This window comes from Myotis nattereri, assembly GCF_964212035.1.
Source record: "Myotis nattereri genome assembly, chromosome: 5".
In the NCBI taxonomy this organism is placed as follows: Eukaryota; Metazoa; Chordata; class Mammalia; order Chiroptera; family Vespertilionidae; genus Myotis; species Myotis nattereri.
Genome location: NC_138080.1, coordinates 37,141,868 through 37,284,524, shown reverse-complemented (window position 1 = coordinate 37,284,524; position 142,657 = coordinate 37,141,868). Strand labels below are relative to the sequence as shown.

Here is a 142,657-nt window from a genome sequence, read left to right as displayed (position 1 = left end):
TGGGTAGGGGTGCCGGGCTCAACGGGGAACCGGAGGTGGGGATGGGGTGCGGCCAGCCGGAAGGGGAGGGGGAGGGGTGCGGGGGTACCGGGCTGGTTGGGGCCGGGGGTGGGGCCGCGCGTCCACAGCGGTCACGTGAGGAATCAGCCGGGCACGGGGTGGGGCTCGGGGCGGGGCCGGGGCGGTAAAAAGGAGCGAGGGCGGCCGGGGGGAAGCTACCGACGGCGGCTGCTCGGGCACAGACAGGGGACCTCGCCGGCTGCAGGCCCAGGCTCTCGGCGGTGGAGCTAGGTGAGCCGGCGGGGGGCGGCGGGCTGGGCGCGGGCGCATCGCCACGCGGTGGGATGACCTTGGCGGCGGGGAGAGGAGGCTGGGGCCCTGTGCGCCCCCGCCAGGCCCTGGAGGCGTCTCGGCGGGCCGGCGGGTTGGGGGGACTCTCTGGCCGTCACTGCGGGCAGCGGGGGTGGCCGGCGCACACTCCTAAGTCGTCGCCCTGGTTAAGAAAAGCAGTAAACAACCCGCTCGCCGGCAGCCGGGCTCCCTGCCCCCATTGGGCTCGCGCCCGCCGGTTCCTCCTCCAGGGCTGTGTCCCGGGCCGGGTCATCCCGACCCTGTAACCCGCCCGTCCCTGGGGCTGGCCGGGGAGACGGCCCAGGCGGAGCCGGGCACTTTGCTGGGGTGATCCTAGGGAGGAGCCTGCGAGGAAAGGCTTGGCCCAGAGCCCGGTGACTTTCGGTTAGAATCTGGCTCCCGGGCCCTGCGTCGATTTCTGGGCTTCGGTGTCCGCAGCAAACTGCTGGGATAACAGTATCTACCTGCATGTATTTTCGGTGTTTTCTTATTCCAGGGAGTTTGCCTGGGCAGCTTTCTGCACACAGCCACACACAATTCCAGGAACCCCCGAAGACAGAAATGAGAAAACAGGAACCTGGGGCTGGGTGGATTCAGCTGGAACCCGCAGAAAAAGTTAAATGCACAGTAGGGAAGGAAAACGAAACAGGAGGGAGCCGGTGCCTCAGGCCCCGGGTGGTGTGGGAAGGGGGAAAGCAGGGCCGAGTCCTGGGGCATCACCTCTTCCCTCAGTTAATGACCCCGAGGGCCTGGGAGAGGGAGCATGTAGGGAGCAATGTGGGGTAACGGGGTTGTAGGGCTCAGCCGCAGGCAGTCCAGATAGCTATGAGCTGGATTTGCCCCTTTAGTGGGCTTAGGCCAACCCCCTTCCCTGGCCACTGAGGAAACCAACAGGCACTGGGAGAAGGACCATAGCCCAGTCCCCATATAGTGCCTGGCCCAGTAAAAACCCTCACCCAGTGGAGGGTAGGTGGTGGGTTCAAAGGGAGGCCTAGCACCTTTTATTACCTTGGAAAACCTGATCCCCAAGTGCCTCCACTCCTAGCTGAGTGCAGCTGAGATTCATTCATCTAGAATCCAGATGAATCTATCAGTGCAGAGTGAGGGAGGAGACAGGAAAGGCTGAAGAAGGGCTTGGGCTTGGCCAAGGCTACTTTCCTTTTCTTCCATAGAGTCCTTTCCTTAATGGAGAATTGTTTTCTGTTGGCACTGGTGACGGTGACCACGGGTCCTTGAATATAGAAAAAGAGGCTGGGCCCTAGCTGGTTGCTCAGTGGTTAGAGCATCAGCCCACAAATGAAGGGTTGCGGGTTCAATTCCTGTGAAGGGCATGTACCTCCATTGCAGGCTTGATCCCTGGTCGGGGCATATGCGGGAGGCATCCAATCAATGTGTGTCTCACATCCATGTTTCTCCCCCGCCCTTCCACTCACTAGAAAAATCAATGGGAAAAATATCCTCAGGGCAGGATTAACAAAATAAATAGATAAATAATTTTTTTTTTTTTTAAAGAGAGAGGCCCTAGCCGGTGTGGCTCAGTGGATTGAGCGTTGGCCTGCGAACTGAAAGGTCCCAGGTTCGATTCTGGTCAAATGCACGTGCCCAGGTTGTGGGCCCGATCCCCAGTGGGGGACTTGCAGGAGGCAGCCGATCCATGATTCTCTCTCATCATGGATGTTTCTGTCTCTCTCTCCCTCTTCCTCTCTGAAATCAATAAAAATATATTTTAAAAAATAATAAAAAAAAAAAAGAGGCTGAGTTGTTCCCGCCCTGTGTGGCTTTCCCAAAGAGAGTTGAACGTTCCCCGGAGAGAGGTTCTGCACAAACCTTTTTTGGGCATTTGTCCCAGAACTGGGTACTGCCCAGTGAAGAGGTACAGATCTCTCATCTGGGGTCTTCTCAGGCCCAGAGGGTGGCAACACAGGCCTGACACAGCCTGGTTCCAGTAGCTTCCTTGATATTCGGTCTGGACAGCCCTATTTCCCAACTGGTCAGAAGGTGAGAGTGGAAGCTTTTTGGCTCCAGAAAAAGCCTGTCCCTGTGCTGCTGACTCAGCATCTGACATTGAGGCCTGGTTCTTCCTTTCTCCACGTGCTAAACTAGGGAGTCGGAGTAGGAAGTTGCTCACATCTTAGGGCGGGGCAGGGGGGGAGGTATTTTGTGTTACCACAGGGCCGGCCACTGGATTGAGAAGTAAAAGCGGGGAGAGCGTATGTCAGGGGAGCCTTGAAATGTCTGTTGAGTGACTTTCTTAAATGTGAGTGGTGGCTGTGTAGGTTCCCTGCCATTGGGAGAAAAGGACTGAAATATTTGGGGGTGAAGACTCACCATGTCTGCCGCCTGTTGGTGAGAGTTTGGCATAAGGAAAGTATTAGAGATATGTGAGGTTGAACTGGATGAAATGGGACATTGTGAACGTCAAGGATGGAAATTGGGCATTTCATAGGGTCCAACCTCATGTGTGGAGAGATGATAGGGTTGAGAGTAAGTTGACCGATCAGGTTGAGGCACATACAGATGTGATTGTACTCACTGGATATTAGGAGGCAGTCAGCAGTCTGGTCCCATATCATCATCTCTTTGGTTTAAGTTCCCTACACATACTCCAGGAGCTGCCTAAGAGGAGATGGATCCTGAGTCCTTCATTGGTTGTTAATGTTGATATTCCACCCTAGTTTGGCTCGGGAGGGAGGTTTAGGGATCAAACACCATTACATATCTAGACTTTAACTGGTCCCATTTTTTAAAAAAAATATATTTTATTGATTTTTTACAGAGAGGAGGGGAGAGGGATAGAGAGTTAGAAACATCGATGAGAGAGAAACATTGATCAGCTGCCTCTTGCACGCCCCCTACTGGGGATGTGCCCGCAACCAAGGTACATGCCCTTGACCAGAATCGAACCTGGGACCCTTGAGTCCGCAGGCCGATGCTCTATCCACTGAGCCAAACTGGTTAGGGCTAACTGGTCCCATTTTTAATCTCAAGCCTCATCCCACTCCCTTTCCACAGCACCTAGGGCCTCCAAGTCTTAGCTCCCCTTTGCAGGGAGCATGTTTCACTTTCTTTGACCTGCAAATCATTACCACTTGGTTCTGATCTTCCTGAGGGACATTGTAGCTCCTTTCTGCTTTTCTCTATATAGTTCTCCGATACTTTCTTTCCCTACACTTAATCCATGAACGGTTCTTAAAATTGACAGAAGTGCCTTGACCGGTTTGGCTCAGTGGATAGAGCGTCGGCCTGCGGACTGAAGGGTCCCCGGTTCGATTCCGGCCAAGGGCATGTATCTTGGTTTCGGGCACATCCCCAGTAGGGGGTGTGCAGAAGGCAGCTGATTGATGTTGCTCTCTCATCGATGTTTCTAACTCTCTATCCTTCTCCCTTCCTCTCTGTAAAAAAAAATCAATAAAATATATATATTTTTTAAAATTGACAGAAGTTTAATTGTAATGCAGGTACCCTTTCCCACCGGTGTTTGTGAGTTATTTATGTTGATACATACAGTTCTAGTTCATTCATCTTGATCTACAGTATATTTATCTACTGAGGGACAGTTAGGTTGTTACTGCTTCAGTGTTGCTCACAGGGCTACTAAATATCTTTGGATCTCTCACTTTGCAAGAGTTTCTCTAGGACAAAAGCAGAAGTTAAATGAATTGCTGGGTCATGAGGTGTGTGCATCTTCTATGTGGCTAGATTCAGAGTGCTTGGAGGTAAAGTGAGGTTTTACCTACCTGTACTCCCAGCAGCGAGGAGGGTTTCTGTCCTGGTGTTTCCCAACGCTAGATGTTATCAGACTTTGATTTTTCTCAAGCGCCACTTTCCCTCACCTGTAAAACATAAGCTTACACAAGACTTTTCCAGTGTTGCTGTTTGATGAGTGCTGGGTGCCGGGAAGAAGGCATTTCTGCATTCCTGACTGTGTTATCTGTCTCCACCAGGCCAGTAACTCATTTAGCCTGGTCATCAAGATAACCTAGAGTTAGCAGCAAGGACGGGGAGAAGAGGATGGGGCAGATACCACCAAGATAGTACACTGGCTCAGGAGAGAGCAGTCTGGAAACACCTAGATATTCTGCCAAGAGACCCAGCAGAGGCTGGTCTTCTTTCTCTATGACCCTCTGACCGGCTGACCTGGACTCTGGGCAGAATGTGCTCACACACACCAGAGTCACATGGCTTCTGGGCTTGCACAAGACCTGGGAAGGTGGTGCCAGCTAAGGGCTTCCGTCACTCCAAGGTTGAGGCATTCATTGTCCCACGTCAGCTGGGAGCCATCTGCCACCCATTCTCGATCCACTTCACCCTGCGGGTGTTCGGGAGGTACTTGGTTCTGGTGTTCAAGATAGCAGAACAAACCATCGTTTGAGTACTTGTCACTATAGTTGGGAGGATCCTAATTTTTCATCCACACTGGGGTACTTCGGAGAATAAAAAGAATTACCCCGAGACGTCAACTGGCCTGTGGGCAGGGAGAGGCATAGCACTGCACTAGTGAGCGAGAGACAGTTTCCTGGTGGCAGTTCACTGTAAGGGCTGCTGCTCAGAGACAAGCAGCATGAAAGGCTTTTGGAAAAAGAGCATCTTCTGTCTCCCCACAGCCTGGGGAGGTGAGTATCTTTTCCTGGGGCCCCAGGAGAGGAAACCAAGACCAAGCCAGAGAGACGAAGCCTTTCTGTTACTCACTTCTGTGGTTTCCAGCATCTCGGTCAAGCGTCCGGCAGGGAGATGTAATTTAGCCTGTGATTGAATTAGGGAGCCGAGCGCTCCTGCCAGCCGGAGAAGCATGGGGCACTAATCTCATCCACATCCCTAAGGATTTTTGTAAAGTCGTTGCAAGATCCTTCAGAGTCCTGGCAGTATGCCCATTTTCGGAACTGAGACATGGGGATGCTGAGCCCCATGCAGCATCTCAGGCAGTCCACATCAGTTGGTGAGCAAAAGCTTCCAGAACTTTCCAGAACTTTGTCCAAACTGTGTCTTGTTTCTCAACAGTATAAACTTTTTTGACTCATTGGGACCTTCCTGGGGTTCACTGTTTTAAGCGTAAGGTAGTCATTTGCTCCTGTGTGCAACATGTGGGCTGTTGTGGCTGATCTTAAGCAATGTTCCATTTGTGGGTTCTGTAGCCCCGTGGTTTGCAGGCAACATGGTGGGAGTTAGTCACTTATTTTGGAGAGATGACTGGCAGGTGGGCAGCAGGGGAAGTGGCCAAGGCAAGCGGGGCCTGCTCACAGGCTCTCCTGGTTCCCTTGGAACCTGCAGGGCTGATGAGGTGCGATGCTGGCGGCCACCTGCAGTGGGTGCCTTTTTCTGGGTCACACAGCAATTGCTTTGGGGGGGGGGGGCATTTCAGCTGCAGGGAGTCAGGTTCTAGGGGATGGATAGCCAACCTGGTGCCTCTTCATCTTCACACACAGCATTTGAGACAGGTGACAACTAGGAGCCCTTTATGTTTTTTGTTTTTTAAAGATTATAAGCCAAGAAGCAGTTAACCAAGTTTGCCTTAGAAGCAAAGTCATAAAACAGAAAAGACCAGATCAAAGGCTGAGATTCTGAGTCAACAAGGAAAGGCCTGGGGTTTCCTTCAGGTCGAGCAGAGCCTATTGGCGCTTATGTCTGTCACCACAGTGCTGCCCCACATTGAGGTGTAGCTGGGCAAACTGAAGTTTAGGGGAAATGAAGGTCCGCCTCCTTTTGTTTGTATGAAAGTGGTCAAAAGTTTAGGAATAACTGCCGTTAACAACAGCCAGAGGCAAGACAAGTCTTTGTGGAAGAGAAAGAAATGTACAGAGATCTTTAGCAAGTCACACTCAACCTTCACCCCCCTCATGCCTTCCCACCTACAAATATATAGTGTGTGTAGGTGGAAAGGCAGCCGTGTGTGTGTGTGTGTGTGTGTGTGTGTGTGTGTGTACAGATAAATATGGCACAACTCTAATTTGTGACTATGGGCAGCGTGCAGGCACTCGATTTTTTTATTCTTTAGAGCCAGCTGTGAAAGAGGTGAGCAGTGGATGGGCAGCGGCAGTGGACATGGAAGAGCAAACTACCTGGACATTCATTCATCTTTTTCTGTGTTAGCCAGGAGATGGCAGCTGGCTTACTTGGAAAGTTCAAGTATATATGTCCTGTCTCATCAGATTCAGTATAGATTTGGATTCCAGTCTACCCGAGGGCTCTATAAACACCCTTTTGAAAAAAAAATCAAGGCTGGTGGCAGCCAAAACGGATTCTGTGTCTTTAGGGATGTCAGGGTTTGAAGTCTCTCAGGCGTCAGCTCCCCTCCTTCTGTGTTCTTTCGATGTCTTTCCAGAGTCCCAAGGTCCATGTTAGTCCCAGGAATGGCTTCAGGGTAGTCTGGGGACCGGTTCTGCAGTGAGGGGAGGGGGAGGCAGAGGTAGGAGCATCTGGCCCAGGCCCTTTATTTTCACATGATATTCTCAGAACTGCAGGGGGATGTACTTTCATATAAACCAGTAAGTGCTATAGGGATATGGAGAACAAAGAAATGAGAGAACGCCCCTCTCTCCCCCCCATTTTTTAGCTAGATATTAGCTTGGAAAAGGGGAAGGAGGGTGTAGTGGAATCTACTCGGGCGGCCCAGCTGACGAGGGCAGAACAAACATCTGCCCAGCACACTTCCCTCCACCAGCCCACACCCTGAAAGGCAGGGTGGTGACTCCAAGCATTCTTACCCTGTTGGGGCCCTCTCCCTCGTGAAATCAGCACTTTCTGTTCATTCTGTCTTGTAAGCAAGGGAGGGAATGCCCAGAATTGAGAGATGAAAGGGAAGTGTTTGCCAAAAAGAGGGGAAGTGAAAGCTGCTGTTTCGTGCTAAGGCCACGGGACCCATGACAAACCGCACAGCCTGTTTTTTAACCATCTGCGTGTAGTTGGTCCAGTGTTCACGAGTCCTGTGGATGTGGGGAGAAAGAAAGCTGTCTGGTGCTCACTAAATGGCATCACCACTGCTCTGGGGATCTGTTTTCCCTCTGGGAGGAGAAACTTCATACTCTTTGGGCTCAACAGTCCCAGGACCCTCAGGATGAAAGACTATTTGGAGGTTGGTTGAGGCGAAAGCCCCAATTTTAATTCAGACTCTTCTTTGCGATGTGGAGGTATTGTGGACGGGTTTGGAGTGGACTGGGATTCTCTGGCACAGGCCATAGGTGGAGGAAAGAAGGAAGGGGAGGGAAAGCAGAGGGTGGTGCGTCGGACCTGGGAACTGAATGTGCCCGAAGGAGCAGCCCTGCGTTGCCTTCTCACCGTAGGGCAGCCACTGTGCCAGGGGCCTCGGGCCACCTCATTACACTCTGGACTTGCACCGGGAGAAATTAGTGGCCATGAGCTCCATGCTACAGGTGGTGAAACAGGCTCAGTGAAGGTTGGTGCTCCAGGCTGCACAGCTAGTGAGTGGAAAAGCCAGGTTCGGAATCTAGGTCCCCTGACGCCAAGCTCATGCCCACCCTCACTCCTGGTGATGGTGGCTGTTGACCACTGGATCCCAGCCCAGACTCTCCTCAATGCCTTGGCACTGGGCTGAAAGGATGGGCTGGGAGTCGGTGGTCAGAGTCCTTGGTTCACGGGAGGGGACCCTGGTTCTCCACTGAGGTTATAAGGGAGGAGAATAGAGTTGGCAGGAAATATAGAACCAAGGGACTAAGCAGGGTGAGTGCTTGAAAGACAGGTGGTGCAGGAGCTCTCGGGGCCTGGCAGGACTCCCTCAGGACTCCCGACTCGGGCTGGGGGACGGCCATGGCAGTTGTCAGTGCAGGAGCTGAGAACCATCTGGAAGGTGGGAGGTGCCTCCTACCACAGACACGGGAGAAACAGTGCTTTAAAATCTGAGTTGCCATGGAAGTGCTCCCATTCTCCCCTGCTTATGAGTTAACATCTCTGCAGATGGCTGATCCCTCAGGGGGCACCTGGGGACACCCCCGTTGTCATTTAGGGAGCCTTCCACTGGGACTGCCTCCTGCACTGGGTTCTCCTCTGACCCGACTGCCTTGCTCCCCAAATTGCTCTTTGACCCCTTCGCCATGTGAGGCCACAGCGAGACATTTACCTAACAGTTTGGAGGTTGTGTGGGTCCCTGACATGTGGTCATGTGAGTGGCAGCCTCCCCATGAGTCACTGAAAATGGGAAAGTCAAGTGTTTTGAGCAGGAAGTCCCTAAGGAGGAAGCCTCATTGGTGTCTGTGGAGATGATTGTAAGTGCACCTGAGGGCTCATTGAGACCGTGTTCTTGCCCTGGCTGGGGTGGCTGAGCCTCAGTCTATGCACTGAGAGGTCCCCAGTTTGTTTCCTGGTCAGGGCACATGTCCAGGTTTCGGGCTCAGTCCCCAGTAGGGGACATGCAGGAAGCAGCCAATCAGTGATTCTCCTCATCACTGATGTTTCTATTTCTCTCTCCCTCTCCTTTCATTCTTCCTAAAAGAGCAAAGTTTCAACCTTCTGGCCCTTTAAATACAGTTCCTCATGTTGTGACCCAACCATAAAATTATTTTCGTTGCTACTTCATCACTGTAATGTTGCGACTGTTATGAATTGTAATGTAAATATCTGATATGCAGGATGGTCTTAGGCGACCCCTGTGAAAGGGTTGTTCGACCGCCAAAGGGGTCGTGACCCAGAGGTTGAGAACCGCTGATTTAAAGGATGTATAATGAAAAGTAAGTTCCCCTTTTGCAGTTAGTTATACTGTTGTGTGTGTTTCTTGATGTTTAACATGTAGTGGCAGGAATCTACTTGGACATTGCTTAGTGGGTTCATGCGCTTACATTACCATGACTCACCTGTGGTGTGTAACTTGGGCTTATTAACTTTATCGGTACAGTATGATTCACTTCAACTAATCCATCTCTTAAAGGCTGCTTTGTGTTCTATTATTTCACTATTTACTGTAACTTAACAAGTACTCTGTTATTCCACCCTTGCTTGGTTTCTGGTCTTCTGCTAATAGAAAGAATATGTAGGAAGCATCTATGTACCTGTACCTTTGCGTTTTGAGGCTGGTATAAATCTAAATATCAGATTGCTGAGTCAGAGGGCATGCAGGTGATAGAGACGGTCCCTGCCACGGGCAGTGTGACATCTCTGCTTCCCCACATCTAACACACACATCCTGCCCCCGTCAAGAACTATTAGACTGTCCCGCCTTTGCCACTCTGGTTGAAGATAAATATCTTCTTCTTTTTTTTTTTTTTTAATTGCTTAAAGTATTACAAAGGGTATTACATATGTGTCCATTTTATCACCCCACCCTAGACAGTCCCCCAGCCTCCCCTATGCCCCAGTGTCTTATGTCCATTGGTTATGCTTATATGCATGCATACAAGTCCTTTAGTTGATCTCTTACCCCCCTACCTCCTGCCCCCCAACCCTCCCCGGCCTTCCCGCTGCAATTTGACAATCTGTTTGAGGCAGCTCTGCCTCTGTATCTATTATTGTTCAAAAGTTTATAATGGTCTCTATTATCCATGAATGAGTGAGATCATGTGGTATGTTTCCTTCATTGACTGGCTTATTTCACTTAGCATAATGCTCTCCAGTTCCATCCATGACGTTGCAAATGGCAAGAGTTCCTTCCTTTTTAGAGCAGCATAGTATTCCATCGTGTAGATGTACCACAGTTTTCCAATCCATTCATCTACTGATGGGCACTTAGGCTGTTTCCAGATCTTAGCTATGGTGAATTGTGCTGCTATGAACATAGGGGTGCATATATCCTTTCTGATTGGTGTTTCTGGTTTCTTGGGATATATTCCTAGAAGTGGGATCACAGGGTCAAATGGGAGTTCCATTTTCAGTTTTTTAAGGAAACGCCATACTGTCTTCCATAGTGGCTGCACCAGTCTGCATTCCCACCAGCAGTGCACGAGTGTTCCTTTTTCTCCACATCCTCTCCAGCACTTGTCGTTTGTTGATTTGTTGATGATAGCCAGTCTGACAGGTGTGAGATGGTACCTCATTGTTGTTTTGATTTGCATCTCTCGGATGATTAGTGACTTTGAGCATGTTTTCATATGTCTCTTGGCTTTCTGAATGTCCTCTTGATAAATATCTTCTTAATTTTATCTGTAGCTGCCTGTGGTTGAGCATTTTTAAATACGTGTTGGCCATTCGTAGTTCTTTTAAAATATATATATATATATATATATATATATATATATATATATACACACACACACACACACATATATATTTATATATATATAAATATATATATATTAATTATTGATTTCAGAGGGGAAGGGAGAGGGAGAGAGAGATGGAAACATCAATGATGAGAGAGAATCGTTGATCTGGCTGCCTCCTGCATGCCCCTCAATGGGGATTGAGCCCGCAACCTGGTTATATGCCCTGACCAGGAATCGAACCGTGACCTCCTGGTTCATAGGTCGACACTCAACCAATGAGCCACACCGGCCAGGCTGTAGATCTTTTTCTATAAATTCATTGTGTGTGTGCTTCTACCATTTCTCTATTACATTGTTTCTTTCAAAGCCTTAAGTATATGTAAGCACTAATTTATGTTTGCTTGCCACTTTTTGTTTTTCTAGAAGAATAGTTTCATGTAATTAAACATTCTCCCCCGCTTTTTAAAAAATATTTTCCCTTTTAAGGTTCTGTTTTATGTCAATCTTAGGCATTCCTCACTCCACTATTACATTTTTTCAAGTGCATTTATTTTCTTCCTACAGTTTCGGTGCTTTTATTCAATGTCTTTGTTCCATGTAGGACTTTACGTGTGTAAGAAATCAAATGTAAAGATTCAGCCTTACTTTTTTTTTTTCTCAAAGTGCGTAGGCAGTTGTATAAGCATTATCTACTGAGATAAGCAATTTTCTCACTCTACCACATGCACGGAATTCTCACACAGGATATGCTTCTGCATGGTCTGTCAGTTTTATTGATCAGATTGGTCCTGGGCCAGCATCACCTGGAGGTTATAATACATTTACTCCCACAGGGGCCACGCCTTTATTCTTGCTTTTCCCCCCACAAATGTCATGTTATCCTCCCCCCCCCCCCCCCCGCAGCTATTCTTACGCATTTATTCTTCCAGATGAATTGTTGCTTAAGCAACAGTTAAGTTTAAATATTCCCTCAAATACAACTCACTGTGTGGGTGGCTGTCACCTAAGACATGTCATCTTCATGTAACCCTCACCGTGACCTGTGACCTGTGAGGACAGGAAATCCCCCAACACACACACAAACACTCAGTCCCCGCTGTGTGGGCATCTCACAGGCCTGGAGGTGGTGTGGCATCAGGATGCGTTTCTTGTTTTCATGGAGCTGCTGGCCTGAGGGCATGATTCAGAGGCTGAGCTGGAAATCGCTGTCCCCTGACTCACTGGCCAGTCCCAGGTCCGAGGGCCGAGGTTGAGGTGTGGAGGATTCCCTCCCTGGAAGCCCATCTCTGGCACCGGAAGCAGAGGCCTTGGCTGGCTAGAAAAACCGGAGAGAATCCCAGGAGACTGGTGCCGCTGGCCAAACCAGCCCTGCTTCCCCGGCTCTCCGGAGATTGGCACACGCCCGCCATAGCTTGGCTTATGTTTTGCTTGTTTTGTATCCAAATGGTGGCTCATGAAATTTGTTTTGTTTTGCCTTTTTTTTTTTTATCCACTTGTGACATAACCACACGGACAGACTGTTTACTCTTTCAGAGCACTAACTTGGGAAAGGTCTCAACTTTGTCCTACAGATCCATGGCGAGGCAGCAGGGAGGGCACTGGACTCAATTTAGCCTGAAGATGTGGATGCATTCATTCGTGTAGGACAGACTCGTTGATCCTGCTTGTTGCCTGGGCCCTGGGGTTTGACAGAACAGCAGGTCAGCCCTGGTCCTCGCAGCTCACAAGATGGTCTGGGCCACAAACCATCCAGTGAACAGCACCGTTTCAGACTGAGCTTGGTCCTTGCAGTAACTGATCGCCCTAGAGACCCAAGCAGCACACATCCCGGCCCTCAGCTGCCCAGGAGCCTCCCTGCAGGCATCACCACCCCTCCGCTTTCCCTGTCCTGGCTCCAGCCAGCTGGAGGAGAAGCACACGTGGTCTGTCTTAGCCCATTCAGGCTGCGCCAACAGAAGACGGACTGGGTGACTTCTAAACAGACATTTATTCCTCACAGTCTGGAGGCTGAAAGTCCAAGTTCAGGGCACCAGCATGGTTACGAGGGCGCACACGTCCCGGTCACAGACTTCTCGCTGTGTCTTCACAGCAGAAGGAGCAAGGGCTCTCTCTGGGGTCTCTCTTATAAAGGCACTGAGCCCGTTTATGAGGGCTCCACACTCGTGACCTAATGGCCTACCAAAGGCCCCATGTCCTAATACCACCACACAGGGGCCTGGCATTTGGGGGTGGCACAAACAGACCAGACCAGAGCACGGTCTTGTGTGCTACAGGCACAGGTTGGGACTTTGAGACTAGACCCGGGAGCCCACAGGCACTGTGGGTCCTAGAGTGTTCTCTGCTGCTCCACCCCACCCCAGGCTTGACGAGGAAACAGGAACAGAAGGGGACAAGCGGCAGCCAGGGCAAAAACATGAGTCTTTTATCCACTGGGGTATTCCTGGCCCCAGAACCTCGTTGTGTGTGGACCTGAGTGGAGGAGGAGGAGCCTCTGATGTCTTGTGTCCTTTCCTTTCTAGGTGAATCTAGGATCCAGCTTCCAAAATGTGGCGGCTCTTGGCCACCCTCAGCTGCCTGGTGGTGCTGACCAGTGCGCGGAGCAGACCCAGTCTCCAGCCCCTGTCAGATGAGCTGGTCCACTATCTTAATAAGAAGAACTCTACATGGAAGGTGAGCTGTGGGGGCCGCTTCCTGCACGTGTCCCTCCCGAGGGTGGTCGGTCTGGGCACCCTGATTCCCAGCAGAGGTGGCCCACAGGACAGTTGAAAATCAGATTCAGAGTCATGGCCGCTCAAGACCATGCCCACCTCCTCCCTGCCCCCTTCTGTGTGTGTTGGGGGATGGGGGTGGGGGGGGAGCATGCATATGTGAGCGTGTTGGAGGTGCATGGGAAGGTAAATAGCTTTGGAAGTGTTCCTAACTGAGCTCCATTGTGGTTGGTGTTGTGGCTCATCAATACTAGCAGCTCCTTGGCTCTGCCCAGCCCTGAGGCCTGGGGCTTCGGGAACAAAGAAATGAGGAACAGGTCATGCTCAGGTCTATGGGGGTCTCTCTTGTCATGAGCTGAAAAGAGGAGACCCCCACTGGTCTGAGAGCCGCACGCTGCCCACGAGGTCCCTCTGGACTGGTCCTGGCCTGCTCTGCAGGGAGCCCATCTTAGACTATTCAGGCTGCTACAAAATGCCACATACTGGGTGGCTTATAAACAAATCCATCATTCATAGTTCTGGAGGCTGGAAGTACAGGATCAAGGTGCCAGCAGGGTCAGGTTCTAGTGAGGGCCCTCTTCCAGCTTGTAGATGGCTGGCTTCTCTCGGTACCCTCACATGGTGGGCAGGGCAGGGGAGCTCTCTGGCGGTTCCTTTATCTGGGCACTAATCCCCTGCATAAGGACTCCACCCTCATGACCTGAGCACCTTTCAGAGGCTCTTCCAGATATCAGCACATTGCAGGTTGGTTTCAGCATGAATTTGGGGGAAATTTGTTGGTCTATAGCAGTAGAGCAGCCCCCATCCTCTGCTGAGTTGGGAGGGACCCCTGGCCTTGTCCGGCCTTGAATGTGAGCAGCGTCCTGGTCTCATCCCTCCTGTCCCCGGAAACACCCCCTCTGTTGGTGGGTGACTGTTGGGATGGGCTGTCTTCCAGGCCGGACACAACTTCCGCAACGTGGACATGAGCTACGTGAGGACTCTGTGTGGCACCAAACTGGGCGGGCCCAAGCTGCCCGAGAAGTGAGTATCTGCTCCCTGGCGCATGAGTAGCAGGCGTTGGTTTGGGAGAGTGGGGAAGAGGGAAGAGAGAAGGCCTCCCTGGTGTCTGCAAGTCTCACTTCTCCCAGAGACTCTACTTGAGGGCAGGGCTCGGCCCCAAAAGCCAGTGTTTCCCACGTGCTTCTCCGGGTGGGAAAGGCCCCAAGTCTGGGTCTCCACAAGCTAGGTGGGCCCAATCTTGAATAAGGAAATTCTGGGAAAAGCCAGGTGATCTGCCCTTGATGTTTGACTTTTCTAGAAAATTCTGGACAGTTTCATGTAGGCATTATTACTCTTGTAGGAAGCAGTAAATCAATCTTGACAGTGAGGGTGGGTTAGTGAAGTTAGGGGACATCACACAGTGGCAAAGATATTAAAAATGATGATGTGAGGAGCCAGGGCAGATGTATGATTGGGGGTGGGGCAGGGGAAGCGAGAAATACAGTTATCTGGACCCTGTGGCTAAAACTCGTGAAAAACATCCACAAAATAAGTCGAGAAAGAAGGCTGTGGGGTGGTAAGTTGTGTTAAGCAGCAGAATCAGGTTTTATTTTCTAAACTTCCAAGAGGACATCCCTCTTCTGTATGTTGTGTGCCTCACTCCCTTCCTCGGGGACGGCCCGCAGGCAGCTGGCCTTTGCAGGGATGGGGTGGGATGAGCAGCACAGGTGGTAAGATGCAAGTTTATAATGGAGATCTTCCTTTATCCAGAGTGTGGCTTGCTGAGGACATAACTCTGCCTGAAAACTTCGATGCCCGGGAAAACTGGCCAAACTGCCCAACCATCAAGGAGATCAGAGACCAGGGTTCCTGTGGCTCCTGCTGGGTGAGGCCCTGCTGTCGGGAGTGGCTAGAGCAGGGAGTGGGTGGTGGAGGGGGGCCCTGGGAGTGACCAGGGGATTGGAGTTGGACCAGCTGTGACTGGGTACATTACATAACTTTCCTGAGTCTCAATCTCCAGCAGTATAAACAATCAAAACCCCTGTGATCCTGAGTTATTACAGAGACTAGGTGGAAGAAAGGAATGTATAGCCCAGCCTGTGTGGCTTAGTGGTTGAGTGTTAACCTATGAACCAGGAGGTCTCAGTTCATTTCTTAGTCAGGGTATATGCCTAGGTTGACGCCCAGTAGGGGGCATGCAGGAGGCAGCCAATCAAATGATTCTCATCATTGATGTTTCTATCTGTCCCTCTCCCTGCCTCTCTGAAATCAATAAAAATATATATATATTTTTAAAAGTGTATAAAGCCCTGTGCACAGGCCACGGCCATGTGTGGGTTGTGAAGTGTTTTTATTTCTGTTTGACATGCTGTCTTGAGCCATCAGCAATACCCTTAGTTTTGACCTCCACTGTGTGTCATGAAGACTCAGTGACTGTCTTAATTTTGTTTTTTAACTGTGGTAAAATACACAATATAAATGTAACCATCTTAATCATTCTTTTTTTTTTTTTTAATATATATTGATTTCAGAGAGGAAGTGGGGGAGGGAGGGAGTAAAGGAGGGAGGGAGGGAGAGAGAGAGAGAGAGAGAGAGAGAGAGAGAGAGAGAATCATTGATTGGCTGCCTCCTGCACGCCCCCACTTGGGATCAAGCCTGCAACACGAGCATGTGCCCTTGACCGGTTTGGAACCTGGGACCCTTCAGTCTGCAGGCTGATGCTCTATCCACTGAGCCAAACCAGCTTGGACGTTTTTTTAATCCTCACCCGTGGACATGCTTAGAGAGAGAGCAACATCAATGTGAGAAACATCCATCAATTGCTCCCGCACTCGCCCTGGCCAGGGATTGAAGCCAAAACTTGGGTTTGTGCCCTGACTGGGAATCGAACCTGCCACCTCTTGATGCATGGGATGATGCTTCAACCAGCTGAGCCACACAGGCCAGGGCTTAATCATTGGTTTTTGTTTTTTTTTTTAAAGAAGCCTTATTTTATTTTATTTAGTATATTTTATTGATTTTTTTTTACAGAGAGGAAGGGGAGGGATAGAGAGAGAGAAACATCGATCAGTTGCCTCCTGCACACTACCTACTGGGTATGTGCCCGCAACCAAGGTACATGCCCTTGGCCGGAATCGAACCTGGGACCCTTGAGTCTGCAGGTCAACGCTCTATCCACTGAGCCAAACCGGTTAAGGCATCATCATTCTTAAGTATATAGTTCAGTGGCATTAAGTATGTTCACATTGTGTGGCCATCACCACCATCCATCCACACAGCTCTTGTCATCTTGTAAAACTGAAACTCTGTCCCCATTAAACACTAACAACCCCATCCGCCCTCCCCTTTGCCCTCAGCAACCACCTTTCTATTTTCTACTTTCTACTATGATTATGACTAGTCTGGATACCTCATAGAAGTGAAATCAGAATGTTTGACCTTTGAGCTGTGTTTATTTATTTATTATTTTTTACTTAAATCTTTGTGGTTGAAACTATTGCATGTGTCCCCACACCCACCCCCCGCCTGAGGCCTCCACCACTCTTATTGTCTGTCCATGGGCTATGCATATGTGCATACAAGTTCTTTGGTTGATCTCTTCCCACCTACCCACTGAGCCCCACCTTCCAGCTGAGATCTGACAGTCTGTTCCATGCTTCTGTATCTCTGGATCTTCTTTGTTCAGCAGTTTACTTTGTTCATTAGATTGCACATATGAGTGAGATCATGTGGTACTTGTCTTTCTCTGACTGGCTTATTTTGCTTAGCATAATACTCTCCAGGTCCCTCCATGCTGTCTCAAAGGGTTAAGAGATTCTTTTTTACTGCTGCATAGTACTCCATGGTATAAATGTACCACAGCTTTTTTTAACCACTCACCTCCTGATGGGCACTTGGGCTGTTTCCAGATCTTAGCTGTTATAAATTGCACTTCTATGAACGTAGGGGTGCATACATTCCTACTGATTGGTGTTTTGGGTTTCTTAGGATGTTCCTAGAAGTGGGATTACTGAGTCAAATGGCAGTTCTATATTTAATTTTTTTAGGAAACTCCATACTGTTTTCCATAATTGCTGCACGATTCTGCATTCCCATCAGCAGTGTACTAGGGTTCCTTTTCTCCACATCCTCGACAGCACTTGTCATTTGTTGATTTGTGGATGGTAGCCATTCTGACAGGTGTGAGGTGAAACCTCATTGTGGATGATCAGTGACGAGCATTTTTCATATGACTCTTGGCCATCTCTATATCCCCTTTGGAAAAGTGTCTATTTAGTTCCTTTACCCATTTTTTAATTGGATTGTTTGTCTTCCTTTTGTTAAGTAGTGTGAGTTCCTTATATATTTTGGATATTAACCCTTTATCACATGTATCCTTGTCAAAAATGTTCTCCCATACAGTGGGCTCCCTTTTCATTTTGTTGATGGTTTCTTTTGCTGTGCAGAAGCGTTTTGCTTTGATGTAGTCCCATTTGGTTATTTTCTTCCTAGTTTCCTTTGCCTTAGGAGATGTATCTGCGAACATATTGCTACGGAGAGATTTTGCTGCTTATTGTTCTAGGGTTTTTATGGTTTCCTGTCTTATGTTTAAGTCTTTTACCCATTTTGAGTTTATTTTTGAGTATGGTGTAAGTTGGTGGTCTAGTTTCATTTTTTTTGTTTGTTTGTTTGCATGTGTCTGTTCAATTTTCCCAACAACATTTATTGAAGAGACTGTCTTGACTCCATTGTATGCTTTTGCCTCCTTTGTCAAATATTAATTGAGCATAATGGCTTGGGTCGATTTCTGAGGTCTCTGTTCAATTCCATTGATCTATATATGTCTGTTCTTGTGCCAGTACTGGGCTGTTTTGATTATAGTGGTTTTGTAGTATAGCCTAACATCTGATCTGGTATTGTGATTCCTCCAACTTTGTTTTTTCTCAAGATTGCTGTGACTGTTCAATATCTTTTTAGGTTCCATATAAATTTTGGAGTATTTGTTCTAGATCTGTGAAATAATGCTGTGGGTAATTTAATAGGGATTGCATTGGATCTATAGATTGCTTTGGGTAGTATGGACATTTTAATGGTGTTGATTCTAGCAATCCATGAACATGGTATATTCTTCCACTTGTTTATATCTTCCTCTGTCTCTTTTTTCAACATCTTATAATTTTCAGAGCACAAATCTTTTACATCTTTGGTTACATTTATTCCTAGGTATCTTAATTTTTTTTTTGTTGCTATGGCAAATGGGATTGTTTCTCTTTTGAGAATTCCTTATTGGTATATAAAAATGCCATAGATTTTTTGATGTTAATTTTTTGTACCCTGCTACATTGCTGAATTGCTTTATTATATCTACTAGTATTTTGGTGCAGTCTTTAGGGTTTCCTATATACAATATCATGTCATCTGCGAATAATGAGAGTTTTGCTTCCTCCTTTTCAATTTGGATGCCCTTTATTTTTTCTTCTTGTCTGATCGCTGTGGCTAGGACTTGAAATGCTATCAACACTAATAAAAGAGAAACATGGTAATTGGCGTACCACCGCTACCCTTTTCATTGGCTAATCAGCGAGATATGCAAATTAACTGTCAGCCAAGATGGCCGCCGGCATCCAGGCAGCTTGAAACTGAACATGAGGCTTGCTTGCCTCAGTGATGGAGGAAGCTAACATTCCCCGCCGGCTGCTGCAGGCCTCTGAGCGGGCAGTTTAAGAAACATTGTAACAAATACCGCCGGACTTAAGCCAGCAGGATGGCAACATTGTATGCAAAGGCCAGAGACCTACTTTCAGCCGCGCGGAGGCCTAAGAGCTGGAGCCAAGCCTCAAGGTAAAGCTGGCCCATAATAAAAAAAGAAAAAAAGGAGCAGTTGGGAACTTCAGTCACCCCCAGCCTGAAAACAGCCCTCAGCCCCTCACCCAGACTGGCCAGGCACCCCAGTGGGGACCCCTACCCTGAAGGGTGTGTGGCCAGCTGCAAACAGCCATCATCCCCTCACCCAGGCTGGCAAGGCACCCCAGTGGGGACCCCCACCCTGATCCAGGACACCCTTCAGGGCAAACCAGCTGGCCCCCACACATGCACCAGGCCTCTCCCCTATATAGTAAAAGGGTAATATGCCTCCCAGCACCGGGATCAGTGGAGCCGCGAGGCCTCCCGGCACCGGGATCAGCGTGACGGGGCAGCACCCAAACCCCCTGATCGCCCTGCGGCTCTGTGTGTGACAGGGGAAGGCGCCCCAACCCCCTGATCAGCCCTGCTCTGTGCCTGATAGGGGAGAGCTCCCCAACCCCCCTCCCCACCCCCGCCGCAACGGGCCCTGCTCTGTGTGTGACGGGGTAGAGCCATAACCCCCCCATCGGCCCTGCCATGAGTGTGAGGGTGGTGGTGCCCCAACCCCCTGATGGCCCTGCTCTGTGGGTGATAGAGGGTGGTGCCCCACCCCCTGATTGGCCCTGCTCTGTGCATGACAGGGTACAGAGCCCCAACCCCCCTGATGGGCCCTGTTCTGTGAGTGACAGGGGGCAGTGCCCCAACCCCCCTGATGGGCCCTGCTCTGTGAGTGACAGGGTACAGAGCCCCAACCCCCTGATCGGCCCTGCTCTGTGCGTGACAGGGGGGTGGTGCCGCAACCTCCCCATCGACCCTGCCTTGAGTGTGACAGGGGGCGGTGCCCCAACCCCCCAATCGGCCCTACCCTGAACGTGACTGAGGGTGGCATCGCAACCTCCCAATCTCCCTGCTCTGTGCATGACAGGGGGTGGCGCCCCAACTCCCCAATCGGCCCTGCTCTGATCCCAAACAGGGGCTGCACCTAGGGATTGGGCCTGCCCTCTGCCACCCGGGAGCAGGCCTAAGCCAGCAGGTCATTATCTCCCGAGGGGTCCCAGACTGCGAGTGGGCACAGGCCGGGCTGAGGGACCCCCCCTCTCCCCCGAGTGCACAAATTTTTGTGCACCGGGCCTCTAGTCTATAATAATAAAAGCATAATATGCTAATTAGACTGGACGTCCTTCCAGATGAAGCTGGGGCTGTGAGGGCCGAGGCAAGCCTCAGTGGCTGCAAACGACCAGCGGGCTGTGGTGGGTGGGCGGGGCCTCCCTCTGTGAGTGAAGCCCTGGTCCCAGGTGCCGGAGGGAAGTCAGTGCCAGCAGCCAGAGGAAGGAAGGCCTACTCTTGCAAGAATTTTGTGCATTGGGCCTCTAGTTTGAATAAGAGTGGTGAAAGTGGACACCCCTGTCTTATTCCTGTCTTGTTCCTGTCTTAGGGGAAATGGTTTTAGTTTTCACCCATTGAGTATGATGTTGGTTGTAAGTTTATCTATATGGCCTTTATTATATTGAAGTATGATCCCTCTATTCCCACATTGCTGAGAGTTCTTTTATCAAAATGGGTGTTGGATTTTGTCAAATGCTTTTTCTATGTCTATTGATATGGTCATGTGATTTTTGTCTTTTAGTTTGTTTATGTGATGTATCACGTTTATTGATTGCAAATATCGCTGGAATAAATCCCACTTGGTCATGGTGTATGATCTTTTTAATATGTTGTTGGATCCGATTTGCTAGAATTTTGTTGAGGATTTTAGCATCTATAGTCATCAGGGATATTGGCCTGTCATTCTCTTTCTTTGTAGTGTCTTTCTCTGGTTTTGGAATTAGGATGATGCTGGCTTCAAAAAAGGGCTTGGACGTGTTCTTTCCTCTTGAATTTTTTGGAATAGTTTGAGGAGAATAGGTGTTGTTGTTTTTTTAATGTTTGGCAAAACTCCTTTGTGAAGCTGTCCAGACCAGGGCTTTTGTTTGATGGAGTTTATTATTATTATTATTATTATTATTATTATTATTATTATTATTATTGCTTCTATTTCATCAACTGTTATGGCCTAGTCAGGTTTTCTGATTATTCTTGATTTAGTTTGGAAGATTGTATTTTTCTAGAAATTTGTCCATTTCACCCACATTGTCCAGCTTGTTGGCATATAGTTACTCATAGCATTTTCTTACAATTCTTTCTATTTCTGTGGTGTCAGTGGTTACTTCTCCGCTTTTATTTCTGATTTTATTTGGGTCCTTTCTCTTTGTTTCTTACTGAGTCTGGCTAACAGTTCATCAATCTTGCTTATCTTTTCAAAGAACCAGATGCTGGTTTCATTGATCTTTTGTATTGTTTTTTAAGTCTCTATGTCATTTATTTCTGCTCTCCTTTATTGTTTCCTTCCTTCTACTTACTCTGAGCTTTTCTTGTTCTCTTTTTAATTCTTTAAGTTGTTGGGTTAAATAGTTTATTATTAATTTTTCTTGTTTTTTGAGGTAGGCCTGTACTACTATGAACTTCCCTCTCAGAACTGCTTTTGCTGTGTCCCAGAGATTTTGGGTTGTTTTGTGTTCATTTTCATTTGTTTCCAGGAATTTTTTTTTATTTCTTTCTTGATCTTATTGGTAGCCCATTCATTGTTTAATAACATGCTATTTAATCTCCATATGTTTGAATGTTTTTGAGTGTTTATACTGTAGTTGATTTCTTTAAAATATATATTTTTTTATTGATTTCAGAGAGGAAGGGAGAAGGAGGGAGAGATAGAAACATCTTTGATCAGAGAGAATCACTGATTGGCTGCCTTCTGCACGCCTCCTCCTGGGGGTTGAGGCCGCAACCCGGGCATGTGTCCTGACCAGGAATTGAACTGTGACCTCCTGGTCATAGGTTGATGCTCAACCACTGACCCATACCAGCCGGGCTATCATTAATTTCTAATTTCATTCCATTACAATCTGAGAATATGCTTAATATGATTTCAGTCTTCTGGAACTTGTAGAGACTTGTTTGGTGTTCTAACATGGGACCTATCTTTGAGAATAACCCAAGTTCACTTGAAGGTATATTCTGCAGCTTTGGGGTGAAATGTTCTATAAATGTCAATTAAATCCATCTGATCCAGTGTGTCATTTAGCGTCATTGTTTCCTTGTTTTTGTCTGGAAGATCTACCCAGTGAAGTTAGCGGGGTGTTAAAGTCTCCTACTATGACTATATTGCTGTCATTCTCTCTTAAAGTCCTCCAGAAGTTTTAATATATTTAGGTGCTCATATACTGGGTACATATATGTTGACCATAGTTATATTCTCTTGTTGCATCAACCCCTTTAGTATTATGTATTGACCTTTATTGTCTCTTGTGATGGCCTTCATTTTGAAGTCTGTTTTGTCAGATATGAGTATTGCCACTCCAGCTTTTTTTGTTTCCATTTGCATGGAAATTTTTTTGCCATCCCTTCACTCTCATCCTTTGTCTTTTTTCTGAGGTCTCTTGTGGACAGCATATATTTGGGCCATGTTTTTGTATCCATTCAACTACCCTGTGTTAATTGATTGGAGCATTTAATCCATTTACATTTAAGGTTTTTATTTATAGGTACTTATTTATTGCCATTTTAATTCTTTATGCCTGTGTTTCTTTCTGTTTCTTTTTCTTGCAATGCTGGTTTGGTGGTGACAAACTCCTTTAGCCTTTTTTTATCTGGGAAGCTCTTTATTTCCCCATCTTGAGATAGCCTTACTGGATTTGTAAAAAAGATAATAATATGGATTATTATTTTTAAAAATATTTTTTAATTGACTTTAGAGAGGAAGGGAAAGGGAGATAGAGATAGAAACATCAGTGAGGAGAGAGCATCATCGATCGGCTGCCTCCTGCACACCCCCTACTGAGAATTGAGTCCACAACCTGGACATGTGCCCTGACCTGGAATCGAACTGTGATCTCCTGGTTCATAGGTCAATGCTCAACCACTAAGCCACACCACCTGGGCAAGTGTGAGCTTTTTTTTTTTTATGTTAAAAATCAAAACTACATATTTCAGAAATGAACTGAGTACCCAGGTAGAGGATTAAAGATTAAAGGAACTTTAAAGCTAAGTTTGAGTGCCAGGACCCTCGCCTGACGCTGAAAAAGACTAGTCACCAAGGAAGTCTGAGGTGCCCACTGCGGCCTTCCAAGTTCCAGGGGTGGGGCTTACCTGGGTAGGGATTGTTTCTGCAGGCATTTGGAGCTGTGGAGGCCATTTCTGACCGGATCTGCATCCTTACCAATGGGCATGTCAACGTGGAGGTGTCTGCCGAGGACCTGCTCACCTGCTGTGGCTTCCAGTGTGGAGAAGGGTGAGTCTGAGGCAGCACCTTCCATGAGGGAATGGCACCTGGGAGACCTGGTCTGAGGCCTCCTCAGGTGGAGGGTGACTGAGGCTCCCTGGGGTGGGAGTGACATTGAGGACAGATGTGGTCGAGGCACTGTGAAAATCTGGGGAATCTGGAAGCAGGCCCTAGTATGGCTGCTGCTTCCTGGAAGGCTCCTAAACCCAGGCTGGCCCCACAGGGCTGGCTGTGGGTGGTGGGGTCTGGGCAAAACAGATGGGCTCAGGATTTGTGGTTAAATTTCTGATCTCAGATCTGATTTTTCTGCTCAAGGCAATGTAATAGCCTCAGGACCTGTTTCCTTATCTGTAGTTAATAATGGTTCCCCAGATTGGTCACACTACCTCATGTGCTGCCCTCTAAAAAGAAAAAGGTGTGTCCACCAGTTAAGTTTGAATTTCTGGCACTGGTGTTTTGGTTAGTACCCTGGGGAATTCGGTGTGCTCCTTCATTGAGAACCCCTGTTCTAGAAAGGACACAACCTGGTTTGGTGTAGACAGGAATCCGAGTGTCCTTCTGTCTTCTCGAGGGTCTTGGTAGGTGGGGTGGAGAGCTTGGGTGATTCCCTGGAAGGGACAATCCAGGGGAGGATGAATTGGGAGTCTGTTGGGACCTGGGAGAACTGTTTTGCCACTTGCAGAAGGCAGTGGTGGCTCCAACCAGGTAGTGGTCTGGGAGCAGCTAGCACCTCTCTCACGATGACTTTTAATGAATGGTTCTTTTCTTAGCTGTAATGGGGGCTTTCCCTCTGGCGCTTGGAACTTCTGGACAAAAAAAGGCCTGGTGTCTGGTGGCCTCTATGACTCCCATGTAGGTGAGTGTCTGCCCTGAGTCCCTATCTAGCCAGATGGATTTTATAAGCAGTAACTAATGATGGTCTCATTTTCCACTATAAAGAAGATTGAGGGTTGAGGGTGAGAGTACTGGGCTGGAAAACAGGGTAGAAAGACAAGCCAATCCTCTCAATGGCAAAATTAGCAATGGGGGGGGGTGGGGGGGGCAGACCCAGGCTGCAGACTTGGGGGTATCTACTGTTCCTGTGAGTCATCATCCTAATTCTTTCTGGCCTCGAAAAGTCTCTGTAGGGGCTGTTGGCCAAGACCTTCCTTTCTCCTTGGTCCCTACAGGTTGCAGACCATACTCCATCCCTCCCTGTGAGCACCACGTGAATGGCTCTCGGCCCTCATGTACAGGGGAAGGCGGGGAAACCCCGCAGTGTAGCAAGATCTGTGAGCCGGGCTACACCCCATCCTACAAAGAAGATAAACACTACGGTAAGCACACTGGGCCTGAGACCCGCTGACAGCCTTCCCAAGCCAAAGGAAGAGGCCAGGGCAGCTGAGTCTTGAGTCAGGAACACGGGATAGAGCAAGGAAGGGCACTAATGCCTCTTGCCTGCCTGCTGTGTTTTCTGTCTCCACCCCGAATTCCATCTCAGGGATGTGGTCTTAGGAGTCAGACCCTCAGAGTTGGAGGGGACCAAACCCCTTGTACAGGGGAGTGACCTGGTTGTCCTGGTCCAGTCCCACTCTGCCCTCAGGGCCACATTCTCCCACTTCTCAACTTCCAGATCCAGTCCAATCACTCCTCCCTCGGGGTTCCTGGTCACCACCACCCCTCCCGTCCCCACCTCTCCCCCTCCGCAGACTGGGCAAGTCTCCTGGATGCTCAGTCTTCACCTGGTGGCTCCCCGTAAATCAGTGAACTGGCTGGTGGAGCCTCTGGAGGCACGTCTCACCTCACCTGCTGGTTTTTTTGCTAGGATGCAAGTCATACAGCGTCCCCAGTAGCGAGAAGGAGATCATGGCAGAGATCTACAAAAATGGCCCAGTGGAGGCAGCGTTCTCCGTGTATTCAGACTTCCTGATGTACAAGTCTGGTGTGTATTGGCCCCAGATGGCCACAGCGGGGGGCGGGGGGGGGGCGGTCTGGGTTCAGGTGGGCCAACAGGACCTGATCAGAGGGGGAAGGCAGGGTATCCAGAAGGGCAGTGCCAGGCCTCCCCTCACCGGGCTCTACAGACCCCTAGCAGCTGCCTCTGCTCTGCTTTCTTGCACCTGTTTGCCTCTTCTGCACATGCTATTCGGATCCCGCTGCAATGTTTTTATATGGCTAGTTCCTGCTCATTGCATTCATCCCCTGAAGATCTCCCAGGGGAGTCTTTCCCCCTCCCTGGAGCCTCTGGCTCCTGCCTCCATTCTCCTCCATTGCTCTGTCAGCATATCCATCACCCTGTAACTGCAGATTTTGTGTCTGGGTTGAGTGACCTTCTTTATTCATCTTTTCTGGGCAAAGCCCTAGCCTTATGCCTACCACCCCCATGGACAAGGAAACAGGGACCTGGCCAGTCCTTGGCCCGAGAGGTGTCTTAGAAACCCCTCACCTCCGATGAACAGTCTGCTGACCACTTCTGTCTCATGTACTTGCTGCTAAATTGAAAACTCCACAGCTCTCAACTCTTAGAAAGGATTAGACCAGTGGTTCTCAACCTTCCTAATGCCCAGACCCTTTAATACAGTTCCTCATGTTCTGCTGCCCCCCAATTTCATTGTTACAAATTGAACATAATTAAAGCATAGTGATTAATCACAAAAACAATATGTAATTATATGTGTTTTCCGATGGTCTTAGGCCACCCCTGTGAAAGGGTGGTTTGACCCCCAAAGGGGCTGCGACCCACAGGTTGAGAACCACTGGATTAGACAAAAGAAGATGATTCTGACAAGAAAAAAATTAAAGTTGGTAATTTTAAAAAAATGTATATTGATTTGAGAGAGGGAGAGAGAGAAACATCAATGATGAGAACCATTGATTGGCGCCTCCTGCACACCCCCTACTGGGGATGAAGCTTGTAACCCAGGCGTGTGCCCTAGATCTGAATCGAAACTGGGATCCTTCAGTCCGCAGGCCCACGCTCTATCCACTGAGCCAAATCAGCTAGAGCCAAAGTTGGTAGTTCTTAGCACAGCCCCCATGTTAGTTAAGAATACATTTCCAGCAAAGTGACTCACTAGGGTACAGCTGGCTGGCCAGCTCCCTGAGCACTTTTTCTCTCCCATTGATTGACACTGGCTCTACCAGCTCAGTTCTTTTCTGCATCTCCTCTCTGGTGAACTCTCCGCCACACACTGCTTTCGACAAATCATTACATGGAGTCCTAGTATGTAAAACAGACCATTGGTATTTAAATGTTAAATTATTTCTTAAATTCTAATTTATAACTTTAGTTTTAAAGGCAGCCAACAGGCATGTTTCATTGGACTCCCATTTTAATGTTTACTCAACATAATTGTGTGTTGGGCTTTCAAAAATATATTCAAATAACTACCGAATAGAGAACCCCTGTTTGAAGACAATAGTAGGCCTTTTGGGCCCCGATTATCCTGCCTGGGGAGCCAGCTGACGTGGAGGGGTGCTGTGAGGGATGGGCAGTGGCTGGGTCTCAGCCTGACTGGTGTTTTCCTTTCTCAGGCGTGTACCAACATGTCACTGGAGAAATGGTGGGAGGCCATGCAGTCCGCATTCTGGGCTGGGGGGTAGAGAATGACACCCCCTACTGGCTGGTAGGCAACTCCTGGAACACCGACTGGGGTGACAATGGTGAGTGCTGCTCCCTTCCTGCTAAGAATATAGTGTTACAAGCCAGAACACAGTTGTCATCTTATCTTCCTCTGCTGTACCCACTGCACAGCTCCAAACCCTAGGCTTATCCGTGACCTTCCAGGTGCTACTGGGCTAGTTTCCCTCTGCCCCAAGGGCAGCTTCTGATCCTGAGAGCGGGTGGTAGGGAGCAGGGCCCAGCTTCAGATCGCTGTGCCTCCCATCCCCTTGCACCAGGTGCAGTGACAGGTGACATGGGGTTGATGTGGAGCGGGGTTGCTGTACAAACAGTGGAAGCTGATAAAGCACTCTGATGCTGGTTTGGTGTCTGGTGACTTTCGCTCCTGGGTCTTTCAGGGATGAGTCTGAATATGTTGGCAAGGCCCCAAACCCAAGGCGCACTTTAAAGGCATCTTACTTTTGCTTTCCAGGCTTCTTTAAAATCCTCAGAGGACAGGATCACTGTGGAATTGAGTCGGAGATCGTGGCTGGACTCCCCTGCACGGACCAGTACTGGAAAAGGATCTAACCTGCTGTGGGCCCTTCCAGCCAGCCCTGGGGCAGTGTTTCCTGAAATATAGCCAGTGGGGCTGGGGTGACATGAGGGATAGGAATGTCTTTTATTCTTTGAGTACAAATGGGTTTTAGACAGGGCCTAAACGACTGGATTCGGCCAAACCTTGTGTCTACCATGAGAGCAGTCTTCCAAGGAGACACAGCCAAGGCCTGGCTACCTCCCAGGCCACTCAGTGGACTGTTGTCACAATGCATTTAAACCACTGCTACACGCAACGCAAGTCCTTCCCCCTTAGACTAGTGCTGCTCGGCTCTTCCTGCAACCACCTCCACATCCTTAGTCCTCCATCTGTGCATCACCAGGGAGCATGATAGGCCTACAGGGTTCGCATTTTTTTCAAAGGAACGAAAGGTGGATTTCCTAATCGTAGCTTCCCATGCATCCCGCCATCAGCAGTACCTCTGAGCAAGCAGCTTTCTAATTTGGAAATAGGTTGAGAAGAGAAATAGTGGGGCAGCCCTTTGGAAAAAGCCACTCCCCTGGGGCTCCTGCATCTGTCGAGCTTTGCAGTGTTGCTAACCTGCTCTGATCTTGGCATGATTTTTAAATAGAAGTTTTATTTTTGTGTGCACCTCAGCTGATCATGAGAATGAAGTAGTCTAATGTTGGAAGAGCTGTACTAGTTTTACCAACTGTCTCCTTAAAACAAACTGGGTGGTCTTGATTTGACTGACTTACTGACCTCTTAATACAATGAAAATAGAGAGAAACCAGCCTTTATTGTTTAAAAATCACTGCTATACCCTATTAAAGAAGGAATACTGTGCCAATAAAAGGTTTCTCCTTCAATGTCAGGTCTGTTCTGGTGGGACCTCGAAGATCATTTGTAGATTCGTGGCTGCTGTCTATCCTTATCCCACAGACGGAAACATGGGCTCATGGGTATGGGTGCTCTTTACACTCTAATCAGGGCGTCAGTCGAGGGGAACAAAGTAAATACCTAATTTTAGCTTCTCTCCACTCCAGCATCCGTTCAGACCACAGCTCTCTTTTTAGTCCCTGTCACAGCCCATGTCCTACTGGAGGACCAGCTTTCCCTGGCGCCTCCCACTGCTGGAATGGGGTGGAGGCAGAGCCTGGTGCGCTCCTTTGCAAGCTCCCTGTGACTTTAATTTACTGCTGGTTAAGAAAGATTTCTTTGGATAGGCCTAGTTAAGAATCATAAGCTACGAGGTACACCAGTTCTTGAGGGGAACAGAGGCAACCTGAAGAATCAATACCCATCCCACTGGCCTTCAGTATCTTATTTCCCTTCCCCACCTGAGAGTTGGACTAGCTCTTCCCAAAATCATGAAGTTTGACTTCAGAAGAATCAGAAGCTCCTAAGATAACTTCTTAAACACCCAGTGAACACTAGGAAAAATCTGTAAAACCCAGCATAGCATTTACCAAAGCTATAAATTCATAACATTTTATTAACATTTAGATGAGAATATATTCATAACCTCAATGAAGTTATTTACCTACTCCCACACTGAGTTGAATAATTCCATTTTCATGCACTTTCTCCTACCTCCAGTGTTCCCTGCAACTCCATCCTCATCCCAGAAGCCAGGAGGGATGTGCAAAATGATGTAACATGATGGTCATCTTCACATTTGGCTTAAGGAGTTTTTGTTAGAAAAATATAGGGATCAGCATCAATAAACCTCAAGTTATCGCCATTGATCATTACCTCAGCTACCACTGTGAGGAGGAATCAGGTAGACTGCATGCCAGGAATGCCATACATTTTAATTACATTAAAGTGTGGTATAAAGGGTGGGGTTGCCAGGTTCAGCAAATAAAGATACAGGATGCCCAATTTGATTTGAATTTCAGACAATGTTTTTAGTATGTGTGCTGCGAAAGCAAATAATTTTTTATATAAATATATCTCGTGATATTTGGGATATAATTATACTTAAATTTATCCGAGTTTTAACTGGGTTTCACCCTGCATTTCATCTGGCAGTTTTAGTAGAAAAACATTTAAAAGGAAACATCTGAAGTCTCAAGAAAGGGAGGTGTGGGCCTGAGATCTAAGGCCTCTACCCAAGTCAGTGACGTAAAATTCCACCGCTTTCCAGCTGGGAGGGGCCTAAGGTCACCAAACCACACAAGCTTGGCAAGTCCCACAGGTCGTGGCTGAGCCACAGGAGAAGCTTCTGGGATGTCCACCTCAGACCAAGGCTCTGTCCACCATGAACTTCAAGCTCACCTTAGACTTCACACAAATTCTTAACCCGTCCTGGAATCTCAAACCAAATTGTTGTTTTTTAAATATATTTTATTGATTTTTTACAGAGAAGGGAGAGGGATAGAAACATCGATGAGAGAAAAACATCGATCAGCTGCTTCCTGCACACCCCCTACTGGGGATGTGCCTGCAACCAAGGTACATGCCCTTGACCGGAATCGAACCTGGGACCTTTGAGTCCGCAGGCCGACACTCTATCCAGTGAGCCGAACCGGCCAGGGCTCAAACCAAGTTTTGATGCTTTAAACCTCTTGGAAGATTACTATTGAGTCTGGTTCACAGCTGAATGGTGGGTACATGGCAAGTCAGTCGTTTCTCCAGGGCTGAGCCTCAAATGAACCAATTATCTGAAGCTTCCCTGGACCAAAAAACTAAGCCAACTGTCCGGTGGCAGCTGTCACAGGAGGAAAATCAGTGTGGGCATGTGTACAACAATGCAAATCCAACACCATTGCTGGGAAAACCTCAAATTCACCAAATCGCACTTCATAAAGGACTGCAGCAAAGAGTAGGCTACATGCTATATGCACCCAGAGAGCACTACGGGCTCCTAGAAAGCACTGGGCCGCGCCCTACCCGCGATTCTCAGCCTGAGGGGCTCCAGGCACCCCAGTGGGGCCGGGTCCCCCCCTAGTCCAAGCTGAGATCTCAGCGAGTCACTGGGTGAGAGTACATCACAAAACGGCTGTGCTGGGAAGGAGGAAGGTGAACAGGGCGCTAGAATTGGGCTGCGTACCATTCAGCTTTCAAGCCAATCACCTGAACATGGCTTTTGCCTTTCTTGAGACTTCAGTGTATAAACTGGTAACGAAAAGAAACAAAAGCTGAGTTTAAAACCCTGAAAGCAGCTAAGGGAACTGGCCAAAAGCAGAAAAGGCTGGCAGCTAATCAGGCTACCAGCTGGAGCAGCGCGGCGGCTGCCATGGGCCCCTTTCCCATGCAGGGGCCAGGCAGCTGTGTCCTTATTGGTACTGCACCAGGTGGCATCATGGTGCCATCCGTCCCTCAAACACTAATTCCACCCTTGAGTTCCTTTATCTGCCACACTCACCAAGCTTTCAAGTGAACTGCATTTGACCACTGCAGAGTAATTCATTGTTTTACAAAATCAAAAACAGCCTTAACGAGACCAATCTTCAACAACGGGGCTCAGGCAATCTTTCTGAAAGGTAACCTCTTCAAAGAAGAAAATGCTACCAGACACCATGAAGTTAATTCCCAGCCTTCATGTGCAGAACATGGTCTGTATTTGTAGGAAACAGAAAAATTACCCAGAGCTGTAAACTTCACAGCTATTACCTTCAAATCAACTGAAGAAAAAAAATGAGAAAAACAAACGAACATGAAGAAAATTCTACTAGGATAAGAGATCAAAGGCTGCTTTAAATTAAACACATTTAATTATAACTAGTCAGGATGCACACAGATCTGTCAGGGGTCCCAGGGCAACCACTTCCCGACCTGCACCACCGAGTGCACCGTCAGCCACCATGTGCGGGTGAGCACAACCCACAGGTACCAGGTGCTGAGGGTGAGGGATCCTCTTTTATTCTCTTCTCAGCTGCACCTCAGTTTCTCAGGGTCCAAGCCCACAGAATTACAGGATTAAAGCAGGAGGGGAGAAAAGGGGAAGCCAATATCCCTCTTTGAAAAAAAGGTCAGTCTATTTCATGGTGAACAGATCAGTGTTCTCCGGTCTGGACATAGTCTTCTGTGACCTGAGATAGGGTACTCACATACTGCCAGCTCAGGGCAGCCAGGAGCATGAGAAACGACAGGTAAATGGGGGAGTAGTGGCTTCGGGAGGTCAGCTGACAGCTGGGAAGATTCTGTGTTCTGATGGTGGAGATGATCTGCCTGGTTTTACTGGAAGATGAATCTGAGTTGGGGATTCTGTGATAGATCTGTTAACAAAAGGAAAAGACAGTAAGTGCTACTACTTACTGAGTCCTAGGACCTATATAAACATAGTGTGTTGACTTCTTACAACAACTCCAAACAGGTAGGGATTTTATGCCCATTTTACCAAACAGAACATGAAGTAATAACCCCAAGTCACTCCACCAATAGGGCAGGCTACCAACCGAGGCCTGTGTAATCCCAAAGCCTGCCTTCCGGAGCAGGCAGGGAGGCCTGAGCCATGCTGCACCGGGAGCTACTGGTCCTCAATGGTCATCCATCCCCACACCTCCCACAGCCAGGAGCACAGCAGGTGCTTGGTAATGTCAGCACAGTTTCTAGGCTGAAGCAGCATATGATGAAGGGGAAACAATACCAGAAAGACTAGCAGACGCAGCTTAGGCCAAGACTGAATCTGTGGGATGGGCAACAGACTGGATGAAGAAAGGCAAGGACAGAAACAGGCCCCCTAAGTCATCCAAAAGTCCTCCCTGCACCGCCACACCTACCTCCTCTGCAAACCTCCGAAACAGCTGCTGAGCCCACTCCTCCTCCACATGCCTCCAATTACTGCCTCTGGTTAAGCCCCCAATGACTCTCCCCAGTGACTCTCCGCCTCTAAATTGAGCTCCTGCCTCTATGCTGGACTAACAAAATCCACTCGTCTGTTCTCCACGCTGTCAGAGACCTAAAACCTCCGCTGACAACCTCAGTGGCTCCCGACTGCCAGCTGAGGAAGGTCTGAGCCCCTGATGTAGAGCGCAAGGCCGCAATGACCAGGGCCCGCCATACCTCCCTTCTTCACACTCAAGAAACAAAGGCCTGTGTTGTTTTACACGTGCTACTGCTGCACACTGTTCCTTTCTTTGCTCACACCACTCCCTCTGCTGGAATGCCGTTCCCACACTCCTTTACCTAGCTCTTACCTATCGCCCAAGACTTAAGTTTGCCATTATGTCTTCTAGAACAGCGGTCGCCAACTGGTGGTCCGTGAGGTCCGAAAGGTTGGCGACCACTGTTCTAGAAAACTTGCCTTGACCCCCCCCCCGGTTGGGCCTAGTGCCACTCTCCTGTACATAGTCCTACCTTACCTCTTACATTGAAATCACCTAGCTGCTCCCTAACTAGACTGCAAGCTCAAAGGCACTTCCTCTTACTCATCTTCTTACCTCCAACCTAGCACTGTGCCTGGCACACAGGAGGCCCTCCATCAATGTTTACTGACTCAAACTGAAAACCAGTTAGGAGGTTAATAAGATGGGAAGTGAGCTGAGGGGCAGGCAGTGGGTGAAGAGCACAGAGCAGGATTTTTTTAAAAATAATTGTTTTCCAAACTTTACATTATGTAATGGGTCTTTTTTCTCACAAATATTTATTCTTGCCATCTTCCTTCTTCCCCACCCAAAAGCACAGCTGCAATTTCATATAACGAAGAAATAAAAGAATATGCCTACAGGAATATGCTAGTTTTGTCTAATATCTAATATTATGTTACAAAGGACATCTATAGAGAGAAAACAGAGATGGGGATGAAACTACAGTTCTTCAAAACAAAATTTAGATGGAATTATACCTGTGAGAACAAGGAATACCTAAGTAAAATAAAAGATCAAAATCCCCTTACATTTCCTCTTCCTCAGCCACGGGCTAGTATAGTTACTTTTACACCTACTCTCGTTATACCTTTATAAGCCTCTATATGTTAGAATGCATAAAATGTCATATATGTTAACAATACTCAGACACATTACTTTAAACAAAATAAGTGATGCCCAAAATCAGAGGCCAGCAAATTTTTTCTTAAAGAACCAAAAACTATTTGCCCTGCTGCAGCTACTCCATTCTGCCACTGTGTTACCAGCAGCGGACAATATGTAAAGCAACAGGTGTGGCTTTATTCTAATAAAAAGTTATTTACAAAAATGAGGTCAGCCAGCCATGGCTGGCCCACTTTTACCAACTGTGAATAACACCTAGAATTTCATTCCAATAGTTAAGGAAAACACCAAATAAAATAAAATTTTAATATAGAATAGCCTACAGTATTTTAAGAAAAGGTTTTCTAAAATCAGTGATAAATAAAACTGTGAAACTAAAACATTCCCTGAACTTTGTACTACAGAAAATGTTTGTAATTCATATAAAATGAAGAAATAGTGCCAGAATGCATTACAGTCATCCCTTGGTATATGCAGTAGGTTGGTTCCAGGACCCTGCAAAGAGACCAAATTCCAAGGACATTCAAGTCCCTTATATAAAACTAGGGGCCTGGTGCACGAAATTCATTTACTCAGTGGTGGTGGTGGGGGGGGGGGGTCCCCCACTCAACCCAGCCTGTGCCCTCTTGCAGTCCAGAGCCCTTGGAGGGTGTCTGCTCCCCACAGGGAGCGGCCTAAGCTGGCAGTCGGACATCCTTAGTGCCACCGCGGAGGCAGGAGAGGCTCTCGCCAGCCGTGAGCCTGGCTTCTGGCTGAGCAGCACTCTCCCTGTGGGAGCACGCTGACCACCAAGGGGCAACTCCTGTGTTGAGCATCTGCCTTGGTCAGTGAGCGTCATAGCAACCGGTCATTCTGTGGTTTGGTCTATTTGCATATTAGCCTTTCATGATATAGGATGCCATAGTATTTGCACATAACCTAAGCACATCCTCCTGTGTATACTTAAAATCATCTCTAGATTAATTATAACATCTAATATAATGTAAATGTCATGTAAATAGTTGTTAGGGAATTGTTTAGGTAATAATGAGAAAAAGTCTGCACATCTTCAATATAGACACACCCACCACAGATTTAACTATACTGTACATGTCAGCAACAACATAACTTTTTTCCCTAATTACTTTTTTTAAAAAAAAATATTTTGATTCAGAGAGGAAGGGAGAGAGAGAGAAAGAAACGTCAATGATGAGAGAGAATCACTGAAGAGCTGCCTCCTGCACATCCCCTATTGGGGACCAAGCCTGCAACCCAGGCATGTGCCCTTGACCGGAATTGAACCCAGGACCCTTCAGTCCACAGGCCGATGCTCTATTCACCAAGCCAAACCAGCTAGGGCCCTAATTAACTTTTGACCCGTGGTTGGTTAAACCCCAGATGTGGAAACAGAATACGGAGGGCCACTGTATCCAGTGTCAGAAGGTTAATTCAACCCCTTAGCATCATGAACATCATGAACAGAATAGGTTCTGAAGTCAGGAAGACCTGGGCCCAAATTGTGGCTCCAGTGGGCTCAGGGCCTCAAGTTTCCTTCACCTTAATAGTATCAATCTATTCAGTTGCTATGCCAGGCACATAGTAAGCCCCAAGTGCTGCTGGACTGTCCCAAGTATTGTCGGCAGCAATATTTTGGTCAGTGGCTGAACGCTCATCCAGTCACTAAAAGAATTTTAGGATTTTAAAAAAATTTGATCATCTCTTGTGCATTCTACAGGTGCCTCTGGTATAAATACTGGGGTCCAAAACTTGTCAGATGAAAAAAAGAGCGGAAATACAAGGAGTATGTGCAATGTGCAATAGACATCAGAAGAAATAATAGTTTGCAAAATTCTGTTTTGGATGATCCCGCTGTTATAAATCACATCCCTGTAAAGGCATAACCAGGGGACCGGAAGGATGTGGAAAACTATTGAGAGAGGTGATCTCTGGGAAGGGAGGAATGAAATGGGTCATTTTATGTTTTCAAATACTTCTGAGTATTTCAATCTTCAAAAGAACATATTAAGGCCTCCATTCTCCAGCTGGCAGTGGCCACCCCGGCTCAGTTGACAATCAGAAATGTCTCCAGATATTGCCAAAGGCCCCTCGTGGAAGCAAAACCACTCCATCTGAGGACCACCATTCTAGGGCCTCGTGATTAGAGTTTTAGCCTCAAAAAAAAAAAAAAGTTCTTTTGAACCTAGTTATATTTTATTAGAGATTTGACTTAAACCAGCATTTGTTTTATGGTTTTGGCACTTGAAATGGCATTTGTGTTAGAAAACTTCGAAATAATTACAACTTGATGGTTTTCCTTTGCCAAAATTTCCTACCGTGGTTTTTCAATTGAGGCCCATGATGTAATGGCAAGTACGGAGGGGTGTCAGGAAATAAGGTCTGTGATCCAAGAACCACTCAGTCAGACAATGCACTAGCATACACAAGCCTCAGCTTCACACACCTCACCTGTAAACCAGAACTTTGACTGACCTCTAACATCATCTCCTAGCTCAAAAAACAGGATTGAAAAACAGGATTCTTCGTAGGAGTCCCAGCAGGATTCTACATAGGAGTCCCAGCCTTGCTTCATTTAACTCCTCTCACCAGAGTCAACAACCAGCTCCCTCCCTGTGTGCACCCCCGCCCCCGCTAAAGGCCACCAAGTCCTACCTCTTTACTACATAACACAGTGAGTTATTAGGGTCATCTAATACCCAAATGACATGGTTAAAGTGAACACTATTTAAATCATAAAAATAGCTACCAATTATCCAGGTAGTTCAATAGCCCACCTCTTCCATATATTGGTATATTATAGCTTTGACAGCTGGCATGTTGGTGGCATCCATCATCAGGGTTACTGCTTGTCCTTTTCGAATCTTCACTACCCCTTTGAACACCTGCTGATTATTGTAACAGGCAGCCAAAGTAGCAATGGCCATTACCTAAAGACAATACACAGAGGACAAAAACACTAATTAATTCATTTCATTTCATAAAACAAAGGAAAGAAGTGGCTCTGTAGGCATTCATCATCATGAGAAGGTAAGAAAATCTTCTACAGAATGAGAAAGAGCTGCCAAAGAGCTAAGATGTAACTAATAACTAACGAAGAAAAAATTCTCATAAAGAAAGCATGTGCAGACTTTTACCTTTCTCACTCCCCCTTTCTCAACAACACACAGAATAATCAGTGGTCTTTGCAGTCTTAAAGGATTCCATAGTTTAGTCATGAAAGTCCTTTTTTTATTTGGAAAAAAACCAAATACAAACCAATGTAACATTTTCCATGCTAGTTATTAGATCTGAAAAATAATCTCCAAAAAAAAATCTAGTAAGATTTTTCTTTTTCTTTTTTTCCTGTTTTTCCTACAGTGAACATAATCATTATATGTTTAAAAATATCATAATGGGGGGAGGGAGACAAAAGAAAACCAAAGGTAGTTTCCCATGCTCAAAAGTAAATTTTAGGATAAATGAAAACCTAAATCAGGCACACAGGTCTTAGTTCCAAGAACCATTCAAGCTTGGCTATCAGAACAAGAGTAAAGCAAGTCTCCAAATCAGTTACATCCTCTTTCTTCACTTAGTTCAGTTAAAAACTGAAACTGCCCTGGCCTGTTGCTCAGTGGTTAGAGCACTGGCCCATGGACTGAAGGGTCGTAGGTTCCATTCCCATTCAAGGGCACATTTGCGGGCTCCCGGAGGCAATCAATTGATCTCATATCAATATTTCTCTCTCCCTCTCTCTTGATCTCATATTGATGTCTGTCTGTCTCTCTCTCTCTCTCTCTCTCTCTCTCTCTCTCTCTCTCTCTCTCGCGCCCCTCCTCTTCCACTCTGTCTGAAAATCAATGGAGAAACATCCTCAGGTGAGGATTAAAAAAATAAAACAAAAAAAAAACACTGGTAAAAGCATTTTTTTAAATTGATTTCATAGAGGGAGAGAGACAAACATCAATGAGAGACACATTGATTGACTGCCTCCTGCACGCCCACATCCCCTACTGGATGGAGTCTGAAACCTGGGCATGTGCCCTGACGGGGAATCAAATCCAAGACCTCTTGGTCTATGGGATGACGCTCAATCCATTGAGCCACACCAGCCGGGCTGGTAAAGGCATTTTCACTGTAAGCTCCTAAAACATCAAGGGGCTAGATCCATAGGATCAGTTTCTGTTAGCCTGAGTCTTAAAAATAGGACAGCAAATTTTAGGTGCTTAATTAAGACTTTTCATGATAATAGCTTCACCTACTCAGCATTCCCCATAAATCTAGGAAAGGAGAAGACTTCACCTTGAAGCTTAGTTGAGTGTGGTAGTTGTAAGGCACAGGGGAGGTGTTGTGAAACACTGCCTGCCCCCCAGCCAAAGAAAATAAACTAGAGTCATCTTTTTAAAGAACCATATTCCTGAATATAGCAGACCAAAATAGTAGATGCATTCTACCCACCCCCATCACTACCACCATCCCACTCCCTTTAACCTCTACCTCCCATATACAACAAGCATAGCCCTATTCCATACCTGAGGAATAGCGCAAAAGTTAAACACACTTTGGTTTCTAAGTCTGGAAAGGTAGGTGATGACATCTGGAATGTGATGTAGAGCATTGGTTATAAGTTCATTCAGACACTGTACAGCCAAGTCAATATTCTCCGGCTTAGCAAAATCACCCAACTTCTTAACATACTTGCTCCAAACCTAGACAGATAAAAAGATCAAATACAAATCAAGATGTGCATAGAGGGAAAATGTACAAGCAATATGAAAGGATCTTTGTGAATAAGAACTATTAGTACACAGCTGAATCTTCTTTAGCTGCTGCCTCATCTTTCACCAAGATTTAGTCGCTTTTAAGCTAACCCAATGGCTATTTATAACTACAAGTGAAGGACTAATCACAACCTAAGAGTACATAAAGTACTTGGGAAAGTGTCCCTTTGGGACAATTAGTGCAGCATGTACTAAGCCAGTGGTTCTCAACCGTGGCTGCACATTAGTATTACCTGGGAATCTTTTTAAAATCCTGATTTCTGGGCCTCATCCTCCGGAAATTCTGTTTCTTTGTTATGGGGTGGGGCCACAACATTAGTAACAAAGAAACAGAATTTCCAGCTGAAACTATTACAAAATGAAATTGAATGTAGCCACAACCGGTTTGGGTCAGTGGAGAGAGCATCAGCCTAAGGACTGAAGGTCCCAGGTTGGATTCTGATCAAGGGCACATGCCCAGGTTGCAGGCTCGATCCCCAGTAGGGGGTGTGCAGGAGGCAGCCAATTAATGATTCTCTCTCATCATTGATGTTTCTATCTCTCTCTTCCTCTCCCTTCCTCTCTGAAATCAATAAAAATATATTTTTAAAAAATTGAATGTAAAATATAATTGAAAAATAAAAGAAATTAATAAAAGCACTTCGTCTTAGGAAACTACTTTATGGAAAGCAAAAGGTAAATGCTGGAATAAAATCAGCAAATAGTTATAAGATTGTCTAGCTTTCCTTCTGAATAAAAATCAATTTGTCAAAGCCTTTCCTTTTCCTGTCTATTTTTTAATTGTTAAAGATCAACTCTTGTCTGTTAAATGAGCATCTGTAGTTTTTGCCTATCTAGCATACTTTCCCTCTATTGTTTAAAATAAATCTTTATTGTTTAAAGTATTACAAATGTCCCCCTCTTTCCCCTATTGACCCCCTCCATCTCAGCCCCGTCCCTGCCCCAGGCCTTCAGCACCCTATTATCTGTGTCCATCTTTCCCTCTTCTTGTCCTAGAATCCATTCCTTCTGGCTTACGGGGGTGGAGGCAGGCAGGAATCCATTCTGTGTGTGTTGGGAAGATATAATCCGAGTCTGGATAGAGTACTCAGCCCTCTGGTTCTAGTAACTGGTTGAGGGAATCATGCCCTGTGAATCAGACCTCCCTAAGAACTTTTTTTAAGCTAGTAGGTTGTGAGTCATGGGTCGTGATAGCCACCACTGGGAGAATGCCTGCCAAGAGAAAGGGCACAGAGCCTGATTACATAGTCTGAATCCCTGGATTCAGCCAATCTACTTACAAGAAGCAAACAACATCTTAACCTACTTTATACATTCTCTTATGTTGCTTAAGGTACTTTAATTTGCATTTCTGTCACTTGCAACCAAAAGGGTTTAATGGGGTTTGTTTTCAGAAAGTGTTTTAAATTATTTTCCCCCAAGTCCCCTGAATTTGTTACCTCTTGAGGCCAGAACTCTCTTCCATCTTGCTGATCTTCCAGATAATCACGAATGATGTTTGTTTTCTGCAGAAACAGGCCCATGGAGTTGGCACACTCTATGTCTTCACCAACTAATGGGTCTTCTAACTCTGAGGCCGAGAACAGACGAGAAAGGCCAATTCCCACCAGCCCGGCAACATAGTGGCAGTACTGTAAAAGATTAGTTTTAAAGTACTTTAATAATAAATTTTTTACTAAAATGAAAATGCTAGAGATCATTAGCTACAAAAGTACAGGCTCCAAACAATATGTGTAAGATCTCATTTTGATTGAAAAACACAAATATACACTATGGACATGTAAGGACATCCAAGAAGGATGTGCACAAAAGATTTAACAAAAGTAACCTCTGGCTGGCGTTTTCTTTATTACTTGCATTTTCTTTATTTCTAGAATAAAAGGTTATTTAAAAAATAAACTAGTAAACTTTTTATATCAAAAAGTGGGAGTGAAGGCAATGAGGAAATAAAATATATTCTAATAGAAACTTGAATACGGAGTCTAATCTTGAAGGCATTTCAAGATTATGCAGTATCTCAAAATCCTCATTATACAGAAAAACAAAGTACTACCAGGATGTTCTTGAAACTGTTTTAAGCACTCTGTACAGGGTGGGGCAAAAGTGAGTTTACTGTTTTGAATACTCAAAACACAGAGTATTATTTATTAATTATTGTATTATTTCCATACAAACAACTGTAGACCTACTTTTGCCCCATCCTGTATATACAATCCTCACAAACATTGTATGCAGTACATACTATTACCACCCTTTTACAGACGTGGAAACGGAGGCAAAGAAGTTGATTAACTTGTCCAAGATTACTCATCTGGGAAGTTAAGGCCACACATCTGGGAAGGCAGAGGCCAAGGATTCAAAGCCAAGTAGTCTGGCTTAAGAGACAGGCTTAACAACCTTGCTAAAACGGCTATGCTCTAAAGCAGCGGTTCTCAACCTGTGGGTCGCGACCCCTTTGGGGGTCGAAGGACCCTTTCACAGGGGTCTCCTAAGACCATCGGAAAACACATATATAATTACATGTTTTTGTGATTAGTCACTATGCTTTAAGTATGTTCAATTTATAACAATGAAATTGGGGGTCACCACAACATGAGGAACTGTATTAAAAGGTCTCGGCATTAGGAAGGTTGAGAACCACAGTTCTAAAGGGGTTTTAGTAAGCTAATAATTATCAAAGTATTTACCTATAAAAGTCGTTTGTCAAAGCTATCCTCCCCTGAAAAGAGTATTCTCCAAAGCAACTTAATGCAATGCTTTTCTAAAAGGAATGTCCACTAGACAATCAGAAGTGAAGAGTAGTTAAAGAAGGTATCCTCTGGAGAGGAGTTACGCAAAGAATAAAGTATCTCTGGTTAAAAGTAATACAAAGCCAGATACTAGTCAAGGACCCACTGACATGGCAAGGAGAAAGCACTTGAAATATGTTCCAGCAGAGGAAGATATGCAGGAATTAGAGAGCAAGAAATGAGCTGTGGACAACTATAAAAATTTTTAAAAGAATTACTAGAAATTAAAAACATTAGTACATCCATAGTGTTGTCCAAGGAGAAGTATATTTTATTTTAAGGTAATAGTTCTTTGAAAAGAAATACTCCTAGAATGGAAGTATTCATTGTTCTCCAAAACTGAAGAAAAAAATAAAATCCTTTTAAAGTACTCAATTTTATCTGATCAGAACTTCTATTTAACAACCTATAATTGAGTTTCCTGACAGATCTGCACAGCAGAAAAGGAAGTTACTATGCAGGTAACCAGTACTGATTCTTGGCCAGAAGTTTTAGCTTTAACTTTAAATTCATAAACTGATATTCCAGCAGCAATCACCCACGCTTGCTAACTTGGGAAGCATCGACCAACAGTTTCAAAGACGTTGTCATCGAGTTCTGAAGCTTGAAAATTAAGATGGCAGACCTTGGATTTGTACTCAATGAATATGTAGTAGCATCTATTTGTGATCCTAAACGTTTGAAACGTCTTTGCTTCCAATGAGGTGATGAATTAAGTCTCACAAGCACCACTCCATGAACAACGGGCAAGCCCCCTTCCTCCTACCTTGTGTTTTGATATTTAGTTTAGTCCCCACAGTCGATTAGGTCACTTTGTCTAGGTAAGCACTCTCTCAGCCCCTAACTCCTGCCCTGGTCAACATCCTTCACAGCTACTCGTTCCCACATATATTTGCTTACAACCACAATACAAATTGGGGGATGTCAAGAAACCTGGAACATCTAATATTGTCTTATTTCTGTAAGGAGATGATAGGAAAGGAAGAAGTACTAGAGAGGTGCTCACCCCTTAGCATCTATAATCCAAAGTTAATACCTGTGAATTTTCATGAACTACTTTTATTTCTAAGGAAACATATTTAATCTAACAGTTTAGAAGTAATCTTGTATTAAGGTGGAACTTGAAATGACTCAGAGACTAAGATATATATATATACACACACACAGAGTCCATAATGGAAAGAAGAAAATAACAAAAAATACATTTTTAAGATCTGAATACTAGTACCTCTATACTACATGAAGTAATCTGGCCATTTACCTAAAATTTCACAGCAAGTCAGAGACACTTTTATAAGCTTAATGTCTGTACCTCTGAGGTGAGTTATATCTACTTTGGCGTAATTTAATGGTAAACTCTCCATAGCATGAATTATTTCAAGTATTAGACTATAAGCCCTTATTAAGGTTTATGATGAGACAGTCAAGCTAAACAGACAGGTTGTGGCCCTGGCCGGGTTGCTCAGTTGGTTAGAGCAGTCGTTAGAGCATTGTTCTGATGCACCAAGATTGTGGGTTCAATGCCTGGTCAGGGCACATACAGGAATCAACCAAGAAATCTATATGCTAATATATATTTATATATATAAAAGCCTAAGTGACTGGCTGACCTGCTGATAACTATGATGTGCACTGACCACCAGGGGACAGACACTCAAGGCAGGAGCAGAAACCACAGGCATGGAAATGTGGAACAGACTGATGAATCTCAAAGGGAAAGGGGGAGGGTGGGAAGAAATTAACCAAAGATCTTATATGCAAACTAGAGACCCAGTGCATGAATTTGTGCACCAGTGAGGTACCTTGGCCTGGCCTGTGGGGACCCAGCCGAAACCGGCTCTCCGACATGCCCCAAGGGTCCCAGGTTGCGAGAGGGTGCAGCACAGGCCAGGCCAGGCCTCTAGTACATAAATAAGTGGAACAACAAATTAATGTCTCTTTCTCTCTTACTAATTATCAATAAGTAATTTTTTAAAAAAAATTAAAAAATAAACTGATGGATTGTAAAACCAGAAAACCTGGAACGAGTGGACCACTTTCTCCTTCTGAACTTCATGATGAAGACTGCCAGCCTGTCTTATGCCCCCCACACTGCTTTATAGGGACACTAACCTTGTCCCACTCCTCTTCAGAGGTCACGTGCTTATCCAAAAACTCCGCCATCCCAAATCCCATTTTCTGACAAATGTCGACAATCACTGTTTGATATTTCATAGCCAGATTTCTGAACTCGAGGGAGATCTGAAAGGGAGATATAAAAAACAGAAAATATATATTTACAGTGGGAACCAACATGGATGCTACCTATAGATCATAAAGCAAAGCAATAGTAAATTTATAAAGATGCCCAAATGATTCATCTATAAGCCCAACATCTAGATTATGCCTAACTAACATCAGCATTTCTACATATTGAATAAACCCAGCAAATTTAAAAAAATATTAAAATAGAAGGATCTAAAAATGCTAGTTTCTAGACTCAAAAGATTCAAAGTCTCACTATACACTCATATTTCTAATATTTAATAAATGAAATGCTTCAACATAAAACTGAGCATAAATATAAGAATTTTAGGAAGAATGCCTCATTTCAGAAAAACCTCATAATAATGAAAATTCATTTGTGCTAATGTATTTAGTACTTCCTATGTAATAAGCCCTGTCTAGACATGGGACAACCAACCAGAAATGAAGAGAAACTCATTACCTGCAGAGTTTATATTCCAGTGATCAGTCAACCATATTCTATCATCAGTTCCCAAATTTCTATCACAAAGCTAGTGTCTCCTCCACTATAAGGCCACACTTTTTAACTTTTACACAACTCAATTTAGTTCATTCTGAGACATGCTACCCAACATTTTTTTCCATAGCCCAAGCTCTTATGTAGAAAAGTACTATTGATGTTTTTAAAATTCATTGCTACTGCATAAATATCTTAAGTTAAAGGAAGTGTTTATAAGTTACTTTACTCTGCATCAAAAGTGAGAAATACCTGGTCTGTGTTTACAGAAAGGCTAGAAAAACTTCCTCAGGCAACTCCAAAATTTAAGGACCTGGGGGAAAACCAGCTGGTTGCAGAGCACCAAAGGGATTCAGAAGCCTAAAATACTTTAGGATTATTCTATGAGCTTCAACTGTTACATTACCGCCCCCCCCCACCCCCACCCCTAAATCCAGAAAAAGTCAACCCACTCTCTCCAGAACTTTCTTTCCAGAACAGCTGTTCCAAACAAAACCAAAGGTAATTCCTGTTGTGGACTGAAACAAATGAGCAAGTCTACCAAAGGTTATTTGGATCCCTGAATCTCCCTAAGACCGGTTCTTTCAACAGATCTTTGGCCAGGCCAGTTCTATTTATAAGAGAGGAAAGGCCAGTGGGGTGGGGGAGGAGCAGCAGCTCAGACTTAAAAACAAACACTCCAAAATAAACATTTCACTGCTGAATTTGAGCCATCCCCTCCAACAACTCTTTGGTACTTGTTACATAATTATATACATTCCAAAAATGAAAACAAAAATATCTAGGAAAGAGTGGCAATGAGGAGCTTTGTGTTTTCCCAGAAACTTGAGGGAAGGAGAAAGCACTGCTGACTCGCTCCAAATTCAGTAATAAGTTATGCCCAATGAAGTGAGCCAGGACCTATTTTCTTTTTACCCTTCCAGGTGACTCTGTTTTACATTTACTACAGATTCCCAGGTCCTTGGGGTGATCCCAAGTGCATGAAGAAAGGATACTAGGTAAGCCCACCAGTATAACCGAGAAAGGTGTGAGCTCTAATTCCTCACCTAATTATTTCTCAGATTCTTTTCCTTTCTTCTTCTTTTATATTGTATTGCACTGTATCAACTCTCATTATTTTTCAGACTTTTTTCTTATATTTTGTATAGTATTTTTGGCTATGACACTGAAGACATGCTATCAGTAATCTGAACCAGCCCTTGCTCCAAAGGAGTCTTTCTCAAACATTCTTTTGTAATGGTGGAGTCTTCCCCTCTCCACTCAGGAATATAGATTTATCAACAGCAAGAGCCACGTAAGAAGCATTCTTCCCTAAAAATTCTGGCAACTATGTACATACAGAAGGGCTTGTTTGGGCTATTAGGGAACATGAGACTTTGCTAAATCAAAACTTTGTAAGATATGAGAGAATCACTTATTTAGCAGGTACGCAGGCTAGTGACATTGCATCATGCAAATCCAGAAAAGCAGGGCCTTGTTCCATGTACCACATAAACTTTGGGATTTCCTAAAGCTCAAGTTTTAATTATAACCCACTTTACTCCAACAGAATGGACCAAACACCTAATATTTCCAGAATACTCAGTATGTGCCAGGGACTATTCTAAGTACTTTAGAGACACATGAGCTTATTCAATCCTTGCAGCTTTAACGTTACAAATGAGAAAACTGAGACACCAAGAAGGAACTGGTGCAGCATCACACAGCTATAAGCCACAGAGGATCTCTTGCTTCTCAATCCTCACCCCAGCTGCTGCGAGGCTGCTCCCTACACCACAGCTGCTACCCATCTTGAGCAGCACGCCCATGCCATCAGGCTCAGAGTACCCAAGCCAGTAGCGCCACATATGTAGACTGCATTTGGCGAACAGGTTTTGTGAGTTAGCTTGAGCATCCATCCTTTATGACACTGGAACTGGAATGCATCTTTCCACAGGAGTAAACATGGGACTTCCAAACAGTCTACCAATAATAATAATAGTAGCTAGCAGCATTCTAAGAGCTTTATTGATATTAACTCTTTTAATCTTCACAATACTATGAAGTAGGTACTGTTATTATCTCTCTGTTACAGATTTTAAAAAGTGAGGCCCAGACAGGCTTTGTAACTAAGCACCAGTTAGTAAGTGGGAGAGTTGGGGCTCTAACCCAGGCAGTCTAGCTTAGCAATCACATTCTATTATGTTGCCCTCTGATTGCTTATTTAACCGTTCTCTACAGGTACGCAGGCTAGTGACATTGTATCATCAATAATAAACATAACCACAGGCAGAAGAGATCTGTAATTCCACTACCGTTGGGAAGTCCTCCAGCACTTGTCGATGCTTCTCCTTGCTCTCCATGAACCGCCAGTCAGGTTCATAAAGGTAAGAGTGAAAGTTGTGTAACAGTGGGACTTTTTTTTCTATACTGATGGTCATGTCATCTTCCAGAGTGTCCAGAGCTCGGAGAACCAGATAAAATATACATACTGCATTGCTGTAAAAAAGGAAGAACTAACTATTAATGTATTGGAACAAACTTCCAAATATATTTATTTTGAAATAACATCTCATTTATACCAGGCCATTTTCTAAACACTTAACTCTACAGAACTTGGAAAGAATATCCAGCCTTTCATACTTGAGATATCTTAGTTTTCTTTTCTTAGATGGCAGCAATGGACTTCTGTAGTTTATTTATAAAAATAAAATAAAATAAACTTGTCAGCTGGATGTCATTACTACTCCCAGAATGAGTTACAATTAACTAAAGTAGAATTGTACAAAGGCCAAAAGACCAAATGTTTAGATGGAACTAATATTTTTCAGATAAAAAAAAGTCAAAAGACACAACTTCTTAATATAAATACTATCATGCATAAAGGCAATTGGCTTAAATTCATATACATATGTAATATGCACAGAGGCAACTTGTGAAGAATTAACCCGGCAAACTAGAAATATAGAGAAGCCTAAGTGAAGCCAAGAAAAATGCATGGCCTGCTCAGAGACAAGTTCGCTCGCTAGGGCTAAGAAAAGTTAATAAACACCCCCCCTCCCCCTCGAAAGAGCTGGGCCTGCATGAATAATATTAGATGGCAAGGTGCCTGGAAGGGCAGCCTAAAGTAAACACATGGGCACTTCGACAGGGAACATTTCCTTTACTCAAGTGGCACAAAGTATGCTTAACCAACCACGAGCACGCAGTGCAATGCTAGAGGCGATCTATGTCAACAAGTTGCTTGTAATGACTCTAAGCCCTCCGGAAAGCTTTCCTTCTCAAGTCAACAGGGGCTACCCCCGCTACTCACCGCATTTCTTCATCCAGCGCCTGGATAACGGCTGCGAAACTGCGACTGGTCTGATGCAGGTACTTGTAACAAGTCTTCAAGCTGCTGCTGAGCGAGTCCTGCGGGCAGAGAAGACACACGGAGGTAGCAGTTGTTGAGGAGCACGAGTGGGACTGGGGCAGGAAGCCGGCAGCCGCTGGACGCCGTAGCCGAGCGCAGACGCCCTCTCCCCGAGTCCAGTCTTTGGAAGGCCAGGGACAACAGCGCGAGGGGGTGCCCGCGCCCTTAGGCGCCGCGGCGGGGCTCAGCACCAAGGTCCGCTTGAAGAGGGACATGGCCTTGGTGCCGCAGGCGGCTGCGGCCATCAGAATTGTGCAGCTTGCGCCAAGTTTTCCTCCATAGACCCAAGCGGAGCTGGGAGGCGCCCACCGAGGGGGCGGGGCGGGCTCTCCCTCCACCCCAATAGGCTGGGGGCTGGCCGAGCTGGGAGCAGGCGTTCGCGTGCCCCGCCCCCCCGCCCCCCAAACGCGAATCCCGCCGCGCGCCCCGAGGCCGGCCACGCCCCACGGTTGGCCAGGTCCCTCTGCCCCGCTTGCAACCCCTTGCGCCGCATTCCCCTTCTCCCCAGAACCCACAGGCTGCTAATGAAACAAGTCCACTTTTAAGAAGCTTGCTTTTTCCTCCCTGACAGCATCTCTCCGTGAGCAAACTTTAGTCAGACTCCTTTGAATCCTCCACATTTCCACTTGTGTGTCTATCTTTGCATTGCCCAATTTTAGCAAAAATCCTGCTAAACTGCTTTGACCAAACTTCTCAAATCTGGGCACCAGATCAGCCTCGGCCTGATCGGGCTCCTCCCCCGCCATCCCCCAGCAAGAAACCCATTAAGTCGTTGTGCCAGAAAGCCCTTGTCCCAGATGTTTCCTCTTAGAAATTTTCTCTCCATCGACCCTTCCACTCTGCCTGCTCCTTGACTATAAATGTCCACTTTTTCTTTTATTCAGAATTGAGCCCAGTTCTATACGGAGGTTTCTTTCCCCTATTGCACTAGCTTTTTTTGAATAAAATCTGTTTTCACCACTTTAACTACTTGATCAGCTGTTTTTTCTTGAACACTTGGTAAACGTATACCATTCTCTGAAAAACTAGTTATTCCTTTTAAGATTTCTAATCGTCTTTTCCCTTTCAAATCAGTGAGCTGTAATGAGCTGCTTCGTGAATTTTATTCTTTCTTAAAGAAAACAAGTACTGTTTTTCCAGAACAAAACAAAAAACACAACAAACCATATTCTGATATGCAAGCATAAAAGAAAGAACTGCTGTGTATGTGTGTGTTTTAGAGACTCTATATTTTAGAGTAGTTTTATTATTATAGGAAAATTGAATTGAAAGTGTAGAGTTCCCATGTACATTCCTATATGCCCACAATCTCCCCCACTCTCTTTTAAAGAGAAATGGAAAATATTTGAAGTATTTAACAGGAGAGGTTAAAAAAATACATATGGCATATCCACTTGGATAGCCCATAGTCACTTTGGAATGTTGACAACAAACACTAGACCCTGGTGGGGTCTAGGTCAACTATGTTCTTATTTGTATACTAGAGGCCCGGTGCATGAGATTCGTGCACTAGGGAAGGGGGGTGTCCCTCAGCCCAGCCTGCACCCTTTCACAGTCCTGGAGCCCTCAGGGGATGTGCCCATAGCGCTGCTGGGGAGGCAGGAGAGCCACTGCTGCTGTGCTTGCCAGCCATGAGCCTGGCTTCTGGATGAGCAGCGTTCCCCATGTGGGAGTGCACTGACTCCATGGGGCAGCTCCTCCATTGAGTGTCTGCCCCCTGGTGGTCAGTGTGCATCGTGACCAGTTGTTCCACCGTTTGGTCAATTTGCATATTAGCCTTTTATTATATAAGGTATTTCCTAGAATGGATGCATATTATTAAAGAGTAAAGCTTTTTAAAATATCACACAACCGCCCTAACCAGTTTGGCTCAGTGGCTAGAGCGTCAGCCTGCGGACTCAAGGGTCCCAGGTTCGATTCCGGTCAAGGGCATGTACCTTGGTTGCGGGCACATCCCCAGTGGGGAGTGTGCAGGAGGCAGCTGATCGATGTTTCTCTCTCATCAATTTTTCTGGCTCTCTATCCCTCTCCCTACCTCTCTGTGAAAAATCAATAAAATATATTTTAAAAAGTGTTAAAAAAAAATCACACAACCAGGAGAATTTAATTTTATTGCCATGGTCAATAAAAAGATATTATTAAAGCCCTGGCTGGTGTTCTGAGTGATTAGAGCATGGGCCCTGCCCTAGGGCACTTGCTGGAGAGGGAAGCAACAAATCGATGTGTCTTTTTCTTTTCTTTTCTCCCCCTGCTCCCCAATGTGTCTCTTTCACATGAGTGTTTTTCTCTCTCTCCCTCCCTCCCACTCTAAAAATCTATGGGAAAAATATCATCCAGTGATAATTAACAACAACACAATTATTAGTAAAAATTATATACTGAGCACCTTATATTAGTAAAATCAAATACACAGTGAAGGTTTGATTAGTAAATAAATACATTCATAGAATATTTAAAAATGATTCACAAACTCCTTCCCAAGACTTCATAGTAAAAGAGGAGGAAGAGTTACTTACTAAGCTCCATGCCAGTTCTTCACGTAAATTGCTGTTATCAGGCTGCAATGATTTCCTTCTGCATTGCCAGATGTTTAATCCTCTGCTACATCTAATGGTTTGGGGCTGATGTCTAAACTCGAGCTTCAATAAACACAATGGTGCAGTCGCATTGGTTCTGAAGAGCAACTCTCTTAAAGAACACACTACACCTCCTTTCCAACACACCTCCTGCACTCTCAAAATTGAAGAATGTGAACTAGCTGGTTTGGCTCAGTGGATAGAACATCGGCCTGCAGACTGAAGGGTCCCGGGTTAGATTCTGGCCAAGGGCACATGCCCAGGTTGCAGGCTCAATCCCCAGTAGGGGCAAGCAGGAGGAAGCCAATCAATGATTCTCTCTCCTCATTGATGTTTCTCTCTCTGCCTCTCCCTTCCTCTCTGAAATCAATTAAAATATTTTTTTGAAAAATGAGAGAATAGGCCTTAAACAAGTATAATTAGGGATCTGGACTGACCACAATTCTAAGTCCACAAAATGAAGCAAATACAGCAAAAAAACTTAATATAGCCGTAGCTGGTTTGGCTCAGTGGATAGAGCATTGGCCTGGGGACTGAAGGATCCCAGGTTCGATTCCAGTCAAGGGCACATGCCTGGGTTGCAGGCTCAATCCCCAGGGCGGGTGTGCAGGAGGCAGGCGATCAATGATTCTCTCTCATCACTGATGTTTCTATCTCTCTCTCCCTCTCCCTTCCTCTCTGAAATCAATAAAAATATATTTTAAAAAAACTTTATAGTTAATCTTGAGAGACACAAGTGGTTTGTTGTAGTATTTTTAGTACTTTCCTATTTGTTGGAAATATTTTATAATTAAACACATTTTTAAAGTTAAAGCAATCTTAACTTATGTTAATTAGAAATAAAACATCCAAGGCTGCCTGTATATATTTTGTTGTTGTTAATCCTCATCCAAGGATATTTTTCCTCACTGATTTTTAGAGAGAGTGGATGAGAGGGATGAAGGGGGAGAAAGAGAGACAGACAGAAACACAGAAACATCGATGTGAGAAAGACACATCTTTTTTTTTTTTTTTTTTTTTTTTTTTTTTAAAGAGAGAGTGGAAGGGAGGGGGAGAGACAGAGAGAATCATGAAACATGGATGATAGAGAGACACACTGACTGGCTGCCTCCCGCACGCACCCTGACCAGGGCTGGGGATTGAGTCTACAACCAAGGTACGTGCCCTTGACTGGAATCGAACCCGGGACCCTTCGGTCCACATAGATCCTTCAGTCTGCAGGCCAGTGCTTATCTACCGAGCCAAACCAGCTAGAGTTTTGTGACATTTCTTGTTAAGCACTATGATACTCCCCCACTGAAGTTCCTCACAGGTGTAGAGAAAAAAAACAAGAAACATAAGGTTGGGATGTCTAAGGAATGAGACAAACCACAGACCTGCTTAAGACCTTTTTCTTCTTTTTGAGCATGGACAACAAATCTTTTATGTTACTGGGGTCATAAATAAGATTTTAACTTAAAAAAACTACAACATCCATAAAAAATAAATTCTAAAATCTGAAATAACCAGTCCAGCCCTAAAGTACTGTTCAATTTTGAACAGTAGATTTTAGAGAGAGAGAGAGGCCAGGATGGTAAATGACCTGGAAAGAGCGGTAGATATCAAGTGGAAGAACACAGAACGTTTGGCTTGTATATCACTCTTCTTAGCGAGATATGAGACTTCTCCTAAAACACTTCAAGTACTGTATTACAAAACAAGGATTAGACTCTCTGGCTCCAGAGAGAGAACAAAGAGTGGAAGTTCAGCTCCCTTTAAAGTAACACTGCCTAAAAGCCAGAGCTGTCTGGAGATGGAGTGTGTGGACCTCTGAGGTAGTGCATTATCCGTCACAGGTGTTCAGGAGATGGTACAACCGGGATTGTAAAGCAGTGACTATTTATCTGTTTTATGTCACAGATCCCTGGGAGAATCTGATAATAGTGGACACCATTCTTCCCCCTCCCCTCAACGCAAATTTACAATAACATAAACATTTGCAAACAACTTCAGGAAAGCTCCAAATAAATATTCTTAGTAAGAATCTCTAATTAAACAAGTATCTATTGGGCAAGGCACAGGAGCAATTTAAAGCTGCATTTCATTTAGGCATTCCTCAGAAGATTAATCCCCTATCCCAGCCAAGTGATTTTTCACTTCTGTGAATTTCCTTATGGCTTTTCGTATTATCTGCCGCATTTACTGCTGTTTATCTTGTTTAAAAAACTAGATGTTTGAGGCAGTGCACACCAACCTTTTGTTCATTAATTCACTAAAGGTACATTGAACAAGATTCCTATCTTCAAATTGCTTAAAATCCAGAATCTTAAATCTGAAAGGGATTTGGGGGACAGAAAGCCAATACACAAATAACCACAATGCAAGACTGTGGGACTGATAGAAGGTAAAATAGTGCCAGAGAAAATGGTTAAGGGAGGCTCACAGGTGACATGAAAAGGCCTCTCATGAGGGTGCCTTCCTAAGTTTTCTGTGAACAATTTTATCACATTTTATTGACCTGACAAGGTGGTGAGTTCTTTGAGTGTCTTATTTGTCTACACATACCAGCCTGCCATGCTGCACCCTCTACAATGCCTACCACAGAACAGGTGTTTAATAAATGACCGCTGAATGGTTAAGAGAGGTGGCACTCACTCAACCTGGACCTTGAAAGATGAGGGTTCTAAGTCATGAGACAAATGGAAAAAAAAATGTTCTGATGGAAAATCAAAGTGTTTTAATGAAGGTCACCAAGTAAGGGTATATTTAAACAAGTAACAGTATTTCACTGGGATACTGCCATTGGGGAAAAGAATTTAAAGCTTTTGATATAACCCACGAATTCAGCTGAAGGTGTTTACTTATTCAATAATCACTTCAGAATAGTTTTCCTGTTGGAATAAATGCCTTTGTAAGCATTCACTTAGCAAAGGGCACAGGAATGAGGCAGATGAAATATAAAGAAAGCCAGGTCTAGCCTTCAAGAAGCCAACAATGCAGTGAATCAACAGACACGCAGGCAACCATGTACTAAGCACTCGGAGGAGTAAATAAAGGTTGTCACAACCTAGGAAGACTGGGGAAGAGGGGATTGACCAGGCTGCAGGGAAGTGAGGGACGCTTCTGCAAGAGCTGGCAGGGCTCTAGAAAATGCATTCATTGATAATATCAACACAGTACGTTTTGTTCACACGGTCCTATCCAGTCCTCTCCCACTGAAATTACCCACACAACCTGTTTTGTAAACCAGGATTAGAACACAAATAAACATCCATGTGAAGAATAAAATTTGATGCAAAACTACCTGAAAACCAATGCTTTGACCGAGTAGAAACATGTTTAGCCGTAGGACATCCGGGGAGGAGGGTCGGGGCGAGAAGAGGAGGCCTGCGTGGGAGACCGAGCCTGGCTGGGCGCGACGTGGAGTTAAGGAGAGGAACCTGGCTGGGCGGGTGGGGTCCCTGCCGGGGCGGGGGTCTGCTCCGAGGGCAGGCGGGGGGCTGAGGCGTCCGGCACCCGCTCGCCTCGCCGCGCCCCTCGCCCCCGATTTTGGGTCCGCCGGGGCAGGGATGCAGGGATGTTCAACCCACCTGGTCCATCTTGGGTATCACCTTATACCGGCCCCCCATCCGGAAGCGCAGCAGGTTGTAAAACTCCTCCGGGTGCCCCAAGCACTTCACGAACTCCATGTTGACGGCAGGATGCCGGGCCTCGGTGACCACCTGGCTAGTACCTCGGATGGCACCCGACACCAGGATAAGGCACGGGAGGCGCGGCGGGCGGGGCGGGAGCGGAGGCGGGCCCAGCGCGGCGCCACCACGCCCACTTCCCGCCCATCTTAACGGGCCTCGGGCTCTCGAGCTGCTTCCGGCGGGCTTGTGAGGTGGACTGACAAGCGCTGATTGGCCAGGGCGGTTCGCACCAGGAAGATGCCGACCAATCGGCGGCAGGGTCGGCCTGGCGTGATGAAGACGGGCTGGAAGCTAACTGAAGGGTGAGAAAGAGGCAGACGGGCCGGATTGGTGCTCCTCCTGGGGGGCGGGGCTTTGCTCTCCTCCGCTGCCCTCCCCGGGGCTGGGGGCGCGCACCCCGCAGTCCCCGACCCCCGCGTTGGACTCTGCCTCTGGTGAGGGCTCAGCGTAGCCGAGCCGAGCGGAGCGGGCGAGAGTCCGCCGCGATTTTTGTCAATAAGGCCGCCATGTGTCTTGTCTTTCCTGCTGGCGCCAGACTAGCTCTTTCGTGGCGGGGCGCGCGGTGTGGGCCAACATTGAAAAGGCAGGTGAGCCCACCCACAAGCGGTCGGGCCTTTATCAACAGCACGAGAAGCGACAGCTTGGCCAGCTCACCTGTGAGACGAACACCCGTTTGTCCCGAAAAGCGCGTTCGCGTCTCTGTCAATCAGTCGCTCTGTTGTGGGCGGCGGAAGGGCACCGGTGTCTGGCCAGTGGGATCAGACCAATCCTGGGTTCGGCCACCTCAGCACTCGAGTTTTGGCCAAGAAAAGAACTCAGAGCCAAGACTCAAACTCGCTAGAGATTGTTTTGCGCAAAGAGAAAGCACACTGGGGAGAAATTTCCAGCGGGGGGCCTCAAAGAGCAGCCCTGGAGAGTGGGGCAGGGCTCCTTTTAATCCCTCCCAGGGGTTAGCTGCTTTCTTCTTCCAACTGACCTGTCAGGGCCTGTCCTGTGGATGGTCCGCAGCCCTTGCATGGGAGTCAGATGGAGCTCTCCTTCATCCCGAGTTCTCCTCTAAGGGTGGGGGCCTACCACATGACTCAGCACATGGGCATCTGACCTGCATGACCCTAGGCTTCTAGGGTGGAGTAGGGCGTAAGAGGCAAGTTCTTGAATAACAATACTTATCTCCAATACCTGCCAATCTAGGGTGGAGAGGACATCATCTCAGGGGCAAGATCTTGAATATCTCCAGTATCTGCTCTACCAGTTTTTTTCACTTCTAGGTGTCCAGGTCGGTCTGCCCTGGTGACTTTCTGTAACTGGCCTGTCGTTCTTGCTCTGCTCATGTCGATCTGCCTACCACATCTCCACTGGAGTTTCAGCTACTCTCTTCTAATTGTAAGAAGCCCACTTACTCCGCCCCAAAAAAGGATTTGAAGTGTGGACGAAAGGGGCCACATGCTAACCTGACAAGCTCAGGGAAGGCCTGCATGGCAGTCTTGCAAACTCAGAGACCTAAAGTAACCACAAAGGATCCTCTGAAATTAAACTTTAACTAAAAGCAGTTATGGTGGGTAGTTACATCCTAGGCCGTATCCTCACTGACAAAGTCAACCTTTACCTTAACTGAGCCTGTCTGTCTTTAAATAAACGAGGCCTGTGGCCCGACGGCCACGAGTTTGACATGCTTAGTTTACTCCACTCTCCCTGTGATATTTTCCCCCGAGATATCCAATTGGCTAATTCCTTCACCTCCTCATTTAGGCCCACCCTGGTCATCCTATCATCACCTCTGCTGATCCTCCATCCTACTCTAAAATTTTCCGGGAATATTTATCACATTCTAATTTATCTACGATGTTTAGTGGCTGTTTTCCCTTGCTAGAATGTAAGTTCAATGACAACACGTCTTTGTTTTGTTCATGAACTTACCCCCAAGCATCTAGAATCATGCCTGGCACATACTAGGTGCACAATGAATACTTAACTGAATAGCGATGCCGTCTGAGCCCGACAGAGGAGGCTACAGTGTGTGTGCCGTCGGCCCTTGTTAACAGTGTGACTCCAGCAAGTTCCTCAGCCTGTCTAGACTTGTTTCCTCATCTATAAAACAAAGGCAGTAAGAGTGAATACCTATATTCATGTGTTTTGTTCTTGTTGAGTTTTATTGCAGCTTACATAAGAACTAGGCTAAATGCTTTACTTGGTAAGCAGTCAGTACATATGAACTATTATACAGGTTATAGGTCTGCCATGAAGAGGCTTCCCCACTGTTGACAACTCTCAATTCCTAAGACAGAGGAGAGAAAAGGAAAGCCAGACATATCAGCCACTGTTTTTAATTCACCCACAAACAACTGTCTTCTACATGCCACAGACTGGGGTCACAGGAGTGAAATCCATCTCTGCTTCCCCAGCTCTCCTGCCACTGCAGTGCCTGAGGGGCAGAGGGCAGGTGTGCGCTCACCCCTTCCCTCTCCCCAACCCCGTGCCCCCTGCCTTTTTTTTTTCTTTCCTTTTTTATTGAATTTATTAGGGGACACTGGTTAGCAAAATTATACAGGTTTCAGGTGCACAATTCCACAACACATCATCTGTACACTATACTGTGTGTTCACCACCCCAAGTCAAGTCTCCTTTCATCATCATGTATCCCCCCTGTACCTTCCTCCACCTCCCCTAACCCCTGCCCTCTTCCTTTTAAGTGGATCCATCAGGCCACTTCAACAAGTCCTATGCAGCCAAAGAACTCAGTTACTTATATTTTAAGGACTATTCCTGCCAAATAAAGATGACAACAGGAAATGTCAAAGAGCTTTATTTAAATGTCCTAGTTTCTCCCAGCTATTGCTAACACCTTTACACTGTATCTCCACAACCTTGATTCCTGCTGGTTCCACATAGCAATGGTCACAAATATATCACCTTAGGAGGAAACAAGTAGCTTTGCTCTAAAGCCCACTGGGCACATCAGAAAGGTGGCCAGCTCCCCCGGCCCCCGCCCTTTCTCCTCGTGTCTCCATCCTATGGAAAAGGACCCAGGCAGGAGGTTGAATCCCAGCATGACCCTCATGCTACTCCATCCTCATCCCTGGATCTCTCCAGGGGGATGAAGAAAGATAATTCCGTGTTCCTGATTCTCAAATGGAGGGCCTTAAAACAACCAAAGTTTCAAAACCAAACCAAACAGAACAATGGTGGGGCACAGCCATTTTCCACAGACTTATATTTTCATTAACCCACTTGTTCTGGGAGGCTTTTCCCATAACTGTCAACATAACTTTTCTCATCTTTCACAATGGCAGAATTAGGAAGAATTAAACAACACTTAAAAAATAATCTAACCCTGTGAAAACTCAACTTCAGTGAGATGACTATCAACAGGACTGATAGCCTCCTGACCACCCTCACCTCCAACTCCTGCTCCTAGTCCCAATCCCTGCCCACACCCCCTTTCTTACACTCAAGCATCAAGCTCCCTGAAGGGCAAGGTTTGTGAAGGGGCCCAAGGGCCCTAGGGTAGCTGGACTTGTTCTGACTCGTCAGGTGGCAGCCTGGGCTGGCACTGGGGGCACCACCAGGTGAGCCTCTGGAAGCCACCTGGAGGCCCAAAGGCCGCCTTCCTGACCTGGTGCCCAGCAGGGCACTGCTCTTTCTGGTAGATCTGTGTGTGATTCTGTCTGCCCTGGAACTTGTCCTGAAGCCAGTCTGTACTGAACTCCACCACATGATCCACGAGGATCTCAAGTTGCCGAGGACTGAGGAGTGAACCGAGAGAAAGGGGATGGATCCCAGCTCTGTACAAGGCTTCATTCTTAATGATGTTCCCTGAAAGAAAGCAGGGAGAGGACAAGGGAAGAGTCAAGGACACGTCTATAATGAAGCCAGCCCACAAAGTTAATGAAGCTGACTGAAGCTGGTGTGAGGGCAGCAGGGGAGAGCCTGAGGAAGACGGGAGCCAGCTCTGCCATGTTCGGAGGCTCTTGGGTAAGTCTCGTAATCCTCAAGTTGATGTCCCTGTCTATAAAATGGGTTTGGTTTCCTAGCCGGATTGGGTCAGTGGATAGAGCAGGGGTCCTCAAACTACGGCCCGCGGGCCACATGCAACTACAAATATTGTATTTGTTCCCGTTTTGTTTTTTTACTTCAAAATAAGATATGTGCAGTGTGCATAGGAATTTGTTCATAGTGGTTTTTTTTTAACTATAGTCTGGCCCTCCAACGGTCTGAGGGACAGTGAACTGGCCCTCTGTTTAAAAAGTTTGAGGACTCCTGGGATAGAGCATCGGCCTGTGGACTGAAGGGTCCCGGGTTCGAATCTGATTAAGGGCACATGCCTGGGTTGTGGGCTCGATCTTCAGTGGGGGGCGTGCAGGAGGCAGTCGATCAATGCTCTCACTCATCATTGATGTTTCTATCTCTCTCTCCTTCTCCCTTCCTCTCTGAAATCAATAAAAATATTTTAAAAAATGTTTGGTAATACTTACTTTTAAGGTTGTTGTGAAGATGAAAGGAGATAAAACATGCATGGCCCATGTTACAACAAAGTGGTTATCAAAATAGGCTCTGCAACCCGACTGACTACCCAGCTCATCCAGATCCTAGATCTGTGGCCCTGGCAAGTTTCTCCGCTTCTTTAGGCTTCAGTTTCCTTATCTGTAAAATGGGATGCTACCTAGCTTTTGTGAGCAGTAAAGAGAATTTACACACACAAATGCTAAGCACAGTGGCTGGTATATAGAGTAGTCAATAAGTAATAGCTGTTATTATTGTTTAAAATGTCAAACATAATGCCTAAGATATAAAAGTGTTTAGGAGGTATTATTTTATTGTTTTCCTACTCCTGCTTCATTCCCTATAAAGCCAGCCTTGATCCCTTCTTCTGGAGTCAATAATTCTCTTCATAATGTTCCAACAATGCATTTCTTTAATCTCTACCAGGCATTTATTTCTGTCTATCTCAAGTTACGGTGAACTAAAGTCCATGCTTGCTGGGCCGTTAAACAATAATCTCCTTAACCAGCAAAGGCTGGGCTTGGTAGAAGGCAAGCGTTCAGCACGTGTGGAGTGAATGGATGAATAAAATCACTGTTCTTTCCAAGAGTTTCATAATCACACTCATGGCTACACACAACACTTCTCTCTAAAATTCACTGGCAGACTACCTGGATTCCTGTCTCACTGTACCACTTAGAGCAATATGTCCTTTGCTTTAATTTCTTCACCGGAACAAAGGGAACACTAGTAAATAACCACCCTACAGAATAGCAATAAGGATGAAACCTTAGCACATTAGAGTCACTTGAAAAATGTTGGCGCTTATTACTATTGTTCATAATAACGATTTGTTAGTAGAGCACTAGCTCTTGCTATATATACCCTAAAGGCCACTTCTGCAAGACCCTTTGCTTCTCAAGGTGCAGGGACTCCCATGGTCCTAACATAAAAATGCAAGGCCACTGTCTGGTGACTAAACCAGTGGGCCTCGTTCCCCCTCAGGAGGTGAGCTGCACCTGCAGCGGAGAAAATGTTGTCTTGGATATGGAGGTGACTGTCATCATTAGCTCACCCTATTGCCTTAGCAGCCAATCATAGGTGCCCCACTGCTGGAAATCGTCCAGGTAATTAGCTGTCCTAATTTTCAAATTGCTCAACTCTTCCCTCCTCCTCAAAATGCTCAGTTTCACTGCGCAGGAACAGAGTGGGAACCTGCCTCTTCACTTGTGTCTTATAAAATCCTAGTGTAGAGCTGAGACATCTCTGCTTTGACTAGCAGGCAGCTCCATCTGCCCGAGAGCAGCCCCCATTAGCAAATGCACTGCTATCCATTAGCAAATTGCATGGCTTGGGGTTCCTAACAGACATCTATCAAGTACTCACTGTGTCCCAGGCACAGTGCTAGACAGGGGAGGACTTAAGGGCAGATGAGATATGATTCTGCCTTTAGGACAGGGGTGGGCAAACTTTTTGACTCGAGGGCCACAATGGGTTCTTAAACTGGACCGGAGGGCCAGAAAAGCATGGATGGAGTGTTTGTGTGAACTAATACATGTTAACACTGCTGCTGGTGAAGGAGCGGAGGGGAGAGTAAGAGAACCCTCCGCTCTTTCGGCTCCGCGGGCCGGATAGAACAGCCGAACGGGCCGAATCCGGCCCGCGGGCCGTAGTTTGCCCACAGCTGCTTTAGGTCACACACTATGCTGTCAGGCAGAACACTACTGGTAACAGAATTAAGATATGAATTCTGAAGCCAGGAAAGAAGTCAGAAACTGCCTAATCCAAGCGCCTCAGTTTAAACATGAGGGAAGTGAAGCTAAAGAGGGTACGTGATCACCGCCAGACCAGTAGTATTCACACGTGGGGTAGGTCTCCATTTTGTGTCTCCCAGATGAGTGACTTTTCTATTAAATAACTTGGTGGGGATCATCCCTTTCGCATCAGTCATACCTAAGCCTGAGAAGCATCTTTGGTCCAACAGTGTATAGCAGACGGGCTGCTCCTGGCCCAGAGCTTCCAAGGCTTGTCCTCGATGGAACTTTTCAGATAAGATGTCAGAGGTGGGCGGGACCACTGGGGAAGAGCTCCAAGACATGTGACAATTGTAAAATGCCAGGAAGCCCCCACCGCCAAAGTGCAGGACCAGCCTGAGGAGAAGGAAAGATCGTAAGCACACAGAGTGCCCACAGCATTGTCAGCTCAAACGTCCATACAGCTCCCACGCCCGTCAGGAAGCTAAGGTCCCTAAAGAGAAAAGGGATCTTTTGTGCCAGAATCATAAAAATTTCAGGGCTAAGTGGAGTAATTAAAAGAAAGCAGATATATAGCTCTGCGTTTTTCTGATAATACACGTTCACTGAAGACAACTTGGGGCGAACAGAAAGGCCTAGAGTTCAGGAGCTGTGGCTACCTGCACAGAACAGGGCTTACTGGAAAGAAAGACAGACGCGAAAGAGGCATCACTCCCAGTTTCAGGCAAGATTTACTGAGAAAGACACACCCAAACATACTTGCATGGGCTTCCTGAACCGCAAGGACAGAGGAGAAACCTTATGAACTTTGATAGGGAAATAATGGGTTGTTCTGTAAGGGAAGATAATGGGGCTGGAACTGGACTCCACATTGGAAGGAGAGTGCTATTCATGCAGCTGACCTGGATGATACTCTTCTGTGAAAGTAAAAGGGTGACTTTAAAGCAGTGGTTCTCAACCTTCCTAATGCCGCGACCCTTTAATACAGTTCCTCATGTTGTGGTGACCAACCATAATTATTTTCATTGCTACTTTATAACTGTAATTTTGCTACTGTTAGGATTCGTAATGTAAATATCTGATATGCAGGATGTATTTTTATTGTTACAAGTTGAACATAATTAAAGCATAGGGATTAATCACAAAAACAATACGTAACTATATATGTGTTTTCTGATGGTCTTAGGCGACCCCTGTGAAAGGGTCGTTCGACCCCCAAAGGGGGTCGCAACCCACAGGTTGAGAACCGCTGCTTTAAAGGAACAGGAACTCAGAAACATCTATGCATAGTATCTGATGTGATTAATTAAATCAGTAAGGATCTCAAGACGGAGAGATGAAAAGGGCAGGCATAATAAACAGCATTGGGTTTTGTAATATTTCTTGTGAAATCTAAAATGGATTAATTATGATAGGGCAACTGAAAATTACAACACAAGTGTTATGAAGGAATGACTTGAAACAAAATATACCTATTTTAATATGTTTTTCAAATATATATATTTTTTATTGATTTCAGAGAGGAAGGGTGTGGGAAAGAGAGAGACATCAATGATGAGAATCATTGATTGGTTGCTTCTTGCACGCCCCCTAATGGGAATTGAGCCTGCAACCCGGGCATGTGCTCTGAGCAGGAATTCATAGGTCAATGCTGAGCTACTGAGCCACACTGGTCAGGCAATATGTTTTAAATATTTATTAGTTTGGGGTCTTTTGTGAATAAAAACATTTATTTTGCATTTTATACAGAACAACCTGGAATCTTCAACAGGACTGTACAAGTCACCAAGGGGTTTATAGACAATGTATCCACCTGAACAGTGTGGTTCTGGGAGTTGGGGAGCCACACAAACACAGGCAGGAGTTGTAAGGTAGGAAGAGGGCACCGCAGGAGTGTATTTTGACCCTTTCTTAGAGAAAAGGCAGTAGAGCATTCTGAGTCACTGAAAACCTGTGCAGACGGGGCTTCTAAAACCAACACTATACCCTGAGCTCTTAGGGATGGGGCAGGCGGGATAAGGACCTTGATACATACAGGGATACTTTCTTGTGGCAGGGGATGAGGAAGGAGGCTTACCATTCTTAATGTCCTCAGCCCTAGGACCTGATATTCAAAGGAGAGCATGTCAAACTTAAGTCATTTCCCTGCTCAAAAAAAGGTGCTAGTAACCCTGGGACCATCATAGGGACATGATGGTTATTCCCAAGTTCCTATTCTAAGGCCCACACGTACTGAAATAAAGAGGGGGAAAGTCAGAGAGTAATGGCCAGTTCATGTTAAGCGCTGATAAAGCCGAAAGACGGGAAAGACCCATCATCAGACAGTGGTTTCTACAACCCGCTGAACGAGGAGGTCTCTAGTAGGGACAAGGCAGGGAGGTCCGGAGCATCCTCAGCTTGAGGTGCAGCACGTACAGAAAATCTCAAAGGAGGCATTAAAGTAATGAGGACTAGAATATTTCCAGATCTTAACTTTTTATGGGATTATTTTTAAAAGAGAAAAGAATCCTGACCAGTTTTACTCAGTGGTTAGAGTGTCAGCCCCAGGACCCAAGGGTCTAGGGTTCAATTACAAGTCAAAGGCACATACTTCGTTCGGTTGCAGGTTCCCCAGCCCCAGTAGGGGCACATGCAGGAGGCAACCAATTGGTGTGTCTCTCTCATGTTGATGGCTCTCTCTCTCTCTCTCTCTTCCTCTACTCCTCTTCCTCCTCCTCTTCCCACCCTTCCACTCTCTCTAGAAATCAATGGAAAAAATATCCTCAGGTGAGGATTAAAAAAAGAGAGAGATAAATATCAAATAGAAACACCAATCAGAAAGGATATATACACCCCTATGTTCATAGCAGCACAATTTACAATAGCTAAGATCTGGAAACAGCCTAAGTGCCCATCAGCAGATGAATGGATTAGAAAACTGTGGTACATCTACACCATGGAATACTGTAAAAAAGAAGGAATTCTTACCATTTGCAACAGCATGGATGGAACTGGAGAGCATGTGTGACCTCCTAAAGGCATAACCCTATGCTAAGTGAAATAAGCCAATCAATGAAAGAAAAATACCACATGATCTCACTCATTTATGGATAATTAAGACCATTATAAACTGATGAACAAAAATAGATACAGAGGCAGAGCAACATCGAACAGACTGTCAAATTACAGCGGGAAAGACAGGGAGGGTTGGGGGGGTGGGTAAGAGATCAACTGAAGAACTTGTATGCATGCATATAAGCATAACCAATGGACACAAGACACTGGGGGGTATGGGAGGCTAGGGGAAGGTCAAGGGGAGGAAAAAAAAGGAGACATATATAATACTCTTTGTAATACTTTAAGCAATAAAACAATTTAAAAAAATAAAAATTAAATTAAAAAATCAAATACCGGGTGCCAGTAACAACGAATTTCATAACCATTATAGTCACCTGGAAGCATAAAAAAATGTCCAAAGCATGTCCGGCTAACTAGGAAGTGTCTGTGCACATGGGAGAGGGCAATGGGGCTTGGTAGAGCTGACAATCCAATAGGATTCCTATGGAAACAGAAGGGGCAGAGTCCTGGTTTGTTGGCCTACTGAAGGCTGGGCGGAGTAGAACCAAAAGCTCCGGAGTAACTACAGATTCTCTGCAATCGGCTTTGACACAGGGAAAGAGGAGCCAGATTCTCACTCTAGAGATGGGGGGCCGAGCGGGGGGGTGTGGGGGGGGGGGGGCAGATCTAACCCATACCACATGCATTAGTCCTGGTCATCCTACAGCTGATGGGCAACTCATTCCCATCAGGGGAAAGGAGCTAGTTAGGGGAAAAGGGGTCACTTTTCATCTTTTAAAGTCTTCATTTATATTTTAACCTCAAATGTATTATCAGTGTCTCAGATTCAATTTAATCTTAAGTCTTTAAAAGCTCCCTGAAACAAAACCATACTTTTTTTCAAAGTTCCTTCACTTCTGGTAGTTTTCCCTCAGTCCCCAGTTTTGCCCCGACTTAGAATTACAAACTTCATCAAACCATCAGTGCTCATGGACTTGGGCCTCTCTAGAGGGAAGCCTAGAGACTGGCTCCAGATGAGCTGTGCCAGTGCATCCAATGCTCATGACACCCCAAACAGTACTGCGTAGTACTCTTTTCTGTCATGCCACCATACTAGAGCATCATCTACATTGGGCCAAGGATTCTTGGCCTTCACCTGCTCTAAGAGGACACTGGGCACCATCTTGTACAGCTGAGCAAGCAACTTAAACATGGGGTCATGAGGCAGGTGTTTCAGAGCAAACTCTTGCTGACACATGTATCAGGATCAGTCTTCTTTAGTAGTGCATGGCCATAGCCTGGGACAACCCATCCTGAATTGAGTACGTTCCAGATGTAGTCTCATCTGACTCTCATTTGCCAACTTCCTTCTGTAGATGCGTCAGCCAAACAAGCACTTCCTGATTTGCCAGTCCATGCAGGGGCTTTGCTGGCCCGTTCATGGCTGCTGTGAAGGACAGGCAGGGATCTGAAAGGGCACTGCCCGTAAGTGTGGTGGTATGAGCACCTACACTGCCAACTTCATGGTCACTGTGGGTGGTGAGGTACAAGCACATGAGCTCAGTAAACTGAGCATAGGCAGAGCCTAACATGTTGGTGAAATTGTGGGACCAGTCCAGCTTAGTCAATGGCCCAGTAATGCTGCCTCCCAGTACAGATTCCAGCAGATCTTTGCAGCAATACAAGGTAGCGTTGCAATCAGATCCACACAGTTTTTGTAAATCAGAATCAATAATTGGTTCTGTTGACACCCTCTGCATATGCTCAGGCAGTTACTTCCACTGTTGAGGGCTGTAAGGACTGCACGGAGCTGAGACATGGGGTGTAGATTAGTGGGAACGTCGTCCAGCATGGTGACCATATGGGGAGGCTGAGCTGCCCTCTTTGTCCACTCTTTTGAAGCCAAGATACCTGTTCCTCTACTGGGATTGGCCCAGTTACCAGCAGCCAAAATAAGCCCTCCTGCAGGGGTTCTTCCCCACCCCCACCCTTAGCCTCGGACAGTAGTTTCTGGCATTCAGGGATACTGTAGCCTCAGAAAAGAATCAAGAACTGATGTTTCCTATACCAGTTTCTTCATGCCTCTCATGCCACCAGACATCCTGCCACAGTAATCTGACCACTATTGTCTGGCTTGCTCCTTAGGTATAAGAACAGCCAATAGGTCTTTCAAATTCATGCCTTGCAGCAAGAACAAGACAGGATATATTCTTGGCTCCAGGCAGAGAGGGGGAGAGAGCTGCTGCAGAATTGATAGCAGCTGCTAGTGAATGAGGTTCTTAATTAGTTTAATTATATATAATTAACTACATAATCTAGTTAATTAACAACCTGGAACTAAAATTCTACACTATTTTAGCAAATGCAGGAAATGGAGTGGATGTGACAGAAAAGAGATAGGGAAGCAGAAATATGTTAACACATTGTTTGCGGGTAGTTTTTATCGCGCGCTAACAGGTGGCGCGGGCCATTTTTGCTAATTTTTTTGCGCAAATGGCAACGTTCAGTAAATTTACGATAACTTTAGTTTACATATTTATTATACGTTACCCGCATTCTACCGCTAGTCTATAAAAAACGTATTAATACATGTCCCGCGCTCTACTACACTGGTAGAACGTATAAATACGTAAAACGTGTAAACACGTTTCCCGCATACAATGTGTTAAAGGTCTCATCTCAGAGGGGTGGAGGAGAGTGACCAAAATTCCAGTTTCAATAATAAGGGAGAAGAGTTATTAATGTAATGCTATTTAAAATTTTTATGGTTAATTGTCAAATGTAACTGAAAAATAAATTTTAAAAATTTTAATTTGCTGGTTACTAACTCAGAAAAAACATGGGTATAATTTAAAGATAAATTATTACCAACAGAATGAAGTTAAATAGCAATACTTCCAAATTAACAGGGGGAAAAGGCAGAAAAGAGACAATAAATCCCACAAAAGAAAAGGAACATGGTATAATGAAATGTTAAGTAGAAGAAAATCCAAACACCACAGTTACCCCATCTGAAAACAAAGAGTTTCAGTTTGAGATTAAAGATATACGAAAGCCTGCCTTGCAGTTCATAGGAGACATACCTACAACTAAGTGAGAAAAGACCACGGGGTGGGAACAGAGTGGCACTATTAACATCAAGAACAGTAGAATTCCAGATGAACGAGAAAAGTGTCCTTGCCCTTCCTGTCTGTCTGATTGTGGCAGATAAGACTGAATGGGGACATACAGGAGGAAAAAAACTAAAAAGAAGAAAAGCAGAATTCAAGACCAAAGGCAATGAGAGGGGATGCTGTTTAAGAATGAAGCTGTAAAGAACCTACAAGTCAGGGAGCCCTGCTGCCTGGGACCACAGGTCAGCAAAACACATATAAAAAATGCTTAGAAAGACAAGAAGACACTTTCTAAAACCACGACTACCCTGGGGGACTGGAACGCTGCTCTTCCCACGCTGGCATATTAAATAAACAAAAAATAAGCAAGGACAGAGAAAAGTTGAGTTAACTTTTGAAAGCCATTAACCTGTTCTTAACATTTACGGAATGTTTTACTTTGAAGGAACATACTACCTTCATTTATGTACATAAAGTATAAGCAAAGGTCAATTGTGTGTTCAGCTGCAAATCTCAATGCCAAACGTAGAAAATGTACAAGCTTTGATCATAATACTGACCATCCTATATAATAAAGAGGTAATATGCAAATTAACCCTCACACCCTCACAAGATGGCTGCCTATGACCAGGCCGGCAGGGGGTTTAGTGAGGGATGACCAAATGACTGAACAGCAGGCTGTGTGGGGTGACCAGGCTGGCAGGGGGGCTGTGAGGGGCAACCAGGCCAGCAGAGAAGGGCAGTTGGGGGCGACCTGGCTGGTAGGGTGGGCAATAAGCAGCGAGCAGGCTGGCAGAGGGGGCAGTTAGGGATGATCAGGCTGGCAGGGTGGGCAGTAAGAAGCGACCAGGCCAGCAGAGGGGGCAGTTAGGGGTGACCAGGCAGGCAGATAGGTGAGCGATTAGGAGCCAGCGGTCCAGGATTGTGAGAGGGATGTCCGACTGCCGGTTTAGGCCCAATCCCCAGGGTCAGGCCTAAACCGGCAGTCAGACATCCCCCAAGGGGTTCCGGATTGGAGAGGGTGCAAGCTGGGCTGAGGGGACCACCCCACCCCTGCACGAATTTCGTGCACCTGGCCTCTAATAACCCAATAAAAATGATGACCCAAGCCCTAGCTGGTTATGCTCAGTGGATAGAGCATCGGCCTGCGGACTGAAGGGTCCGAGGTTCAATTCCAGTCAAGGGCATATGCCCGAGTTGTGGGCTCGATCCCCACTGGGGGGCATGCAGGAGGCAGCCAATCAATGATTCTCTCCCATCACTGATGTTTCTATCTCTCTCTCCCTCTCCCTTTCTGGCTCTCTCTAAAAAAAAAAAAAAATCAGTAACACATATTAAAAATAATGATGACCAAACACTCAACCATTTGGACAATTAGGAAACACTCATTTGAGGGGGGAGGGGATGGTTAATCATCACCCAAGAATATTTTTCCATTGATTTTTCAGAGAGAGCGGAAGGGAGGGGGAGAGACACACAGAGAGAAACCATGGATGTGTCACATTAATTGGTTGCCTCCCACATGCACCCCGACCAGGGCCTGGGATGGAGCCTGCAACTGGGGTACATGCCTTTGACCAGAATCAAACCCAGAACCATTCAGTCTGTGAGCTGATGCTCTATCCACTGAACAAAACTGGCTAGGACAGGAAATACTTACATATAGAGTATATAAAACTAACATTATTTATTTGAAAGACCAACAATGTAGATAAAACTCTGGCAAGCCTAATTAAGAAAAAAGGGGTTGGGAGACAAAGTAATATATAAAACACAAAAAATAAGAAGGGAGACATAACTAGACAAGACTTTAAAAGTAAGAGAATTATATGTGTTAACTCCATAACAAATCTGAAAACCTAGGGGTGAGCTCTGTTTGTGGAAGAGCATTTAAATTCCCCTAGTTGGAGACCATTTCAGAAATCAGCCCTGAGCCAGCTTCAGGCAATGAGAGGTTTGCTGGGGGTTTCTGAGAAGGCTCTCCTTGTCAGGACGTTCAGAAAGAACCCTCTCTCTTCCTCTTTCCTCTTTCTTTGTGGACATAAGGTCTGGAACTGCCGAGCCTCTTGCTGTTGGTCGAAGGACAAAACCAACACGTGGAAAAGTGCAAAGACAGGAGAATCACAAAGACCCTCAAGCCAAAAGCTGGAAACTGAGTCGATGCCAAAGTCCACCCTCCCTCTGAACTTCCAATTATGTGAACCAAAAAAATCTCCTCCCACTTTAAGCCAGCCTGAGTTATTGTTACAGTCCAAAGATCCTACTGCCCGACATCATACCACAAATAAAGACTATAGTTCTGAGGATAAAAAAAATAAGAGACTTTAGAAAATAGAAAAGCCGTGTGACTTAGATAGAAGAGGCCTTCTTTAGCAAGAGGGGTCGACTTAAAAGTTATCAAGAAAAATATGGACTTATCGAGGTGCTCACTTGGTAAGTTATATAAATGTCAAATCACTACGTTGTACACCAGAAACTAATACAATATTCTATGCTAACTGTAATTGAAAAATAAAAAAGCATTTTAAAAAATACTGACATTGACTACATAAAAATTAAAAATCCTGAATGCCCACAGGCACATTGTGTCAAAGGACACAGACAGGAAACCATACTGGGACCACACATCACAAAGGCTAATACACAATATCCAAAAGCTCCTACAAAGTGATCAAAAGCACACAAACAATCCAATGCTAGTAAGAATTCAGTGAAGCGAGAGAGCACCTTTGCAAGGCCTTAAGAATGGTCCACAGGAAGAATGCTCATTCTCTTTGACCAGCAATGACTCCTCTGGATGTGTACAGTAAGGAAATAACCCTGAACATGCAGAGAGTTTTATGAACTAAGGTAGACTCAACATTAGTAGATTAAGAACTGGGACGATTCTGTCCCTAGATTCAGAGGGCACTCGTCAAGCTGCCCAATGTTCTTCAGAGACCTCCACCCCCCAGGACCACGTCTGTTGGGAAGATCTCCCCTTCGCTAAGCTGGCCCAGGATGTGACCCTTCCTCTCCGGGTGCAGACCACAGTCTACTTTCTATGACAAATAGACAGAAAATTGTCTTCTCTCTCCTTGGATGCCGACTGCTGGAGAGCAGGTTGGACAGCCACCTGAGTGTGCCCAGAGTGTGCCATACCCTGGGGGCCATACTGCAGACCCCATAGAGACGCAGACAGACACAGCCCACAGCCCACTCCACCACACCATTACCTTGGAATGGGGTCCCTCCAGTCACCCCTCTTGTTTGCTTTCTTTGCTCTGGAGAATTCGTTCACCCAAATGCTGCCAAACAGACCAAAGCTGACCTGCAGCCACCTCTCAGCACCTCCTGCTGGGCTGTCTCCCCCCAAACACTCAGAACCATTGTCTCCACTGTCGGACTGGGAAGTCTGGTCTGAGATCTTCCGGCTGTCGGGGCCCAAGGTCTGCTTTTGGTCCCCAGCCTCTTTCTTCCTCTCTCCTTTTCCTAGAGGTTCGGGCAGTGGGTTGTTGCTGGGAGACTTGGTTTCTTCATCTGGATCAAATCGAAGGAATAATTTCTTTCCGTGGACCTAGAAAAAAATAACATGATCTAAGCCTTTGCTTATAGATGTGTTTGTACACCACCCTCTCCCCCCCCTTCCCCCCCCCCCCCCCCCCCCCGCCGAAATTCCTATGTTCAAACTGTAACTTGCAATGGGATGGTATCTGGAGGTGGAGCCTCTGGAAGGTGATTAGGTCTTGAGGGTGGAGCCTTCATGAATAGGATTAGTGCCCTTGTCCCTTCCACCATGTGAGAACACAGGGAGATGACCATCTATGAGCCAGGAAACTGAATCTGCCAGCACCTTGATCTTGAATTTCCAGCCTCCAGAACTGAGAAATAAATTTCTGGATTTGTAAGCCACCCAGTCTGTAGTATTCTGTTACAGCAGCACAGACAGAAAGAGGCTTAGAGACCCAGAAAGGGGAAGACTAGAAGAGGTGTATGAGACAAGAATGGGGGCAGAGTTGGAAGATAAAGGAAGACTTGCTCAAGCAGGGGAGCAGCATGGCAAAGTATGAGCAAGGAGGACTGTTAGAGGAGCTCCAGAACATTCAAGATGATTGGAAGAGAGATCTGGGGCAGGGGCAGAAGTGTGCTAGAGAGGGAGGCACGAGTCAGACCTTGAGGGAACTCTGACTTACACTCAGGGCAAAGGTGATCAGGTTGGAAATGCTATCAGAAGGCTATGCTCTTTCCTTACATCCTTGCTGGCCCCGTGGGACTAAACATAGTTCCCAACCATAGGTGCACATGGGAGTCAGCTGAAGTGATCAGAATCTCCAGCTTGTGTATTTTTTATAGTTCCATGGGCCACTGTAACGCCCACTTCTGGTTGAGAAATATCAGACTGAAAGAGGAGTCCTAGCATGGTTGTCTTGGGCTCAAGGAAGTGATGGCGTGGAAAGTGCAGAGATAAATTCTAGGGGCGGCATAGGATATGCTGAGGGAGCCGGTCCACCTGTGGGAGGTATGACCACCAGACGATGATGGACTCACCTGGGTGTCCTGGAGCCACAGGGACTGGAAGCTGGCAGGGTTTAGCTTCTTACTGCTGCCCCCTGTCTTGACCACCTGCTGCCCCACAAAGGGGGAGGTCAAATGGTGAAACTTCCTCACTGACGGCCCTTCTGGCATCCCTGTAAGTGGAAATGATGTAGCTAGTTTCTCTCTAGCACAGTGGTTCTCAACCTTGGCTGCACATTAGAATCACCTGGGAATTTTTTTAAAATCCTGATTTCTGGGCCTCATCCTCTGGAAATTCTGTTTCTTTGTTATGGGGTGGGGCCACAACATTAGTAACAAAGAAACAATGAGGCCCAGAAATCAGGATTTTAAAAAGATTCCCAGGTGATTCTAATGTGCAGCCAAGGTTGAGAACCACTGCTCTAGCATCTCTGCTGGGTGTCAAGCTCTGAGCTTTCAAGCAGCTATTTTTTGCCACCAACTTTTAACAGTACATATGACCAAAAAGCGAGCGTGGCTTGGGAGGAGGGTCAAAGAGCGGAACCAGCTGAGCCAACTTCCCAGGAAGGGTTTCTCCTTCCAGCTCCTCTCCCCCTTCCTCATGTGGCAAACAATTAAGCACCTACAGAGTGCTAGACAGCACTTCAGGGTACCCTCTATCTTGATCCTGTGGCAGCTTGAACAGGAGCGGGCCCTTGTTTCCTTTTGCCTGGACTGTGGCCTCTTACTCATCTCCACACTGTCTCTGTCCTCCTCCTTCCTCCCCCCAAACCAATCCAACCCACTGCTGCTGATTTATTCCCCCCTCCTTTTTCAGGAAAGAGATGGTCACTCTAGGGAAAGCTGTAAGGGACACAAAGACACAGATGTGGACTGAGCCCTCCCAGGACCCCCTCACAATTAAGGGTGCCGTGTATGTGACAACCACAGTGCAGAGCTCAGAATCATGACAAGTGCAGACACAGGGTCATGTGGGTTCAGAACAGGGAGGGGTCACTTCCAGCTTAACTACAAATATTTATCCCTGGTAATGGATAAACAGCTGGGGTTCCATTTTAACCCTGAATCAAATCCCTGCCCCAAGTCACCCAAGTTCACTGAGAGCTTGTGTAGGAAGCATTCAGATGTTTGAGTCTGAGAGGTCTGCACCCCAGCTTCTCAGACACAGGAGTACCACCCCCTATCCCCCTACCCAGGACACGCTATGTAACTACCTGTTTCCTCGCCTGCACAGGGACTCTACGTAAGGATGAAAATCCAAAACTCCAAGTGGGTACCTGGCATGGTGGTAGCTAGTGTATTTCAGCAATTCTAAAAACATTTTAAAATCCCTGAAATGGGGATACCTCTTACAAGCCATGCTTTCTCATAGCTTAATTAGTAGCGCATTCAATAATGTGCACTTTAAATTTGATGGTGTCTGAGAGTCACTAAAATGTAGTAATATTCCCCTAATCAGACCTTCAAGACACTCAAGAGTCTATAGCAGAGGTTCTCAACCTGTGGGTTGCGACTCTTTGGGGGTCAAACGACCCTTTCACAGGGGTTGCCTAAGACCATCGGAAAACACATATATAATTACATATTGTTTTTGTGGTTATTCATTATGCTTTAATTATGTTCCATTTGTAACAGTGAAAATACATCCTGCATATCAGATATTTACATTATGATTCATAACAGTAGCAAAATTAGTTATGAAGTAGCAACAAAAATAATTTTATGGTTGGGGGTCACCACAACATGAGGCACTGTATTAAAGGGTCGCGGCATCAGGAAGGTTGAGAACCGCTGGTCTATAGGTACAAAACTGGAAACTTGCCTCAGCTGGTTTGGCTCAGTGGATAGAGCGTTGCCCTGTGGACTGAAGGGTCCCAGGCCCTTCAGGGCACATGCCCAGGTTGCGGGCTCCATCTCCAGTAGGAGGCGTGGAGGAGGCAGCCAATCAATTATTCTCTCTCATCATTGATGTTTCTCTCTCTCTCTCTCTCTCCCCCTCTCCCTTCCTGAAATCAATAAAATATATTTAAAACAAACAAAAAAACTGGATACTTGCAGCTGACCTTACCCTCTGCCAGCTCTCTGTGCCCAGGTCATCTCCAAAGAAGGAAGCTTCTGGAAAAGCCTCCCTCTGACATGCACCTAATCCTTAAAGTCCTTAGACCCAGGGCATGTTTAAGTATATTTTTGGAGATGGAAAACTGAGCAGCAAATTGCCTCTACCAGAGCCTTAAAAGATTAAAACGAGAAGGGGCACATTTTTTTTACCCTCACTGGAGGATATTTTTCCATTGATTTTTAGAGAGTGGAAGGGAGGGAGGAAGAGAGAAACATTGATATGAGAGAGACACAAGGATAAGTTGCCTCCAGCACGCCCGCCACTGGGGTCCAACGAGCCTGCAACTCAGGTCTGTGCCCTTGACCAGAATCTAACCAGAACCAGCGACCCTTCAGGCCGAGGACCACGCTCTGTCCACTGAGCCCAAGCTGCAGGCGGGACCCTCAAGGCCCGGCTAAGGGCTCGCAGCGGACCCACTGGACCAGGGGAGAGGAGCGTCACCGTCCTCCTTTCGAGGGAAATCGCTCCCTCCCGTGGGGAGTCACAAAGGAGGCTCTCCCCAACTTTCTCGAGGTGAGGGGGCTGAGAGGTGGGCGCTGGGACCAGACTGAAAGGCCCTGAGGAGCCTCTTGGGAGGAAATGCGGGGAGGCGCGGTGGTAAGGAGCCCCCCGAAAAAAGAAATTCGGCCAGGGGTGCGGGTTCCATGGGGACGCTTCTAAAATTTTCGTAATTCGAGTTTTTCCGCTGATAACAAAGTGACGACAACGCGCACGGGCGGCGGCAAAGCTCGGGACGGGGGGCCCCTCCGCGCACCTCCGAGGAGGGAGCCGCCGCCTCTCCCGGCCCACGCGGCCCACGCGGAGGGCGGGCGGCTGCACTCACCGGCTCCGGCCCGCAGCCCCGGGGCGGGGGCGAACGCTGTCCCGGGAGCGGGGAGCCGACTCCAGCCCGAGGCGGGGAAGGGGGTGCAGTGCGAGAGGTCTCACGCTTGTGTGGACACGTGACTTTTGGGGGCGGCGTACAGCGGGGCTCCGTCCCCTGGGCGTGCGTAGGAGGCGGGGCTCGCCTCTGTGAGTGGGCGGGGCTATTGCGTCAGTCGGGGGCGCGAAGCTCTGGGAGCTCGGCGCCGGGGGGCGGGGTCTAGAGCGGGGCGGGGACCGGAGCGGGGCGGGGCGGGGCCCGGAGTGGGGCGGGGCCCGGGGCGGGGCGGGGCCCGCTTTTGGTGGGGAGAGTAGGAGGCTCCCATGGGTGTCCTCCAGGTCCCGAAGGAACCAAGGTTGGGGATAAAAAGCGGGCGTGGAAGGGCAGTCAGAGGCTGAGAATGAGCAGACGATGGAGAAGAAACGCAGCGCCTTTGGAACGTTTATTGTCTAACGAAGACAGAGAGTTATAGGGAAAAGTTAAGTGACTTTGTAAACAGGAGAACTTGGGGTGGTTCAGGCAAAGGCAAGCCTTTAAGTTGGTTTTGCTCAGCTTCCGAGCCTGAGTGAGGTCATTGTGAAAAGGAAACAAGTTGTGAAGAAGTTCTCATGACATCCTTAAAGGATGGGATCTTTAACTTTATATAACTTGAATATTATAATTGTAATTTTTTCCATAAACAGTTGTTACCTTAAAGATCATATTTGTATATTAAAGTTTCATTTCAAAGAATAAAAAGATAAAATAGTAGACTGTTTAAAAATAATTATGTTCCGTGTTGTTAGTTCTCCAAAGAGCGTGGGGAACCTGCACAGGAAAGCAGGCACCATGGGCCCTAACTGGGAGGGCCCTGGGGGGCGGGTCTTGGCCAGCACAGGAAGACAGGCCCAGTCCCTCCTTAGATGGTGTCCTGCTGATTGGGAAGGAGCCGTATAGTATAGATGGCCTTCCACGGAAGGGGCTTGGGCAGGAAGTGAGGAGAGAAAGGCTGGGATGGCTTGGGATACGGCGGGAGCTCAGCATGGAGGAGCCTTGGAGACTGACTGGATGAGGTTGGCAGGCATGCAGTTTCCAGGAGGTATCCAGCCTGCTGGTCTCTTTCCATATCTGGCCTCTTCTGGAGACCAACATCCTCACCACAGGATGGCCCCTGCTGTAGGATCAGGCACACCCAACAATAGCTTTCAGAGCCCCTAATTCCCCATTCTGTAGACTCTGGCTGAGCTGAGAAGGAGCTACAATCCTTGGCTCACTGCTTGGAATGAATGCCTGGCGGCTAAGAGGCCTCTGCTGAGGCCAAAGGGCTATAGAGTTGAGAAAAGCAACGGTTCACAGCTTGACCTCATTTATAACAATAGTTGTTTGTTGAGCACATATTATGTGCAAGGCACTCTTCTAAGCTCTTTACATAGATTGCCTCATTATTAGCTGTGGGAAGACAAGCAAGTCACAGTACCACAATCTATCCATGTATTAAAGTGGGATATCTATTTCATGATGTTTTTATGGAAATATTAGAAAGCAGGGATTCTCAAACTTTAATGTGCATATGAGCCAGCCTGGAATCTTGTTTAAATGCAAATTCTGACACAGGTTAGGAGCAGGGCCCAAGATTTTGCCTTTCCTACAAGCTGCCAGGTGCTGCAGCTGCTGCTAGTTCAGGGACCACATTTGGAGAAGCAAGGACTTAGAGCACAGTACTTGGCAGTTGGTAGGCACTCAATAAATATTCTTTAAATGAATCATTAAATGAGATTATTAGATGGGAAGCATCCATAAATTGTAAAGCGCTGTGCAGGTGTATAGAATCATCATTCTAGGACAGTCAGGCTGGGAAATCTGCCTGGAAAAGAGCAGACTCCTAGGAGAGTAACTGTAGAGTAGCACCTTAGAACTTTATTTCTGCATCAGGCTATCGGGGCCCACATCCCATCACTCAGCAGGCATAGCTCGAGCAAATAATTTAACTTTTTTTGTACCTCAATTTCTTCATCTGTAATATTTGGTGAAATGCCTACCTCAATGGCTACTGTGGGATTTATTGAGATGATACATCAATCCCTTAGCACTGGGCCTGGCAAAGAGTAATAATAAATAGCTATATATGTTTTAGCTATTATTACTATTTGTCCCAAATCCCACAGGAGCCTGCGGGGTCCGCACCCAGCCTTCTAAGGGCCATGGAGCCAATTTCTCTCTCATTTGTGCCCCTGATTTCTCCAACAGGGTTAAAGTTATAATGCTCATGAAAATCTATTAAAATACAGCCACCTCCAAGACAGTAAGAAAGGAAGTGAAGGAGGAAAGTAGTAGGAATTAAATTGCCAAGGAACGAGTTTGGGGATTCTGAACCACATCAAGGAGGGTTCATGTGTCTGTAGAGACCATTGGGGAGCACCAAGGGCTGAGAGTGAGGCTCCTGGGTTTATTCCAGTTGGCTGTCTTTTGGGCATGTGACTGTAGACAGTAAGCCCTATTCCCCAATGGTTCTAGGTCCTTCTTTCATTGTGTCTAAATTGGGAGAATTGGAGAATTTGGAACCAAGGATCCACCCCAACTTCTAGAAAAATGTTGAAAGACTTTGTCTAGGAGTGGGACCTAGACCCAGGCTGTGCGGGGTTATCCAGCTCTTTAGGAGAGGTACTTGTGGAGGGTAAAAGCCCCAATTCTGGAGTCAAATAGGCATCAGGCTTGAATCCTGAATCTGCACAAACTAGTTCTGTGATCTTCATTGAGTTACTTAAAATCTGTGGGCCAGTATCTTCTTGGTGTGCAAACCGTGATTGTGATTGTGATTGTGATTGTGATTGTGACGACATATGAATGATTTATGTGCATATAAAGCTACTAGGAGCGTCTGATGTGCAGCAGTGCTCAATAAGCAGTAGGTACTTTTTTTTAAAGCAGAATTTCTGGGCTGATCTCAAGTTGCTTGAAAATCAGGCAAACATTCTGAAGGAAACAAGGAGTGGGAGGACGCAGGCGCCCCCTTGTGGTGAGTGCTTTAACTGCAAGGACAGTATCTTGATTCCCGACTCAGAGCCTCCCTAGTGAGGGTAGGTGCTCAGTGAGTGCAGCTTTTCCACACACCAGCTCTGTGGCCTTGGGCAAGTTCCCTCCACGATGGTGAGACAAGAGGGTTTGGACTAGGTAATCTCTGGGACCCCCTCATGATCTCCAAATGTGTCAGGTACCCCATCCAGGCATCCCTTTTCCTAGTGGGTGGGGTTCAGTTTTCTTCGACTCTCCCAGCACAGTTACTGGAAATCTCACCAATACTAGCGTCCCCAAATCCTTAGCAACTGGTGTCCTGTAACCCCATTGTACTCTTATAGACTCCAGCCCCATACCCTCCTGTAAGGAATGGACTACCAGGGATTCGTCAGCCCTGTCCTTGTGCGGACAGCTAGATTTTAGGCTGCAGGACCTCCCAGGAGCCTGGGACAGCTCCAGGACCTTGACAGCTGCCCTGGGACTGTTCGACTGCTCGACTTTCATGGCTAAACAGGAGTTAGTTGCCCCGTTAAGTGCTAGGCCATGCTAGATGGAGCTGACCTAGTCAGTTTGATCAACACAGACTTGTAGCACGGGTCTAAACCAGAGCCCAAGAGCAGGAGTCTTAACCTGGGGATACGGAGAAGTTTTCAGAGTCCCAGTGGTGTGCAACATCTCAGGCTATGTGCGCCTTTCTGGGAAAGTGGGCACATAACCCGCAGTCCTGCTCAAATCTCAACACAGCTGGGCAGTGAGGAAAGACACCAAGGTCGTTGGGGGGGTGTAGGAAAGCACCCCAGAACTGAAACATGCTGTCCCCTTCAGTGTGGCAGCCACAGAAGACCTGAAAATGTTTCCCATCACTTCTGCTTCCTTCACTGGGATTAGCTTTCAGAGCCTAAGAGCGCATTCTTCAGTAGCTCTTCCCTGGTGGCAAATGTCTATACTTTAAAGGGGCATTTAGAGTTAAGATCAGTGACAAAAAAAATTGGTCAGGTGATGTAATTCTGTTTGGGATTCCAAACTAAATGTGGTTAAAAAGCCATAAACCTGGTTCTCCTAGGCCGATAGGAGGAGGTTCTGGACAGCACCTAGCAGTGGTTCTCACCCTTCCTAATGCCGGGACCCTTTGATACAGTTCCTCATGTTGTGGTGACCCCCAATCATAAAATTATTTTTGTTGCTACTTCATAACTGTAATGTTGCTACTGTTATGAATCGTAATGTAAATATCTAATATGCAGGATGTATTTTCATTGTTTGCGACCCACAGGTTGAGAACCGCTGGCTACAGGGAGTGCCAGCATGTCTGCAATTTTGGAACGTGGTTTCCTAGTGGCTACTTTGAGACACAGTGCTCATGTGAATGTGTAGCTTCCAAACCATTTTTAAGCCTCATTACTCGGGTCACAATACAGGTACTGTTTTCCACTTGGAGAACATCAATCTGGAGTCTCCAGGAGGAGCATTTGGGGGCCCCAAGGTTTCATTTTTACCATAAGACCCAGTGAGACCGGAGCCACTTTCTTCCAACTCGTGATTTCAGAGCTGCTGGCCCAAAGTCGGGGATGCTAGCCCCAATTCAGTGTGCCTCTAATGCGGTGGAGCTCCCTCTACATGGTTCACATCTCATTGCAGTTCATTTCATATGAGCACATCCATTTTCAAGGGGCAGCACAATGACTACGGTCGTTGTAAGAGGAGTTTACGAGTGGGTATTAGTATCGACTGACTAGAATCAACGTCTTGAAATCAGATTCACTGATGAGGAATTGGTAACTGCCCAGTGATTAGTAAAAACCTCTTATAAACCCAGTCGGGGACAGGGGGCGGTCACATGTTTATTTCTCAGGTGAAGCAGGGCCACCGCACTGGAGGGCAGAAGGCAGTCACGAGAACTGAGGTGTGTGTGTGTGTGTGTTTCCTTCCGTAGAGAGGAAAACCTCCCCGCATAGGGGAACCTCCCGGGCCCAAGAGCACCGGCTGCCTCGCAGGCTTTTTCTGATTCCTCTGTTCTTGGTAACCCAGAGCACAGCTGTGTGGTCACCTCTCCACAAAACTAAACCCACAGTCTCCCAGGCTCCAGCCAGAAGAGTGAGCTAGCAATGCACAACCCCCAGAAAATCTGGACTTTGAAAAACTAGGTCTATTTTAATGTCACCTTCAGTCTTTTTGCAAATGCCACTGCCGCAGCCACTGGAGGGGAGATAAGAGTCACCTCAAGCCTAGACCCAGAGTGGTACAGAACAGCAGCACTCCCAGGAGGCTGCGGGTCAGAAACCAAAGCAAGTGCCCAGGGGCAGGGAGACCTGGAGGTCCTACTTCCCACGCTAAGCCTTGAAGCTTGAAGGCTGGTCCTTGGTCACGGGATGATGGCATTTTTGTGTTCTAGCTTCAAGCAGGGCAAGGATGCAATCTGAAGAGTAGAGTTCAGTGTCACAAAATGACTTAAATAAACAAAAACCCAACCACCTCCACCCCAAAAGCAGCTTTCCAAATGGCTGCTTCTCATGCACTCAGCATCCTAGTCAGTGTGTCACGTGCCAGGGACTCAGGCTGGGGGTGGAGTCATCCAACCCCCCTCCCCCACTTCCCTGTTCAGCTCCATTTAGTGAATGTTCAGTCAATATAAACTTAACTTGCATGGCTGTCAACCCCAAGCCAAACATAACCACAGCTAAATCTGCTACTACTCAACCCCTAAAGGCATTCAAAAGTCACATATGCAGGAGTAACGCTCTCCAGCTGTCACAATGACTTGACCTGTGCTTCAGGTTTTCTCATGGCCTGAGGTGAGACTAAGGGGATATGAGGGATTTATCTGGACACATGCTCCCTGGCTGCTTCACACACCATATTAGGCCCCTCATTTATTCTAATGATGCTAGGATTGCTAGCCTCCCCCCCCCCCCTGTATCTCCCCCCCTTGTACCGCCCCCCCCCCGCCCCCCGCCCAGCTACTCCCCAACCATCTGGGAACTGCATCCTTTAGAATATCAAAATCCACCTCCTCTGAGGATACATTTCATCTGGGAAAGGAACCAAGTCTGGTGAGCACGGAGGCCGAGACAAGCTGGGTAGCCCCTCTGGAGGAGAGCAGTCCTGACTATATAAGGTCTTCTCGGACTGTGTATGACTTGATTCTGGAAGCCATTCCTCAAGGGAAGTGGCAGAACGTTTTCAGCAGGGACTTCATCGTCAGGGAACATGCGCCTCGCAAGGCCAACATAAATCCTGGGGGTGGGGGCGGTGTTTTTGGTTTTGAAGCTCTTTTTTCCTCGTAGTTGCTAGAGTTCTCCCTCTGGATGGTCCCTACGTTCCATAGGTCTGGCTGTTCCTGAGACTATTTAACAGCTTTCCTGATTTGACAGAGCATGGCGGTTAGAGTGGGGTTTTTCCTGAGCTGCTCAAAAATAGCAGGGGTGCTGTGAAAAGTCAATGGCCACCAGTTGCCCAGTGGGTTTGGCATAAGCCAACTGCGAGGCAGGAAGCCAGCGGACACAGTACTGAGTGGGGGTGGATTTTTTGGTCTGGGTCCCTTCCCCCTCCCCCACCCCACCACACCCCCCACCCCGTCCTCACTTTTAAGATGAAGCAAGTAAGCAATTCTGGAGCCTAAGAAGGTGAAGACAAATGGATAAAGGAGACATTTCTCTCCTCTCCCATTGGTGTAGAGCATTGCTTGCCCCTCAAAGGGCTTATCTGAATGGCACCATAAAAAAGGAGAGGAAGATGGAAGGGCACCTCAGCGTGACCCTCGGCACACACCTCAACTCAGGTGGCTGGAGCGATCACTGCCCCTAAGCTTTGCCTCATGTTCCGGCCCGGTGATCCCTGAGGGGAGCTCTGAAAACGGCCACTGGGCATCAGCTGATGGACCCCAGGAACCTTAGTTAACTGACCGTTGACCCAACCCTCTCTCAGGAAACCGAAGCCTAGAGGTGACCTGTCCAGGTCGCAGGCTAGTCAGTGGCAGGGCCAGGAGTGTGTTCCTTTCAGCCGTCACCGCCACAGACAGAGGACCTGGCCAACTGCAGACAGTGAAGGAAGGAAATGATCTTCGGTGCCACCTGTGAGCGGATCGGCGAAGGGGCCGCTGTGACTCAAGATTGCCTTGCACGGGGCATCATAAAACCTCCCAGGAAAGATAACTGAGGGAGGAGGAGAAGGGAAAGAGGAGTACAGATAAATTTATTAGTTAAATACTGATTTTACAGCCATTTCACCTTAAGACAATGTTAACGGGTTAGGGAAAGAATAGGAGGGTGGCCTTCAGGAAAGAAAGCAATGTAAATGATGATTAGAGCAGAATCTTGGTTTCGAGATATTCTCTGCCACAGCCTGTAGGATTTGGGCGGGGCGGGGGAGGCCTGGGTGCTGGGGGTGGGACGCAGTAAGGCCACAGTCTGCCGCAGCTCTGTGGGTAAGGAGGACACGGAGGGAGGAGTCTGTGAGCTCCGGCATCACAGGCAGAGACAGCAACATGGAGCTAAGAAAAAGGCCAGTTCCAGTCCAGCCCCGGAGAGCCCTCAAGGCCCAATTCAGTGTCTCCTCTTAGCAGTCATCATCTTGCTTTTCATGAGTTTTGTTGTGTTTGCTTTGAATTTATGTTGCAAAAGCACTAGCTTTTCACCTCTTGGACAAGGGATTTCTGATGCCGGGAGGGCACGCTGCACCCCTTGGGCGGACTCGCTGCCTGGCCCAGAGGCCCAGCTCCGCAGAACAGAAGGGGCGTCAGCAAGATCTGAGTGCAAGCGAGTCAGAATCCACGGAAAACCCTGCTCCCCATCCAGTGCCGGCCCAGCCCAGGGCATCCAGACAGCCTTTCCAGAGGGATCTCAAGTCTTAGGTAAGTGTCAGTCAAACTCGCTTTAGCAGCAGAACTTTTTTTGTTCTCACTCAGAACTCCCTGTGCATGATGGGGCGGAGGAAGGATTTTGGGGGGCAGGCTCGGGGGGTGCTGCTGTTCGGCTAAACTGCTGAGCTCTTGTTTTGCTGAGGGAGAGACACGGCCAAGCCAGAGGCAGGCTGACTCGCCCGGAGCAGTGGAAGGGATTTTTCTTTTCAGAGGCCTGTGGTGAAGAGGAGCGAAGGGATGACGCTGTGAGCCGGGAAAGGAACATGGGGGAGGCAACATCGCCAAGTTGAGATTTTGCGAAGCCATACTGCATGGTGGGTGAGGCAGCCTCTCCTCTGTCTCCCCACGGAGCACCCAGTAACATGGGCGACACCCAGCGTTCCTGGAGTCAGGATTCAGTCCTGAGGGGAGCGGGGGTGCTGAGCCTGAAGGGGAGTGTTGGGCACGGGCAGGAGCTGCCTGGAGGGGCCTGTCACAGTGAAAGGCACATGGATGCCCTGGCTCAGGCTGGAGCCGGGTCGCAGCACCTGCCCCTCTCCCCACCCTCAGATCCTGGTGCCGGGAACACCAGGGGAAAACCACCGTCTTAGGCCACAGTGATGGAAGGGTAGAGAAGGACAGCTCATCTCTTGTCAGGGTGGAGTGGGGCAAAAAACAAGAAAGAAGTCTCCAGCTCCACGGAAGGGACTTGAGTGTGCTCCTCGCGAAGGGTGGGTGCGTCCAGATCAGAGTTCTGGGCCCGTCCCAGCCCCTCATCTTGAAGAGGCATCTGATGAAATCCTACACCCACTCCCCTCACCAAGTCATCGACTTCAAGTTTCTTCCCAGTTGTCCCGGAGTCATTCCCAGACAGAGCAGGCTGGCCGCTGGGAGCCGTCCTCGCCTCCGCGGTTCTCTAAGTCCCAAGTCTGTGCAGGAATCTGAGGAGGGAGGGAGGTGGCATTATGCAGTGATTATGTCCCCGTGACTGTCGGCCAAGGCCAGGCTGTTCCAAGGGTCCTGCTTGGAGCTGGCCTGCGGTGACTGGCTGACAGAAGCTGCGTAGCCTTGTGGAGAGAGCTTCAGGGACGAGAGGACCGGGTGGATGGAGGACCCGTGGCCAGACATGGCGCTGACCGAGAACGTCTGCAAAGCAAAGAGGGCAAGATGAGGTCAGTGGGGTCACTCCTGAGGGCTCAGGAGGGGGAGCCCCGTTAGGTGATGTCCCCAGGCTGGCTCCCAGGCCCAGGAGAGGGACTAGAGGAGCGGCCAACGGACAAGGGCAGGACCCAGGACCCAGCATTTCCATTTCCTCCACGGTGTGCTGTGGGTGCAGAGGGTCTGTGTGATTCATTAGCTGCCACTGAGCACCAGGACCAGTAGGTTGCGACTACTCTGGTTTCTCTGAAGGCTCTGATAGTTACCTGAGACCTTTGCTACAATCTCATCACCATCAGCACCCCACTTTCAAGCAGTAGCCGTCTTCCCATCTGGAAGGGGCTCCTGGCTCTGCTGGTTCTACAGAGCCAGCTGCTCTTCACCCCGACAGCAAAGAGCTGGTTAGACGTGGCTTCCCGCAAGTATGGGCAGGGAAGAGGTCAGAGTTAATGGGAAACTGCAACCAGGAACATCCGGATCCCAAATGAGGGGAGCCACAGAGGGAAGGGGGTTCAGGAGCAGGGATGCCATCATTTGCAAAAGAAGAGAATGAGGGGACTGCTGGTCCATCTTCTGGGCACACGAGAAAGATGGCCCTGCAGCTGGCCCTCGTGAAAACGACATCCTGCCTGTGACCTCCTCACCACCCCCAACCCACCCACGCACCAGGCCCTCTACACTTCCACGCCTCTGCCCATGCCAGGAGGGCCCCCCTCCTTCCCTTCCTCCTCCTAACATCTACGCATCCTTCAAGGCCAAGGTCAAACCACCCCTCCCTTAGGAGACAGAGGAGCTGCCCAACATTTGTCTCTCACAGGCGTGTCCAGATCACTGTGGCTTGATCGGATGTGCAGGCAGCCCCCAGCCTCGAGGGGGGCCCTGAGGGCAGCGGGCAGCGGACAAGTCCCTCAGTCACGTGTTCCAGACCCCAGTGCCGGCCTGGCCACCTGGTACTCTGGAACCTACTTCCCCATGGGCAGCCCTGTTCCCCGCTCAGGGGCGCACCTGGGACATGGAGCTGCTGTGGCCGTAGTGGGACCCCAGCCCGGGCTCTGTCTTGATGGGGCGCATCTCTTCGCTGCTGCTGGTGGTCGCGGTGCTGGAGTTGCTGGAAACGCTGCTGGTGGGAGGGAGGCTCTCGCTGCCCGAGGGACCTGGAACAAGGCAGAGTCAGGACACCCAAGCAGAGCAGAGGCAAGGACAAAGGGGTGGCCGTCCTTTGAGACAGCCGGGGTAGGTCCATGCTAATGGCTTCTTTATATTTGCTGGGGCGAGAAGCAGGGGTCCTTCATGGGTGGAGGGCATCGGTTCCCCAAATGAGATTTTTAAGAGAACGTTTTTTTGAAATGACAGGGGCATCACCCCTTATCCCAAACCCCTTGAGGCCACAGGTGTTTCAGGACTCAAAACTTTTATTTTTAATTTTTAAAAGGGCATATACTGTACATTAGAGGACAACTCCAGTGAGGTCCGGGACAATACCCACATTGAAATGCGTGAATAGTTCTACAGCAAAACATGGGGATATTCACAAGTGTGGCAAATAAAAGACGATACATAGCCTGTGTCTGTTCAGATTGGGTTTTGCTGCCAAATCTAGCCCTCTGGACTTTGAATTTCAGATAGGGGATTGTCCATCTGAACCAAAAACCTGCTCTCTGGGGTGGGGTGGGGTTACTTATGAACAGTGCGGACCACAGTGGAGAGACACTGAAAGGTCTAGAGCAGTGGTTCTCAACCTTCCTAATGCCGTGACCCTTTAATACAGTTCCTCATGTTCTGGTGACCCCCAATTTCATTGTTACAAATTGAACATAATTAAAGCATAGTGATTAATCACAAAAACAATATGTAATTATATATGTGTTTTCTGATGGTCTTAGGAGACCCCTGTGAAAAGGTCGTTCGACCCCCAAAGGGGTCGCGACCCACAGGTTGAGAACCGCTGGTCTAATGAGACACGGCTGCCAGAGTGGGAAAGGGCAACTGTGGTCATGTTCTTGAGAGTGGAAAGGGGAAATTATCTGACTCTGCAGGGCCAACTTCCCACCAGATCCACTGGTTTATTTTGCTGTGACTATGGCGTTTCCCAGTGAGATCTTTCCTTTGGTAGCAGCCCTGAGGAGGAAGGGCTCTGGGAGGGAACAGAAGTAGTCCTCAGCTTTCATCTAGAGATTGAGAAGGCAGGGTGGTACCTTAAACAGCATTTGGACCCTGACGTGTAAAAGCACGAGTCTAACTACCCATCCACATCTGTGTGATTCTGGTTAAGCCACTGCCCTCTCTGAGCCTCAGCTTCTTGTTTGTAAAATGGAAATAATAAGTGGGGTCTCATGGCGGGGGTCTTTAAAGATCAACGAGAGAATATTTGTGAAGAAATTTTCTAAAGTATAAAGTACTATGTGATGTTCATTATACACTGGCTTACAAACCAGCCTGTCGTGACCATGACTAGATCCCAAAGATGGGGGGACCGAGGACGGTTCCCTTTTCCTTCAGGCCCTCGACCAGTCCAGCTGGCCCACTGCGGCCTTTGCGACCGGCAATGATCAGGCCACAACTTGGCCAGAGCCTGCTTCCAAAGCTCCAATATGTCCCATGGTGATGTTCCTCTTCTACGGGGTTCCTCATTGTGTCCTGAAAAGCTCGGGATGGATGATGCCAACGTTACACCTTGACTCCCTGGGCCGGCTCCCCTTACCAAGAACACGTTCCCACACACTCCATGGACGTCAGCCTTATTCATGTAATTACATGCAGCTCTTGCCCTCACCTGCTGGTGTCTTAGCTTTATTCAGGTTCTTGGGCTTCCGTTTTCTGGTTTGAATTCCCTCTTTCCGCATCGCAAGAGGCCTGGGAACCTGAGATGACAAGTCGATAGATATGGTTTTCCATTAGTACATGATCAGCTACAACATTTCAATACACACACTATGGGAAGACAACATCTAAGCAATTCCTCTGTAAACCGTGGCGCTGAGACTAAGGAAATCAGCCCCTGGAACTTCTGCCAAGAAAGACATCAATTCTGTTCTTTTTAAAAATGTATTGAGCACCTTTATGACATCCTGGGTATTATACTAGACCCTGAAGAAACAGACACCGAAGGGCACAGATCCTTCCCTCCAGAGGTTCAGGTTTAGTGGGAAGGACAGACAACTAGAAAATGACCAGACTCATCGGTGATGGGGCAGAACTCTGTCCTGGGCTGGGGTGGAGAGGGAATGGCACATGAGCTCATCAAGGAAGGCTTCCCTGAAGAGGGGACGTCTGAGTTGTAGGAGGCTGTGGAGAAGACGAGGGGAGGTATTTCGGGCAGCAGGCACAGTGTGTGCCAACGCCTTTCATTCATCAGCCACATCAGGACACCGTGAGAGTGAAAAGGTGGTGCTCTTCTCAGTGACGATGCCAAGAAAACGGGCATAAACTGGGACAGTCCCCGGGAGTGAGGATGTAAAGACACACTGCCTACAGCAGCTCTTCACTGCATTGAATCCGACCACAGCCAACAGCGGTGTTTCCATGGGAGCAGCAAGAGATTATACTGGAGTGACGGACCTGTGGACAGGTGCTGAGATAAACTGTCTGCGGACAATACGTTTATCGCATCTGACTCCTCATAAACATGCAGTGACTGTCAGCTGTCACTCACAGAGGCCTAAACCAGTGCCTGGGGAGCAAGCCTGCATCTTTCTAATGTTTGCCAATGCTGTGCCGTCTCCACATCTGGTTTCTTTTAGGCCCGGCCCACAACAGCATAGTTCCTGGTCTCTGCTTGTCTCCCATATGGGATTAATAAAGGTCACACCTGCAAACACTGAAAGAAAAGCAATCACCACTTCAGAGATGTCAACACCGAACGGTTAAGAGAAGTGCACCAGCGTCCATGAACTTGAACTTGCCTTTTAGTCAACTGAGGGTCAGATGAGATAGCACTCCCAACTTTGGGGGAGGTGTACTCAGGCCCTGGTAAAGCCCATCCCAACTTCAGAGGAATCTTGCCCTCTTCTTTATCCCCACCCACCCTCAGTACTTACTTTTTAAAATTGTGGTAAAATACACATAACAGCCCTGACCAGTTTTCTCAGTGGTGAGAGAGCATCAGTCCAAAAACTGAAGGGTCACAGGTTCCATTCCTGGTCAAGGGCATGTGCCTCAGTCGTGGGTTTGACCCTGGCCCCTGGTTGGGGTGTGTGCAGAAGGCAACCAGTCAATGTGTCTCTTTCACAACGATGCCTCTCTCTCTCTCTCTCTCTCTCTCTCTCTCTCTCTCTCTCTCTCTCTCTCTCTCTCTCTCTCTCTTCTACTCTCTCTAGAAATCAATGGAAAAAATATCCTCAAGTGAGGATTAAAAAAACAACAAATACACATAACATAAAATTTACCATCTTAACCATTTTTAAAACATATTTTTGTATTGATTTCAGAGAGGAAGGGAGAGGGAGAGAGAGATAAAAACATCAATGATGAGAGAGAATCATTGATTGACTGCCTCCTGCAGGCCCCACACTGGGGATCCAGCCCGCAACCCGGGCATGTGCCCTAACCAGGAATTGAACCGTGAACTCCTAGTTCATAGGTTGATGCTCAACCACTGAGCCACGCTGGTTGGACACCATCTTAACCATTTTTAAGTATACAATTCAGTGGTGTTAATAAGCACAGTCACAATGTTGTGCAGCCATCACCACCATCATCTCCAGAACTCTTTTCATCTTGCAAAACTGAAACTCTGTCCCAGACCCTGGCAACCACCATTCTACTTTCTGCCTCTGAATTTGACCACTCTTGGTACCTCGTGTAAGTAGAATTGTATAGTGTTTGACCTTCTGTGACTGACTTATTTTACTCAGCATAATGACTTCAAGGTTCATCCATGTTGTAGCATGTGTCAGAATTTTCTTTTAAAGGCTGAATAATATCCTATTGTATGTATGTATGTGGTGTATGTATATACCACATTTTGTTTATCCATCCGCCCATCAATGGACATAAGGGTTGCTTCCACCTTTGGGCTATTGTGAAAAATGCTAGCATGAACACAAGTGTACAAATATCTGTTCAAGACCCAGTTTTCAATTCTTTTTGGAATTGAAAAGTCTCAGAGATGGGTCATATGGTAATTCTACTTTTAGTTTTTTAATACTGCATAATATTCCTCTATAACCCTCCCCCACTCCCCATTGGAGAACAACTGTTTCTTTAACCATTTTCCTCCTGGAGCGTTTTCTCCATTTTTACTATTACAGTGATTCAACAAACATCCTTATATACATTCATTGAAGAATACACAAGTGTATTATCTTATGAATGTTCTTAGAGATATTTTAGCCACTTTTTGCTCATTAAGATGAAAACTTGCATGAGATTAAGTTCATAACACCCCTCCCAGTCCACTACCATCAATCCTGTCCCCATGAGGCAACTGGAGAAATAGACTGTTCCTTACTGTGTTCCAATACAAACACTGCAGCAATAAATACATCAAACATCATTTATTGATTCTTTTATTGTTTTATAGGCTAGTTTCTCAAACTTGTATGCACTTATGCATATCTATACATGCATGTATGTATGTACTCATCCATCCTTCCATCTGTGTGTATGTCTAATGTACCCTGACCTCCATAGTATAGGGTCATACTATGTATATATTTCTTTGCAATATGTTTTTTCATTACTCCAGATCAAGACACATTCCTTTTTTAATTTCTGTGCAACAGTGTACCTTATAGAATGTGCCATAATTTACTCAACCGTTTCTTTATGAGGCTTGAAGATTGTTTCTATTTTTTGCCAATACAAACACTGCAGCAATAAATACTTCAAACATCATGTATTGATTCTTTTATTGTTTTATAGGCTATTTTCTCAAAAGTAGAGCTGCTACATCAAAAGGTATGTGTGTTTTTAACCTTAGTAAGTACTGCCAGCTTAATTTCCTGAATGAATATTTGTAATAACTTACATACAAATCAGCAATATACAGTACGAGAGTATTTGTTTTCCCAAATATACACCACAGCTATATTATCACGCATTTTAATTTTTGCCAAACACATGGGCAACACAGGGAACCTCAAGGTTGTGTTAATTGACATTTCCCTGATTTTTAGTGAGGCCCAGCCTCTCTGCACATGTTCAGTGGCTAACCAGAGCGGCTTCTGTGAATTATATGTTTATTTCTTTTGCCCATTTGGGGAAATGGGGGAAGATGGATTGTTATTTTCTTATTATTCTGTAGGATATCTTTTTTTGTTTGTTTTGCTTGTGTTGTTTTAGTTTAACTTATATTTGAACAACTAAGACATGCACCAACTAAAAGTTACAAAGGGAGTACACAGTGAAAAAACAGGTCCCTCCAACTCTCCAGTTACTTCTCCTAGAGCAACCCATGCTACATGCTACCAGTTTCTTATGTATTCTTCCAGGTGTTCTCTGTGTAAATAAACAGCGACATATAAATTACGTTCTTTCTCTTTCTTCATAAAAATGGTGCCATACTGTGTACAATATTCTACACTGACTTTTTAATGGAGATTGTTGCAAATCAGAACATGAAGAGCTTTGTAAAGCTTCCTGTATTCTGGAAATATGAACCCTTTTGCTGATATGTGTATTGGTTTTTACTTTCCTGAGGTATCTTTTCTCTGTACACTAATATTAAATGTTCTAGAATCAAATATACCTGACTTTTATCTTATGGCTTAAGAGTTCTGAAAACTTGTCTAACAAGCTCTCCTCTCACCCACAAGGTTACACAAATATTATCTCCTACATTTTCTTCTCGTATTTTTATTGTCTCTATTTAAAGATATTTTACATTTCATATCTTTAATTCACCCAAGCTTATTTTTGGTTTTGGTAGGAGGTGGAGGTCAAGCTTTGCTTGTGTTTTCCAGATTTTATCAATACGATTATTCTTAAGCTATCCTTTATCCATTGAATTGCTACCTTCTTTTTTTTCATACTAACCATATACAGAGACTACTCTGAGTCTCCTCATCTGTAAATGGGAATTAGACTTATATAATGTTAAAGATGAAGTGAGTGTCAGTGTTTCTGCTATGGTATGAAATTCTGTGTCTCCCCAAAATTCATGTTAGAAAGGCGATGGTGTCAGGAGCTGGGGCCTCTGGGATTGACTAGGTCATGGGGGTGGAGCCCTCATGAATGGGATTAATAGCCTCATAAAAGAGACTCCAGAGAGCTCCCTCATGCCCTGCATGTGAGGAAAAGTCTGTGACCTCCACTATGCTGGTACCCTGATCTCCAACTCTTAGCCTCCACACTGAGAGGAATAAATTTCTATTTAGAAGTCACCCGGTCTGTGGTATTCTGTTGGAACAGCCTGAATGGACTAATGTAGTCTGTATGGTTCCTTCCATATCTAAATACCTCTGTTAAGAAGGAAAAAATAAATTATAGTGTGAAGGGAGAAAGACGAGTGAGGACTGAGTGATGGGTATGAGAGAGCAAGGATGCTGGTCTAGGTGGTGGTCCTGCCAGGGGGGTGGGACTACTTACGCCGTGGAGCTTCATGTACAGGCCGCAGGCGTTGCACACGGGCTCGCCCTCCGCGTTGCGGCGCCACAGCGTGGTGGTGGTGGTCTGGCAGTTGGCACAGGAGAGGCCCACTCGGCGGGAAGCGGACTGCAATACAGGAGATGAACCCTTCAAGTCCAAGTAAAAGGCAGGCGCTGCTGCTTCTGCCTCACAGGGAGGGAGTGCAGCAGGGCTGGGCCTCCCCTATGTGGGTGGCTGGAGCAGGTCATCATAATCCTGTGTGAGTATCTCAGGCCAGCCAGAGCGCCAGGGCCTCCCTTCACCCGGCCACTCCTGGGGTGGGTGGGGTGGGGAAATGTATGCCCTGGGAGAAGAGTGAATGCTAGTCCGGACTGTGGCTTAGCGACGTTATTAGTCATTCATTGTTAGATGGAAAGTCCAATGAGCACTGGGCACTGGAGGCAGAAAAGCAGAATTAATATGGTTTTCAAGTGGTGGGTGAGGATTTATTGTATCCAAGTGTCATCAGAGACTGGATGGGCTGTGGGACCTCAAGAAAGGGAAACATCAGGGTTGATCTCCTCTGTTCGTCCCTCCCGAATATACATGAAAGCCAGTATGTATTGGTCAAAATCAAATTATAGTAAGAAAGGCCCACGGAACAAAGAACCAAAAACTCAATTCCAAACTCTTCCTCAGCCACAGGTCAGGTACACACTGTTTAACCTCCCTGGGATTTGGGTTGATCAGTTGAAAAACAGGTAAGTTACAAAGGAATAAAGGAAGAGTTGGCCTTCCTCATGGAGTTGATGGGAGCACAGGAGACGTACAAGAGAACGCTGGACTGGGAACCAGGAAGTCTGGACTCACTCATGTGACCCCAGGCGAGCCACTAGCTTTTGTGAGCCTCACTTTTCACTTCTGCATAATTAAGGGCTTGAATGAGATGTTCTTATGAAGATTAATAAATAGAAACCTCACTTAAATTGAAGCTGGGAGGGGCTGTCAGGGGAGTCCCATGTGGTACACTCATCATAATTACTTCAAACAAGAGACATATTTTCCATCTCCAACAGGAAGAAGTTTTTCTACTCTACTACTCCAGCAGGTAGAAGGAGGGTCTTCTCCTCCCCCCACAAGACTTACAGCTCAGCCAATGAAAAGCCACAATACTTCTAGCTCCCAGTTTCCTCCAATGGACTCTTTGTTTACAACAGCTCCTCCTTCCTCTATGAAAGAATGTTCCTCTCCTTTGTCATCTGGACTTGGCATGGTTCACCAGTGGACCTCATGCCCCGAATTACAAATCTTCGTTGTTGCAGAGTAAACCCATTTTGCCAGAGAAATATCTGGCTCTTTGCTCAAGGTCAAGTCTGGAAAACCTTGTAGCTCAAGCTAACTTAACTCTAAAGGCATGAGACATTACTATGTAGCCTCCACCCACCGACCCAACCCCTCAAACCATACCTGCTTCTAAAGGTGACTTGAAATCCAAAATTCAAAACCAGGAAATGTCCCACCAAGGTAGAAGCCAGGGCCTGAGAAGAGCGAAATGTGCCCCACCCCCACCCCAGGCTGTTGGACTTCCGTGGTCTGGGTACTCGCTTACCAGCCGGCGCTGGGGCTTGATGAGGGGCCGGTTGATGCCGTTCATCTTGTGGTAAAGGCCACAGGCGTTGCATAGGTAGTGCCCTGTCCCATCCCGCCTCCAGAGTGGGGTAGACATGGCCCCACAGTTGACACACTCTCTGCCTTCCGAGAAGTCATCAAACATATCTACTGGGTGGGAAAGAAGACAGAAGATTAATTATTTGTTTATTCATATGAACCTCATGTCAGAAAATCTAGAGACCAAAGAAATAATGCCCTTTCCTTGCAAGGAGTGCAGGATGGAGAGCTTTGGGGCCTCACTTTGACCTTAACCCCTGGGGATCTATCTGCTCCAAGGACTGTCATGGGAAGTGGACATGTTTACTGTCGGACAGCCCAGACACAGCAGGGCTCTCCCCAGTCAGGAGACAGGAAGAAAGTCTGGCAGCAACCACCAGCAGCCTGATTTTAGTCCCTCATCTCTCCTTCTGAGCCTGTAACTCTGAGGTTTTTATCTAACACTCAGATCCACTCTGACCTTCTGACTCTCTCTCCCTTTTTCCTTTCAAAATTAAGATTCCTTTGAATAAAAATTATAAATATTTACTTCAGGAAAATAAGAAAACACTGAAATGTGTAAAGAAATATAAATTACATATAATCCTATAACTCGAAGATCACCAGTGTCATTAGCATTTTGTTCTATTATATCCTTTGGAATACTTTATATAAATTGACATATATTTTTCCTGGTTGAGGTCAAGCTATATAATTTTGAGCCTGTTTTTTCACTTCATGCCAAAGCCTTTCCCACATTAGAAAATCTTCATAAGCTCATTTTGAGTGCATTATAAGATCCCATCACATAAATGGGCCATCCTTTGATTACCATCATTGACCTTTACTTAATCATTACCCAGTTTTTCACTTTTATTTTGTAAACATGGCTCATTTTGTATACAAATGTTAGCATTTCTGGTTATTTCTTAGGATACTCCCCTAGAAGTAGAATTAATGAACCAAAAGGGACTACATTTTCTGAAAGTTCTTGAAATTTTAAACTGCCCTGCCCTACTCCCCCCAAAAAAGGCTGTAATTCATTTCCTCATTTCAATATGCCTGTATGATATTCTGAATCACAATTTGACATATTTTCTTGCTTATTGATACATAAAATAAAGGTACATGTGATAGCAATGGTGACAGAGTTGATCACACATCTATAGGAAAGTTGCCGTCATTTGTCACTCCCCTGCCCTCCCCCAGCCCCATTACCTTTATCTTCCACGCCTACAGAATTTTACAATTGGTAAATTCCACTCAAGTCCAGTTCAGTTGCCCTGGCGAAATCGGCTGGGCCACTTTTGTTATCCCCTATGATTTATATAAAGCCTGGCTTGGAACTTGCAGAAGTCTCTCTGACTCCGCGAACATGGCTTCTTATTTTGAAAGATGTTTATATCTTATCCGAATGTTCTCTGTCCCTAAACATAGCTACCTTGGTGTCCAGATTGTCCTTGTCCTACTACCAGAGGCAAGAGTGGATTCTTCTCTAGTAAGGGGGGCGATATTTGAAGGGGTTCTTTTAATATATTTTTATTGAGTTCAGAGAGGAAGGGAGAGGGAGAGCGAGATAGAAACATCAATGATGACAGAGAATCATTGATCAGCTGCCTCCTGCACGCCCCCCACTGGGGATCGAGCCTGCAACCCAAGCACGTGCCCCTGAGTGGAATCGAATCTGGGACCCTCCAGTCCACAGGCCAATGCTCTACCCACTGAGCCAAACCAGCTAGGCTGGAGGGGAGGGTTTTTAAGAGCTCTCTCTCCATCAGGACCCAGCCCTGGGGTGTCAGGCTGCACATTCTGCTATTTCTGTGACCCCATGATACCTGCTCTAAGGAAACAGTGGGCTGAAGAAGAGGATGGCCCTCCCCTAACTCTGGGTACACAAACAGTCATTCGCACCTGCAAACAAGTAGCTGTATGTCTACACCGAGTCAACAGTGTGCAGGTGTGAGGGGCTGTTTGCTCAGGCCAGGGAGCTGAGCACACACTGGTCACAAGAGAGGCTATTTTTGTACCTGGGTCACACTGGGAACCCTGCAGCAAGGTCACCTGCCTGCACAGCCGCACATGAAAAGGAGACTCCGCTCCACAGCTTGCTTCCCCAAGCCTGGGGGAGGCGTGGAGTGAGGAGCAGCCTGCCACCACCCTCACTACCATCAAGGCCTCCTCCACCTTCATTCCAGGCAGGCTTGTACCTGCCCTTGCCTGGGGTTGGTGGCCCTGCTCCCTCAGCCCAGGCCTTCCCTGAGGGAACTGGAAAGGCCAGGAGAGTTCACAGAAGGGCCTTAGACTACCCAGGGGCCCTTGCAATGTCATCATTTTGTTGAGTGTTTGTAATAAACACTAGATGGCACTACAGCCTCAAAATTGAAACAAGACACTGGCTTCTGGTATAAAATCAGGCTTGGGAAGGAAGGACCAGTCTCACCAGTCCTAACCTAGGACAACCCTCTTACTCTTTTTCTCAATGAAAAAATTTAAACATATTCAAAAGTGAAGAGAATTTAAAAGTAAACTCTTTTCTTTCTTTATTTTTCTTTATTGAATAAGATATTACAAATGTGTCCTTATCTAAACTCCTTTTTAAAAATTATGTTTTTATTAACTTCAAAGAGAGGAAGAGAGAGGGATAGAGAGATAGAAACATCAATTGGCTGTCTCGTGCACTCCCACCACCGGGTATCGAGCATATGCCCTGACCAAGAATTGAATCGGTGACCCCTTGGTTCATAAGTCGATGCTCAATCACTGAGCCACTCACCAGCTGGGCAAAATAACTCTATTTAATAATTATTCAGCTCCCAACAACGTGTGCCCACTTTTGTCTCCTATACCTCCGCCCACTTCCCCCGTCTGGCAGAGCTGGAGAAAGTCCCACACATTCTACCACTTCATTCACAAACACTTCAGGAAGGAGTTCTCAAGGGTGGTGATCATCTTCTTTTTAAAGATAAGCAATCTGGCTTCTTTCCTACGTTCCGGAGACAAAAAGGGCATAAACCGTTCCTCTTTCTTTTTCTTTTTTTTAATATACTTTATTGATGTTTTACAGAGAGGAAATGAGAGGGATAGAGAGTTAGAAACATCAATCAGCTGCCTCCTGCACACCCCCCACTGGGGATGCGCCCACAACCAAAGTACATGCCCTTGACCGGAATCGAACCTGGGACCCTTGAGTCCACAGGCCAATGCTCTATCCATTGAGCCAAACTAGTTAGTGCCGTTCCTCTTTCTTTTCCCTTCACACTTACTGTTTTATAGTTGGGCAGACTCATCTAAGAGGCTGCCTAACAACCCTCGGCTGGTTCCTGGCCTTTTACTGCTTTGAGAAGCCAACACAAAGGTTTGCCTTAGGACAGTGATGGCGAGCCTACGACACCTCTGGCACGCGAACTCATTTTTTTTGGTTGATTTTTCTTTGTTAAATGGCATTTAAATATATAAAATAAATACCAAAAGTAAGTCTTTGTTTTACTCTGGTTGCAAATATCAAAAAATTTCTATATGTGACACGGCACCAGAGTTAAGTTAGGGTTTTTCAAAATGCTGACACGCCGAGCTCAAAAGGTTCGTCATCACTGCCTTAGGAACTCCTTCAAGCTTGCCTCCCAGAATCGGTTACACAGCCAAGCAACTATTTGACTGGCCAGGGAAAGGCATTGGAGGCTGGTAAGTACGTACAACTATTTATCAAGCATCTGCTATTTAAGCACTTGTACAGATGTCATAGGGGCTAAGGTGAGTCTTACTCTCAGAATGCTAATGACCTAACTTGGGAAATTGAGCCAGAACACCAATTTTGAGTAACGACGTTACTCAACTCATTTTCAGAACATACTTTAACCAAGCTGGGGCTTTGGGTGGCAGAAACTTCTTGTCTAGGGTGGAAAGTGCAGAAGTCCGACTCAGATCGAAAGGTCGGGGGGTCACACCAGCAGCCAAAGGAAAGAACTGAATGGGAGGGCAAGGCCATCCTTCCTAAAGGCACTCCCCTCACCCGCCCCCCACCCCCATCAGACACATGTCTTCCCCACAACCCCCTACATCTTCAAATCTGCACAAGTCCATATTCTCTACCAGAAAATTACCATCCAACCTACCCAATGAACAGTTATATCATTTTAAGTGATTATTATAAAGACCATGTGCCAATAGAGGAAAATGCTTATCCGACATGTTAAATAAAATATGCAGCACAAAAAATGCCATGAACTTCTGTTAGGCTACTTGGATTGTATGAATATATATATATATATATATATATATGTATATGTATATATATATCATATATTTTTATTGGTTTCAGAGAGGAAAAAGAGAGAGAGAGAGGAATGATGAGAATCATTGATCGGCTGCCTCCTGCATGCCCCCTACTGGGGATCGAGCCTGCAACCTGAGCATGTGTCCTTGATCGGAATCGAACCAGGACCCTCCAGTCCACAGGCCAATGCTCTATCCACTTAGCCAAACCAGCTAGGGCTGAACTTATCTTTAAAACAACAACAAAAACACCATTCTGTAATGTCATAATTGCCTGTTTTTAAAATCTGACCAAAAAAAATAAAAAATGAAACAAAAATAATTTTGATCAGACCGCCTCAAGCAACTCCCAGTCCACTATGGAGGAAGGAACCATTTTACTCTCTTACATTTGACACATGTCTCTCCTGCACCCCCACACCTTGGACTGAAAAACGGGGAGAAAGAAGTGCAAACCCTGCTGCTTAGCACCCACTGGGGAAAACGGGAGGTGACAGGCTGTGAGCCCCAAACCAGCACTAGTGTCTGGAGGTGTGTACCTTGGTATCAGCCACCTCCGCTTATTCCCTCATTAGAAATGGGTAGGGCGGAACTTCCTGAGGGCAGCGGGCAGCAGCCTGAAGCCAGTTCCTAAGCCTGATTTCTAAGGCAGAAGGGCACAGCTATGGCCTTGACTTAGGAAAGCCCCACCCACCGGGTGCTGGGCACCATGGGAATCGGCCCTGCCACTGAGAAGGCAGGGGGAAGCCAGCTCTGGGAAGTGGGTCAGCATCACCCCACATCCAGAGGAAAGACTTGTAATAATAATTGTGAAGTACTTTGCAAATAAAAGGAAAAACTCACAACAATGGCTGTAAAGTGCTTTGCAAACACCACATGAGATAACAATGATGGATTATTGTTAGGGTTGGAGGGGTTGAGAGGGAGTGGGGAAGACCAGGGACAAACTTTGGTGTGCTGTGTTATGGGGGGAGAGAGGGGACAAACAAAAGAACTAGAAGATTTGGGGATCTGTTTTTTTCTCAAACCACTGGGGCTGTGCTCTTAACTGTAAATCTCTATCGCTCTCACTCTCCTCCAAGTTCGAGAATACAGGCAGGGAATGAACTGGCAGCAAGGTAGACAGAATATATGTAAGAGGTCTCACAGCTGTTGCTCATGGGAAATATTAATTCATGATTATTTCAGCAAACAAAAGCACAAAATGAATTGAGCCCTAACCCCAAGAATGGGACTCTAACGCCTCACTTCCATCCATGCCCCATTATAGCAGATTTTTTTCAAAGAGGGAAACAAACTCAGCCTGATTTCTTAGGCATCCAATTTAGAATGAATCTTCCCGAGAATTAAGGCAAAACACTCTCCCCCAAGTGCCTGAAAGAAAAATGTGGGCCTGGAGGTAGAAGGATCCTCCCCCGGCCCCCCATGACTTCCCTACAGAGAACTGACGCAATCAAGGCAAGGACTCCGACCTCTCCCCTGACCTGCCCCATCCATCTCAGGGAACCACCCACAGGCAGGGTAAGAGGGTGAGACAGTAGGGCTGGAAGAAGGAAAGGTCAAGAAGAAGAGGGGGGAAGTAGGAGGAAGAAGAGAGAGAAATCAGAGGCCGGGGCCAGGGTTGGCAACACCCACTGGGCACAGCCCAAAGGCTGGACTTGTCTCCCGACTGCTGGAGAGAAAGCTCAGGCTGAGATGCTGCCGCATGTGTGCCAACCCGCTGGGCCAGTGGCACAGAGCCTGGCTCTGCTCTACGGCAGAGGTGCCCTCAAGCCCTCCCTCTTTTGAGGGGCTTCCTCTTGCTACCGGGAAAAGCTGGGTCTTGAGTCAGAACCCATGGTGGAGCAACCTTGCTCTGTTCACCCTCAGAGGCTGGGGGTATCTGGTCTTAGGCCATCTACTGTTTCTGGGTGTGGAGCACTGAAGCCCAAACGTGTCTGCTCTGCTTGCCCCCGTGAAAGTGCTGGACATAGATATATATTAGACAAACTTGGGGCAAAATCCCTGCCCAGCCCAGTTGGCGTGGCTCAGTGGTTGAGCGTTGACCTATGAACCAGGACAGTGATGGCGAACCTATGACACGCGTGTCAGAGGTGACACGTGAACTCATTGTTTTTGGTTGATTTTTCTTTGTTAAATGGCATTTAAATATATAAAATAAATGTCAAAAATATAAGTCTTTGTTTTACTATGGTTGCAAATATAAAAAAATTTCTATATGTGACCCGGCACCAGAGTTAAGTTAGGGTTTTTCAAAATGCTGACACACTGAGCTCAAAAGGTTCGCCATCACTGAACCAGGAGGTCATGGTTTGAGATATATATATATATATTTTTTTTTTTTTTTTAAATCCCTGCCCAGAGTTGTTTTGGTCTAGATGGGGATACACACCTCAAAACAAATAATTATATTCAATGTGACAAACTGCAATGGCGCCTTGGTTGTATCACTAGCCCCCCCCCCCCCCCCCAGCTGTCCTGGATCACTGTGCAATCTAGTTGGGGAGGCAAGATACCCAAACACAATGGAAAGTACCCATACCCAGGGTAGCTAGCTATTCAATGCTACAAAATAGAGGCCAGAGAGGATCCAAGGCCTGGGCAATGAGAGGGGAGGGGCCTGCCCAGAGACCTCCCCAGGAGCCAAAGGGGCTTCAGGAACAAAGTCTCTAGCCCCACCCATATGTCCCCTGATGAACCCTAGACCCGAGTCCCATCCAAAGTTCACCAGAGATTGTGCATGGATTTCCTGACAGGCCCAGATCTGTCCCCGGGGCTGGCGCCTGGGTCTGGGGCATGGGGAGCAAACAAATCCTGAGGTTTTTCTGGCAGCTCCGGAGCCTTCGGTCTTCTGGGCTTTGTCAGGCTTGGCCTGTGACAGGAGGCTGCCGAGGGGAGGGCAGACACAGCTCAAGCGGCGTCCAGGCTGGCGGGGATCAGAGCACCTATTTTGGAAGCTCCCACAGCCGCTGAACAGAAGCGGCTCTTGCCACAGGCTGGGCCAGGGTTGCCCTGTGGAGTTTGGGGCCTCTGCGTCTCAGCGCCAAAGAACAAAATGCTGGTGGTTCATAGAGATTAGCCCGTACGATTCGGACTGCAGTTTCATGAGATGCAGAACATTTTTACAATTTTACAAACAAGGACACTGAGAACAGTCCATATGAAATTTTTAGCACACTACATTTCTTTTTTTTAATATATTTTTATTCATTTCAGAGAGGAAAGGAGAGGGAGAGAGCGATAGAAACATCAATGACGAGAGAGAGAATCACTGATAGGCTGCCTCCTGCATGTCCTCCGCTGGGGACTGAGCCGGCACCCCGGCAAAGTGCCGTGTCTTCCTGGTTATAGGTCGGAGCTCAACCACGATCCATGGGGGCTGGGTGTAGCACACTACATTTCTTATGGCCACTGGAAAATATGACTGCTCCCCCTCCCCCCCACCTCCCCATCTCTCTCTCACACACACACCCACTAATGCTGATCTAAAAGCCTGGGTTTGGGCTTAAGGTAAGAGTTAAAGAATGTGACATTCAGGTTTTTAAAAAAAATCACAAAGAAGCAACGATATTCTGAAAGGAAGAGAAAAAAGCACCAAAAACAGGGAGGGAGGGAGAGAAAGAAGGGACTACTCAATGATTGAATTGTCATAATTTCTATATTCAAAACTTTCCCTTATGCTGGTATTTTGTCCTTCTTGGTGTTTTTGTGAGCACTGATTTGCCCAGCTGTCTCCTTGTCCTCTGTGGGCTTTCTCCCCACCTCCCATCCACCACTGATCAGTGAAAGAGCTGCCTGGACCTCAGGAGGAGCTGGACAGGCTGCTGTGTCCAGAAGACACCTGTCCTACCGCCCCCACCCTCCCAAACCTGGCCTCACGAGCTTCCTCTTTTCTGCCACTCCTTGGTGCTGAGAAGGATGCCACATAACTCATCATCCAGAACGGGACACTTCTGAGGAAAAGAGGCTTATTACTAACTAGAGGCCTGGTGCATGAATTTGTGCATGGGTGGGGTCCGGCCGGCCCCGCCCCCAATATGGGGGTGGGGCAATCAGGGATGGGGCCAGCCAAGGGGAGGGACCCTGGGCAGCTGGCTGGCCGGCCAGCCCGCCTCCTGGTCAAACTCCAAGTCGAGGGGACAGTTTGCATATTAGCCTTTTATTATATAGGATTATTCCGGGACAAGAGGCTTAAAATACGGATGTGTGGCCACTCTCAGCAGCACTCCAGGTGTGAGGCCCACATCCCTGACATGCTTACTCCCTCTATGTTTCCCTACACACTGCTTTCTCCTCAGCATCAGCATCTGACTAAGAAGTGGGCTGAGTCACCACTTCCCAGATAAGGTGCATGCAGAATGCAAGGAAAGAGGTGCATGAAATGACTCTAAATGCCTGTGCTTAGTTGGCCATTGACATCTCACAACCTCCTGGTTCAGCCTTAGCCTCTGCTTTAGTCATGGGATTCCTGACTGAGCATCAGCAATTGAAAATGTTTGCCACTTCCTGGACTCTGGGTTCTAAGTTTAAACTGTGCCCTCTGTTCACTGGACCCTACCTCGTTCAGTGACTATGACCATCCATTATCCCCTAATCACTGCTACCCCAGTACTGGCTTATCTCAATTAAGGCTTTAAGGCTCTTGGAGGGCAGGAGGCAAAATTGGAAGTGATGCCCTGGCCGGTGTTGCACACCGGTTAGAGAGTAGGCCAGCACACCAAAGGGTCTTGGGTTCGATTCTGGGTCAAGGGCACAAACCTGGGTTGCAGGTCTGATCCCAGACCCCAGAGGCAACCAATCAATATGTCTCTGTCACATCGATGTTTCTCTCCCCTCACACACACACCTTCCACTCCCTCCAAAAAATCAATGGAAAAAATACCCTTGGATGAGGATTAACAAAACAAAACAGCACTGGAAGTGATATTTGGATGATTCCATGAACATGCAGTAGAAGAAACCAAGGTTCAGAGAAGGTGAATGACTCACCTAAACTTCTAGGATAGTGATTTTCAACCTTTTTCATCTCGTGGCACACATAAACTAATTACTAAAATTTTGTGGTACAGCAAAAAATATAATTTTTGCCAATCTGACTGAAAAAAGGTATAATTTTGAATCAGATATTGCATGTTTTAAAATTTTTTTCAGTACACCAGTTGAAAATCGCTGTTCTAGAACATTCTGTAACCTGATCCTCACCACACTGCTCTCAGGCTGGGTCACTCCTATGGTACTCAGCACACACCAGAATCCCCATGCACATTGACCAATCAGATTTCAACAAAAGCCAGAGCCCTAATGTGTCTAATGAAGCATCAGTAATGCCAGCAGGATGGTTTACATCTGAGGGCTCTGCTCCCGGCCCATTTGACTGCCTGGCCACTGAGATGCCATGTTCCTGGACACACACAATAATTCTTCTGAGAGAATTATTTACTCAGGCCCAGCGGTTTTCATATATACATAATGTGTGTGTATATAATTACATGTAACAGATGGATGGGTGGATATGGAAAAGTACTCCATGATGCATTAAAAACCAGCCCACTCTTGCTAGTGATAAAACTGCCCTAATTATTCATGGGACTACATCAAAAGGATACATCCTCCCCCCCCCCCAAAAGAGGAAGACAGATGTTTATTTTTAAGATATTCATGGAAAAATACTGGAAACAATCCAAATATCTACTGATAGGGAATAAGAACTAAGTAGTAATAAAAATATATGAACATTTGTTTTTTTTAAATGACAACTACATAGACTATGTTAAGATTTTCTCTTCCTGTAACATGATTTAAATTCATTAAATAAGCAGCCAATGAAGTAGCATTTCTATATCTGGGGAAGAGTGCTGAAGGCAGAGGGAACAGCTTCAGGGAAATGGACAGTTAATAATAACATCATGCAACATGAAAGAAGCCAGTCACAAAAGATCACTGGAGGTCTTTTGTCCAGAATGGACAAATCCCTGGAGACAGAAAGTCGATCTGTGGTTGCAAGAGGCGAAGGGAGAGGGAAATTGGAATGATTGTAAATGGGTACGAGATTCTTTTGGGAGTGGTAAAAGAAATTGTTCTAAAATTATGAGCTGGCCTGGCTGGCATGGCTCAGTGGTTGAATGTCAACCTATGAACCAGGAGGTCACAGTTTGATTGCTGGTTAGGGCACATGCCCAGGCTCGATCCCCAGTGTGGGGCATGCAAAAGGCAGCCGATCAATGATTCTCTCTCATCATTGATATTTCTATCTCTCTCTCCCTCTCTGAAATCAATAAAAATATATTAAAAAAATAAAATAATGAGCTGGATACACGACTCTGGAATGTACTAAAATCCACTAACTATACACACTTTACATGAGTGAACTTTATAGAATGCAAATTACTTATTAATGATGCTGTTACAATACAACTAACAAGAAATTAAATTAAATTTTAAAAAGCATCTCTGCTTAGGAGTTAGAAGACTGGAGATATCTAGTTTCTTTCTTTTAAAAAAAATATTTTATTGATTTTTTACAGAGAGGAAGGGAGAGGGATACAGACCTAGGAACATCAATCAGCTGCCTCCTGCACACCCCCTACTGGGGATGTGCCCGCAACCAAGGTACATGCCCTTGACCGGTATCGAACCTGGGACCCTTCAGTCTGCAGGCCGACGCTCTATCCACTGAGCCAAACCAGTTAGGGCTCTAAGCAGATTCTTAACCTCACCCACCCACTGTCATCTCTCACAGTGCCCTGGTTCCTGTCCTGTCCCCAGAGGCCCCCAGCCCAGCCTTCACAGGCAGACGCAGTTCCCAGTGGATCTGGCATGGCTTCCAGTGCTCGGCTCTACACATGCACGCCGCCTATTCAGACCTTGTTCCTTTTACTAATTAGGAAAACCGAGAGGGAGCTTTGGGCAGGCCCTCTATCAGCGCCAGTGCAGGAGACTTAAAGCAGGCCCGGCTGCACCCCCTCTCCAGCTTGTTACAAGCTGGCAGGATGGAAAGGAAATTCTGAACAAATTGCCAGACCAGCTCCCTCAGGGACCAAGACAATGGGTCTGGAGGGAAAAGGCCTTTCCTTCCAGCCCCGCAGCCGTCAAGAGGAAACAACTTCCCTTTCACCTCCTGGAATGGCAGCAGCCAGCCAGCCAGCAGGGGAGATTTATGGAGATATAATGTGACCTCTTTATTGCCCTGAATGCTAAGGAGGCATTTCAGGGGAGATTTACGCCTTTTAGAAGGGGAGGGGGGCAAGGGTGTAGAAAAACATAAGCGCTAAGCACGAGACTGTTTTCCCCTCTGGGGGTTTCTTGGGGATTACTTAATCAAATCAAGGTTAAGTTCAATTGCCAGCACTTTACATCTTCCCCTACTAATCCACAGTTACCCTGCAAGCTTTTTGCACAAAATGTGGAGTCTAAGGAGAGCTGGCAGGGCTCTGTTCAGCTTTGAGTTCAGTTAACACAAAACAAAAAGTAAAGATGAAGATTATATACAGAACGGCCAGGAGGCATTTCCCCTCCTAGCAATGGATCTGGGGAGTGCACATTTGACTTGCCCATGCTTAGCATCTTCTTTGTAAAATGAGGGTGTCCGACCACATGATCTTCTAGAAAATGACCCCAGGTTAATATCAGATCAAATGTGTAAATTACTCTGCACCGGTGTTGTTTTCTGAATCCTTTCTTCAAAGAAAATCTTAATTGTGGAAGCCTGACATAAAAAGACAGAGAAGTGGAGCTGATTGGGTGAAAAGATAACCAGGCCCTTTCCAAATCCCCTGGACATTATGTCCACATAGTGGAGTCCTTGAGGAAGGTCCTCCAACCGCTAGAGGGTGCAGGAGCGCAAATACAGGAATGTTACTCTTCCAATAATATGAATGTGGCTCATTCACTGCTTCGACACCAAAGACTACATTTACCAGATTAAAGGCTGGGATTAATAAGAGCCAATTCCAGAATTAATGAGGTGGAAATGTTCACCAACATTAATTTTACCTCTCTTGCTCTGGTCTCCACAAATCAAAAGTGAAGTATTTGAAGAATAAGATGATTTTGGAATCATCCAACTTGGCACTATAGTGTAACTCTTCTCATTCACATATCTAAAAAAGTTTCCCCCTATTTATGTTTTCTATTTTTCTAGACATTTCCTACTTTATTATAATTTTTATTTTTAGAAATTATGAAAAAATATCAACAGCAATAGAGCAATCCCTTTTATTCCCTGTCCCCATCTCTTATGCAGCTATTATTCTAAATTTGGTATACAACCTTCCAACCCATATTCATACTTTTAGATACCTCTGAACACTGTAATGATTTTTGTGCTTTTAAATTTTACTTTAATGCCATCATACTATACATCACATTTACAAATTTACTTTTAAAATATGAAATGGTTCAGTAACTGAGGAAAAAAAAAGAATATAAAAACACTCTTGCCTAGCTGGCATGGCTCAGTGTTTGAGCATCGACCTATGAACCAGGAAGTCATGGTTCGATTCCCGGTCAGGGCACATGCCTGGCTTTTGGGCTCAATCCCCAGTGTGGGGAGTGCAGAAGGCAGCCAATCAATGACACGTTCTCATCATTGATGTTTCTATCTCTCTCTCCCTCTCTTTTCCTCTCTAAAATCAATTTTAAAAAATAAAAAGAAAAACACTCTTGCACCCACCACCTAGTTTTGCCAGATCTTAACATTTTTCTATATTTGCTTCAGATATTTCTTTTTTAAAAAAAATATATTTTATTGATTTTTTTACATAGAGGAAGGGAGAGGGATAGAGAGTTAGAAACATCGATGAGAGAAAAACATCGATCAGCTGCCTCCTGCACGCCCCCTACTGGGGATGTGCCTGCAACCAAGGTACATGCCCTTGACCAGAATCAAACCTGGTACCCTTCAGTCCACAGGCCAACGCTCTATCCACTGAGCCAAACTGGTTAGGGCTGCTTCAGATATTTCTAAAAAAAAAAAATGAAAAATTGCAGAAACAACTGATTCTTCTGTGTATCTTGTCATCCCAGTCTCCTCCTTCCCTCTATCCCGAACGTGATGTTTGATTCATATAAATGTTTTTCCTCTTGCAATATGTGTATATTTTTTCAAAAACAATACATATTTTTGCACATTTTAAACTTCATGGAAATAACATGCTATATGTATGCTCTTTCAAGTTCTATTTTTTTGAGTTTTAATTATGCTCATACACGTGGAGCTACTTTGAGTTGCTTTGTAGTTTTCTATTATATTGACATATATTTAATTTGTTTATTTCCTCATTGATGTATATTCAGGTTGTTTTTAATTTTTGCTATAATAAATGCTGCAACATGCATCCTGGTACATATTTGTTTATACACATGAGAAAAGTTTTTCTAGGACACATTACACATAGAAGTGTTAAAAATATATTCATAGCCGAAACCGGTTTGGCTCAGTGGATAGAGCGTAGGCCTGCGGACTGAAAGGTCCCAGGTTCGATTCCGGTCAAGGGCATGTATCTGGGTTGCGGGCACATCCCCAGTAGGAGATGTGCAGGAGGCAGCTGATCGATGTCTCTCTCTCATCGATATTTCTAACTCTCTATCTCTCTCCCTTCCTCTCTGTAAAAAATCAATAAAATATATTTAAAAAAAAATAAATAAAAATATATTCATAAAACAAATGTTTGGTTTTGGTGCTGTTTAGCAATGCATCTGTCAGTTTTTGCTAGGTTATACTATAACAAATAATCCCCAAATCTCAGTGCCTTGCTATATTAAAGATTTATTTTCTGCTCTTCTTATTACATGTCAGTTGCAAGCTGGCTGAAGTTCTATTACATGTATGTGCTTCACCCTGGGACCCAGGTTGAAGGCACCACCTCTATCTATCTGAGTCATACCAGCCTCGTAGCAGAGGACATCAGAAAGTGATGTCAGACCACATTATGGCTCTTAAAGCCTGTGCTTCGCAGTTGCACAAGTGACTTCTACTCACATGTCATTGATCAAAGCAAGTCTTAAAGGCAAGCCCATGTTATCAGGTGAGGAATAGAATCCTCCCCTGAGAAGGAGCAACTGGGAAGAACAGTGCCATCTGCCTTGAACACAACTGGGATCAGACCATCACACTCTTTATAGCTTGATTTCTTCATGGAAGCACATTTATTTGGACATTTTCCAATATCTGTACAGATCTACCTCACTTTTTAAAGAGGATTTATTAGTTTTATAAGGTAAAGGTATATAACATTTACATTCTTTTTTTTTTTCTTTTTTTCTGATTGCTGTCCATTCCCAGCTGCCAGCTCAGGGCGTATTTATTTATTTAAATGTATTTTTATTGATGTAAGAGAGGAAAGGGGAGAGATACAGAGAGAAACATCAATGATTAGAGAGAATCATTGATTGGCTGCCTCACTGGGGATTAAGCCTGCAACACAGGCATGTGCCCTGACCAGGAATCAAACCCAGGACCTTTCAGTCCGTAGGCCAAGGCTCTATCCACTGAGCCAACCCGACTAGGGCAACATTTACATTCTATTCCATGATTCCCAAAGTTGTGTAGCTGCACTTTTGAAAGGATCCAATGCTCAAGTCTTCTTTCTAAAAATTATCTTGGCTATTTTTGCACAGTAACTCTTCCATGTAAATATTACTAGAGGCTTGGTGCACAAATTCGTGCATGGGTGGGATTCGGCTGGATCAGGCTGGGCTGGCTGGGGGGAGGGGCCACGGGCAGTTGGCCGGCCAGCCCAGCCCCCTAGTCAAACTTCTGGTTGAGGGGATAATTTGCATATTATATAGGATAATCAGCTTGACAAGTTGTATTTAAGAAATCCTTCTGGCCAAGGCCGGTTTGGCTCAGCGGATAGAGCGTTGGCCTGCGGACTGAAAGGTCCCAGGTTCAATTCCGGTCAAGGGCATGTACCTGGGTTGCGGGCACTTCCCCAGTGGGGGATGTGCAGGAGGCAGCTGATCTATGTTTCTCTCTCATCAATGTTTCTGACTCTCTCTCTCTCTCCCTTCCTCTCTGTAAAAAATCAATAAAATATATTTAAAAAAAAAAAGAAACCCTTCTGGGATGTTTTCTGGGACTGCACTAAATTTATAGATCTGTTTGGGGGTATTTGTAAGAAAAAATACCGCTAAATTTCCAATCCAAGAACACTGTCTTTTCCCATTTATTCATGTCTTCTTAACGTTTTATAGCTTTCTCCATAGAGACCGTACATGTTTACCAAAGTTAACCATTCTTTCACCTGCACATAATGAAACATTGCTTCTTCCTTTCTAATCTCATTTATTTTATTACCAGGAAATTTACACCTGGCTGGAGATCTGACAGGTATAGGTCGGCTCTCAAAGTTTTCCCCTCAATGTGGTCTGAATTTCTATTACATTTCACAGTATTTCTGTAATTGGGGTATGATTTGTTTCCCACTTCCACTGATGATGAAAATTTTACCTTATATTGGGGGTTCTTTTCATCTGACTTGTTGGTGTTCAGGAAGGAAGAGGAGAAAGCACACCTTTGCTATGCTATCTCTCACAGGAAGTCTCCACAAAGCACACATCCCCTCAAACCTATTGCCTGTTCTTTCTCGTCCTATCACTAGCCTGCCCAGGCTACCCCAAGTTTTCCATGGGTTTATTAGGCAATTAATCTCATCGATCTTGAATTACCTATTTTATCCTTGTCTTCTAGTATCATTTAGATCTTTGGGTGTTATTTCATCCTTTTCTCCCAAACCATATTTTCTTCCTAAGCCAAATTATAAGCACAAATGAGATCAGGGTATATTTTATACCTTGTTCATGGGATTAGTTTTATTTTCTTTCTCTTTTTTTCATTCTAGCCTCAGAATTCCGTAGCCAAGCAGACATTTACAAATTATACACACACAGAAATGGAGCTTCTGGGCACTGGGGACCACACAGAGCCCAGCTCTCAGCCTCTTCCTCCCCCTGAAGCACCACAGCGGAACCCAGGGCCACTGGAGCATATTTGATGGCAAAGGTCTCATAGTTCCACCCATCCTTTTACACACAGTACATCCTTTCCTGTCTTAGGAAAGGTCTGAGCTGCTACAGAAAAGCAATCTGATAGGACAAATTCAGGCAGAATAAGTACTACCAACTCTCACATTAATAGGGCTCACACCTTTGGGGAGGAAAACAGAATGTGGTGTCAGGATGGAGAATTTTTGCAGCTTACTCTCTTCTTACTAATAAGCTTTTGCATTGTTTCTCTATTTTTATTATGATCAATTGTGGAAAAATCCACATAACATGAAATTACCATTTAACCATTTTTATGTGTACAATTCAGTAGTGTTAAGTATATTCATAATGTTGTGCAATCCATCCCAGAATTCTTTTCATCTTGTTAAACTGAAACTCTGTACCCTCCACCCCCAGCCCCTGGCAACCACCATTCTACTTCCTGCCTATGATTGACTGCTCTAGGTATCTCATAGAAGTGGAATCCTACAGAAATTGTCTCTTTGTGTCTGGCTCATTTCACTTAGCATGATGTCCTCAGGGTTCATTCATGTTGTACATGAATCTCCTCCTTTTTAAGGCTGAACAAATATTCCATTGTATATATTAAACCACATTCTGTTTATCCATTCATCTTTCTGTGGACACTTTGGTTGTGTATGTAAACATACCCCCTCTAGAGAAGGAATTATAGACAGTAAACAAGATATTGGGTCTGTGTCCCTAAATGTAGATTAATATTGAAAAAGAAGGTGAATTCTAACTGATACAAAGCCTTTTGGCTACTGTGGTGCTCTCTTTTTCATCAACAATGTATTCAACTTTACAAAAAATAAAAAATCAGGAACAAATGTGAGGCTGTGCACTGAACAGCAACATCAGTCAATCAGACCTTGACCACTATGGCTCCCATTTGCTGACCGAGCTGGGGAGACTGCACAGGGCAGGGTCCTCATTAGACTCGATCTTCTAGAAAGAGGCTCAGAGGTAGCGGTAGCTGCAGAAAGCCAGGGCAAAGGGGAAATCTCTGGCAGCAAGACTCTGAGGGAAAGAAGAAGCCCCATAGCCCAGCTCCCACAGAGCTGTGTATGCACATGTGTGGTGGCCTCAGCCTCCATAGTTCCCTGAAATGGGAGGGTGCGTGCCATCAGTGCAGCTGGTGTTAGGGAATGGGAAGGACACCTACCCAGGAAGTTAAGCTGACCTGAGTCCTGCCAGCCTTATCCCCTGTGGCCCTGAGCACCCTGTAACCTTGGCTTCTTCATCTTCCAATGGGTATTGCAACTCCTGCGTGCAGGACAGTTGTTGGAATCAATAAAACATTTCAGAGGAGAGTGTTTGCTGGGCTTCGATGCCACCACCGAATGTCACAACTTTCTTCTAAACTGCTCATCAGCTAGGCAGGCGGGATGTGGCTGTGGGTGGGGTCCCAGGATTCATCCTCTTGGCCGCCTGTACTACCTCTGCCCAATACTGTCCTCAAAACCTAATGGAGGGGCCAAAGGCCCCTGCTCCTGATGGTAACAGCACAAGTACTCATTCTTCACTTGTTCTTGTTTTTCAGATGGTCAGAGCCGGAAGGGCACATGGATACCAGAGGTGTCTGCTGCCAATTTAGTCGTTTTTATAAAGGAATCGGAAGCCTGGGAAAGCCCATGTGGACCATGCAGTTTTCATCAATACTCCTTAAAAGACAGCCGATCACTTCCTCTAGGACAGACATCAAGTCCACATCACTCCTAAGTAGAGAGAGAGGCACAAAGAAACCTGGATCCTGGTTGTATCCCATCAAACTACTCAGAGATAGGAATGCACAGGAAGGTGCATAGATTGGGTTATTTTAAAAGCCAACAACTAATAAACAACTCCTCCATTTCTTCACATCCATCTCCAAATCCACGGAGAATCCAGCAGCCACTATGGGTTAGATGCCTTTCCTGGTAGAAATCCACAAGGCAGTTGATTTGCCCCCTGCTTTTCAATAAACACAATTTAGCACCATGATAATGCTAACCACAGCGATGTGTGATTCAGGCCCCTAGGAAAGACTTGACTCTACTGAAGCAATTCAAGGAGAAAGAGGGTCTCACTTGTTCTCAGAGTCCCAGAGACAGACCTGCCAGGGCTTTCTCCACAGCTTCCCTGCACAATCGTTCCTTTCTGAATGCAACCCAAGTGGTTTCTTCATTTTTTCCTTTTGTTCAGATCTCGCTGGAGGTAGACAACTGGTTCCAACTCCCCTAGGAGGATTTTTAAACATTCTAAAGCTATGACAAATGTCACTTCTTAGGCATCTACAACCCTAATTAGCCTCTGCTTATGTAAATGTGCCCCCCACCCCACTTCCCATGTAGAAGGAATTATAAACATTAAGTTGGATATGGGATGTATGTTTCTAAATGTAGGTTATTACTAAGAAAGAAGGTGAGCCCTAACCAATTTGGCTCAGTGGATAGAGCGTTGGCCTGCGGACTGAAGGGTCCCGGTTTTGATTCCGGTCAAGGGCATGTACCTTGGTTGTGGGCACATCCCCAGTGGGGGATGTGCAGGCAGGAGGCAGCTGATCAATGTTTCTCTCTCATTGATGTTTCTAACTCTCCCTTCCTCTCTGTAAAAAAATCCATAAAATATATTTTTTAAAAAAAGAAAGAAGGTGAATTTTAACTAATAAAAAAGGAAAACTACACCCTCCTTTAACTCAACTTGGCAGCTTCCTGTGCAACCTAACCCTTTATTAGTGGAACTGAAAAGATTCCATTTGAAATAATATCTTCTTTAATGATAATAGCCACGGTGAACATTTATAAATGGGTGTCTAATGGCTAACACTGAAAGGTGTTTACTGCATGTCAAGAACTATGCTTCATGAACATCATTTCCTATTACTCGAAACAACCCTATGAAGTAGCTGCTATTCAATTTTATGAACATGAAAGCTGGGGAACATTGTAAGGGGAAGAGCTGGAATTTGAAATCAGGTGTCTGACTTCAACCCGCTCCCTTAATTAGAAGACTCTCCTGCTTCTCTTTTATCAGCTGCCAAATAGTAAAATGTTGGAGGTCCCAACAAGGAATATAAGCAAAAGTTCTGAAAATGATGGAAAAAAGTCTGGCTAATGGGCTCTGCCTTCACCATGTCAACTGGTTAGATGGTCCATTTGGCCAGCTCTCCCCTCCCCAGCATCCGTCCTCTTCGTCCTTCTCTCCCCCACTGCCCCTTCTGCTTTGTCCTGGGAAAAGGGTCCCCTTTATTAATGCCATTCCTGGAGATGTGTTTACACAGGGCAGGAAACTTAATATCAACATTCCCTGAAGGAGAGTGTCCTGTCACTTCTGTGAAGCACTTCAGGCCGGCAGAGTCCAGCCTCCCAAATCAACAGGCACTTACGCCCTTTAAACAGAATCTGATGGGAGAGTTTGTTTCTACAGAGAATCTTTGAGTTCCTGAGCCCGTTTGTTATGATGAGCTGAGAGGTGGTTGCGGTTGTGCATACCCCAAAGTCCCTCTGGTGCCTCAAGAGGCTCTCTGAGAAGGATCTCAGGGAATCTCTGCAAGGTGGGAGGAGGGAAAACAGTGGACTTAGGCACTCAACGGGTGGGAAAGGACAAACCTGATGAGTGAATTCTGCAAGTCTCTATCAGCTGGCAGAGGATGACTGCAATGGATCTGGCTCCAGCTTCATAACACTGATAGGATGTGAAAACTTTGGGGGCCTTAGAAGCCCAAAGGGACATACACCATCAGAGCCCAGCAGAACAGCATAGGATCAAGGAATAAGTCCAGCTGGCTTTTACAAGGTAAAACATGAGGGCGCCCAATTATCCATTTTCTCAGCTTCCTTGCTTGGCTCCTCATATCCAGCATCTGCATCTCCGTCACCCTGCCCTGCACCACTCTCCCCTCCCACTTTCATCAGACGCAGCTCTCAGAGCTCCTCTGCCCCACGTCACTCTCTACCCTGGAGGCTCTGTCCTGTTTTCAAGTGATGGCTTCAAATAGAGCGATGAGCCTCCTGGACATCTCACCTGCATGTCCCTCCTCCATGCCTCAGACCCACCGTATCCAAAATGTTGGTCCCACCTCTAAGTGCCCTGTTTCTTTGTTGTTACCTTTGAGAATACCATTGGAGTTTTCTATGCTCTTCTCTCTTCTCCTGGCCTTCTAGGCTCTAGCCGCCTCTGCATGATTCTTACAGCTTCTCAATCTCCTCACTACCCAGCCCTGCACCAGAGCTCTACAAGGTCCCCTCTCTCTGTAAACCTGATCATGGATGGCGACATGCCCAATCCTGGCCTCTGCAGCTCAGGTCAGTCTCAACAGTGCCAGACTGCAGTATGAATATGGAGCCAAAGGGCTTGTACATCTTAGGGTGAATTCCAGACTTTACCTTTTCAGAAAATGAACATTTATTTTGTATTTAGCATGTAATCGTGTCACAGACCCCAAAATGAATGAGGTATACTTCTTTTTGCATATACATATACTCTGAAATATGTATGAAACAAGGTAGGGAGAGGGGGAGAGAGATACAAACTTCAATGATGAGAGAGGATCATTGATCAGTTGCCTCCTGCACGCCCCCTACTGGGGATCGAGCCCACAACCTGGGCATGTGTCCTGATTGTGGACACCACCGAGCCACAACGGCCGGGCAATGAGGTCTAATTCTTGCCCTGGAAACACTTCCAGTCTAGTGGAACTATAATCCAACTACAAGGATAGCACAATAAGTTACAGTGAAAACACTGGCCATGTCTGATTCTTGGAAATTTTGCCTGGAGCCTTGTCAGAGGCTGCAGATGCCCACAGAGAGATCCCCATGAGAGATCCCACCCAACTTTCCTGTAATTCACAAGAGCCAACTCCGCTCCCTCTCTACCATCAAGAGGCAGTGTGATCTGTTTTCTCTGATTCTTCCTCATTTGCTTCTAGTTCTTCCAAACTCAGGTGAGTCAGAACAAGAGGTAAAAGTTGCCTGTGTCTAAAGCATTATGGAATTACTAGGACAGAAAGAAAAAACGAGACCATCAGGTACCAGATGGATTGCCAAGGTGCTGAGTCATAATGGCTAACATTGTGCAGCACTTTCAGTGTGCCAGGGCTCCAGCATCCATGCGGTTCCCCACCATGATGACGGAGAGAAAGTCTCTCTCTCTAGTCAACAGCTAGACTCAGAAGATCTAATTACCCTGCCCGAACAAGACTCACCAAGCCTAAGTGGTAAAACACAAGGGACTCCAGAAATACAGTAGAATGTGCTCCTCTCTCCATAGAAAGAAGTCAAATAAGAGCCTCCCAGTTCCTGCATGGTTCCTCCCTAGAAGTGCCACTTATTTCCCAGGCTGTCCAGCAATGAGTGGCTGCCAGGCAGAAGGGGGAAGTGATTAATCAGATTCCCCAGCCCTCGGACAATGGGGGAGGCTCAAAAGGAAATGTGGGGTGAGAAATTCTACTCAACAATTGACTCAACTTTCTACTCAAAAGTTCCTCCAGACTTTTTCAATCCAGCAAATTAAGGTGTGTGTGTGGGGGGGGGGGGGGGGGGAGGAGGGGGGGGGTACAAATTCATGAAGGGAAAGTGGAATCCCACAGAAGTGAAGAAATGTTATTGGCCTGGTCCACATGACTGGTCAGTAATGTGAGGCATCAAATCCAGGATTCCTGCCTTGATCCAGTGTCTCATTTGCTACCAAGTGTTCCTCCTTTTCCTCATCTCCACCCACACAAGGAAATTATCAATGAAGCAGGAGGGCCACACAGTCTAAGGAGAGATTCTCCATGACAACATGGAAGAACAGCTTAGAATCCAAAAGAAATGACGTAAACTCAAATGCCATCTCTGGGTGGGCTACTTCAGAATGACCTGCTCCCCAGGCCATGTCAATGGGGGGATGAGAAGTTGTCTTACACATACCTTCCCACAGCTCTTTCTCTTCAAACTGTGGCTATAGGGGCTCAATAGAAAGATAATGACCCCTGTCTTCACCCATGCCCTTCCTTGGCCAGTTTGGCCTGGTGATTTCCCCTTGACTTTTCTCCCATGTCCTCTAACGTCACTCACTTGTTCTCCAGGCTAAAGAATGCTGCTGACAGCCTCCCTCTGAGTCACCTGCTGTCTGTCTCCATGCCAGCCATATCTCATCTCTCTCTCTCTCTCTCTCTCTCTCTCTCTCTCTCTCTCTCTCTCACACACACACACACACACACACAGTGTGTATATATTTCCAGTCTACTGATTCAATCATATTTGCCATCTATGCATAAAGCCCCAAACACCTCAGCCTGATTTTCAAGACCCTCCATATCTGGTCCCAACTGTGTCAACCTTGCCAGTCCCTCCTGGGGAACCAAGCTGCCGGAATGCTGGGAAAAGGCCCAACATAGGTGGCCATCTGGGGTGGAGCACTTCATGGAGAGGTGAGAAATAGAGAGAGTCCACTGTGAGCAACCCTGCATGTGTACCTGAAGAGGAGTTCAAAGCCAAGAGCTAGAAACACTGGTGGTAAACCCAAAGTAAAAGGTAAGGAATGGCTAAAACTGGTTTCAATAGTAGACTGTTAGTGAAAGCGCTGATATTGTTTTGATGAGACTCTATGGATGCTATGGCAGAAAGTGAGTGAGGAGTTATGTGGTGTTGTTGAGAATGGATTTTTTGTGTGGATGAGACTTATAGATGTAAAGAAGCATAAAAGACATAAAGTGGAGGAACTGCCATTGAAAGTATTATTGTAGTTTCTCAGAACCTCACAGAATTACCATACAATCCAGCAATTCCACTTCTGGGTAAAGACCCAAAAGAATGAAAGCAGGGATTCAGCAGATATTTGTACACCATGAGAAACAACATGTGGACAGAAAAAGCGGTTGTACAGGAAGTAATGTCACGGGGGTGATGTGTCATAAACTGGGCAGGTCATGGTGGGTAGTCATGCTCCAGGCATATAACTTCTTTAGTAAAAGGTTTATTTTTGCCTTAAGCAAGCTCTGTCCATTGTTTCTACGCATCTAGGCTCACACATCTTTGAAACACCTCCTTTCGGACACCTCGAAAGGGAAACCACCCTGAAGAGAGCAAGCACTGAGTCTTATAAACTATCCTGTAATTCAATTCCTGCCTTGCTTCCTCCCACCTTCACGTAATCTTCCTTATGTTCCCTCCCTCATTCCAAATGCATAAAAGAAACTGCCAACTGTCATTTTGGGAGGCATTTTTTTCTCAGACTCTTGAGATCTTGCTTCTAGGCATATCCTCTGTTTGACTCAAGTTTTTATAAAAATGTTCTACAGGTTTTAATGTTCTTACCTCAACAAGCATTATTCACAATAGCTAAAAGGCAGAAGCACCCCAGATGAATAGACAAACAAAATGCGGTAGATACATACAATGGAATATTTTCAGCCTTTAAAAGGAAGAAAATTTGGGTGGAGGGTACAACATGTATGAATCTGGAGAACATTAGGCTAAGTGAAATAATCCAGACACATAAGGACAACTTTATTATTTTTAAAAAATATTTTTTTATTGATTTCAGAGAGGAAGGAAGAGGGAAAGATAGAAACATCAATGGTGAGAGAGAATCACTGATCAGCTGCCTCCTGCCTGCCCCCTACTGGGGATCAAGCCCACAACAGGGGCATGTGCCCTGACTGAGAATCGAACCGTGACCTCCTGGTTCATAGGCTGATGCTCAGTCACTGAGCCATGCCATGCCAGCTGGGCAGGACAAATCCTTTATGATTCCACTTATATGGATATTCAGAGTAGTCACACTCATAGAGATAGAGGGAGAGGGGTGTTTTTCAGAGGCTGGGGAAGGGGGGATAGAAACAGAGTCTCAGTTTGGGAAGATGAAAAAGTTCTGGATATGGATGGCAGTGGTGGTTGCACACAATGTGGACACTTAAAACCACTGAAATGTACACTTAAAAATGGTCAAAATGGCCAGTTTTATGTTGTGTATATTTTATCAGGTTTTTTAAAAAATTCATAATGGGAAGTAAAACCCTTTTAGACCTAAATTTGAGTTGAAAGTATTGGGATCAACACATGATAAATGTTATCTTATCTTTGGGTGGGGTTGGGGAAGTACTTCCTAACCTCTATGCTGAATGACTAACCCAATATCCAAAAGCTCACTGGCAGAGCTAGCTAGCTCTAAGAGTGGTGTCCAAATACTATTCCTCATTAAACGGAGCCAGGGCTTCTTGGAGAAGTGGCCAAATCCAGGATATAGGAAACTCTACAGGAAAAGCATAGTATCTTTAACAAATATATTGAAAGAAAAAGAAGAAAGGGTGAAAGGGGAACCTACAGCTAAAAAGAAATTTAAGAGGCAACAGATAGACCTTATTTATTATTTACATCTTGATTTGAACAAATGTTAAAGAAAACTAGACAAATGGGAAATTTGAACACTGACTGTATATTTAATGATATTAGTGAGTGATAGCTAATTTGTATCAGAGTGATACTTGCACTGGGGCTATATTTGTAATACATGCCCTTATATCTTTTGGAGATATAAGTATTTATAGATAAAACAGTAAATTGTCTGGAATGCCCTTCAGAATAACATCATTTGGGGGATGGGCAGAGGGGATGTAGATGAAATACAGCTGGTAATGAGTTGATATTTGTTTAAAGCTGAGGGATGAAGAGTTATTCTCTACTTCTGCATATATTTGAAATTTAACATATTTAAAATTTGTTTAAAAGGCAAGAATTGAACTTAAAATCTCCATCTTCACCTCTATACCTCCTGGTGCTCTGGCTAATCCATCCTAAGGTGTCTCGTGATGCTTACCCGCATAAACAGTACTTTCCCCAGTAATTATCAATATTCTATTCAAGGTCACTCCCATCACTGACCTCACTATTATCACAAAAGAAGGTGGGATTACAAGAGGGTGGGACCCAGCCTCAGAGATCAGATTAGCCACGCCCCTCTTCCTTCCCAGGACAAGGAAGGTAGGATCTGCTTTGGAACTAGGATCAACCTCAATTTTTGCCCCTTCTTCCCATCGCAGCATGGACACAAACCACAGGCTGCGCGGGGCCCTACTGCCAAAGCACATGCACTGAACTCCTCCGAGCATCCTCGCAGCATGCCGCTTGCTCCCCATCGCAGCTCTTTCTCTAATTGGGGACGAGTCAGAAATGCAGAGGAAAGGCAGTCATCCCCTTGCAAGAGTGAGGCAAAACAAAACAAAATAGGAAGCCAGTACTTTTTGCCTGTCTACACTCTAACCAAAGTTATACCCAGAATGCTACTTCAATCCTGCCACCCCACTGTTCTCCTTTCATGTCTTCTCTCCCGAAGGCCAAGTTCAAAGTCTTTAGATGCCTCTGCTTCCTTCCCAGCCTGATGCGCTCCCACCTTACACCAGGGACTAACCAGACTTGAGACATCCTCACCCTGGAACATCCTTCCCTCCATGCAGCAAACTCCTAATCATCATTTAGGACTCAACACAGGAATCCCCTCCTCCAGGAAACCTGGTCTGAACTTCCGGTTCCAAGGCCAGTTTAAGAATCCTAGGGGCTCCTGTGGAAGCCAGATTGACCCTGTTACAGCTCTCCATACACTGAGACTGCACATTCACTTTTATCCGCCCCCCCCCCACCCCCCCCGACCACCAGACAGCGAGCTGCTGGCATGCAGAGACCATCTTGTTCATTTCTGATCTCCGAAGTCTAACAAGTGCCCCGCTCACAGGAAGCAGGCAGAAATATTTGCTGGCTGGTTGTTGGATGGAGCAAATGTGTCTGGTACTGGTGTGTGTAACAGAGCTCTACCCTCTGTAGATCTCTACTGCCTCCCAGGAGCTCAGACACTGAATGGGTTTAGTAATAACCAAAAAGCAAAGGAACAATAAACTGAGACCCATGGCTTGCTAAAGCTATTTTTACATTTCAGTAGCTATGGATTTTATTATTATAAGAAAAAAATAGCCCTAGCTGGTTTGGCTCAGTGGATAGAGCATCAGCCTGCGGACTGAGGGGTCCCAGGTTCAATTCCGGTCAAGGGCACATGCCAGAGTTGTGGGTTCCATCCCTGTGGGGGACATGCAGGAGGCAGGTGATCGATGATTCTCTCTCATCATTGATGTTTCTATATCTCTCTCCCTCTCCCTTCCTCTCTGAAATCAATAAAAATATATTAAAAACAAACAAACAAAAATTAAAAAGAAAACTGAGCCATCAAACCCAAAATTTCACAGATACTGTCGCTTAAAATGAGGCAGGTTGCCTTGGAAACCTGCTTTACACAGACTGCATGGATTTGAGTGTGATGCAAGCTCATAAAGGTTATGTGTTACTATGGTAGCTTTGGTATGGGGAAGGTCAGCCCACATCAGCTATTATCATGGGGATGCCATAAGACTCTGGATTTTTAATCTCCCAAAGGGCCCTGGAGCAGCCCTTTTTAGCATTTCTGCTCCTGGCTGATTTCTTAACCTTATAAATGCAGACATTCGAGCTAAGAGAGGCATATAAGTGGTCCAGAGTCACCCAGCACGAAATTGAGAGCACAGGACATGAGTCTCAGGGCCTTTGGTGCCAGACCAATGTGGTTTCACCTCAATGATCTCCCCTAAAAAATGGGTTGGGAGCTACTGCTCACATTTCCCAGCAAATCGGAGCTTCACAAATCACTTCAAGGGGGCAACTGTTGAGAACTTACAAATATGCTCAAGCTTTAAACTGGCTCTGTCTAATATACCATAAGATTAAAAAAACAATGTTTTCACACACAACTCTCCCATTTGATTGGCTATTTATTATTGGCAGTTTTTTCAATCAATTCCCACTTTTGCTCTATTTAAGGCAGGGGTGGGGAAATCTTTTTTCTGCCAAGGGCCGTTTGCATATTTATAACATCATTCGAGGGCTATACAAAATTATCAACTTAAAAATTAGCCTGGCCCTAGCCAGTTTGGCTCAGTGGATAGAGCATCCACCTGTGGACTGAAGGGTCCCGGGTTAGATTCTGGTTGCAGGCTTGGTCCCTAGTAGGGGGCATGCAGGAGGCAGCCGATCAATGATTCTCTCTCATCCTTGATGTTTCTCTCTTTCTCCCTCCCTTCTTCTCTGAAATCCACAAAAATAATATTTTAAAAAATTAGCCTGCTATATTTGGTTAAACATTTAATTAACTTACCCCTAATGCGTTGGCAGGGCCAGACCAAATGATTTCTTGGGTCTTATACAGCCTGCAGGATGGATGTTCCCATCCCTGATTTAAGGGATCTTCTGCAGGAGCCAGACTTGGTCACTAATCTTATTAAAACTTTCTTCAATGATGAAATAACTAAACAGTAACTTTTATGGTTGTTTAAACATATAGGTATACACATGCCTGCATATGTATGGTAACTAAAAAGTCAAAAGATTAATGCTTAACAGTGGTTATCTTTGGATGGTAAGATTATCAAATATTTGTGCATTGGTTTATATGAGTTTTTCATATTAAACATACATCGAGTTTAATAAAACAAGAATTAACTTTTTCTGATACCATTGGAAAAATATGTTTCTTTCTGAAGGCATCTTTTGACCTGGAAAGCATTTTCTTTTTTCAAATAAGTAGTCTTTTCCTATTAAGTGTGCACTCCGTGAGAACCACATTCCTTCTTTAGGGTCAAGTTAAGTTCTCTCCATATGCCAGGGAAAGGTTTTATTTGTTGTTTGTTTTCCCCGCCTACTCAATTTTGAGGGTAACCTGTATTATTGCCTCTCTTTACCTGGTTTGATTTATGGTCTTGGAAGTCAGGTCATTCTTTGCTAGGTCGAAGAAAAAAGAAAAAAAAAGGTTTCCCCACCTAATACCTGATAAAATATCTGAAAAGGTCATTGCAGACCTTGACAGAAACACATACAATTTCAAGCCAATCTGATAAAACAGCAACTAGAAAACTTTTATCAGAAGAAAATGTAACTTGCCATTTCCCAGCCCGATTGACTGAACTTTTTTATCTGAAATGACAGACATCATAAGATAGGAAAAGCTGCAGATAAGAAACCAAACTGTGTTGTCTTGAATCAGATCCGATTGTCTGCCCCCGGTTCAAACTCCCACACCTGCTTGAATGGGTCAATGAGCGTCTCTTGGCATGGTCCCTGCGGGGTTTGGAAACATCGCGAAAGTGGTGAACTTTGAGACTTCAGCGTTTATTCTGTGATTATAATTAACCTGCTCACCAGTTGCTATCGATCGATTCTGAATGGAGGTGATAAAGTTTGACTGGATTGCTAGAAGTAGAAACGAAGATTGGAACCGGGAAGAAAAAAGGAAGATTAAGAAAATAATGTAAGGACTGCATTCAATTTTAAGAAGCCACGCTGGGTCTGTGATTGGTTTACTAATCCTCAAAAACTTCCCACCAAATTCTGGTAGTGACTCCTGGATTTACTGTCCTCCAAAATAAAGTATATCTGTGACTATTCAACACAGAGCGAACGACAGCCTGGCATTCCACACCTGCAGAGGCCTCTCAATGACTTTAAACATATGGAATGACTTACCTGCCTGGATTATATTCCTCCTTTGGGGAAAAAGAAGATATTTAAAGACATGAAGTCAGTTTGGGAGATTCTGCAAAATGCTGAAGGCCAGAAAAGCAAATTCCCCTTCATTCAGATAAGAGGCTTGAATATCCCAGTTCAATTCTGATTACAAAGCAGTAATAGATAAAACCATAGGCCCCCTGCCAGAAACGAGAAAGCTTCCACCGATGGCTTCTGTGTTCAGCTCAGAGCAATGCCACACGTGTAGTCTGGTTGGGGTTTTATTCACTTTCTTGATCCATACCCCTACTCCCACCTTCATTAAAAACATAATTACTGTCCCCCGCGGACCCCTCCCCCCCCCCATCTTCTCTGCTCCTCCCACAAATACATTTGAATCTACAGAAAAGATGGTTTTCATTTTCGTTTGGGAAAGGTATTTGAGAGCCATATGGTTTTGCTGTTATGCAGCCAAACTACCCTCCCTCCCCCCAGTCTCCCCTCAGTGAGAACCCTCTAGTGTGGAGGGTCTGAATTCTGGGAAATCTCTCTGTAATTCTCTGCACACCAGAATCAGGAGGCTGAAAAGGAAGTTTGTGCAGGGCAGGGATTCCTAACATTGCAAGTTCCGCAGCATCAGAATGAGATGGACTGTCACTCGGGAAGACATTGCACTGGAGAGACACTGGGGGAAGCAGGAAAACACAGAAGAGAAGCTACACCGGGGAGAGGGAGCAGGTGGAGAGCCAAGTAACAGAAAAGCCTAAGGCTTAATTGAGTCCTTCCACCATCACACATCTTCTGTTTCTGCAGGGATAAGGGCTACTGAAAAGTGCGGTAAATGGGGGAAAACACGGTCCTGGAAGTTGGATGTATGTGGGTTCTAAACCAGAGCTGCCGTGTTCTACCAGTGGGAGCTGGGGCAGATTACTTAATCTTTCTGAGCATCAGTTTCCTACCCAGCAAAATGGAGATAATATCTACTTCTCAGGAGAGACTTAAAAGTCCTTGACAACTTCCGCATTGACCCTTAATAAAGGATCCAACTTCTTACATAGAAATTGCACATATATAATGCAAGATACGGGCATATATGTAGCACAGGATATAGGCTACTATCCCTAAAAAGTTATTAGCTAGCCCGGCCGGTGTGGCTCAGTGTTGAGTGTCGACCTATGAACCAGGAGGTCACTGTTCGATTCCTGATCAAGGCATATGCCCGGGTTGTGGGCTTGATCCCCAGTGTGGGGCGTGCAAGAGGCAGCCGATAAACGATTCTCATCATGGATGTTTCTATCTCTCTCTCCAAAGTCAGTAACAACATTTATTTTTAAAAAGTGATTAGCTAGTTTCCAAACATTAATGTACCCAACCTTGAACTTTTATTTCATACAACTTAAAACAGACCAGAGGTTATTCCTATTATAACCCCACTCATATTCTCTTTCCTACCTTCTTTCTTTAGAAGGAGACAAAGGAGTCGCTCCTAGGTAGCCAATAAAATGTTTAAATAATTCTTCATGGAGTGTGTTACATGAGACCAAGGTCAATACAATAGAGACACTCATTCCCAAACCATGAGAGAGCATGATTGCCCCTTATTCAGAATGTTCAGGCCAACAAGGCACCAGCAGACAAACACTTTTAGATGTCAAAAAGGCCCCTTCAAGTTTTTGAAGCAGCAGCAGCATCCCCGGTCTTCAAGAATTGCCCTCTTCTGGAGCAAAGCAATGATAAAACCAGCGATCCTGCCTCTTTCTTATGCAGACAGAAGCAGCAACATTTGTAACTCGCTTCAGCTCTAAATTGCATACAACTCAATTGTCTTAAAAGAACAGGCTGAAAGGAATTGGCTAAAGGATTTACCTTGCCCTGGAAAACAGTAATTTGTTTTCTAACACAATCCCATCATTGCCCCAGGATAGTGGTTTTGGGGAAATCTAGCCCCAATATAACCCGAGGGAGGGAGAAGTGCTCACACCTGTGGATGTGCCCAAGAGGGGAGCCATGTCAGTGTGGGGGTGGGGGCAATTGACAATTGCTGCCTGAGATCTGCTACCCCATAGATACTGAGAGTAGGAAAAGGGGTTTTGTCCCTTCAGTAAAGCAATCTGGTGGATAGCAAAAATCAAAAGCCGAATTCAATAAACGTTTGTTTTGAAGTACTTTTCCTACACATCCATAAACTAAATATAGAACCCCATTAAAAAAGGGGAAGTTAATTCATGGCTACTGTATGCCCCTTTAAAAACTTAATTGGTTTAGCCCTAGCTAGGTTGCTCAGTGGATAGAGCCTCAGCCTGCGGACCAAAGGGTCCTGGGTTCGAGTCCGATCAAGGGCATGTACCTCAGTTGCAGGCTCCTCCTGGCCAGGGCCCCGGTTGCCTGCTTGCAGAAAGCAACCAATCGATGTGTTTCTCTCTCATCGATATTTTTGTCTTACTCTCTTCCACTCTTTCTAAAAAAATCAATGGAAAAATATCCTCTGGTGAGGATCCAAAAAAAAAATAAAAAAAAAAATATATATATGGTATTTATTTTTATTTATTTATTTTTAATATTTTTATAGATTTCAGAGAGAAAGGGAGAAGGAGAGAAAGATAGAAACATCAATGATGAGAGAGAATCATTGATCAGCTACCTCCTGCATGCCCCCCACTGGGGATCGAGCCAGGAACCCAGGCTTGTGCCCTTGACCAGAATTGAACCAGGTTCAGTGCACTCTGTCCACTGAGACAAACCAGCTAGGGTGAGGGTGATCTTTAAAAACAAAAACTTTATTGGTTTAACTTTTTAAATTGGTAATATACTCACATGGTTCACAAATGAAAAGGTTGCATTTGCACATTCATGTTCACAGCAGCATTATTCACAAGTCAAGAGGTAGAAACAACTCAAGTGTCCAAGATGGATGAATGAATACACAAAATACATACAATGGACATTATTCGGTGTTACAAGGAAGGAAACTCTGCCATGCTACAATAGAGATGAACAGTGAGGACAGTATGCTCAGGGAAATAAGCCAGTCACAAAAGGACAAATACTGTAGTGTACGATTCCACTTATAGGAGATACTTAGACTAGTCAAATTCAAGGGGCAGAAAGTAGACTGGTGGTTGCCAATTCCTAAGAGACTGGGAAATGAGCAGATGTTTAATGGGCACAGTTTCGGTTTTGCAAGAGGAAAAAGTTCTGAAAATCTATTTCACAACAATGCGACTATACTTAACACTGGTGACCCATACACTCCGGGGTAAAATAAAATAAAACTTAACTTTAACCTCCCTGTATTCTAAATGGATTTTCTTGTTATTTAAGGGATTCAAAATTAAGCACAAAGTTACTGTTAAGAATGGTTAAGAAGTTTTAAAAATTCAAAAAGTTCCAAGGTATAGAAGGTGAAAATTCATTTCCACCCTTAGGCTTCCCTGGCCCTGTTATCCCCCCCATGAGCAATCAAGGGTACAAATTCCCTGTGCATACTATTTCCAGAGACAAACTAAGTCTTTTCAAAGACATATAACCTTTTTTATTTTTTTTTTTACACAAATATTGTGCCACACACACATCCTGCACTTACAATGTCTTGGAGAGGACTCCATACCATAAACATAATGGACTTCTGAATGTTTATGCTTTCATGATATCCTATTGTTTGCCTGTGCCATATGTATACAAACTGCCCCTTAATAATGCACACTTGGAGTATTTCCATTTTTTTTTTACTACAATGAGTGCTGCAACTAATATGTGCCAGTTTATTTCTAGAATAAATTCCTAGAAGTTGAATTTCTGAGTGAATAGTAACCTACTTTGTAATTTGTTGGCTATCACCAAGGGCTCTCATAATGGTTGGACCAATTTACACTCCCACCCACAGGTATCAGACTTCCTGTTTCCTCGCACCTCAGAGTATGTTTGTTTTCTTAGCGAATTTAAGTAAAAAAATAAAAAATTTAAAAAAATGGGGAGGGATACAGAAGAAAGTGTTATCGAAAACTGTCTCCTGTGCATGCATCATTCCACCTGAGTGCTTAGAAAGTGCCTAGCAAATGTGGCCTGACCTTTTGATGAGACACAATTGGGCAGGTGACAGGTCTCCACACACCTTTCCCATTTAATTGGTTCTCAGCTGAGCACCACAGACCAGCCCAAGGCTGACTGACCTGCTCAGGGTGGTAACCGGAAAGTTAAACAACTTTGGTTTTCTCAAAGACTGACAAATCATTCTCTAGCCAAACACATTACTTTAAGAGTTGGGACAAAAAAAAAAAAAAAAAAGTTGATCTTATACTGTTTCTTTTATAAATGAACCGGCTCTGAAAGCAACTGGCCTCATTGATAAGCAGTCCCCAAAAGATCAAGAGAACACCTCAGAATTTTCCTCCGACTAACACCATAAACTCAGAATACAGTGAAAGAGGCAAAGTTTTTAAAGAAACCATCTGGGTAACACAGAGTCATATACAAGTATTTCACTGCATTGTTAATTTTTTTAACCAACCCTTTAAATCAGTGGTTCTCAACCTTCCTAATGCCATGACCCTTTAATACACTTCCTCATGTTGTGGTGACCCCCAACCATAAAATTATTTTCGTTGCTACTTCATAACTGTAATTTTGCTACTGTTATGAATCATAATGTAAATATCTGATATGCAGGATGTATTTTCATTGTTACAAATTGAACATAATTAAAGCATAGTGATTAATCACAAAAACAATATGTAATTATATATGTGTTTTCCGATGGTCTTAGGCGACCCCTATGAAAGGGTCGTTTGACCCCCCAAAGGGGTCGCGGCCCACAGGTTGAGAACCGCTGCTTTAAATGATTCAAAAATTTTGAGATCCTTTGAAAATATTATAACTGATTGTTTCTCTATTATACAAAAGAACTGTCATTTTATAATAAATTATATTTTAATAGTGTTTCCAGTAACATCTACCAAAATGCCATTTCCTTCAAGGCATATTTTCATATAATTTCCATTGTTCCCTTTTCAGCCTTATGTATTTACAAGCATTAATTGGTACAAAAACCAACTTTGTGTTGTAATGTACATGCAATAAAATACTCGTTTTATTAATAGTACCTTTCCACGAGTTTTGACAAATTGCTCTACCTGTATAACCACTGTGATTGGTTTCTTTAAAAGAAGGCAGATACATTACCCTACTATAGCTATTTCACATGAACACAAACACAGACCTGCAACATAAAACGCAAGAATTCCTTGCACAGCTCCACTGGCCGATGGCAACGCAGTCTCAGAACTTTCAGTGCCCAGGGGTTTATTATTAAGACAAACCATGTCCCTATTCCATTTCAACAACTACAATCAAGTGTGAGAAAGTGTTCTCAAACTTAATACCGGCTCACCTGGAGCAGCACAAGGTTAGAAGGCCACAGACGTTTGCCTTTTAGATATCTGTGTACACAGTCGCTCTCACCCTCACTTATCCACCCCGTGACTTCTGCAATCTCAACAGTTCCAGTGGTTTCCCAAAGTTTCCAGAACCTTCTCCCACACTGCTCACTCTTTTCTGAGGCTCCCCAGTTGGCCTCCTTAGTGGCCATTGTGTGCAGTTTGACCTGGGCAGAGGACTGAGGCAATTGCCTCCTAGATCTCTTCTCAAATATTTGCTAAGTGCCTGGCATGTGCCAGGCACTTAAATATGAGTAAGACTCTGTACCTGCCCTCACTAAGGTCACATAATTCCATTAATGCAGCCTAATTAACGATTTCAATTGTTGTTTAGGGTCAAGGCTCATATTGAACTTGGAATGAATTAAGTTCATATACATTGCAGTCAAGGTAGAAAAATTCCTTCCAACCTAAGTGCAGGGCTTTACAGAGGCCTCTATTAGCTTTTATTACTTTGATTTTTACCTTATTAAAAATCCAACATAAGTATTCTGGCAAGATATTGTTAATACTAAGGAGATTCATATTATAGAAAAAATAGAGGTGTGTTCTTATTTTTCCTCATTAAAATAACAAACAGTTTTGGAGTGAAGGGTGGTTTTACCTATGGTGATAAATACCAAGCTATGTTGTATCATTCATGGTACTACAGTGTGATAGTAAATGGGCATAACTTTTTTTCTTTTTTCTTTTTCTTCTTCTTCTTTTTTTAATCCTCAACCAAGGATATTTTTCCATTGATTTTTTTTAGAGAGGGTGGAAGGGGTGGGAGGGAGAGAGGGAGGGAAAAAACCCCCACATCGATGTGAGAGAGACACATGATTGGTTGCCTCCTGCACTTGCCCAATTGGGGCCAGGGATAGAACCTGCAACCCAGGTACATGCCCTTGACCCGAATCAAGCTGGTGACCCTTCAGTGTGCAGGTCAACATTCTAACCACTCAGACACACCGGCCAGGGCTTCTTTTTTCTTTTCAATTTGCAGGTGCTTTTCCTGGCAAACTCCTACTCAACCTTCAAGGCCAAATGGAGATGGCACCACTTAGGTGCAGGCTTCCAGATTCCTAGACAAAGGGAAGAACAACCTCTTTCTTCTCTCCTTTGCTCTGAGCTCATTACTGTCGCATGCTGCTGGGTCACTTACCCATTTTCATGTCTGTTTAGGGTGATCAACCATCCTCATTTGTTAGGGACTGTCCTAGGTTTAACATTAAAATTCCCAAGTCCTGGAAGACCCCTCAGTCCTGAGCAAATCAGGAAAATTGGTCACTCCACATGAGAGTGTGAGACTGTGTAATGAAATAGCCATCGTTAATGAGGGGCCAAGTGCTTCACAAACATTACCTTATTTTTCTTATTTAAGAGAGCACTAAAAGTAGTTACATTATCCTTTTCTAAAGAAAAAGAGAGGAGACAGAGAGAGGTAAGTAACTTGCCCAACCAAGACCACAGGGACACGTGAAATTGAATCTAGGTTTGCCTGAGTCACACCATCACACTATATGGCCATCTTAGGGCCTGGTGGCAACTCTACACAGCCAGCTCTCAGTAAACACTGAAGAATCAGTACTTCTCTATCATCATCCTTCTATCAGCCACTGCCAGCTAATGTGCCAGGATTGGTCTTGAGAAAGCTACCAGGCATTTTCAGGAGGATCCACGTGTTAGGAGGAACATATAAAAACCCAGTGACCCATGCCCTAGCTGGTATGGCTCAGTGGATAGACTGTCAGCCTATGAACTGAAGGGTCCCAGGTTCAATTCTGGTCAAGGGAACATGCCCAGGTTGCAGGCTCCACCCCCAGTGGTGGTGGTGGTGGGGGGGGGGCATGCAGGAGGCAGCCTATCAATGATTCTCTCTTTTCATTGATGTTTCTATCTCCCCCTTTCCCTTCCTTTCTGAAATCAATAAAAACCATTTTTTTTTAAAAAAAAAAAACCACCCATTTACCCTAACTTGCTTATATCTAAGTGCCATCTGAATATGTGAATGCCAACCAATTCAACCTGCCTCATGTTCCCTCACAATTATAACACGGAATCTTTCATGACTGGCCCATTTAAAACACTTGGCTATGTGCAGAAGAGACAATCAAGTTGTTAGATCAGACCCAAGGGCTGTCTTCAGGTGGGACTTCCTGAGCTGGTGGGACAGAGCAGAGTGCTGGGAAGACAGCCACACTTCTTGGCAAGAGAGCACTCTTTGGAGGTCAGCTTGCCATCTGTTGACACTGGAATTTGGGAAACATTACTTCTCCAACAGCCTCCTGCATGGTATGGGCTACATTTTAGGATCGAAATACTCACTGCCTGCACTCACCCCGTTTTTGTTTTCTGCATGGTTGCAGTTGTAATTCTGATGATCCAGGAAGTATCGTCCATTTTTAGCTTTTGACCTCTTTTTTCCCCCTAACCAAACACTAATTCTCCTCCAGGATTATAGGGGTTAGGAATCAACCTCCCCACCCTCACCCCCACCCCCCTCCAAGGTAAAAGAAGTGGAATTAGGGGACACTTTTATTTTCTTTTTATTTAGTTGAGAAAGAGAGAAACATTGATTTGTTGTTCCACTTATTTATGCATTCATTAATTGATTCTTATATGTGCCCTAACTGGAGATGGAACCAGCAACCTTGGCATTTCAGGATGATGCCCTAACCAACTGAGCCACCCAGCCAGGGACCTCTTTTAAAACAGAAGTTAGAGAGAAAGCCAGAGTTCTAAGAATGCAGGGCAAAGTGCCCCACCCCACCCGCACAACCACCGGAGCGGCCATTGTATGGAGATGTGGGGCACGCTATCTCTCTCAGGTCCTCCCAAAGGCTCCGGAGGTCCCCCTCCTCCCCTGGGGTGTGCCGTCTGGCTCCCCTGCGAGGGGGAGGGGGAAACGAGGAGCCACAGACCCAGCTCCGGCGCCACTTCCACGGTTAATCAGTTCACATGAGATGTGTATTTGGCTGGATTCCCCGGGGGACCTTCCCTGGCCACCCAGGGTCAGAGAATAATTTAAAAGCTCTTCAAAGCACGGGTCCTTCTCCGAGCCAGCCCAAGACTGGAAACCTGGGAGGGACAGGCTTTCCTCTTCAAAGTGAGAACAAATGTGAAAGGATTTAGCACTTAGTAGGTAGTCAATAAATGTTAACTTTGTTTCTCCAGTCTGGGCCTCCCCTCCCCCAGAGCCAGCGCCATCCACACCCTAGCGTGGCCCCGAGGTCGTTTGCATTTTTAATCAGAAGTTGCCACTTCCCTTCCCCAACCAGCCCAAAGCACCGAGGCCCTTTCTCAGATTTCATTTTTTTCATCTATAAATCAGGGCAGGGGGGCACGCGCCTGGCGTCTTTCCCAGGTGTGACATTCAAATGAAATATTACATTGTGCCCATGACGATGATTAGTTCTAACCGCAGCCCGTGGATACGGAGGCGGTCTGCGTTCACGTCGGTCTCTGTTCAAGGCGGGTACGTATGATTAAAGAAACCTCTCTGAGTTTCCCTTGTTTCCGGACACTGACCAGCCTGCCTTTTATAGATACTCCTGGGCACATGGGTCCCGGCAAAGCGACAATACGCTCTGGCCCCGAGGCCCACGCCTGAAGCCGGCCCCAGTTCCACCCATCTCCATCGCTCCGGTCCCGCCTTTGTTCCGGGTGTGAAAGCCCGGCAGCAAAATCATCTGCCACCCCGAGGGATCCTCCAACTGGGCCGCCAAATGGCCCAGGAGATCTTGGCTGCCAAGCCCGACGTAATCGGTTCCCTGCGGAGGACCGAGCGAGGGCCGGGAGGAAATGAGGCAGAAACCCAGCGATCGCCAGCGCGGTCCTCCGGGGGGCTCCCGGCTGCTCCCCTCCCGGAGCCCGTCCGCCTCCCGCAGGCACCGTGCGGGGCGCTGCCCCGGGCGCACTGCGCTCAGCCAGCCCCGACGTCTGGGCTGCTCGCAGGACTCCTTCCGACTGACACCTGCGACCTCCTCTCAGGGCGAGCCTGTCCTCACTTGGCAGAATGTGGGTTCCTTGGGACTGCGACCTTCACCCACCATCGCCCCACGCCACCAGCTTCTACCTTTCTGGTTTGCTTTGCTTAGAAACTCACGCGTAAGAACACCACCCCCCCCCCCCGACCCTCCCCACCCTGTGAAAATTAAATGTCCCAAACAGGGCTCTGGACAGCCTCTGCTCTGGTCCCCATCTAGCTCCGGTATTCGCATCAGTACTCACCGAGATTGGGGTGTCGAGCGGCGGGGTTGGCGCGTCCGGGCAGGCTGTGCAGGACCGGGCTGTCGAAGGGACCCGCGGAGGCGGCGGCGGCTGCAGCCCAAGACGCCCCCACGTCGGCCATGTAGGCGGGGTACGGGCTGGAGTAGGAGCCTGCGAAGCCGGCGCGCCCGTACTGCTCGCGCCCAGCCAGGCCCGCGCCCGCTGCCCCGCCGCCCGTGCTGTAGGCGGCGGCTTCCCGGGCCGCGGCGGCGGCGGCGGCAGCTGCCAGGGACCCGGTGGTGCCCGGGAAGGAGAAGCGCGGCGACACGGGCGGCGGGGTATAGGCCGCTCCCTCCTGGCTCCAGACGGGGCTGCCCTGCTGGGTCCCGGGCCCAGCACCCGACGGGGCCGCGCCCGTGCTGCCGCCGGAGGTGGCTCCGGACGCGGCGCCCCCGCCTCCGCCCTGGAGGTAGGACAGGCCCAGCACCGAGGAGGGCACCCGCGGCGTGGGCACGTAGACCGGCGAGGACGCGGCGCCCGCACCGTGCATGAAGGCTCCGGGGCCGCCCGCCTCGTACGCCCCAGGAGGGGGCGCGTGGTTGGCGGCCATGGCCAGGCTCTGGTACATCCTCCCTGCGAGCGAGCTCTTGGCTTCTGAGTCCTCTCACTCGCGGGTCAAGGTGCAATGAGCGGAAAGAAAAATAATAATCACAAAAAAAAAGTACAGGTGAGGGAGGGACTGTCACAAAAATGAAGATCAAAAAACCAAATGCTGCTTCTCAAATCCTTCAAAAATATATACGCATGGAATCCATCATCGAGCAAAAGACTTGTTTACTCAAGAAAACCCCAAATTAAAGGTTTGGTTCTTCCCGGAGATGGTGGTGAAGGGGCCGAATCCGCCCCGGGGCCTGGAGGTCAGGAGCGCCTAGGGGTGGGAGATGCCAGGCAGGGGGTCTGGGCTGGGGTGTGGGAAACGGGGCCTTCGGGTCCCGCCAGAGCCGTCGCTGCTCCGTCTTCAGGACGCCGCGGCCTGGGGCGCGGGCTCAGGCTGCCTCCTTTCCTGCTCGCTGCAGTCGCTGTCCTAGAGGGAAGAGGAAAGGGAGAGAAGTTCAGCCTGAGCTTTCAGCGCCCACTTTCCCAGGCTTAGTGGCTTCCCCCGCACCGCAAACGCAGTCGCCACTCTTGGGTCCAGCTCTTGAAGCCACGCGGTTCCAAGGAAGAGGCAGTCTTTGTTTTTCGGAGGCCATGGGGGATCTGAGGAGTCTTGGGGAGGGGTCCCTTGGGAATGTGGGCTTCCCGATGATTGGACATGGAATTATTGGTTGTGATCTAGGCCAACTTTTTTTTGTATTGATTGCCAGAAAGGATTTTCTTTTACCCTATTATTAACCATATTATTGTCCCAATACATATTTTATATATCCAAGAATTTAAGGTTTCCCTGGAGTGCCTGGGACCCAGGAAATTTCACTTATCTTCTCTGTCCCCCTACCTATTCCTACGTTTACCTGGCCACGAAAGAACTTTACATGGCCCACGGAAGACAAAGACAAACTTTATTAAAACCCAGCAACCTAAGAAATTTTTGTTTGTAATTTTCAACTAGAGGTAGGATCTAGTTTCAATAAACGACCAGTGTCTATTACATCTCAGTGAAAAGGATTGTGGAATCTCACACTATATACCATGTGGATATCACATCAGACAGGATATATGTTTCTTGCAAATAGTTACATATTTTAGAGATGTTGCAGATTGGATAGTAAGACCAAGAAAGTGAGAGGAACATAAATTGTCACTTTACAGAACTAACCACTGGCCCATTCCAACTGCACTGAATGGATTTTCCATATAGAATCATTGGTCCACCCGTGTCTGGAATCAGAACACCAAAGAGAGCGGCAAAGAACAGTTCACAGGACTTGATTATATGCTTACATGCTGTGTTTTGATGTTATCAGGCACTTTTTCTGATAAAATAAGAGCTCCCCGTTCTGAAGCACCTGTTCTGTTTAGGTCCCTCTCTCCGCAACTCCACTAAGTAAAAGCGTCTCTCCTCCTTTTACAAAAGAGGGAACTGAAGCCTCGGAAAGTTTTGAAACTTGTCGAAGATCAAAGTACAGGGGAAGGGGTGGGGGAAGGGGACCTGTAGGGCTCCAGGGGTTTGAGGCCCTCCACGACACTCCGTCTTTTCTCCTTCAGAGGAGGCAGCTACCCCTAACAGCGGTTTCTCTTTCACTGTAACAGTAAACTTACAAAGATATTAACTGAACTATCTACTAAATCCTGGCTTTACCACTGACTGCATGAATGACTTAAACGTCTTACTTAACTTCTTTCTCAGAGCCTCAGTTTCTTCATTTGCAAAACTGCAAATATTAAAGGTATCTGTCTTAGAGTCATGGTAAGAATTAAAAATCAATAGATGTAGAGCTACTTATACAGGGTCCATTAAAAAACTTATAAAAAGCACAAGAAAGTTCTACATAATTGTTGGCTATTATTATTATCACAGATTTCTAATGTACCATAAGAAAGTGCCTCAGATATAATGATAAAGATAAATGGTTATCTTTATTATTATGAAAAATTCTGGAGATGGAATCTTCTGAGTGCTTTTAACCATTTTTGCAACATCACTAATAATAACAATGAAAATAGCACTGCATTATATAGTCACGTACTGATTCCTAAATATCTGCTTTCTAAACTACACAATAAATTATTGGTTTGGTGGACATTTCCTTATAGTAAGAAGTTTGGTGAGAGGGCGGATACAAAAATTTTGACCTGAGATCACCAACATTCCCCTTTGAAAATGAAGGCAAAAAAAAAAACCAAAACCCCAAAACAAAACCTAATACCTCATAGAAATTTCTGCATTTGAGTAAGTAAATACATAGGTTTATCTTAATAAAATACCCACTATTTAATTTTTAGATCAAGTAGTTGACCTATTTCATTATATTTTCTGTAATACTCAACTTCTGCAGTTCTGAAACATAACATCGTGAGTTTTTTCTCACATAACTGCAGGAAAGGGAGGTTTATAATTTTTGCAATCCAACTTTCAATAGATGCCAACTTACAAGTTTTAAAATGTAAACGCTAAAAATGTCATAAATCTAACATCTGCCTTCCATTCTCTGTCTTTTTAAATAGCCCATGCATTGCCTCAGAATTGGACTACTGGACAATAGAAGGTGGAGAAAATAACTCTCTATAGCTTCCTGAAAAGAGAAAAAAAAAACACCCACCAATAAATTAACTATTTCCTAAAAACGACTCTTGCTTTTTTCAGTAACTGAGCGCTGGCCCAGGCATCCGTCCGTTCGCCCGCCCGCGGAGGGAGCCCCGGGAGCCCCTGAGAATAGCAGAGGTCTGGCCTCGCTGGGCCGGCCAGGCCTATGTCCCAGTTTTCCCTCTATTTCTGATCACTCATCCCAGTTCACCCCAAACTCACAGGCCAGACAGGAAAGGCTATCTATCTGGGCGAGAGCAACCCACAGCCCTTTTCCGATCTCTTTCTGAGAGCCGGAGGATCCGGAGTGCCAGAATGTTCGCGTCCATTTACAGGTCACTCCTGCTCTTTGCGCTCAGCTCGCACCTTCGCTCTGGGCCTGCTGCGCGGAAAACTGTCACACGCGAACGCATTCAGAAGTGTGGGGGCATCACCTCGTCACCCGCAAGAAAACCTTCCCGTCTTCAGCAGCCTGAACCCTGCTCCTGGCTGCCAATTCCCTTTCTGAGAAGCACAGGAAAGACTTCCCCTGGCGCTTCCCCAGCCTTCCCTGCTTCCCCAACCTTCCCGGCCGCGTCAGCCTTGCTGCCCAATTCTCCCCAGGCCTTGGGGTCCCTCACCACCCTGTTCTCCCAAGTGAAAGGCCCTTCATTCCCTCAACACGGTGGCAGTTCACCACTGGGGCGACCTCCTCTCCCCTGGATGACCCTGCACCCCCACGCCAGCCCAAAGCCAAGAGAACAAGATCCTGGATCTCCTGCGCAAACCGTGGCCAGCAGAGGGACGTCACTGCTCTCCGCCCAGGTCCCGGCCCTCAGCTAGTGTCACCCAGAAACGCTGCGGGTGGGTAGGGCTGCTTTGTGGGGGCGTTCAGCTCCCGGCACCCCAGTCAGGAAGGCGAGGAAGCTGGTCCGAAGGGCATAGAGACAGTCTGGGCGTTCAGCAGTCCTTTTCGACTTCAGAGCGCCTCCCTGGGGCCTCTGTCCCCCACAGCCACCGCGCGTCCCGGGATCGCCAACGGGCGACACTCCTCGGCCGGCCGGACGGAGCCCCTCCGCGTCCGAGCTGCCGTGTGCCTGCCCCGGGGTCAGCGGGTCAGGGAGATTTCTCACGGCCATCACCACCCGGGCCCTGGCCTGCGAGGTGCAAACAAGGGCTGGAGAAACTGCACGCGGGAGCGGGATTAAAACCGCTCAAGTTTATACCAAAAGAAGCCAAAAGCAACTTCAAAGATCTCTCTCTCTGCTTCCCCCCCCCCCAATCTTACTTTGTCTTAAAGAAGCTGCTAAGCCAAAGGCAGAGCAGGCTTTGGCAAATCTGGGGGAAGAAGAGTGACCAACATCTCCTTTCCACCTACTAGTTACCTCTCTGTCCCCAGGCACACCAGCGCGGGGAGCTCGCAGTGCCGCGATCGGCGCGAAAGGGCAAGGTCAGGAACGAAAAAAGCCGTACCTGCGGGGGCTGGAGCTCCCAGGAGGGCTGCGAGCTATCTCCCGGGCCCAGAAGCTTTGGCCGCGGCCGCGGCGGTTCTCGCAGCCACAGTGCCAGCAGCCTCCGAGTCCCTAACTCGCCGCCTGGGTCCCCTCGCCCCTGCGCTGCGGCTCGCTGCTGCTGACTGGCCTGCGGGAGTCACGTGCAAGGGCGGGGGGCGGGGGTGAGGCCAGCCTGCAGTACCTCTGCTAGGCGTCCGGCTGCAGGGCTGCTCTAAAAACTCCCCCAGCAGGCAAAGTCCAGGCGCAGAGATCTCCTTGCCAAACACCAAAGTGCGGCCGCCAGGGCGCGTGGCTTCACCCACCGCCTTGGCGGAGGTCGTTTGGGTTTGCAATTTTGCCCAGGGTTAGCTTTATTAATGAACTCCTCTCTCCCCCTCCCCCGCCCTGCCTCCCGGTGACCCGGATCCGGCTTGGCCCTATACTCTCGGCCCTAGGCTCGGTGGGCAAGGGGCAGGACTGATGGAGAGGAAGGTGACCCCCAAGCGGGTATAGGGCACTGGGTCACTAGGAGTGCCCAGCCGGCTATAGGTCTCCAAGGGGTAGTGGATGGTGGGGAACCCGCCTGGCCCGGGATTCTGGATAGGTGTCAGAAACACCAAACCTGGGACTGGCCCCTCAGATCTGAGTTCGGAGACGGGAAGCCTCCTTTTCCCGTGCTCAGCAGCTTCCTAGGTTGCAAGGCGCTGGCTCTAGCCCTCGATTTTACGTATTTATGCAAAAATGTGCACCCCAGCCTGGCGAAGCTTCCCATCTCCTGCGGACTCTTCAGAGCAGCCTGCGGCGCCGCTACACTAATCCCAAGGACGTGGCGGGGGCGGAGGGAGGGGGGTGGTGCTGGGGAGCTCCGCAGTCCAGCAGGACTTCTCAGCCGAGAGGGCTCTCCCTACAGCCTCAGCCTCCTCCCTTAAGCGGGGGCGGGGAAGGTGGCTGGCCCAGGTTTGGAGTCGGCGTCAGTGCCTAAAGGCCCCAGCGCAGCGGGGCTGTGAGCCGGAGAGTCCCTCAGACAGGTCTAAAGGTTAATAGAGCAATCACAGGGCCCTATTACTGCGTAAAAATAACCCATCGATTACCGCAGCCTTCAGCTCCAGATAACAGCCGGCCGGTGGCTCTCACGCTTTCTGTTAAACTCCCCCCCCCCGCCCGCCCCCAACCCCCGCCGCCGCGTTTCTCTCCCTAGTGCAGACTTCGCATACCAGATTAGAGGGTCGGGAGGGGGTCGGGATGCCACCCTGCATGAAACCTGTGCGGCTCCGAAGGAAGAGTAGGAGTGACACCGCTTCCGCAGTGGGTGATCGGATTGCCTGCCTGCGCGAGAGTAACCCCAGCGCTGAGGACGAGGCTAGGACGCGGGGGCTGATGGAAAGGAAACCCCCAAAGGAATCGTAGCCAACTCGTGGGGATTCTTAGGAAAATCCCAGAGGAAGGACTGAGCGCGGCTGCGCAGGGAATTCTCTTTCCTGAGCTCAAGGTGCGGAGGTCCAGAGGGGCCTGAGAGCCAGTTCCCTCTTGCCGGGGCTCCGGGCGGGCGGAGCGGCAGAAGGTCTGCGCGCCGGGGACGCCCGCGCCGACGCCGCAGCCCAAGCCGCTGCCGTGGAAGCTGGGGGCGGGGGTGGGGGGGTGGGGGGGGGGGGCTTCGGGTCCCTTCTCCAGCTCCCCCAGCTCCTCGCCGGAGCCTCTGCAACATCGGGCGCTGCAGATCCCAGGCCTGAGAGCTTAAGAGGGAGGGGACCTTGGGAAAGGCAGATTCGCGAGGACACTCAGACCTGCACACTTTCAGACGCAGCGGAGGGGAAGGGTGCTCGCTCCCTGCGCTGTTGGAAAAGGGCCCCCTCAACCTCCTCGGGTGAGCGAGAGAGGCTCCAAGCCAAAGCCCTGCGTCTGGGGCCTACGTAGGCTTTCTGGAGAGTTGAAACTCTGTCCTCGGGAGAGCGGGTAGCTGCCCCGGCCCCTCTCTCTTCTCCGTGGAGATTTGTAGCTCCAGTGATGCCCAAGGTCTCACAGCCGCGACCCCCAGAAGGCGAAAGGGGCTGACCCTGGGAACGAGGCAGTGAATTTTTCATTTTATTTTTTTAGCAACAAGCCAAGAGCTTGGGGCAGAGCATCTGGAGGAGCGGCCATCTGAGCGTCCTCACCTAAGCCAAGGACAAAGGCCGCTCCCACGAGATCTTCCTCCAGTCGCGCAGCGTGGACCAAGGACCCAGGGCGCGGGTGCTGAGGTTGGCATTAGCTGGGTGACCTGCAGGGAGCCTCCCTTCACTCCCCACCCCCCACCCCCACCCCCGCCCCGCTCCAGCCTCTCGGAATTTCAGTCTCCTCCTCTGTACAGTGCTGGGGGCAATACCAGGCCCTTCTCTCCGTGGCCTGGTTATGAGAACCCTGAAGAACGAGCTTGCTTTTTCTAAGCTATTGCTGGTGAGGAACCCCGTATTCACAGCACCCACCCCCACTCCTGGCCAGGCCCCGGACAGAGCGTTCCCCACACCTCCCGCGGGCGCTCTCCTGCTGGGCTGAAGCCTGGGAGCCTTGGGTTCGAGGAAGGCGCCCTGAGACGGAGACATTTCTGTTTCCTGTGGTGTTTTTCGCTGGTTCCAGCGCCCCTATTTTCTCCCCAAAGGCCCAGCTCAAGGACAGTCCAGAGGGTGTTTGGCGAGCAGCCGGGTCTTTGGGGTGTTTCATTTTCCCTCGCTCTCTCCCGCCTTCCTTCATGGTCTCCTCCCTCCCTTGGGGAGGCAGGAACCTCCTTGGCTGTGGTGCGTTGCCAGGAGCGGGGAGCATTTCAAGGCCTCGCTGGCCCGCCGGCCTGGAGGAGGTTTATCGGTAGGTTCCCAGGCTTCTCCCTTGTTCAGGAGGCCGCCAGGAGGGGGAGGGGATGCTCTGAGGTTCGAAGTCTTAGGCTATTTTTAAGGAGGATGTTCCTAGGCTGCTGGGCTGGGATGTGGCCCAATCCCACTCACGTCCTCTTTCTGCTTTTCTTTCCCAGGCCCCACAGGGAAATTTTAATAGTGAAAGTCTTTGACCTCCTTTTACTAAAGGCCTGGGTGTAGTGAAGAGTCAAGTCGTGAGATTTTTAGACAAATAAGAATTAATTAGATGTACTGTAAGCTTTTTAAAAATTTCTCTCCAGGACACAAGAATAAGTTGTGTTCCCTTACTCCGTTAAGGCCCTCGGGACTTGAGCCAGTCCACACCCTAGCAGAGGCGCAGTTGTAGGCTGGACATGGTGTACAGAGAAATCTGTACCCTAATTTCCTGGGGGGCGGCGGGGAAAGTTAATAAACGTGGAATTTACAGTGACACCAGCAAGGGTCTCCCTGGCAGTACAGTATTCCCCAGGTTTCCCGATGGGACCTGGGCGGCTTGCTTTAAGTGCCATGCCAGGTGCCACAATCTCACCTTCCGGCTGGTGAGGGCATTGGGCACCCTGCGAAAATCAGCCTTGGCTACCACCCTACCCGAAAACCAACGCTGCCTTAAAAACACGGCCCCCCTGCCGAAACCGGTTTGGCTCAGTGGATAGAGCCTCGGCCTGTGGACTGAAGGGTCCCAGGTTCGATTCCCGTCAAGGGCATGTACCTGGGTTGCGGGCACATCCCCAGTGGGGGGTGTGCAGGAGTCAGCTGATCGATGTTTCTCTCTCATCGATGTTTCTAACTCTCTATCTCTCTCCCTTTCTCTCTGTAAAAAACCAATAAAATATATTTAAAACAAACAAACAAACAAACAAAAAAAAACACGGCTCCCAAAGTGTCGTAATCGGGAACAAGAAGCCCAGACAGAGCACCACAGAGGGGACCACAGAAGTCACCTCTCTTCCTATGAAAGGAATTCCTTCTGAGATGTAGCCGCTTCTTTGCGGACTTGTGCGCAAGGACTAAAGTTCAGACAAACAAAGTGACCCGTGTGGAACGTATGCCGCTCCCGGTCCCGACCTCACGAACTTCGAATCCTCGAACCACGCCTGGGCACCCCTGGCCCGATGCCACCTCCCTCTGCCACACTGGGTGCTCACTCGCCGCGTGGCCCGCCCTGCCCACCCTGCCCTCCGTTCAACTCCCCGCAGGCGGAGCAGAGAGCGCCAAAGTGCTGAGCGAGGCCGGTCCGGCTGGTGGAAAAATGGAGAACGAAATAAGCTGCCTTGGACACCGGGAATTCTTTGTGGGGGCGGGGAGGCTTAGAGACCCTCGCCTCTTCCTCTTCGCCCCAGGTACCTAGCTCAGCATCCCTAGACGCGCCCATCAGCCCCCCCCCCCCTCCCAGCAGGCTATCTTGAAGAGAGAAGGCAGCAAGCTTTTTTATTGTCTAGCTTTTAAAAAGCCGAATCTGTGTTGCAAAGTGAAGCCAGGCTCTTCCTCACAGACCTCCGCAAATGCCTCCTGGTGTTTCCGGCCCTGAGGACCAGAGTTTTTGGCACACCTCTTCACATTTATAGTCATGTCCAGATTACAGAACACTCTCAGATTCCATTTTCTCAAGGAAACAACAGCATCGCCAGAGGGAGAGAGAGGAGGTGTCCTGTCCTCGTACACACGGAACTCCATCTCGGAGGCCCAGAGAGGGTAAGACTCTTGGCCAGGTGACAACGCTCAGTTCTTTTTCCATTCTACTTAAAATCGAGCGTCCATAATGAAACACTTTTTAAACCCTCGTTTGCCTTTCCATATTCCTAAAGTTTCTTTAAGGAGTGCGTCTGGCATTTAAACATTAAAGTCAATTTAAAAATAAAACAGGTTGTTCTCATAGTCTATGCGCTCGTGGGAAAGAAAAGCAAAAAGGAGTTTCCACATTTTCATTAAGCTCGGGAAGGATGCCAGAGACTTTTAAATGGGAGGGCAAACTCCTCAGGTTCCGAGGCACCAGCGGCCAGAACAGAAACCTAGTCCCGGCACCGGCACCGGCACCGCGAGTCCGAGAATTCAGAGAGCGTCCCTGGTCCCTTGCCCTGCTGCCCCGCTGACTGCGGCTCCTATGTCCCTCTTACTCCTCCCAGCTTGGCTCCCTCTCCCTCTCCTCATCCAAGGGCCTCCAACAAACAGCAAGCAACCGGGAGCTTCCAGCACCCACTGCCCACTGTCCATCTGGGGCACACACTGCGGGGATGAAGCTGCCAACTCAGGAATCATCTTAGTGGTGTGGGCCCCAATTATTTCACTGGGGGTTCTCCCTTTCCACGCCCCCTGGTTGCAATGCTAAAGGTGCCCAGTCCCGAGAAAGAGCATGATAAATGTTCTTGGAATATATAAAATGTTAATTTGCACCCTAGCTGGTTTTGCCCACTGGATAGAGCATCAGCTTATGGATTGAAGGGTCCTGGGTTCAATTCCGGTCAAGGACACGTACCTCGGTTGCAGGCTCCCTGCCCTGGTCGGGGGCATGCAGGAGGCAACCAATCGATGTGTCTCTCTCACATTGATGTTTCTCTCTGTCTCTCCCTCGCCCTTCCACTCTCTCTAAAAATCAATGGGAAAAAAAATCCCATTAAAAATGTTAATTTGCTTTATTCATGGGCCTTATGTCCTTTGGCTGGCTATACACATTTATCTGTGGTTGGTTATCCACATCTCCTCCCCCACCCCCCCAGGTAAGCTCTTTGAGGTCAGCGACCAAGCTGGCATGTAGTAGATGCTCAATAAATGTATGCTGAGTGGCTGACATTACAAAAGGTATTGCTAATAGCATCTGTCGGGGTTGGAGAGAGTTGGAGAATGGAACATCCCCTCAACAGGAAATCTGTCCCCAGGTGCACAGTAGATGCCTAGTATCACCACCATTTCTCAAAGTAGGATGCTGGGGCCCAGGGCAGATATGGAGAAAGTGTCCTAGTCTGTGTCAGTTCAGTCACTTGGCCAGTGTGCAAATCTCCCACCTAAATTTTGGCTGTCCCTAAGGAAACCAGCGCCCTGGGCTCTGGGCTCTGCAGGAAGAAGGACATTTTCTCCACTGCTTTTCAGAGAGAGTGAAAGGGAGAGCGGAGTAGGAGAGAGAAACATGGAGTTGAGAGAGACACCTGGATTGGTTGCCTCCTGCAAGTGTCCCCACCAGGGGCCAGAGCAAACCTGAAACCCAGGCTTGTGCTCTTCAGTGAGCAGTCTGATGCTCTAACCACTGAACAACACCATCCAGGTCCCAGTGTGCAGGGTTTTGGAAGTCATGTTCAGCTAGAGAACCCGCGTTGGCACCCAGGCAGTGGCGATCAGCGAGGGAGGCCGGAGGGCTCCTCGGGGACAAAGATGGACAAAAGTCGCCAGATGCACAGTCTCCCCTGGCATGGAGGGCCCAGACCCATAAATCCTGAGAAGGTGGAGAGACCCAGTCAGACACCAGGACCAAAAATACTTGGGGGGATGGCAATGGAAAGAGACAGAAAGGAGAAAAGGGGGGAGAACGAGGAAGACAAGCAGAGAGGAGGCCGGAGGAAATACTTGGGAGCAACAGAGCCGGTGTGAGACAGGCCTGAGAACACCAGAGAGGGGACAGGACTCGTTCATTCGTTTATTCATTCATTCTGTATTTATTGAACACTTACGCTGAGGTTCAGCAAGGAGGAAAAAGAAAAGGCTGCCGCGGGCAGCTTATATTCTAAAAGAGGAAGATGAACAGCAAATAGCTCAAATATATAGTGGTAAATGGTGGAGTGTTGGGGGGGGGGGGCGGGAACACATCAGGCATGGACAGGCAGAGAGAGCAGAGAGGAACCTCAGGCCCAGAGAAAAAAGACGAGATAGGAGTCAAGGAGACCTGGAGACAGAAATAGAGAATCTAGACGAGAGAGAGAGAGAGAGAGAGAGAGAGAGAGAGAGAGAGAGAGAGAGAGAGAGAGAGAGAGAGAGAGAGAGAAGCAAGCCAGAGAAATGGGAGGTAAAGGGCCTGGGCCAGATTGGAGTAGAGGGCACCGGACAAGGGCATGGTGGATCCATGGAGAGTCCAGGGCCCCCTGCCCCCACCGCCAGGCTCCGGGGAGGGCAGGGATGGCGATGGGGGCCCTGGCAGTTGGAGCTCTGCCAGTCTCCTGACTCCACGTGCATATTGTGTATGGGGGGAGGCAGAGACGTGGCGTTCCCAGCGCCAACTCGGCCGCTTCCGCACCCGCCGCCGCCTCCCCCTCGGCCTCGGCACCCTTCCCCTGGCCGCGGAGCCGAGGTGACCCGGCGTTGGAGAAGCCGCCCAGGCAGGCGCCGAGACTTGACGCAGCCAAGTGGGAGACAGGAAAATGTCACGGAAGCGCGAAGCCCAAGTGCGAAAACAGCGTCTCTCGCCGAAAGCCTCGCCCGCGCGGGGGGGGGGGGGGGGGGGGGGGGTAGGTTCGCATCGAAAAGACAAGGACTACGGGGTGGAAGGAGGCTGCTGGAGGGGCGGGGGGGAGGGGGGCTGCGGTCCTTCAAGGCAGTGAGCGCCCACTCCAGACAGGCCTGGGCTTCCCAGGAATGGACAGATGGACAGTAACATCGCCTCACATGCCCCCCCCCGCCCCCCGTTACAGCAGGGGCCCTAGAGAGTGGGCTGCCTTTTTCCTAACACCCATCGTGCTTGAAGGTAGTTATTGTTGGGAAATAATTAGTTTCTTGCAACAGTAGAGGAAGGAGGGAAGAGGCATGTTGCTACCCATGGCTAAACCGACCTATTGGAGTGAATAAAAGGACTGGAAGATCCCTGGCATTGCATTTCTTTTGGGCTTTTTTCAACTTTTTTAATATATATATATATATATATATATATATATATATATATATATATATATATATATTTACTGATTTCAGAGAGGAAGGGAGAGGGAGAGTGAGATAGAAATATCAATGATGAGAGAGAATCATTGATCGGCTGCCTCCTCCACGCCCCATCCTGGGGATCAAGCCCCGAGACCCAGGCATGTGCCCAGACCCGAGAATCAAACAGTGACGTCCTGGTTCACAGGTCCAGGACCACTCAGCCGGGCCTCTATTCGCCTTTTCTCCACAATCACCGTGTATGTGTGTGTTTGGTTGAAAGACAAGGGCGTGCTACCTTGAAAATTTGCTTTCTTCCACAGCCCCGTCTCTCTGCAGCTAAATGCCAATGAACAGCAAATTGTCAGAGGGCAAGGAGCTGCGGGAGAACGACAAGAAGCAAAGGGTCTGAGCGAGACTGAATAATCAGCACCTAGATGACGGGGAGCTGGCAGGATTTCCGTCATGGAGGTGCAGAGCTAGCCCCAGGGGTGTGGGCTAACCTT

The 142,657-nt window shown here is 46.7% G+C and overlaps 4 protein-coding genes and 1 pseudogene across 12 annotated transcripts in view; 1 reads left to right on the top strand and 4 right to left on the bottom strand.

The window, feature by feature from the left end:
- The window catches only part of CTSB (cathepsin B), a 28,545-nt gene extending 210 nt beyond the window's left edge, over positions 1–28,335 (top strand). Inside the window, exons 1-10 of one of the 2 annotated variants that reach the window (XM_081092902.1) lie at positions 130–291; positions 13,016–13,166; positions 14,142–14,227; positions 14,957–15,071; positions 23,218–23,336; positions 24,098–24,183; positions 24,497–24,643; positions 25,132–25,248; positions 26,841–26,969; positions 27,401–28,335. In XM_081092902.1, the coding sequence (XP_080949028.1) occupies positions 13,041–13,166; positions 14,142–14,227; positions 14,957–15,071; positions 23,218–23,336; positions 24,098–24,183; positions 24,497–24,643; positions 25,132–25,248; positions 26,841–26,969; positions 27,401–27,498 (1,023 nt within the window). In that variant the 5' untranslated portion in view covers positions 130–291; positions 13,016–13,040 and the 3' untranslated portion in view covers positions 27,499–28,335. Of the gene's footprint in view, positions 1–129; positions 292–13,015; positions 13,167–14,141; positions 14,228–14,956; positions 15,072–23,217; positions 23,337–24,097; positions 24,184–24,496; positions 24,644–25,131; positions 25,249–26,840; positions 26,970–27,400 lie in introns of those variants that run through there. The other variant, XM_081092903.1, reaches the window with a different exon arrangement.
- A 2,831-nt stretch (positions 28,336–31,166) lies between these two features.
- FDFT1 (farnesyl-diphosphate farnesyltransferase 1) lies at positions 31,167–53,615 on the bottom strand. 5 transcript variants are annotated; one of them, XM_081092898.1, is made up of 9 exons: positions 53,225–53,615; positions 49,596–49,718; positions 46,981–47,078; positions 45,983–46,166; positions 43,058–43,186; positions 39,596–39,787; positions 37,908–38,084; positions 36,174–36,326; positions 31,167–31,689 (listed from the first exon to the last, which is right to left on the bottom strand). In XM_081092898.1, the coding sequence occupies exons 1-9, from the start codon at positions 53,321–53,323 to the stop codon at positions 31,468–31,470; spliced, it is 1,377 nt and encodes a 458-aa protein (XP_080949024.1). In that variant the 5' UTR covers positions 53,324–53,615; the 3' UTR covers positions 31,167–31,467. The 5 variants fall into 5 exon arrangements, with proteins under 5 accessions (XP_080949024.1, XP_080949025.1, XP_080949026.1 ...); XM_081092899.1 differs by having other exon boundaries at positions 52,939–53,323; XM_081092900.1 differs by lacking the exon at positions 49,596–49,718 and having other exon boundaries at positions 53,225–53,386.
- Positions 53,616–55,470: 1,855 nt separating this feature from the next.
- Positions 55,471–73,277, bottom strand: NEIL2 (nei like DNA glycosylase 2). The gene is made up of 5 exons (XM_081092904.1): positions 73,145–73,277; positions 70,236–70,375; positions 68,924–69,264; positions 59,759–59,955; positions 55,471–57,139 (listed from the first exon to the last, which is right to left on the bottom strand). The coding sequence occupies exons 2-5, from the start codon at positions 70,371–70,373 to the stop codon at positions 56,826–56,828; spliced, it is 990 nt and encodes a 329-aa protein (XP_080949030.1). The 5' UTR covers positions 70,374–70,375; positions 73,145–73,277; the 3' UTR covers positions 55,471–56,825.
- Positions 63,527–68,875, bottom strand: LOC308519230 (citrate synthase, mitochondrial-like; annotated as a pseudogene). Its single transcript has 2 exons — positions 68,850–68,875; positions 63,527–64,735 (listed from the first exon to the last, which is right to left on the bottom strand). The product of its transcript is annotated as a citrate synthase, mitochondrial-like (transcript).
- Positions 73,278–81,977: 8,700 nt separating the features above from the next.
- On the bottom strand, positions 81,978–130,342 carry GATA4 (GATA binding protein 4; the record flags this gene model as incomplete). 3 transcript variants are annotated; one of them, XM_081093274.1, is made up of 6 exons in its annotated part: positions 81,978–82,160; positions 83,178–83,326; positions 84,946–85,033; positions 89,700–89,825; positions 91,288–91,457; positions 129,736–130,342. In XM_081093274.1, the coding sequence occupies 6 exons, from the start codon at positions 130,340–130,342 to the stop codon at positions 81,978–81,980; spliced, it is 1,323 nt and encodes a 440-aa protein (XP_080949400.1). The 3 variants fall into 3 exon arrangements, with proteins under 3 accessions (XP_080949400.1, XP_080949401.1, XP_080949402.1); XM_081093275.1 differs by having other exon boundaries at positions 91,288–91,454; XM_081093276.1 differs by lacking the exons at positions 89,700–89,825; positions 129,736–130,342 and having other exon boundaries at positions 91,288–91,452.
- Positions 130,343–142,657: the final 12,315 nt, after the last annotated feature.

Bases quoted from the DNA above. Each gene is read 5' to 3' on its own strand.
- NEIL2 (XM_081092904.1), bottom strand. From the start codon at position 70,373: ATGCCAGAAGGGCCGTCAGTGAGGAAGTTTCACCATTTGACCTCCCCC. The intron at 59,956-68,923 runs GTAATGGTGTGG...CCTTCTCCTCAG, and splicing joins TGGAGGGACCCCATTCCAAG to GCTGGTCCTGCACTTTGGCG. The intron at 57,140-59,758 runs GTATGACTGATG...GCTTTCTTTCAG, and splicing joins AAGATGCTTCTCAGGCTTAG to GGAACATCATTAAGAATGAA.
- FDFT1 (XM_081092897.1), bottom strand. From the start codon at position 47,324: ATGGCCGCAGCCGCCTGCGGCACCAAGGCCATGTCCCTCTTCAAGCGG. The intron at 39,788-43,057 runs GTTAGTGTCCCT...AATCTTTTACAG, and splicing joins CTGAAGAGGAGTGGGACAAG to TACTGCCACTATGTTGCCGG. The intron at 36,327-37,907 runs GTATGGAATAGG...TATTGTCTTTAG, and splicing joins ACTTTTGCGCTATTCCTCAG to GTAATGGCCATTGCTACTTT.